This window comes from Neomonachus schauinslandi, chromosome 3, assembly GCF_002201575.2.
Source record: "Neomonachus schauinslandi chromosome 3, ASM220157v2, whole genome shotgun sequence".
Classification (NCBI taxonomy): Eukaryota; Metazoa; Chordata; class Mammalia; order Carnivora; family Phocidae; genus Neomonachus; species Neomonachus schauinslandi.
The window spans coordinates 25,332,564-25,476,742 of record NC_058405.1 but is presented as its reverse complement, the minus strand read 5'-3'; positions in this window follow the sequence as shown (position 1 = coordinate 25,476,742).

Genomic DNA, 144,179 nt, shown 5'->3' with positions numbered 1-144,179 from the left:
TGTTGCTTTAAAAATTTACACCAGGTCTCTATTTGGATTTCCTTTTTCTGTGTTCCATTTGATACTCTAGGTGCCCTTTCAAGCTGATGTTTTATATATTTTTTTAAAACTAATTTTTGCAGAATCTAAGTTCTCATTTCTTCAAATATTTCTGCCAGGATATCATTCAAGTATGAGGATAATGTAGATATCTATTTTTAATTTGTAGAGATTTTCCATGAATATCATCCTCTGATTTCTCTTGGAGAACTCCTTAGGGCTCCAGGATTTAAAAATAAATAAAATAAAATAAAAAGCAAAATGGTAAGAATACCAGGCTTTTAGAAAGTAGATGACCAAACCCAGGAAGGCAAGGAAATGAAATCTCAGAGTGAAAGCTAAGCAGCAGGCCTGAAAGCAAAGGAACAAATTAGAACAGAAATCCAAAGAATATAGAAGAATAATGTGTTTGAGAAAAACAAATGCATTCTATGTAACTACTAGTTATGTATGATAAAGTATGGTAAAGAATTTGGGTTAAATTAGTTCAGATATTAATTTCATTACTATTTTATTTTTCATTACTGTTACTATTTGTATTCTGTTTTATTCTGTTGTTTTCCCGTTCAATACCTCTTCCTTTTCCAACTTTCTTAAAGCTTTCTGTTCCTCCCAGTAGACTTAGAAAAGAAAACTAACATAGAACCTGCCAAACTGAATCCTGCATCTCCCTTTCAGCTGCCAAAATTCATTGTTCTTCACAGGTGAATAAAAAATATTTCAAAATTATTAGCATCTAATACACATTACTCAATAAATATTTTTAATGGTTCATTCAGGAAATGATTTATCTCTGTGATTGTCAATGACTTCAGTGTAGAGAGCTGATACCCAATAATATGTATGTTTTAGGTAATAAATGTACATACTCATATGCAAAATAATCAAAATTTTTGCACACCACAGGCTTCAAGATCTGATATTGCCTCAACAGTTGTTTCATAATGAATAAATATATGTGGATATCTAAGTAAACATTGCATGCTCATACTCAGGGAGGTATACTTAACAATATCTAGGATAAATATTGGGCTTTTATTTCACAAAATTATAAACTCTGTAGCCTCAACTTTTTGATAGGTCAAGAAAAAGTTATGATTGTAGAATATTGATTTTTTTTTAGAAGATAATGCTTTCTCTAATATATACAATTGAATGCAAGTCTCTTGTAAATTGGCCAGCTTCTTTTTACTTTCAGTTTTGTGCTCTTTGAAATATTTTACACTTTATTCTTAAGGCCATAATTGGGGTGAAAAGTTAAGATCTGAAAAAATTTCTGGTGGTATCCTTTTCATTCCTGACATTTTGTAGTTAACTGAAATAAATGATGTAAAATTCAGGGGAAGATGTCTTTGTCATGGTTCCAAAGCTTTGGAACTCTCTGTTCTTGCAGTTCTAAGGCTTGATATAAGAGCATTTAGGAAGAAATTCAAAAGATAGTTCTTCATCAGTATTCCACATCTACCAAGCCAAGATTATTCTTATTTTGGCTTAGACTTTGCCTATATAAAGACACAGGATCTAAAAATCTAATTTATGTGGAAATATATGTATCCATTTACAATGGTATATGTATATACACATGTATAAGTATGTATCAAATGTACATATTTTTATATAATAAAGTATGATATGCTTAAATATTTATACACTTCTAGTATAACATGCAAATTTACAAAACATGCTCATTTAACTGGGGTTGATAAATTCTAGATTTTTAAAAATGAAGGCATATATTCTTCTCTTAGATGTTTTTACTAATATGAACTGATTCATTTATGGATCATGCTGATTAACAAGCAAACCACACAGTTGGGAAGACTATCATTAAAATTATTTTCACTTCCCTGCTGAATTTGGATAAACCATTATATATTTTATATTTCCTTTTAGTTTGGCCAAAAGACAGTAGGAAAAAATGTACTCTAATGTTTAAAAATTCAAAGAGTATACTAATTTTGCTTAAATTAATAATGATCTCAGTAACCACAAACAAAACATACTTCTCATTCTGTGTTAAGAGGCAGTATAGGACAATGGAATGGGTTTGGGTTCTGGAGACCGATGTCCAAGTACAAATCCCAGCTTTATTACATACTAAGTGTGAGTTTGAGCCATGTGACTAACTTATCTGTACCACAATATTCTTCACAGTAAAGCTCAAATAATGTCTATCTCACAGGGATGGTTAGGAGTGAATAAATTCATTTCCATAAAGTATGTTGTAAAGCGCTTCACACAAAATAAGCACTCAATGAATGTTTATTACAACATTCATCTTGAAGGAGGAAACTTATTCATTCATTTATACAGTCAACAAATATAAATTAAGCTTCAATGATGTAAGCATATTATTTGGTGCTGAGTATATAAAAGCATTTCAGTCAAGGTTCTTTTTTTTTTCTAGGTAAAATTTAGGTAAGGTAACTAGAAAAACATATGAATATATATAAAATAGACCAACATAGTTGAAGGCACATGAAATACCAAATATTATAGGAGGTAACTGGAAAAACGGTTTAGGTTTGAAGAGTGTGGACTAGAATGCATTGTCCAGAGGTTCACATGAAGACTGATTGCTGCAGCTTCTGCTCAAGTAAACCAGGATGACTGCGGTATCATTACCACTGCTGGGAGCCTGGCAACAACAAAACCCCTGAATAATTTCCTTTAACTATACATTTTTTTAATGCCACCCAATTTTACAGTTTCAGAATGGAATATCTGATTTGTTGAGGCAGTGGGCCTAATGTTTAATAACCAGGGTATTGGGAAAGAACCTGTTTTCTCTTTAATTGGAAGGGAGAGAAATAAACTATTATTTATAAGAAAGTGCTAGAAGTATAAATATAGAAATATGGATTCATTTTGAGGCAGTAAGAATAAAGGAGATAATTCTAACTGGGACAAAGGACAATTTCATATGAAGCAAGTCTTGAGTTGATTACATTTATAGGTGTTTAGAGGAAGTGCTTTAAAGAAAGTACTCTATGCAAGAGGAAAAGAGTGATCAAAGCAAGTGGTAGTTGCAAACTATGCTGTGCAGCATAAAATTTAATATAACTGTAGTTGACCCTTGAACAATGTGGAGGTTAGGGGCACTGATTTCCCCACATAATGGAAAACCTGCATATAACTTTTGACTCCCCAAAAGCCTAGCTATTAATAGTCTCCTGTCATCCAAAGCCTTACTGATAGTCCATGAACACATCTTTTGTATGCTATACGTATTATATGTTGTATTCTTACAATAAAGTAAACTAGAGAAAAGAAAATGTCATTAGGAAAATCATAAGAGAAAGTACATTTACAGTAATGTACTGTATTGAAAAAAAATCTGTATGTGAGTGGACCCATGCAGTTCAAACCCGCGTTGTTCAAGAATCACCTGTATTTCCACTGGGTTTCAGTGTGGGATGTGTATGTGCATGTGCTCATGCTAAGGATGGGCATGTGTGTATGATGACAGTTGATCATGAGGTCTTAGTTAGCAAAACCTGAAAATAATGTGTTTTTTTTTTAAAGATTTTATTTATTAGAGAGAGAGCGGGTGCACAAGTAGGCAGAACGGCAGGCAGAGCGTCAGGGAGAGGGAGAAGGAGAAGCAAGCTCCCTGCTGAGCAGAGAGCCCAATGTGGGACTCGATCGCAGGACCCTGGGATCATGTCCTGAGCCGAAGGCAGATGCTTAACTGACTGAGCCACCCAGGCATCCCTGAAAATAATGTTTTATGTGCAAATTAAAGATGGACTTTATCCTAGAGTATTGAGAAGCTGCTGAAGATATTATAGATGATACACATCAAAATATTTGAATTTTAGTAGTACCATTCAGTTAAAAAGACGGAGAACCAGGTATAGGCACCAAGGGCTAAAGGAATATTCCAGGAAAGAAATTACATGTGTCTTTGCAAAGGCAGTAAATGTGACAATTAAAAAATTTAGTAAAAATATTTTGGAATTTTACCAATATGACTTTCATAACTAGTATGTGCTGGTAGAGAATCAAATGCATTCATAGGTTTGAGATTCAGGAATTTACGGAACGGTAGTATGATTCATTAAGAGAAATAGGAAGGAAAGCATGTTTCCAAGGAAAGTTCAGGTTAGAACATTGTGAGTTCAGGTATCTATTTGGATGGTTGCATATATAGCCCTGGAAAGAGGAATGACTTTTTTTTCCCTAGAAGTGTATATACATAAATCAACAGCATTTAGGAGATCGTTAAAGCCCTCTCACTTACTGCACCCAGTGAGACATCCCCTAGCAAGTGAACCTAGAGGAGACTTTCCTTATGGGTCAGCTTTTCTCCTGGGTCAGCTGCCACTGGCTCAATGCAGAGAAAAGAAGTTTTGAGAATGGCTGTGGTCAAGGGTAGGAATGAATGGGCTGTGACATTTGACATCCAGGTGAATTGCTATCTGTAAAATCATCAGTTACCTAGTATGTTAAAAACACAATTTCAGGGCAATCCAAGATTTTCCTTTCACTCATTATCTCCCATATCTGTTTACCAAATGTTTCACTTTATGATTAGAACATATCCATTAGAAATGGGCAGAAGACATGAATTAGACATTTTTCCAAAGAAGACATCCTAATGACTAACAGATGCATGAAAAGATGCTCAACATCCCTCATCATCAGGGAAATACAAATCAAAACTGCAATGAGAGATCATCTTACACCGGTTGGAATGGCTAAAATTAACAACATAAGAAACAACAGGTGTTGGCAAGGATGTGGAGAAAAAGGAACCCTCCTATACTGTTGGTGAGAATGCAAACTGGTGCAGCCACTCTGGAAAATAGTATGGAGGTTCCTCCAAAAGTTAAAAATAGAATTACTATATAATCCAGCAACTGTACTATTACTACACCCAACGTATACAAAAATACTAATTCAAAGGGATACATGCACCCCGATGTTTATAGCAGCATTATCAACAATAGCCAAAGTATAGAGAGAGCCCAAATGTCCATCAGTTGATGAGTGGATAAAGAAGGTATGGTGTGTGGAATATTACTCAGCCATCAAAGACAATGAAATCTTGCCATTTACAACGTGGATGGAGCTAGTGTATTATCCTAAGCAAAATAAGTCAGTCAGAGAAAGACAAATATCATATGATTTCATGCATATGTGGGATTTAAGAAATGAAACAAATGAACATGGGGTAAAAAAAAAAGGCAAACCAAGAAACAGACTCTTACCTATAAAGAACAAACAGGGTTGCTGGAGGGGAGGTGGGTAGGGTGATGGGTTAAACGAGTGATGGATATTAAAGAGGGTACTTGTGTTGAGCACTGGGTGTTGAATATAAGTGATGATGAATCACTAAATTCTACTCCTGAAACTAATATTACCGTATATGTTAACTACCTGGAATTTAAATAAAAACTTGAAATAAAATAATAAAAATAAGAGGAAAAAAATACATATCCAGAAGTCAGACACTTCTTGACATCTCCACTAGGAGCACTGGTTTCAAAGAATCATAATCTTTCATCTCTGTTACTAATGTAACATCCTAACTGTTCAGTTTGCAACCACTCTTGCTTTTAGAACAGGGTGCTTGTTCCTTCGTCCCCCAAAGTGATCCAGGTCATGTCTCTTCCATTTTTAAAATCTCTCAATAGCTTTCCATCACATCTAAAGTAAAAGGCAGTCTCCTTACCAAGTCCAGCATTTACTTATTTATGTATTTGTTTATTTTTGTGGTCTACCTGCTGTCTTCTTCTCCAGCATCATCCCATACCATTGTCCTTATTAACTACAGTTCAGCCATACTCTTTCTGTTCTTCAAGTATGCTAATTCCTTCCTGCCTTGGTGTCTCTAAGTATGGTGGTTGTATTTTTTTCCTGGACTTTCTCCCTCTATATGAATCACTCCTTTTCATCCATTTGGAGTCTGTTCAAAGGTTTTGCTTGAGAAGTCTCTAAATCCTCTTCCAAAATAGTCCCATCCCATTCCATTTATTCCTGCTTCTCTTGACCCTAATTATTTTCTTCATGGCACATCCCTATATGAAATATTATGTATGTATATGTTTACTCGCTTAATGTGTGTGATGCTCTATTTGCACTGCTCACTGTTGAATCACCAAAATTTACAACAATGTTGGATACAACAAAGGGATTAGTTGATAATTAGTAAGTTAAATTCATGCATGAAAATCATCACAGATTCTTTACTGGCAGGTAGGTAGAAGTGGAACCAGTTGCTATGTGCTGGACATTATTTGATATTAAACATATATAAATGAGTATTTGAGTATTTTTATGATATACTTGAAACTGTAGCTAGAGAGTAACTAGAGCAGAATATTGCTTGCTCCGTCCGTGCTCTCCACACAGACCTGATTACTCTTACCTGTTTGCTTAGTGTTTTGTGCATTATGTTCCTTGCATTGTAAGTTCCTTGAGCTAAGGAATATGTAAGTATATAAATATATTTATTATTTCAGTTTATAAAAATTGACATATAAATATGCATAAATATATATAGAGAGGTAAATAATGAATTATAACCAATAAGTGCACATTTGATGATATCATATAAACATAGTCTGTATTTATATCCGATAAGTTTCCTTTGAGTGGCTAAAATCACATTAAAAAACAAAGCTAAAAAAATTATGTAAGTTTCCTTTATGCTTTATACTATGATTGGATCAGCTACTCTGAGGTCTATTAATTTACAGTTTAAAAAGGAGCATAGATTAGGAATATAAAATGGAATAAAGTTCAGGAATATAAACAATGGAAGCTATGACAAAGAAAGAACAACAGAGTCTGATTCTCCTCTACTTACCACTGCCTAAGGTGGGTTTTCTCCATTTGTTCAGCACTTATGCTCAAGAATGGTCTTGTGTTCCTTATCACCACGAACCCACTGGAATGTCCCCAGGAGGGTGATTGTTTATCCTCATCCTAATGTGTGGGCCTTCATGAAGAAGCAAATGTGTTTGTTTGATGTTTAATATTTAAGAATTATTGGTAAATCTCTTTTCAGATGACTTGGCATACATTTTTATTGCAGAAAGTTTCAGAAAATATGTTCTTGTAGGAGGAAGAAAATAAAAATTACTATGAACCATGATATTTTGAATGTGCCTTTCAGAATATGGTAGATTATGAGTTCAGATTGGGAAAATTCTCTAAGACTGTGAAGGTTTACCTAAGAGAAATGATCTGAGCGCCAATAGGACTTCCAGTAGAGCTATCAAGTGAAGTACTGCATTGTGTATTAATAGATTTGCCTTCTCTTATAGAACAGAATGTTCTCACCCCAAATTCTATTCTCATATCTGATTTTGTTCTTGGAATATGAGTTGCCATCTAATTGTTGGCTATTGAATAATCTATTACTTAATAGGTAACTATCTTAAAGATCAAGTTGACACATCTTACTTCTTCTTTTACTTTCTGGTAGATACCACTATAGTAAAGAGTCATCCATCTCCTTCATCTCTCCCTCATGCAAATGGCACTCTGTATGGTGAGAGTCCTGGGACTCACTTTACAGTAACTCACTTTACTGCTAAACGTGGGAAGCTATCTTGCTGCTTCTTAGAGTTCATCTGATTCTGTTCATCTGCATTTTCTCTTTATTTTAGCTACTTGTTCTTACACTAATTTATGCAAATACTCTCTGAGAATCAAGGACAAGGAGGTAAGAAAAAGATTCGGGTATTTTGGATGAGATAGTTGTCAATAATGATGTAAATAGATTTGATACATTTTCATAGACTTTTTCTTTCCTCTCTATCTTTGTAGATTCATTGTCAACAAGATCTAGATTCTGGATACAGAGCTACTAAAATCTAGCTTTGGCCAAGGAAAGTTGTACTAATATCATGGAAACCACCTTGACTAATAATAATGACTGACTGATAGTTGCTTTGGTTTTCTTCACTCAGAGGACCTCAAAATTAGTGAGGAGTTTTTAGGGCTATGATGTTCTGATATGTACTTCTCAAATTAAACAACCACTCAATTTTTATTAGACTGACCTTACTTGTGAAAGGTTGCAGAATATGCCACCCCAAAATATGCTGCTCTGGCATAATGACAGTTTTGAAATAAAGGCACTTAAAAAACAGTAAAAATAAGAAAAACACTCTGACTTTACTTCTGTTTCTTAAAAGCAGGAGATGAAATTTCCCTGTGAAAGATGGCCTCCCTCTACCAGAAGGAAAGTAGCTTTCTTATCAAGGACAAGAAGTTGAGACCAAGAAAATCCTGTGCAAACAGGACTTGTTAAAATAATTATTTTCCTTTAGTTTTCCCACCTAAGTCAGTTACTTTTCTGCAGTTGCCTGTCTTTGTTCAACATAATGTAAAAGCTTGTAGACTTCACCTTGGGTCTTCATTCCTTACAAAGGCTCCCTTGTCACATAAAATTTACATATTTCCATGCTTTTCTCCTGTTAATCTGTTTTATTTCAATTTAATTCTCAGGTCCAGCAAAAAAACCTAAGAGTGTAGAGGGAAAAATTCACCTCCCCTACACTGATGAGGCATTGTTCTTCTCAGTGGATGATACAAAGAGGTATAAAACTTAACACATTTCATTAAGATTTTTGTATGATATTTGAGGGAGACAAGGCAAAATGAGGTATGGAACAAAGCATAATGCATACCAGTGTATTACTAAATATAAAGGGCTATTGAATATAAGACATATCAACTATGGTGAGAAAAAAAGTATGATTTGTTTTTACACTTGAAAGCTATATCATATTAGAATTCCTGAAAGCAGGAACAATGAGTAGGTCCAGAAGAGGGGATCTGTGTAAGAAAATGCCATAAGCGTGAGTTGAAAACTCTTGTAAAGCAAGAAGTTCTTTACTCACCAATAAACACCAGTGTTTGATTGTATCTCCTTATGAACAGCAGAATGAAGAGATCTATATTCAGGAGAAGGTAGTTGTTTTCGGGGCACCTGGGTGGCTCAGTTGGGTAAGTGTCTGACTTCGGCTCAGGTCATGATCTCAGGGTTCTGGGATTGAGCCCCACAATGTCATCAGGCTCCCCACTCAGCAGGGAATCTGCTTGTTCTTCTCCCTCTCCCCTTCCTCCTCAGGCTCTCTCTCTCTCAAATAAGTAAAATCTTAAAAAACAAAAAGAAGATGGTTGTTTTTAAGTAAGGTGGTATCATAGTTTGAGAAAACGTGTTTAGGGCTTCCAGTTATGGAATGAATAAGTCACAGGACTAAAAGGCACAGCGTAAGCAGTATAGTCAGTGGTATTGCAATAGTGATGTAACAGGACGGATGGTAGCTACACCTGTGGTGAACATAGTATCATGTGTAAACTTGTCCAATCACTACATTGTACACTTGAAACTAATGCAACATTGTGTGTCAACTGTACTCAAATTAAAAACAAATGAGAGAAAATGTGCTTCTTGGTAAAAGTGGGAACATTTGAGAGCTTTAGGAAGAGAGTTCATATGAGATTTTATCAAATATTTTCTGTGACTCATGTTTATTATATGGGCCAGGTATTGTACTAAAGCCATATTTGGTCACAATTTGTCATTATACACACCATGTGGGAATCATATTACTATTTAAATATTAATAGAAGGGGTGCCCGGGTGGCTCAGTTGTTAAGCATCTGCCTTCAGCTCAGGTCATGATCTCAGGGTCCTGGGATGAAGCCCCACATAAGGGCTCAGTGCTCAGCAGGGAGTCTGCTTCTCCCTCTTCCCCTCCCCCTGCTAGTGCTCGTGCGAGCATGCTCTCTCTCAGATAAATAAATAAAATCTTTTTTTTAAAGATTTTTAAAATTTATTTATTTGACAGAGAGAGATAGTGAGAGAGGGAACACAAGCCGGGGGAGTGGGAGAGGGAGAAGCAGGCCTCCCGTGGAGCAGGGAGCCCGATGCGGGCCTTGATTCCAGGACCCCGGGAGCATGACCCGAGCCGAAGGCAGACGTTTAACGACTGAGCCACCCAGGCGCCCTAAATAAATAAAATCTTAAAAAAAATATATTAATACTAGAACACTGAGGCTCTGAGACAGTAAAGTTTTCAATTCAAATAGTAAATAACAGACCTGGGATTCAGTTTCACATCTTTGTGGCTCAAACACTCGTAACTATTTCTATTAAGGTATCTTAATAATGAACTATTTAATGTCCTTAAAGTGGTTGTCATTTAGTACTTTATGTTCTTCTTAGTAGCTTATGTAATATAAGGATAAAAGAATATTAAAACAAGTGTTTTTAACATACTAATCATACAGTTAGTCTCATCTTAGCAAGGAAGTATCTAAATTGCTAAAACGGTTAGGTCATAGGAACCTTGTGAGCAACTGCACATTTAATGCATCTCATTTGTCTTAAATTGTGGTTAGTCAGCATCCTGACCTTCTATTCACAGGGTGGGTAATTGACTAAGTGAGTTGAGAGAACCATTTGTTTGACCTCTGTGGGAGGGAGGTCCATCAGTCTCTGGCAGCAGAAGCAACAAAGTTATGATTAAATAACCACAACCTCCCAACAGCTCTGAACACATTCCTCTCACTTCACATGCTGCTGTTTTGTTCCAATGTCTGCTCCTGGCCAGGCACATTCTGTTCTCCCTTCCAGCCATAACTCAATTCTGTAACAGTCGCCACCACCCTCACAGCCTGATCTGGCTCAGAACCCAATATCTGCTTTCCTTCTGGCACAAAAACCTCCTTCTCTTTCCAGCCTCATTCCCTTTCTATGCCTAGCCTTTGCTTTTATCTTGGTACCCTTCCAGATGTCCATTCCAATCCTTTTTCCTGTTCTGACTTAAATTGTCCTCATTTCTCTTCTGATTTCAAGGCCATGATGCTTTCTTCCTCTTTTTTCCTCTCAGTTTTTTTCTCTTTCTTCTAATTATCTATTATTGTCGAGTTGTGTGTTTGTGTATAGAATTTGCCTAGATCTAAATATTTAATGTTACTGAAGAATAAAACCCAGTGCAGTACTTATCGATAAAATATTTGCAGCACATATAAGGGAACCACTTTTTTTTTTCCTATTTCCATATGACATATGTTAGCAGATTATAGGTCCTCCGTATGGAACCGAAAGAAGAAATGAAATGCATTAGGTTATATGAAAACAGCTGTATAAGTTTAGTATATGTAAGGCATCTTATAATGTAATCAGTATGTCTTAAATTAGAGTTTTCAAAATACATAGAAATTTAAGATAACATAAAAGTTTCATAATTACCTTCAATTAATGCAGATTAATTAGAAGTATACATGAATTTAATGAAAATATTTTACAAAAGACTGGATTAATGCTGGAATTTCTGATTTCTACTTATACCAACTGTAATTATACACTCTGACACTAAACTCGAATTACATTATTATACACACCACATACAACCTAAAGGCTGATAATTCTGATTCTTTATTCCTATGACTCTTAATCACCCGTTTACATGGGTCCTAACTGACTTAACAGACCTGATTCTCTAATCTCTTTTGCACTTCTGCAGTAGGCTTCATTCCTGGTAAATTATACCTGTTTTACTTCTTCCGTTCCTAAAGTTTATTCCTTGAGAGGCACTGAGTGTCATTTTTCCTCTGTTCAATATATTCTTGCTGTCAGAAGTGTAGGCTGTTTTCGTGGTGTTTCGTTTTTCAATATGAATATATGTAAAGGATTGAAAGTTATATTTTTAATATATATCATGATACATATCATATATATCACTTGTAAAATTGAACATATAACAATGTGTGAATATAGGTGGGTTGACATAGTCATGTAGTGGGGGAAACTACAATGAGAAAATGAAGAGTGGACATTAAGTGGAAAGAAGTAAGTGGAAATGGAGATTACAAGAAAAATAAAGTTGTTTTAATGGTGGAGGAACATGGTGGCATATGGTGATTCTAGATTTCAAGACGGTGAATGGAAAGGGATATGGAGACATGGGGTGTGTTTTAGATGGAGGCACAGTGAAAGAACAAAATTTAGGATAATGCTACCATTTGGGTTTTTGATTACTGATGTTTAACTCAATTTTATTGTAATACGAAATTGCATTATACCTTCAAAGTACTCATGTAATTAAACCTGTAATGTTTCTGTGGCTTAACCTCAGCCATCTTTGTGGTTACCCTTGATGTGCTTTACTAAGTCAAGCACTCTCCGAAAGCTCTTATCTTCAAAGGAGTAATTAAAGCAAAGTGGAAAATTGGAAAGCACTTATTATGTAAAATACAGAAATATTTTCATGCTACAGATATTTTAACTAGGCAGAGAAAAAGCCCAAGTAATTGATAATCTGTCAAGAATTTAATGTTTGATTATTTTGGATACCAAAATATATCAAAATGGACTATAATTCTCAGATATCTCAAAAGCTGTTATATTTGGGCAGTGATAAAACATGTATTAAAATAGCTTTTTCCTAGTACATATATTTGCCTAATACATAGCTAAATGACAAAATAATAGACAAAGAGATTAAATAGAATAGATACAGTTGCTTCTCTTCTATATGCAATTTGATACCAAATATACAATTACTCATATACAGCAATTAAAGAGTTCATTACTCCCATTCCACAGTATATAAATAAACACTCCGTGAACTGATTTGCAAGTACCAAATCTGACTGTTATCTTAAGGCAAATATTCTGCCATGTTTATAGACAGTGGTTTCCAAACATGGTTAAAATGTGAGAACACTTTATTTTTGCCAATTTAATTCCTCCTGATTAAGCCCAATTTATAAAATATATAAAATCAGAACCACTTTACTTGGTCAATGGGATTAAGGAGAAGAGAAGAGAGAGGCTTAATGAACATATTTTATTGCAAAAACACATTTCATTAAACACTTTTCTAAAATTTCAGGTTGTACATCAGGCTTTTTTCCCCCCTTCCTTCCTCTCCTTAAAAGAGGGTTCACTTGTTCCCAGTCACCTAAAAGCCCCTCAATCATTTACCCAGTAGATACACATAAATAGAATGAGATGAAATGGATCATGGAGCCAGAACTCACATAGAGTATCTCATTAATAAACTATAGGAAAATAAGCAAATGGTTTTTCCTTTGCCTATCTAGATTAATAATATCTGCTTTTTCTTAATGATTTTAAATTGTATGGATATCCAGAAAAATTGTTGAGGGAGGGTTAACTCTGACAAGCTAGATAATACTATTGAGCTAAATACCTAACTTTTAAGTATAAAATGCAGAATTGTAAATATTGTATGACAAGTCAAGAAACAAAATAAGGACAGAGGATATTTGGACAGTCTTACTGCCTTTGGCCCAAAGTCAAAGAATCACTATTATCCTGCCCTCATCAAAGTTATTATACAGCTCTACCTGTACACTAATGGGTAGTTGCTAGGAAAGAATAACTTATGACTGATGACTACACACTTCAGTATTTTGTGCTCAGGAAAGACAGATACAATTAAAGGACTTAATGCAAATGAAGATCCTCATGAATGGTACAAATGAGGGAAATATTTGCCTAGCCCATTTCAGTTTGCTAGAGGAGATATATTTGAGACTTAAATATAGTATATTTAAGGCAAATTAAAATAAAATGCATGATTATAATAAATTAATAAGAATTTTTGAGATCAAATGTTATTTAAGAGAGAAAAGATGAATAAACTTAAAATGAATTAGAATGATAGTATATATAACATAACTATTAATGGCTTTGGATGCCCTGAGATAGAACTAGCTGTTGAAATTAATTCAGGAATGAAAACACATGTGTCTCCTATTATAACCTGTGGAGTTGCCTTTAGAGACAAGTTCAGAAGCTAAGCTGATTGGCACTTTTTGAAATTTCCTCAGTCTTCGCATATTTTATTGAAATCTGTATATACATATGTAAATAGAAATAAATCTAATTTCTATTGTGTTGCCAGGAGAACTCAATCTTCTTTCAAAACACAGAAGAAAGTCTCTCCCTCTATAATGTTCTTGTTTTTCTTGTACAGGTGTTCAATGATATACACCAGTCTCTTTGCCTATGAACCCCTTAAGCATCCCTTAGGTTCTAACAACTAATAGAGCTACTTATGTCTTATTACCTTAAAGTAACATGTATATTCATTATTGCTCTTGAACTTAAAATCTTTTTTTATATAATTTAACAATCCTCAAATCTACTGATTATTATTAATCAGTATGGCAACATCTTTTAAACTTAGAATGTATTATCAAAGGATTGATATAGCAAATTCTTGTCTTTTCTATGTCTTTCTTCTGCAACTCCTGTGTTCAGTCATCTCAATGCCTTCTGCATATCTCTTCCTCTCCTTTATATTTTCTGTATCTTTCTTTCTCTGAACTATTCTCTCACCTATATTTATATTATAGATATACATATATGTACATGTGTATATATATGTGTAATTTAAAATATATACTCCAGTAAACAAATTATGTAAGTGGCTGTGCTAATTTGTTTTATACCCACCACTGAGCTTATATTGTAATTATATTGATGTTTCCTCTAATTGCTGTTTCTAACTGGATCTTTCTCAATATGTCTTGAGTACTTTGATAGTACTTTGTTTATTTGACATTCTACCTCTTTAATAATGGTAAACATGTTTACATTCCTTTATACTGTATTTTTGATAATTAAGTTTCCTGTAAATCTACCCTTGATACTTATTCTTTCTGCTTGTTCTAATGATGAATTATTTCCTTTTGTGCATTGTAATTTAGAATCAGCAGTTCATACTCAGTTGAGCTTTGTCTGTGGAAATCATTGTTGTCTGAGCCTTCAAAGACATTTTACTTTCAGATTCTGTTGGAACATTTAAGTGTTATCAACAAAGATTGACATTAATGTGTATTTTGTTGCTTGTGGTTACTTGAATCGTACATCTTTTAAAATTCAAAACTCAAACCACCTAAAGTCAAAGTAGAGCATATTAATTCTCATGTGGAATTGTTTTTTAACCCAAGCAAGCTTTCCTGTTTCCCTGATTGAAAGTAAGTGAATTTATATAATTCTCACTTTCATTAATGACATAATCTTTGTCCTTTGACATGTGTTTAAGTAATAGGGTCTTGGGTTACACATATTGGCAAGGATAAGACAAATGCGTATCTCTTTGGTTTTCAGTTATTTTTTCAATTTTGGACCATGGGAATTTCTCTGAAATTCTTATGATTTCAGCTTTGTACTAAAATATATTTATCTATCATTACAATGTGGTTTTTTTTTTTTTTTTGAGGGAGACTTTTCAGAAAAGTTAGTCTACAAAATTCTTGGCAAGAAAGTAGTTTAACTTCACTAACCTTAATAATCATTCAGTCATTCATGAAAATGCACTCATCTCTTTTTTTTTAAAGATTTTATTTATTTGACAGAGAGAGACACAGCGAGAGAGGGAACACAAGCAGGAGGAGTGGGAGAGGGGGAAGCAGGCTTCCCGCGGAGCAGGGAGCCTGATGCAGGGCTCGATCCCAGGACCCTGAGATCATGACCCAAGCCGAAGGCAGACACTTAATACTGAGCCACCCAGGTGCCCCCATTCATCTCTTTGGTAGATAGCACTGTGAACATTTCCAGAAATATGAAGAGTGGTTAAATGATGGGTAACTAAACGAATATAACGTATCATGACACAAAATCTGACTCAGTGGTTGATCTAATTATCCTTTCTCTATGTGTTTATATACTTAGATTCATATAAATGTATTATGAATATATCTTGAATGTATATGATTATATATTTGAATTTTGTTTTGTACACATAAACATACACAAACACACAAAAGGAAGAGATATTGATAACTGGACAGCATTTTCAATGGCTGAGATTTAATTGAGATGGAGCCCACTATACATTGTCAGTTTTTTTAGTTATTGTTGCTTTTAAAAAAAAATACTACTGTTGTTTAACATTAATTTTTTTTACATCATCAAAACATCATTATATTTACCTTAAAGTAGGCATTAAATTCAGGCTAATCTATAGTTTAAATTTTGAGAGTAGAAAATATGTATATTATGAGTAATAGTGACAAAATTCATGCTGAATTTAACTATAATTATTTTATTTATTTTTTTTTTTTAAAGATTTTATTTTTTTATTTGAGACAGAGAGAATGAGAGAGAGAGCACATGAGAGAGGGGAGGGTCAGAGGGAGAAGCAGGCTCCCTGCCGAGCAGGGAGCCCGATGCGGGACTCGATCCAGGGACTCCAGGATCATGACCTGAGCCGAAGGCAGTCGCTTAACCAACTGAGCCACCCAGGCGCCCCTATAATTATTTTAAAGAAACAATACATTACTGTGATAATGTCAGCTTCTAATGAAGGAAAACTCTTACAGTATCCAGGAAATATGTTACTTTAGCTTCTGATTATTTGGTAACCAAATTAGTTTGTCATAGTAAAACTGCCCAGCATCAGAAATCACCCCTGGGTGAAGGATTAGGTAAAGTTAATCAGAGTGCCCGAGCTGCGTGGCTATTTGTGGATTTCAGCCCACTGGTGAGTGGATAATCACTTCTTTCCCATCCTAAGAAATAAATGCTGTTATGCTGTCAAGAACCTGCAGTTCATTCTGATTTCTTGTTGCCATATCAGAACATATTCCACCAATTTAGTCCTTTGGCACATGGGCTGGATTGTACTTCTGTGAGATTTAAAAATGAATTTTCCTTATACAATAAGATGAATAGCATTAGAAAGTGATATTTTAGTAAGAAGAATCTGGCCTGACTACTGTTAACTTGTTTGTTATTTTCACAAAATGAACAGTTGTGCTTATAATATATACTGCTGTGTACTTTTCTTTGTAATATATTCAGGAAGTAGAAGAAACACAATTTGATATAGAAAGAAACAAGTTGTTAAATGCAAGAGAAAGAGACAGCAGGACACTTACTGGAAGACTAGTGGAAAGAGAAGATGAATTTGGACATCAAAATAACTCTCTAGCAAAATAATAATAAAAAAGAATCTACACAGAGTGATGGTGATCTTCAGCAAAAATATTTTCTCCTTCAAGCTGAGCAAATAATTTGAGAGTTTCAAGCATGTTGAACCACTATACCAGTGAATTGAACATCATTTTGTGTGTGAATGGTGAATCCCAGAGAGTTGGAAGGAACTTAGCATAAACTTTAAGACTGTGTGGCACTGAAGATTCCCTATGAAGAGATTATAAAAGCATTGTTAGGTAGATGATGGATACTCATAAATCTAGAAGTATTGCATTAGTAAATAGAAGGTTTACCAGTTTTAGATAGATGATAGAAAAATAGACAAATACATAGAAAAACAGTTTCTGGTAAAACAAAGGAAATAATACAAAAATTTCTGTGCCATAAATGAGATAATCTCAGCAGGATTATAAAAGGCAAATTGGTTAACATAATCATGTACCAAATATCAAATTGCATGAGGAAATTAATCTAAATATTAAATGGCAGGGCACCTGAGTGGCTCAGTCAGTTTAAGCCTCTGACTCTTGATTTGAGCTAGGGTCATGATCTTGGGGTCGAGTCCCACGTCTAGCTCCATGCTCAGCACAGTCTGCTTAGGATTCTTTCTCTCCCTCTCCTTCTGCCCTCCCCCCCACACCACTTATGCTCTCTCTCACTCTCTCCAAATAAATAAAATCTTTAAAAATAAATAAATAAAATAAATAAATATTAAATGGTGTCAGTGATGTCTTTTTGTTGTTTATATGTAAACTTTTAGAGATGTTAATAATCATTTGCCATGTTATTCAATTCTACCATCTCATACAAATATAAACTGAATTGCATAAACTTATAATTATATAGTTTACTTGAAAAATAACCTGAAACAAAACATAGAATGTTTTATTCATATTCACTATGTGCTATTACTGAGATAGTGATTTATGGGGCCCTCACCTGTGTTTACCTGTGACTCTTAGTGGTTCCTATATGTCCATGAACCCTGGAAGAGCTTTATCTGAAGCAAGATTTAAAAGATAAAGCCTAAAAAAATAAAAAAAAAGATAAAGCCTATATAAATTCATTCTAAATGGCAATGACTTGCAAACTCCATTTCAGAAATCATATATATATAATATTACAATTTGAAAAGATAACCAAAATAGACAAGCCTTTTGCTAGACTCACCAAGAAAAAAAAAGGACAAAATTTAATAAAATTATGAATAAAAAAGGAGATTTCATAACTGATACCACACAAGTACAAAGGATCATGAGACTTGTATGAACAATTATATGCCAACAAACTGGACAACCTAGAAGAAATGGATAAAATCCTAGAATCATACAAACTACCGAGACTGAATCATGAAGAAACAGGAAATCTGAACAGACTGAATACTAGTAAGGAGATTGAATTAGTAATCAAATACCACCCAACAAATAAAAGTCCAGGACAAGATAGCTTACCTGGTAAATTCGACCAAACATTTAAAGAATAATTAATACCAGTCCTTCTCAAACACTTCCAAAAACAAAACAAAACAAAAAACAGAAAAGGGAATGCTTCCAAACTCATTTTGCAAGGCTAGCATAACCCTTATACTGAAACCAGACAAGGACACTACAAGAGAAGAAAATTACAGGCCAGTATCCTTGAAGAATATATAGATGCAAAACCACTCAACAAAATATTAGCAAACCAAATTAAACAATAAATTAAAAGGATCATATACCATGATCAAATGAGATTTATTCTGAAGATTCAAGAGTGGTACAACATCTGCAAATCAGTCTGTGTGATACAGCACTTTAATAACAAAATGAAGGATAGCAATTATGTGATCATCTCAATAGATGCTGAAGAACATTTGACAGTATTCAACATCACTCATGATGAAAACTCAACAAACTGGATATAGAGAGAATATACCTCAACATAATAAAGTCCATATATGACAAGCTCTCAGCTAATATCATACTCAATGGTAAAAAGCTGAAAAGTTTTCCTCTGAAATCAGAAAGTAAGCAAGGAGTCCCCCTCTTGCCACTTTTATTCAACATAGTACTGAAGGTCCTAATCAGATAAATGAGGTAAGAAAAATAAAAGGCATCCAGATCAGAAAATAAGAAATATAACTATCTCTGTGCACAGATAACATGTTATTATATATATAAATCCCTAAAGACTCCACCAAAAAATTGTTAGAAATAAAAAAACAAATTTAGTAAAATTGAAGGCTAGAAAGTCAATATGCAAAAATCAGTTATGCTTATAAACACTAACAACAAATTATCAGAAGAGAAATTAAAAAAAACAACAACCCAGTTTCATTCTTCTGCATGTGGCTGTCCAATTTCCCCAACACCATTTGTTAAAGAGACTGTCTTTTTTCCATTGGACATTCTTCCCTGCTTTGTCGAAGATTAGTTGGCCATAGAGTTGAGGGTCCATTTCTGGGCTCTCTATTCTGTTCCATTGATCTATGTGTCTGTTTTTGTTCCAGTACCATATTGTCTTGATGATTACAGGTTTGTAATAGAGCTTGGAATTGTGATGCCACCAGCTTTGCTTTTCTTTTTCAACATTCCTCTGGCTATTCGGGGTCTCTTCTGGTTCCACACAAATTTTAGGATTATTTGTTCCATTTCTTTGAAAAAAGTTGCTGGTATTTTGATAGGGATTGCATTGAATGTGTAGATTGCTCTAGGTAGCATAGACATTGTCACAATATTTGTTCTTCCAGTCCATGAGCATGGAATGTTTTTCCATTTCTTTGTGTCTTCCTCAATTTCTTTCATGAGTATTCTATAGTTCTCTGAGTACAGATTCTTTGTCTCTTCGGTTAGATTTATTCCTAGGTATCTTATGGTTTGGGGTGCAATTGTAAATGGGATTGACTCCTTAATTTCTCTTTCTTCTGTCTTGTTGTTGGTGTATAGGAATGCCACTGATTTCTGTGCATTGATTTTATATCCTGCCACTTTACTGAATTCCTGTATGAGTTCTAGCAGTTTTGGGGTGGAGTCTTTTGGGTTTTTCACATGAAGTATCATATCATCTGCAAAGAGTGAGTTTCACTTCTTCTTTGCCAATTCGGATGCCTTTTATTTCTTTTTGTTGTCTGATTGCTGTGGCTAGGACTTCTAATACTATGTTGAATAGCAGTGGTGATAGTGGACATCCCTGCCGTGTTCCAGAGCTTAAGGGGAAAGCTCTCAGTTTTCCCCCATTGAGAATGATATTTGCTGTGGGTTTTTCATAGATGGCTTTTATGATATTGAGGTATGTACTCTCTATCCCTACACTCTGAAGAGTTTTAATCAAGAAAAGATGCTGTACTTTGTCAAATGCTTTTTCTGCATCTATTGAGCGGATCATATGGTTCTTGTTCTTTCCTTTATTAATGTATTGTATCACATTGATTGATTTGTGGATGTTGACCCAACCTTGCAGCCCAGGAATAAATCCTACTTGGTCGTGGTGAATAATCCTTTTAATGTACTGTTGGATCCTATTGGCTATTATTTTGGTGAGAATTTTTGCATCCATGTTCATCAGGGATATTGGTCTGTAATTCTCCTTTTTGATGGGGTCTTTGTCTGATTTTGGGATCGAGGTAATGCTGGCCTCATAAAACGAGTTTGGAATTTTTCCTTCCATTTCTATTTTTTGGAACAGTTTCAGAATAGGTATTAATTCTTCTTTAAATATTTGGTAGAATTCCCCCCGGGAAGCCATCTGGCTCTTGTTTGTTGGGAGATTTTTGATTACTGCTTCAATTTCCTTAGTGGTTATGGGTCTGTTCAGGTTTTCTATTTCTTCCTGGTTCAGTTTTGGTAGTTTATACATCTCTAGGAATGAATCCATTTCTTCCAGATTATCTAATTTGCTGGCATATAGTTGCTCATAATATGTTCTTAAAATTGTATTTCTTTGGTGTTGGTTGTGATCTCTCCTCTTTCATTCATGATTTTATTTATTTGGGTCCTTTCTCTTTTCTTTTTTTTTTTAAGAATTTATTTATTTGACAGAGAGAGACAAAGAGAGAGAAGGAACACAAGCAGGGGGAGTGGGAGAGGGAGAAGCAGGCTTCCCGCTGAGCAGGGAGCCCGATGCGGGGCTCGATCCCAGGACCCTGGGATCATGATTGGAGCCGACGTCAGATGCTTAATGACTGAGCCACCCAGGCGCCCCTCTCTTTTCTTTCTGATAAGCCTGGCCAGGGGTTTATCAATCTTATTAATTCTTTCAAAGAACCAGCTCCTAGTTTTGTTGATCTGTTCTACTGTTGTTTTGGTTTCTATTTCATTGATTTCTGCTCTGATCTTTATTATTTCTCTTCTCCTGCTGGGTTTAGGCTTTCTTTGCTGTTCTTTCTCCAGCTCCTTTAGGTGTAGGGTTAGGTTGTACACAAGGGTTCCCTTTTCCATGTCCTCAGAAATACTTGCTATCTCCTGCCTCTTTGATGACAGCCGTTTGTATTTTCCTGATGGTAGTGATGTTGAGCATCTTTCCATATATCTGTTAGTCATTAGTATGTCTTCTTTGGAATACTATCTATCCAGCCCCTTTGCCCACTTTTTAAATGGATTGTTTGGAGGGTTTTTTGTATTGATTTGTGTGAGTTCTGTGTATATTTTGGATATTAACCCCTTTTCAGATGTATCATTTGCAAATATTTTCTCCCATTTTACAGGCTGCCTTTTCATTTTATTGCTGATTTCCTTTGCCACGCAGATGCTTTTTAGTTTGATGTATTCCCACTTGTTTATTTTTGTTTTTGTTGCCTTTGTTTTAGGTGTCAATTTGAAAAATTCATTGCCGAGACCCATGCCAAGGAGTTTACCAGCTCTGTTTTCTTCCGGGAGTTTTATAGTTTCAGGTCCTAAATTTAAGTCTTTATTCCACTCTGAATTGATCTCTGTATATGGAGTAAGGCAGGGGTTCAGTTTCATTCTTTTGCATACGGCTGTCCAGTTTTCTCAACACTATTTCCCCACTGTACATTCCTGGGTCCTTGCGGTAAATTAATTGACACGTATGATTGGGTTTATTTCTGGGCTCTCCATTCTGTTTCATTGTTCTGTATGTCTACCTATGCAAGTACCATACTTTTTAATATACTGTAGCTTTGTAATGTATTTTGAAATTCGAGTGTGTGATTCCTCTAGCTTTGTTCCTCTTTCTCAGGATTGCTTTGGCTACCTGGAGCCTTTTGTGCTTCCATACAATTTTTTTTCCCCCATTTTTGTAGGCTTATTGAACATCCTAAACAAGTATAAAATAAAAGAAGAAAAGCCAAGGTCAAGTAGAGTTATGTGAGGGTAAATAATCATGGGCAAGGGAAGACCTTAAAATTTAATAACTTAAGATTTAGCAATACTATGTTCCAACATCTTTTATTTTAATAGACATCATGGGTTTGTGTACTTTAAGGCAAATAAAATTAACTGCTTTGAACCCAAACAAACAAAAGATGTATAAGGTCTAGGATCTAATGTATAACATGGTGACTGTAGTTGATAACACTGTATTGTGTAATTAAAATTTGCCAAGAGAACAGTAAAATATTCTCACCTATACATGCTTGTGTGTGCGCACGCACACACACACACGTGAGGTGATGGATGGATGTGTTAATTAGAAGGGAAGAATCCTTTCACATTGTATACGTATATCATTGTGATGTTCACTCTAAATGTCTTAAAATGCTGTTTGTAATTATACATCAGTAAAGCTGAAAAAAATATTACAAGTCAACCGTTATTAAGCCTCTGCAAATCCAGTTGCCAATCTCAATTACTGGCCATCATAAGATGAATATTAAGCAGGTAGTATGTGCAGTGAAGTCTACGAACTAAAGAGAAGCAGAAAAATTATGTCTGTACCATGAAGGAGTTTTAATCCATTAGAACTAAAATTCATTCCAATTAAGTTACTAGAGAAGACATTTTTTTTAATATGGAATTTATGTTTAAATTGAGTACTGGAAAAATGCTGAGTGGATGTTAGGGTAATCTAAGGAATAAACTATCAGTGAGTACCCTGTGTCATAAATGTCCAGTGCATGTTAAAGAAGGGAAGGATCTCAATAATTAGGTGGAGGAAGAAAAAAGTTTCAGTTAGTGGGATTGCTGTATGTGTAGACCTGAAGTGAAATATATGACAGTTTCATAAAATGGTTAAAAAGAAAGTAACCTCCTCATTTGACTTTCAAGGGGAAAATAGCATACACAGTTTTTGACCTTTTAAAATTAAAGCTTATGAGTTTCTGTTTATACTTATTTATCATAGATCTTGGTTAGTCTATACAAATAGAAACATAAATTTTAAGTATTAACAAGGACTTATCTTTATCTGGCTTTGAGCTTTCTAAGCACCAGAATCTGGATTTTAATACTCAGATATTATCTAATCTGTTCATTAACTCTGAATATTTTTTTTTTAAGATTTTATTTATTTATTTGACAGAGAGAGAGATGGCGAGAGAGGGAACACAAGCAGGGGGAGTAGGAGAGGGAGAAGCAGGCCTCCTGCTGAGCAGGAAGCCCAATGCGGGGCTCGATCCCAGGACCCTGGGATCATGACCTGAGCCAAAGGCAGACGCTTAACGACTGAGCCACCCAGGCGCCCCTAACTCTGAGTATTTTGTAATTATTTTTTAAACTGAGAAATACAAAAATAAAAGATTTGGTTGAGAATTGTATTTTTGTTTCTGGGGGTTTTTTTTTAAGATTTTATTTATTTATTTGACAGAGAGAGAGACATAGCGAGAGAGGGAACACAAGCAGGGGGAGTGGGAGAGGGAGAAGCAGGGAGCCCGATGCGGGTCTTGATGCGGGGCTCAATCCCAGGACCCTGGGATCACGACCTGAGCCGAAGGCAGATGCTTAACCACTGAGCCACTCAGGCGCCCCTGCATTGAAAGTTTTTAAGCTTAGGTATCAAATGTATAGGTTTAGATTTTTATTTTGATCACTCTGATACTATTACAAGTGATAATTTGCACAGGGTGGAAACAGAAGACTGAAACTGATTGAGGAGATTACTGCATTAAGCTAGGGAAGAAATGATAAAGACAAGCTAGTGAAGGTGGAATAAAAGGGACAGCTTTACAAATATTAAAGAGATTGATTTGGGCACAGAGACCAAAATACAGACTTCTATTGAGATTTCTAGCTTGGATCAGTGGTGCATATGGCTACCTAAATAAGACATACCAGGAAAAAGAACAAATCCACGGAACAATATAATGATATCCATTGAAAATGTTGCATCTGAGACATTAGTTAAGTAATTACATGCTGTAAATTTATTTACTTTGTCCAATAAGCTGTTACTAAATAGGTACCTTGGTTTTTGAAGTTCAACCATGAGTGAGAGAGAGTTTTTCTAGTCATGGACAAATGAAAGAATTTCTGCTTTATTTCCTGAATAAGAAATAAACATGTTAGTCTCTTTCTAGTGGTGTTAGAATTAAAATCCTTTCAACTGAAGAGAGTGTTGTTTTCTTGGATACTCCCTTGGGTTTCTCATATACTAGGATATTTCCAACATAGTCCTCTTAAAACAAAACAACCTCATGATTCATTTATTTCCTGATACTGAATAAAGAGAGACTCACTATTAAAGAACATTTCCTCTATAACCTTGTCTTTTCTTGTGAATATGGCTCTTTGAAGTATTCCACAAAGTGAGGAAGCTTCTTCCCTTACGTTTTTCCTAGGATTTTATTGTTCTCATTTTGCTTCTCCCCTTTGGTGAAGAAATATGTGTAATATTTTAAAAATATAAGAACATTGAACTAGAAATAAATAGATCATGTTCAAATTATGGCTCTATATAGCTCTAAACTGTACTATTGGAGAGATTATTTAAAAGTGAAGAATTGAGAAATATGTATTTATAGCCCATCTCCTTTGTAGGAATAAAGTTTGATATATATGAATACTTCTAGAAGATGGATTTGTACTTTGTAAATATTCATTAAAATTTAGTGAATTAAAGCTCTTCTTTTTTTGTGAAAAAATTTAAAGTTATAAATCCAAATTTCTGATTATAGAATTCCTGCCCCCCCACTCTGTGGTTACCGATTTAGGGGTATCCTATGGATTCTGTCGCCCTTCCAATTCAGCTCCTTGTCACCACTTCTTATCTGCACCACCTCTTTTATCAACCTTGTCTCTCTTTCCATCTATGTTTCTCAATTACAGATTCCACAAGAAGCAGGATTTGTTTTACTGGGTAATCACTACTGTACACAGACAAATCCTTCAAGCGAAGTGTTTTCCCTCATAAGTGACTCTAAGCAGACTAAAGATGGATGACTTTGGGAGGGTACCACCTCTAATTTAATTAACTTGGATCAAGTTACAGAATCACAGTAATGAAGTAGAGAATCTGGGCCCAACCACTCCTGGTAGCTTGCTGATCAATGTATCTTTAAACACTGATGAATTCAGACTTCTGGCAAAATAGTTCAGTATATATATTCATATATATATTACAATTTCATGATAAAGGAAAATTGCATTGGGACTTTTTATGGATTAATGATGTTATAAATTTACTCAAATAAATATTTCTATTAAAATAATTTGACAAGAACAAGAAATGGTGCCAGAGGGAATAAAGCAGGGAGACACAAAGTCAGAGTCAAGATAGGAGAAAGATTTTGTAAAATTCAGTATGTGAATTTAAATTTTATCAAAATAGTGTTAACATGATGCATATTTGCAAAATGTTTGCTGCAGAATAACCAAAAGTCAAGAAAGCTGTAGAGGGATGCATGCATCAAAAATCATATGAAAAAAACCTCAACTTTTGTCTTTGTAATTCTGTAAATTACTGTGCCAAACAACTATATATAGTTTCAGGTAACAACAATGTGATAGGCAGAATAATGCCCACCCCCAACAAACAAACAAAACCCAAATGTTCACATCCCAATCCTCAGAACCTGTGAATAAGCTGGGTAAAATGGCAAAGAGGAATTACAGTTGCACATGGTTAATACTCCTAATCAGCTGACCTTAAAATGGGGAGATTATCCTGGATATTCCAGTGGGCCCAATATAACCACAAAGGTCCCTAAAAGTAGAAGAGGGAGAAGAAGGAGAGAACCAGAGAAAGAGATGTGATGGCCAAAGCTGAGTAAGGGTGGGGGATATGAGAACTTGACCTATTGCTGGTTTGAGGAAAGGGGCCACAAACCAAACACAGGCAGCCTCTAGATGCTTAAAAAGGCATGAAAAGGGATTCTTCTTAGAGGAGATTAAGGTTACAGATGGAATTAAGGTTGCTAATAAACTGACCTTAAAATAGGATATCTTGGATTATCCAGCTGGTCCAGTCTAATCACAAGGGGCCTAGTCAAATGGAGTTCAGAAGGTTGAAGTGAGAGAGAGGAAAAGGGGAGTAAAGGTCATTGAGGAGAGAAACTGCTGGCTTTGGCTATGGAGGAGGGGGCTAACAACAGGGACTGCAGGTGACCCATAGAAGCTAGAAAGTGCAAGAAAATGGATTCGGCCCTATAGCCTCCAGATAGCCTGCAGCCTGGCCAACCCCTTAATTTTAGCCCAGTAAAACTTGTATTTAATTGTCAGAAGCCTAAAGAATGGTAAGATAATAAATTCCTGTTGTTTGAAGCCCTGAATTTGTGATATTTTGTCCTAGCCATGATAGAAAACTAAAACAAGTCTAATTTTTTTCCTAACAATTCTAACAATTTCTAACAATCTTTAAATGAAGCAAGTCCACAATTAGAATAAGACATAGTACTCACGCTAACGTTTTTAATCAAGTAAGAACAAGTTGTAATGATGAATACTGGGATGTGTAGGTTATAATTAGAGACAAGGATCATTTTCCTGAAACATCTTCAATTTATGTTATATTTATTTAAAGCATTGATATCAGTATAAATAATATTTTTTTCTAGCATTCAGGGCAAAGAACCTGACATACTGACCCCAATGGGAAACTTATTTAAAAAACAAAAACAAACAGACAAAACCAAACAACAGAAAAAACAAAACAAATTTAAAAAAATAACTTCAGGATCACTCTCGAGTAGCATGCAAACACAATCTGAGGAAATGTAGCTTCGGGTCCCATGTTAAAAAAAATAAATAAAAATAACAGCAAAGTAAAAACAAAAACAGACGAAAAGCACTGTGAATGCCAGATGGTATAAAAGGAGTCACTGTGGTCCTTAAGACATTGAGGTTTGTGTAGGCTCAGTACAGTGAACTGTAGGATGCTATACTCCTTTTTCTTTTTATGAAAACAAGCATGCCTTGAGGAATACATTCAACTAATGAATAAAACAAATTATGGAATTAAAGATACCAGAATGTTTTGTTGTTCAGACATTAGAAGGATAAACACCATAGAAAGTTAAGAATAAATGGATAATCAGAAGTTTCAAAAATATATCCTGTGGAAAAATTAGGTAATTTATAAACAAACTGTTTACTGAGCACAGTGAAAAGAACAATTGGCTAAATAACTTTAGTATCACACACTACCTTCAGATCTACTTAAGCAAGGTACCAATATTTTATAAAGTAAACTGGAGAGAAATAAAACATTCTGAAGCAACTAATGTAAATATAACTTACTTTCAACACTAGTAAAGCAAATGCAACATCCCCACAGAAGCTCCAAAAACAGGGCCAACCACGAAAACCCTGCTTATAAATGAAAGCTCCCCAGGACTCCCTACTGATCTTCCACTTGTTTTTACATAGAAGTTACCACCATCATTTACTCACTATTATTATGTATAAAATTTATTGGTTGTCTCTTCCCACTAGGACATAACCTCCACAAAGTCAAGGAGCTTTTCTCTATTTTGTTAACTAATGGATCCTGAAATGCCCACAACAGGTTTTGATAAATAACAATTTCTCAATAAATATTTTACATCAAATGAATGAAAACAGTGTAGGGTCGAGACATTTATTTTTATTTGTTAACAAAATTTAGTGATAGTTTATTCAACACTTCTAAAAATGTTGACTTATCTCTAATTGGAATAGGAATAACTGAAAAGTCCATTAATTTCATAACTGAGTGTTTTTTACATGGGTTTTGGAGTCAGATAAACTTCAGTAAACTATTTTTTGTGAGACTTTGTTGCTTTCTTTATTATCTGATGATATTTAATTCTTCTTCATAAGGGTTTTCACAAATCTGGCACCTTGAGTTTTTAATGACCTTAAATATAACACTATCTGCAATAAATGATTTAGACATAAAATTCTTTATAACTACTTGTTTTTATATCAAGGCAACTTGCAGATTCATCTTGCACAAATCATGCATATTTCTTTGTAATTCTATACCAGTAATTTATTTACTCTGAACAATCTGTATAAACATATCCATAATCATATGTATTCATCTATTTGAATTACACGTTCTTGCCTCCATGGGGTGTGGTAGGGAATTATAATATTTTAAATTATAACAATTTCTTTATTTGAGAGAGAAAGAAAGAGAGAGAGCATGAGAGGGAGGAGGGTCAGAGGGAGAAGCAGACTCCCTGCTAAGCAGGGAGCCCAATGCAGGACTCGATCCTGGGACTCCAGGATCATGACTTGAGCTGAAGGCAGTCGCTTAACCAACTGAGCCACCCAGGCGAAGGGGGCCAACTCTTGATTTCAGCTCAGGTCATGATTTCAGGGTTGTGGGGCTCTGTGCTCAGTGGGGAGTCTGCTTGAGATTCTCTCTCTCCCTCTCCCATGCCACTTTTGTAGGCAACATATAGATGGGTCTTTTTTTTTTTTTTTAAATCCATTCTGGCACCCTATGTCTTTTGATTGGAGCATTTAGTCCATTTACATTCAAAGTAATTATTGATAGATAAGTATTTATTGCCATTTTATTACTTGTTTTGTGTTTGTTTCTGGAGATTTTCTCTGATCCTTTCTAGTCTTTGTCACTTTTGGTCTCTCCTTTGCACTCAGGGATTTGTGCCAGTCTTCTGTGGGAGGGGCCTGCTGGGCTTGGATTTCTATCCTGCCTTGGTTATCAGGATAATATTAGCCTCCTAGAATGATTTTGAATGTGTTTCCTCTATTCCATTATTTGTAAGATTTTGATAAAGATTGTCATTATTATTATTATTTTTTAATGTTTGGTAGAATTCACCAATGAAACCATGTAGTCTTGGATGTTTCTGTATTGGGAGATTTTTGATTCCTAATTCAACTTTCATTCTTCTTTATTGGTGTAAGAAGGTTTTCTATTTCTTGGATTCAAGATTCATGATTCAATCTTGGTAACTTACGCATTTTTAGGAGTTATCCAGGGTTTTTTTCCTAAGTTATCTGATTCGTTAGTATATAATTGTTTATGGTATTATCTCACTATATATTTCTATGGTGTCTGTTGTGTTGTTTTTTCTTCCATTTCTCATTTTGGTTTTTGAGTCTTCTCTTTTTTTCTTAGCTAAGGTAGTTAAGGCATTGCCAGTTTTATTTTTTTAGAAAAAACTGGTCATTACTTTCAATGTTATGTTATTATTTATTCTGCTTTCTATTTTATGTATTTCTGATTTTTCTTTGTTATTTCCTTCCTCTGCTAAATTTCAGATAAGTTTCTTCTTTTTCTAGTTCCTTGTGGTATAATGTTGTTTATTTGAACTTTTTTTCTTAATACAAGTATTTATAGCATAAAAAATTAAAATTAAAAATAGAATTACCATAATATCTGGGTATTTACCCAAAGAAAACAAAAACACTAATTCAAAAAGATATGTGCACTCCTATGTTTATTGCAGCCTTATTTATAATAGCCAAGACATGGAAGCAACCCAAGTGTTCATCAATAAATAAACGGATAATGAAGATGTGGATATATATATACACACACACACACACACACACATACATACAATGGAATATTACTCAGCCATAAGAAGAGTGAAATCTTGCCATTTGCAAAAATATGGAAGGATTTAGAGGGTATAATGCTAAGTGTGATAAGTCAGAAAAAAACATATACCATATGATTTCACTCATATGTGGAATTTAGAAACAAAACAAATGAACAAAGATAAAAAGAGACAAAAACAGACTCTTAAATATAGAGAACAAACTGGTGGTTACCAGAGTGGAGATGGGTGAAATAGGTGAAGGGGATTAAAAATACACCTATCATGATGAGTACTGAGTAATGTATAGAATTGTTGAATCATTATATTGTACACCTAAAACTAATATAACACTGTATGCTAATTACACTGGAATTAAGAAATAAATTAAAAAAAATAGATACTCTCTTTCAGAGCCTGATTTAAAGCTTCATTCAATGGTAAACTATAAGGGGCATATCTGACCTATAGTTTTTTTCTCAGTAGAAATTAGCAAACTTAAAGCTGACCCTAGAGGAGACTGGGTACTAGTAAAAGTCTGGGAACAAAGCAAGATTACATATATGTGCTTACTGATCTTAGATACTTCCTTTACCTTGTTGAATTTCATTTTGAATTTCAGTTCTGGGTTATGACTCTGTGTCATTGACTGTATGGATGGGGGATTCAAGGTGAGCGAAAGACACAGAACTGGCTTCAGATATATAAAATATTTTTAGAAACCTATTTATTGCTTTATGGAAAGTCAATTTTGTAGCTGTGGCTATTGATAAAAACAAAAGTGGCTAAAATGATTGATATTCCTTACCTCCTATGAGTTTGGACATTTAAGTTGAGCATAAATTAAAAAATAATGGAACATACAAGTAATCTTCAATTAAATGTATAACCTCTGAATAAAAATATTTATGTAATTATGTATGTATTATGAAATAATATATATTGTAATTGACTATGTCTATTAAATTTAAACTAATATTGCTAACTAGACGATTACAACTAGATTTTTGTTTCTTAACAAACCAATATGGGCTAATGAAAGTTTTGTAAATAAGGTAGCAATAGATCAATAAAAAATGTGATATATTTTTTGAATAGAAAGTATGTATTTACATTGAGTTATCTATGTTATAATATTCATCTGTTTTTAAAAATCTTTATTTCATTGTTTATTTCATATTTAGGTATCTAATTAAATCTATATATTTCAAAAATCTTAAAAGCTTTTATTTATTTGAGAGAGAGAGAATGAGAGACAGAGAGCATGAGAGGGAGGAAGGTCAGAGGGAGAAGCAGACTCCCTGCCGAGCAGGGAGCCCGATGCGGGACTCGATCCCGGGACTCCAGGATCATGACCTGAGCCGAAGGCAGTCGCTTAACCAACTGAGCCACCCAGGCGCCCTAAAAATCTTAAAAGCTTTTAGAAGGTAAGATAATATTCCTTTTACTTACTTTAGTCATGCTTTATAGGCAGTAACACTTTACATTATTAGTTTCTACTTAGAAGGCACACATGCATAGAAAATATTGGTATATATAGAACACAGATTTTCAAAACCATGAAATGTTTTGTCATAGATATTTAAGAAAATATATATATATTTTTTAACCAGGACATTGTTGCTAAGACAAAATACCTGCTGCGATTTACTGAGGAGCAATTCAGAATAAATTATATCACAGTATAATGGCTATAAGTACAAAATAAATAAATAAATAAGTGATAATCACATGTTAATTAAGGGGGAAGAAACAAACTAGAATTTTGGATAAGAAAATTAAATATTAAAAAGAAAATAAATTAAAGTTCAGATTTTAAAAATCAAACAATAATCTCCCATTTTATAAATATTCCAGTATATTTATGAGATAAATGCCTTTCAGCATGTATACTTCTGTGTAAAACATTAGAACTGTTAATCACTAAATATTTCTTAAGTATGAAATTCTCGAGTACTTTTAGTTATTTCTTTCTAATATAGTACCTGCAATTAATTTTGTCAGTATATGCTTTTCTTTCAGTACCTCAAAACATTGTTAAAAAATTTGGTATTCACAATTTTTTTGTAGTTCTCTTAAGAATAAATCGGGCATGAGCTTATAAAATTGTGTAAAAAAAAAAAGAACAAGCAAAATTGCTTATTTTTTACCTTCTACTTCAGGTAAAGAAATGACTTTTTTTTTCTTTTTGCTTGCAACTGAAAGAAATACGAAGAAATGAAAGAAAAAATTAAGTATATTTTGAATCCTTAATAATTATCTTAAATGCCTACCTGTACCATAATTATAAGGTAGCATTAAAAAAAAAAAAAAAGGAGAAAAGGAGGAGAAGGAAGGAAAAGGATAAAGAGAAAAAAATATAGATAGATAGCAAATAACATATTCTTTTTAGCTACAGCTGTAATCCCAACCTCAATAAGATCCTCTAAAAAGGTAGCTAGATGGTCTGAGTGCAGAACATTTTTTTTTTTTTTTTTTGTCATAGACCATCCTAAGGTATGGAGCTAGAGGTGGCTGAAAGGTATTTTCATTTTTCCCTCCAGAAACTGTTATGGTCCATTTTTTCCTTCAGTTGATACGTGAGAAACTAGCAAAATAGCACATCTGCTAATGACAGTGAACTCACCTCAGGCACAGGAAAAAACAAGCCTAATACCATTTCCCAAATGAAAGCAGTGACAAATTAAATAGAGGGAGTCATGGCCAGGCTTTCTGTTTAGCAGGAGCAACTTGGGAGGCTTTACTAGTTTCCTGGGCAGGTTATGTGTCCCAGCATCTAAAAAATGTCACTGCCCAGACCCAGGTTCATTTATGCCACTTGGCTGAGTCTTCAGTCTCAACTGCTGCAGCAGTACTTTGAATTTCACTTACCCAGAGCAGTCTTCTTTAGCTTAGGAGTGTTAAAAAGATGTGATGGAAACACTTAGCAACATGAAGATTGCTTTCTCTAGAACTCATTGCAATAAGAAGTCAGGGTTATCTTATGACAATATAGGTTCATTAGTTGTAAGAAATGTGTCATTCTGGTGAGGATGTTGATAGTGGAAAAGCTATGCAGGTGTGAGAGCAAGGGATATATAAAAACTTTCTGTACCTTCTTTTCAGTTTTACTGTAAACTTAAAAGTGTTCTAAATAAATGAAAGCTTAAAAAAAATTAACCAGAGACTGCCTGCCTATTGCCCAACAGAAAACAAGATACAGCAATTTATTTTGTTCTTAAGATATAATAATAAGTACTATTAAGGAATAATAAAAAAATACAAGCATAAAATGTTATTTGTGCCTACTCATATCTATGAATGTTTTTTTCTTCAATGTTAACAAAAGCAGTAATGGTTAATTTAGACCAATGGCTGATATAAAATGATGACTTAGTTTCAGATATGAGATTAGTTGAAGCAACTTCATCTTCTGTCTCATCAGCCTTTTAAGAAATGTTTATTTATTTTATTTTATTATGTTCTGTTAATCACCATACATTACATCATTAGTTTTCCATGTAGTGTTCCATGATTCATTGTTTGCTTATAACACCCAGTGCTCCATTCAGTACGTGCCCTCTTTAATACCCATTAAAAAAAATGTTTATTTAAAATTTGCATGTAAAGTATTTCCAACTAGATAGTTTTCAACAATTTTGGGTATTGATATATTGGTATATTACATATCTCAATTTGTATATATTACATATATTACCTAATCTCAAAAGTGAGCCTTTCCTGTTCTGGGAAAACAAAAACAAAAAAACAAAAATTACAACAAAAACAGCAAATTAAAATGAATAACAGTGTTCAAAGTATAGAAAGAAAAAAAAGGGGGCACCTGGGTGGCCCAGTCAGTTAAGCATCTGATTTCAGCTCATGTCACGATCTCAGGATCCTGGGATTGAGTCCTCAGTCGGGGTTGGGCTCCATGCTCAGCTGGGAGTCTGCTTGTCCCTCTCTCTCTCCCTGTGTCCACCCTTCACCCCGCTCATACTCTCTCAAAAAAAAATCTTTAAAAAGAAAGCAAGAAAGAAAGAAAGAAAAAAAGAAAGGCAGAAAGGAAGGATAAAGCAGTTCATTATGCAGTGACTTTAAAATGAAAGGAAAGAAATGCAAAATAGAACATAGAAGACTCAGAAAAATCTTAAATACACCACAAATTGGAATTCTGTATGGTATTAAATCTTTTGATAATTCTTTTTATCCAGGAATTTTAGCTTTCAGCTACACCCATGGCTTGTTTTTTCTTGTTCTTTTTCTCTAAGCTTTGGAAATAACATTTATTGTTAGTAATAATTTAATAAGAATCTAGCAGTATCCTGTTTTATTTCTATGTGTATAAACATGCTCTCTATTAAAGCAGTATTTTCCCATTCACATATATAATCCATAATTTAGGCTTAGTTAAGGGCAAAATCAACTTGTTTTTCTAAAGTGAAGTTTTAGATGATTTTGTATAATAGGATACCAGGCTTCTCTCTCATAAAATTTAACCCTTTTTATAATTTATTAGAGTTTTCAGATACAAATATAAGTCGTAAAATATGTATTTTATGTTGAAATGACTTAGGATGGTCCTGGATAATTAGTTCAAGGTTTTGAAAATGTTTATATTCATACATTGTATCTAATAATATATACAAGGCTAAGTATAACTGTTCTCCCTGTTGAGCTAAACTATAAAGTTAACTCATTTCCTAACTTTATTTAGACTTTAATCTCTTTTATAGTGGTGATTAAGTAAGAATAGCACACCATTAAAGTGAAGGACAAACAGAAAATGTATTTTCTTTTAAATTTGTTAACACTCTATAGTTTCTGGAAGATGAATTCCTTTTTTAAAATTTTATTTATTTATTTAAGAGAGAGAGAGCATGAGCAAGGAGGAGAAGCAGAGGGAGAAGCAGACTCCCCACTAAGCAGGAAGCTGAGGCGAGGCGGGGCTCGATCCCAGGACTCTGGGATCATGACCTGAGCCAAAGGCAGCCATTTTACCGACTGAGGCACCCAGGCACGCCTGGAAGATGAATTCTTATAAGAAAAAGCATTTACTGTCAAACCATTATGTTCAAAGTATCTAAAGGGTGCTTGTTACTTATTAGGCATTACATCAGAATGGTTTTGCAAACTTTTGTAGACAAGGGACATGCTGTGTTTTTTGTTTTTGTTTTTAAAGGATACAGTTTGAAAACTAATTTAATCAGATGTACAAACAGCTAATAAAATCTAGGATTAAAAAGAACTTCATTTTTTTTTAAACTTTTGTTTTAAATTCTTTAAGTATAAACTATGCATTCCCACCTTCTATGAGAAGAAGTGCATAAATAGAGATCTGGAAAATTTAATATATTTAGGCTGTGTTGTAACTATTAATGTGCTCTTTATTAAATCAATTCAGCTGTCTGTCTCAGTAAATGTATTTGTAAAATGAAGGTGAAGAACCAGATGATTAACACATTCTCAGCAATAAATGTTCTAATTTTAATGTACTGAGTGTACACTTATCTTGATCCTAGCACAGAGTCAGGACTTCTTGTGAACTTGGAAAGAAATTCATTATAATTCATTTTATCCTGCATTTCTTGGTATCATAATATAAAGAAATTCATTCTATTGACTTGCATATTTTTTTTAATTTAGTAAGCATAGACTAGGGATTAAAGTGGGATCCTAAGTAATTCTTATGTTAATGCCAGATTCCAGAGATTATTAGCATTATTTATTAACTATTTTCCATAAGAAAACCTTTTTTCAAGCTTTATATCTTAAAGGATAGATATACAGTACATTTTAAAAAAGATTTGTGTATTTTATTTTATTTTAAAGGTTATTTATTTGACAGAGAGAGACACAGCGAGAGAGGGAACACAAGCAGGGGGAGTGGGAGAGGGAGAAGCAGGCTTCCCACGGAGCAGGGAGCCCGATGTGGGGCTCTATCCCACTGGGATCATGACCTGAGCTGAAGGCAGATGCTTAACAACTGAGCCACCCAGGCGCCCCTAAAAGATTGTGTACTTTTGAGAGAGAGATGCACATGCCTGCGCACACATAACTGTGGGGGGAGGGACAGAGAGTGGAGCCTGCTGGGGCTTGATTCCAAGACCAACGAGATCTCACAACCCATGAGATCACCCCCAGGCTGAAATCACCAGTGGGTTGCTGGTCACTTAACCGGCTGAGCCACCCAGGTGCCCTAATATACAGTACATTTTTATTCTGCTGAAGAAACAGCATTGCCCTGAGAGAAAGTTTGCATGGCACAATGTCAGGAATGCCATGGTGATTGAGAAGTTAAGTTATTTCTTAACTTGGGAGATGGCTTGTAGAAATAGAGTATTCTCCCAAGGGAGGCAAATAGAAACATTAAACATTGTACAGTAAAGGGGGGGAAAGTGAAAATTAACATTGTTCAATGTATTTGGTCTACAGTCATTTATTGAGATACTTCCATTTACTATAATTATACTTCTGGTAATAGAAAATACATGTTAAAAGTCCATGCAAAGGAGATTATAACCTATTGACTTGTTTTAATCTAGTGTCATAATATTTAAAAAATTACAAAACAGAGATATAAAAAGTCATGTTGTAAAGTTAAGGCAAAATAAAATAACTGGTTATTTATAGACTAATGTGAGCTATTCTGTGAGCTAGATCTTACCTGTTTCTAAAGAAATATGTTTATCCCCATAAATAAGTTATGTCTAATTAAAACCAGACATATGCTGATAAAAAATGTTGCCATTTATATATTAAGTTATGAAAGGAAAGCACAGCTGCCACTGAAGATAATTGACAACTGATTGCATTATTCCATCTTTTTAAATGTAAATTCTGATATAAGATGGACATCTATAATATAATTTAAAACAGAATAAAAGTCTATTATATTGCTGTCTTACTTTCCTTATCCTGAATGAATACCATGCATGTGCATTCACATAAATGATTTGTAATTTTTTTCACAGTCTGAAAACCATTCCATGGCCTAGGTGAAAACTTCAATGGGATCAGAAGTTATTTTGTAGGTTGCATTAATTAATTAAGGAATTAATATACTTGATGTTAAAAAAAGGAATTTCTAAAGGTGTAAAAATATATGCTATTAACATTCCCTTTCCATGTTTTTCACATATCTGTAGGGAATGACAATATTACTATTAGATGAAGAATTTCCTATTATTGGTTATCAACTAAAAATAATCATAGAAATATATTTTACCCTACTGAAATGTTAGATATTTCCAGCAATTACCATGTTTTTTTCCCCACACATCTTTTTAAAATCATGATCTCTGCAGGGAAGCTAAATGATGTCTATTGGAAAGATCTCATTTTTATACACTCAGAGTTGGAGGTAATTGCTACTCATGAATGTGAACTGTCATGGTACATTCTATATTTTATTAATATATTCCAAATATATTAAATTTATTCATGAATTTCTGATATATCAAAACATGTTCCATGTGTAGTATAGGCCCTTGCTACTTACAGTATGGTCCATGGACCATTGGCATCATGAAAGAGCTAAAAATACAGAATCTCAAGTCCTATCTCAGAACTACTGAATCAGAATATGTATTTTTGATAATATCCTCTTAGTAATTTTTGGATACATTAAATTTTGGTATTGGTTATTGTAAGTAAAAAGAGTCAAACTTTTATGTAGTATAAAAATTACTATATGTAGTAATTTATGAAGGAATGTTTTTGGTTGACCCAATTATTATAATTATTGTCAATAAAGTGATTAATTTACATATTTCTGAATTTAAAACCCTTACTATTAAGACCTGAGACTAATTTAAGATACATTGTTTGGGCGCCTGGGTGCCTTCAGCTCAGGTCATGATCCCAGGGTCCTGGGATTGAGTTCTGCATCAGGCTCCCTGCTCAGCAGGGAGCCTGCTTCTCCCTCTCCCACTCCCCCTGCTTGTGCTCTCTCTCTGTCAAATAAATAAATTTTAAAACTCTTAAAAAAAGATCTATTGTTTAATCAAAGTTCCAAGAAATATTATAAATAGGAAGGAAGAAAAAAAAGAAAGGAGTAAAGATCAGTCTAAACTATTCTTCCTTTTTCTTAGATATTATTGGGGACGTTAGAGTTCAGCAGATTCCAAATTATCTTGTAAGCAAAACAAACAAAATGTTATTTGGTACTATGTCTTGATTCATTTCCCAAAAGATAGCCATCATTTTGTGAAACTTACATGGTAGTTTTAAGTAAACAGCAAGTAAAAGTTGCTTTATAAGCAATATCACTTACCGATCTAAATTAAATGATTAATGGCTATTCTTCAGGAAAATCATTTTGGTTATATTTAATATAAATATAATTAATTTAACTTAGATGCATTTGTTGTACATAAGATATTTTTCCACATACTGAATTGCACTTGAAAAAGTCTGCAAACGATTCCTTAACATGCCTGCTGTATTTTAGGGATTCTGCTTTAATTTTATCCTCTATTTATTTATATTTTTCTCTCTGATATTCCCATGGCAAAATCTCTCACTTCCTTTCAGTATTCTCACATATTCATCTGCCTTTGAGGCCTGTCCTAACTAGACTACTTAAAATTGGAGATGACAGGAGTCTTTCCCTGTCCTGATACTTTGTATCTTCCTTAACCCCTATTCTATACACATTACCCTCTACAATACTGTATGATTCCCTGTCCTGATACTTTGTATCTTCCTTAACCTATTCTGTATACATTACCCTCTACCATACTGTATGATTGACTTATTTCTGCTGTTGTACTTACATGTCTCGTGCAGGAACTCTTTAACTACAAGCAACCTAATCCATTCCATGCACCTGAAAGACAGCCTGGCACATAATGACCTCTCAATAAATATATGTTAAATGAATGAAACAATAAAGACCCTTGCTATTTATTAAAAACATAAATACTACAGCTTATGCTGTGTTGTTAGACACATTATTTCTTTCATGACCTGTGTATATTGTATGAGGTCTAATTAAAATGGTGAACACGATATTAAACTAGTTTGACAGTTTCTACATGTCAAACACTGTGCTAAGGGATTTGTATATATTTTCTTTTAATCCTCACTACAACTCTTAAGGTTAGTATTATATCAGCCCTGTATTACAGGTGAGGAAAATGTGTAATTTATATAGTTTTCTTACCTTTTAGGGAATTAAATTTAAGAAATTGACTCTAGGAGACTTTAATAGAAAACTATCAAAAACAATATTGGGTATCTCATAGAATCAATTGAACAATTTCAAATTAGTTGTGAAGCTGGAGAACCTTTTTCTCAGCAAATGGTAAAGAATCAGAGGAGTTCAGATCATAGAAAACAGTGCCAAAATGATGCCACAGAAATAGTCGGTGAAACATTCCTCTGCATCTGTTCCTACAGTCCTGATCTCTGCTCATGGCATTGCCATATTGTGGTTACTGGACTGAAATCCATGTGCCATCCTTGGTCATTACTACCCCTGACCATGAAATGCTGGTGCTACACAACAGATTCTCACAACACTGTAACAGTGTTATAACATATTTTGAGTCACGTTAGCTTTAAGGTCTTAGAAAGCCTTACTTAAATACACATGAAGAATTTCCCATTCTCATTAGTAAATAGAAGAAGGTAAATTAAAACAATGAAATAATTTTCAGTAATCAAATTGAGAAAAAATAAAAGTATCATCCAATTTTATCAAGTGTGTGTAGGAAAGGCATGTGAAAATAGAGATGGGAAGATATATTGCTACAACCATTCTGGAGGACTAATTGCCTGGATCCAAGGGTAACATTAGCTTGCTTTTCATCAATGGATTGCAATTAAAGTAGAATTCTGTAAACTATATCTTTGAATAAAAATATCCATATTTGAATGAGGTTAGATGTATAGGGATATTCGTTGTTCTCTTGATTGCAAAAGAAAAAAATTAGAAAATATAAAATCTTATCAATACAGAAATGATAACGTAATTTTTTTTTTTAAAGGTTTTATTTATTTATTTGACAGAGAAAGACACAGCGAGAGAGGGAACACAAGCAGGGGGAGTGGGAGAGGGAGAAGCAGACTCCCTGCCGAGCAGGGAGCCCGATGCGGGACTCGATCCAGGGACTCCAGGATCATGACCTGAGCCGAAGGCAGTCGCTTAACCAACTGAGCCACCCAGGCGCCCGATAACGTAATTTTTGTTTCATTCTTAATATGGAAAATATGATGGCAGCTCTATTAATGTGGAAGCTTCTTTGTCATATAATGTTAATTAAATAAACATGATAAAAGATAAAATATAGTATCCATTCAGGGAAGGGTATTTTAATAGACCTCTAATTAACAGATTTTGCAGATTAGTAGATATTCTCCTTTCTCTCTTTATTTTTTTTTTAAGATTTTATTTATTTGAGAGAGAGAGAATGAGAGACAGAGAGCACGAGAGGGAAGAGGGTCAGAGGGAGAAGCAGACCCCCTGCTGAGCAGGGAGCCTGATGTGGGACTCAATCCTGGGACTCCAGGATCATGACCTGAGCTGAAGGCAGTCGCTCAACCACTGAGCCACCCAGGCGCCCCTCCTTTCTCTCTTTAAAACTTTCCCATTCACACTCAAAGCAAGTAAGGCAGTTACTCTTTACTGAATAGCACCTGGGTGTACTTTTCTTCCTACGAAATGAGATGTATGGTCAGTATGGTAGACAGAATAATGCCTTCAAAGATGTCTACATTGTAATCCTCAGAACCTTTAAATATTACTAAAAAAATATTGCAGATGTGTTAAGAATTTTGAGATGGGGACATTATCCTGGATTATCCAGGAGGGTGCAATTTAATCACAAGGACCCTTATAAAATGAAGGTCATAGGGTCAAAGTGAGAGAGAGAAAGGGTAAGAAACAAAGGTCAGAGAGGAGAAAAGACGCTGCACTGCAGGCTTTAGCCATGGAGGAAGTCACCAGAAAGGAATTCAGGTGGCATTTAGAATCTAGGAAGTGTAAGGAAATATTTTCCCTTAAAGCATCCAGAAAGAATGCAACTCTGCTGACACCTAGATTTTAGCCGTTAAGACCTATTGTGTACTTCTGACCTCTAAAACTTTAAGATAACTCATTTGTGTTGTTTAAGCCATTAAGTTTGTTGTAATTTGAAATAGCAGCAATAGGAAAATAATATACTCAATGTTCTTGGTTCTTAAACTTGTTAATGTCAGTTTATTTTATAGCTTTAATTATGTTATTTCATTAAACATTGCATAAACCAGTAAAATGTATATGGAAAGAGAATTGCAGTTTTTATGCTTTTGATGACCTTGATAAATGCAAGAGAAGGAAAATATATTGAATTTGGAATGGGCATAGCAATGATAAAACTAGGCAAAACTAATAATCTGGAAGAATCCTGGTTCAGAATGTATTAAAAATAACTCAAGTAGGAAATAATTGGCAAAAATTGTGTAATTAGGGGCACCTGAGTGGCTCAGTCATTGAGCATCTGCCTTCGGCTCAGGTCAGGATGCCAGGGTCCTGGGATCGAGAGCCCCACATTGGGCTCCCTCCACTGCGGGAAACCTGCTTCTCCCTCTCCCACTCCCCCTGCTTTGTTCCCTCTCTTGCTGTGTCTCTCTCTCTGTCAAATAAATAAATAAAATCTTGAAAAAAATTGTGTAACTAAAAGAATGGAATAGGCAGTTGAAGAAGGTGACTTAGAAAATATTAAAAAAAAACAAAAACAAAAACATGCAGGGCACCTGGGTGGCTTAGTCAATTAAGCATCTGACACTTGGTTTCGGCTTAAGTCATGATCTCAGAGTCATGGGATTGAGCACTGCATTGGGCTCGAGGCTCAGCACAGTCCGCTGGAGATTATCTCCCTCTCCCTTTGCCTCTCTCTGCCCCTCCCCCTGCTCGTATGCTCTTTCTCTCTACAATAAATAAATAAAATCTTTAAATAAATAAAAATTAAAAAAAACACAGGGTTTTCTAGGCAGAAAACACTGCAAAATGATGCAAGTGACAGATGTCTGATTCCTATTTAAGGAAACTGAAAGGGGAATTCATAGATCATGCATTTTGGACACAGAAAGTACATATAGGAATCCACTTAGTGAAATCATATTAACAAAAGTCTTGGTTCTACATCATATGATTCATAGATTTAAATAAATGATGAAGAAAGGCCATCAATACCTAATTAATTATTAACCAGTAATAATTTGTTATAACTAGCTATTGATAATCATAAATGATTAACAATTTCAATGCATAATAAATAATAAAGTAAATTGATGAGTATTTAAATCAGTTTACATTTCCAGCTAGTGTATGATTAATAATAGAATTTGAGAATCCAGAACATCAGTGAGGTCTTAAAGTACAGAGATATAGAAGTTATTTATATAAATGATTACTTCAACAAATATTTATTGTGGGTCTACTATGAGCTAGGCACTACTCTGGGCAGTAGGGAGATGGAGCAGATGGGGACAAACCAGTAACAACACAAATAAGTAAATTCACTTATGATGGAAAGTGATGAAAAGGCTGTGAGGAAAGGAAAAAAAAAAAAGGCAGGGTAAAGTGATGGAAAGTACCATGAATGAGGATGTTGAAGTCTAATAAAAATATTGGTGACCTGGTGAGACATAGGTGGTGGTTTGAGATTTTGAAAACTATCTTTTGATTGATTTGTCTCAGTGAGGCACAGATGAGTGGCATCAGGTGAGAGTGAAGTTTGGGGAAAAAACAGAAAACTGAAATCATCCATAGTGATGAGATACCAAAATTAAAAGAACAGGGATAGGAAACTGAGAAACAACAGTGGACAAGGTTTGTAAACACCCAAGAAGGGCAAGACATGACTGGTTACTGGAAAACACTAAATTTTTAAGATAATTTCAAGTTATTGGTAAGATTTAGATAGATTTTATTGTAATTGCAATTTAATGTTAAATGCTAAGCTCCTTTTTCTTTTTTTCTTTTTGAACGCATGAGGAGCCTGCATCATTTACTTTTGTGTTGCTACAAAATCAATCATCAAAGGCTTCCAAGAATGTTAGGAAGCATGACTAAAAATTGGCAATTCCAAGACAAAGGGGCCAAGTCAAGATTATAAAAATAACAATTAGATTGGTGTAGTGATTCATAGAAAAAAATGATGATGTGTCAGTACTATTTTTACCCCCTTTATTTGTGAATAAATTAACTTTTTAGGTAACTGAAGTTGTTTATTACTTTCTGAGTTTCCTATTAAGCTCTGTACAGACATACCTGGGACATAATCACAGGTTTGGTTTCAGGCACCACAATAAAGCATGCATTGTAATAAAGTGCGTCAAATGAATCTTTCTCCTTCCCAGTGGGCATAAAAGTAATGGGTACACTGTACCATAGTCTTAAGTGTGTAGTAGTAGTATGTCCAAAAGCCAGAGTACATATCTTAGTTATAAAATACTTTGTTGCTAATAAATGCTAATCATTATCTGATTAAAGTTTGCTGCATTGATTAATTCTTCCTTTCACCAACAATGTCTCATAGCATGTGATCCAGCTTGATAGCATTTTACCCAAAATAGAACTTCTTTCAAAATTGGAGTCAGTCATCTCAAACCCTGCTTTTGCCTGTCCTTTAAAGCTATGAAGCCAGGCTTTGACTTCTGTTTTCTAGCTATGAAAGTCTTAAATGGCATCTTCTTCCAATAGAAGGCTATTTGGTTACATTGAAAATTTGCCATTTAGTGTAGCCACCTTCATTAATTATCTTAGCTAGATCTTCTGGATAACCTGCTGCAGTTTCTATATCAGCACTTGCTACTTCATTTTGGACTTTTATGTTCTGGAGACAGCTTCTTTCCTTAAACATCAAGAACCAACCTCTGCTAACTTCAAACATTTTTTCTGCAGTTTCCTCACATTGTTAGACTTCATAGCATTGAAGAGAGTTAGGACCTTACTCTGGATTAGGCTTCAGCTTAAGCGAATGTTGTGGTTGGTTTAATCTTCTATCCAGAAGACCAAAATGTTCTCCATATCAGCAGTTAGGCTGTTTTGCTTTCTAATCATCCTTGTGTTCACTGGATAGCACTTCAGTTTCTCTCAAGGACTTTTCCTTTGCATTAAAAACCTGCCTAACTGGCACAAGAGGCCTAGCTTTTGGTCTGTTTTGGCTTTTGGCATGCCTTCCTTACTAAGCTTAATCATTTCCAGCTTTTGATTTAATATGAGAGGTGGAAGTCTTCACTGGAAGACAGTGGCCATTGTAGGGTTACTAATAGGACTTATAGGACGATTTCGATGTTTTTTGTCTTGGGACATAGGGAGTCTTGAGGAGAGGGAGAGAGATGGGGGAACAGCTGTTTGGTGGGGCAGTCAGAACACACACAATATTTATTGATTAAATTTGCTATCTAATATGGACACTATTCATAGTGCTCCAAAGCATTTACTATAGTAACATCGAAGAGCAGTGATTACAGATTCCTATAGCAAACTGATAATTAAAAAGTTGGAAATACTGTGAGAATTACCAAAATGTGATACAGAGACACAAAGTGAACAAATCCTATTGGAAAAATGGCACTGATAGATAGGACAGGAAGATGGTGGCAGAGTAGGACTCTAGGCTCACTTGCCCCCCTGACACAACGAGGTAACTGTCAAAGCATCCTAAATACCTCAGAAATTGACCTAAAGACTGACAGAACAAACTCCACAACTAAAGGGAGGGAAGAGGCCAATATTGAAGATGGAGCAAGAGACATAACTGGCTTTTGTAACAGAAGAAGTGAGAGACTTAGACAAAATGCCAACATGGAGGAATTTATCCCAAAATGAAAGAACAAAATAAGGCCACAGCAAGATCTAAGTAAAACAGGTATAAGTAACATGCCTAACAGAGAATTTGAAGCAACAATCGTAAGGATACCCACTGGGTTGAGAAAAGAATAGAAGACATAGTGAGACCCTTGCCACCCTTACCAGATAAAAGAGTTAAAAAAGAATCAGAGATGAAGAATGCAATAAATGAAATTGGAAACAGGCTTGATGCAGTGAATAGCAGGCTGGAAGAAGCAGAGAATGGGTTAATGACCTAGAAGACAAAGTAATGGAAAGCAAAGAAACTGAACAAAAGAGAGAAAGAAGAAGAAAAAGAGAAAGAATTATGCAACATGAGAATAGACTTGGGGAACTCAGTGATTCCAACAAAGGTAATAACATTTATATTATAGGAGTCCCAGAAGAAGAAAAGAGAAAAGGGGACAGAAAGTTTATTTCAAGAAATAAAAGCAGAAAACTTCCCTAATCTGGGGAAGGAAATAGACATCCAGATCCAGGAGGCACAGAGAAGTCTCATCAGAATCAACAAAAGTAGACCAACACCAAGACATATTGTAATTAAATTTGCAAAATATAGTGATAAAGAATCTTAAAAGCAGCAAGACAAAAGAGGTTCTTAACTTACTAGGAAAAACCCATAAGGCTAGCTGGAAATTTTTCAACAGAAACTTGGCAAGCCAGAAGGGAGGGGCATGATATATTCAAAGTACTGGACGGGAAAAATCTGCAGCCAAGAATACTCCAGCAAGCAAGGCTATCATTCAGAATAGAAGAAGAGATAAAGTATTTCTGAGACATACAGAAACTAAAGGAGTTTGTGACCACTAAACAAGACGTACAAGAAATTTTTAAAGGGGACTCTGAGTGGGAAGGACAAACCAAAAGTGACAGTATAAAGTCAGGAAACACAAAAGCAGTAAAAATGAATATTTCTGTAAAAATCAGTCAAGAAACACACACAGAAAGGACATAAGGGGGCGCCTGGGGGGGCTCAGTCAGTTAAGCGGCTGCCTTTGGCTCAGGTCATGATCTCAGGGTCCTGGGATTGAGCCCTGCCTGGGGCTCCCTGCTCAGCAGGGAGTCTTTCTTCCTCTTACTCTGTGTGTTCAATCTCTCTCACTCTCACTTTCTCTCAGATAAATAAATAAAATCTTTAAAAAAAAAAGACATAAGATATAATGACATATATTGGGGCACCTGGGTGGCTCAGTCAGTTAAGCATCTGCCTTCGGCTCAGGTCATGATCCCAGGGTCCTGGGATCGAGCCCCGCATCAGGCTCCCTGCTCAGTGGGGAGCCTGCTTCTCCCTCTGCCTGCCACTCCCACTGCTTGTGCCCTCTCTCTCTGTCAAATAAATAAATAAATAAATCTTTAAAAAAAAAAAAAAGATATAATGACATATACCAAAAAGGGGTTAGGAGAGAAGAAAAGAATGAGTTCAAACTTGAACAAACCATCAACTTAATATAGATGGCTATTTGCAGAAGAGGTTATATACAAAGCAATGGTTTTGAATGACACACCGGATCAGATGTACTTAACAGATATATTCAGAATGTTCCATCCTGAAACAGCAGAATACACATTCTTTTCAAGGGTACAGGAAATAGTCTCCAGAATAGATCACATATTAGGTCACAAATACAAAATATAAATACAAAAATATTGCAATCATTCCATGAATCTTTTGTGACCACAAGGCTATGAAACTAGAAGTCCGCAACAAGAAAAAAATCTGGAAAGACCAAAAATACATGAAGGTTAAACAACATGCCACTAAACAATGATTGGGTCAAACAGAGAAATCAAAGAAGAAATTTAAAAAATACATGGATACAAATAAAATGAAAACACAATGGTCTAAAGCCTTTGGAATGCAGCAAAAGCAGTCCTAAGAGGGAAATACATAGCAATACAGGCCTACCTCAAGAAGCAAGAAAATCTCAAACAATCTAACCTTACACCTAAAGGAGCTAGAAGAACAACAACAAATGGAGCCTAAAGCCAACAGAAGGAAGGAAATAATAAAGATTTGAGCTGAAATAAATGATATAGAAACTAAAAAAGCAATAGGACAGATCAATGAAACCAGGAATTGATTATTTGAAAAAATTAATAAAATTGATAAAGCTCAACCAGACTTCTCAAAAAGAAAAGAGAAAGGATCCAAATAAATAAAATCACAATGAGAGAGGAGAAATACCAACCGACACCACAGGAATAAAACTATTGTGAGAATATTACGAAAAATAATATGCCAATCAATTACACAACCTGGAAGAAATGAATAAATTCCTAGAAACATATAAATTACCAAAACTGAAACAGGAAGAAATAGAAAAGTTGAGCAGACATATAACCAGCAAATAAATTGAATCAGTAATCAAAAAATTCCCAATAAACAAAAGTTCAGGATCAGATGGCTTCATAGGTGAATTCTACCAAACATTTAAAAAAGAGTTAATGCTTATTCTTCTCAACCTATTTCAAAAAATAGAAAAGGAAGGAAGACTTCCAAATTCATTCTATGGGGCCAGCATTGTCCTGATACCCAAACCAGATAAAGACACAACTAATAAAAGAGAACTACAGGCTAATATCCCTGATGAACACAGATACAAAAATTCTCAATAAAATATTATCAAACCAAATCCAACAAAGCATTAAAAAAACCACTTACCACAATCAAGTAGAAGTTCTTCCTGGTTTGCAAGGGTGGTTCAATATTTGCAAATCAATCAACATGATACATCTCAATAATAGGATAAGAATCGAACGATCCTTTCAATAAATGCAGAAAAAGCATTTGACAAAGTACAACATCCATTCATGATAAAACCCGTTAACAAAGTCAGGTTAGAGGGAACATACCTCAACATAATGAAGGCCATATACAAAAAACCCACAGCTAATATCATCCTCAGTGGGGAAAAACAGAGTTTTTCCTCTGTGCTCAGGAACAAGAGAAGAATGTCCATTCTCACCACTGTTACTTAACATAGTAATGGAAGTTCTAGCCATAGCAACCAGACAAAAAAAACCATCCAAATGAGCAAGGAAGAAGTAAAACTTACAGTATTTGCAGATGACATGAAACTATACATAGAAAAGCCAAAAAAAAAAAAAAATAGCTAGAACTGATAAACAAATTCATTAAAATTGCAGGATACAAAATCAACATACAGAATCTTTTGCATTTCTATACACCAATAATGAAGCAGCAGAACGAGAAATTAAGGATTCAATCCCATGTACAATTGCACCAAAACCCATAAGATACCTAGGAATAAATCTAACCAAAGAGGTGAGAGACCTATCCTCTGAAAACTATAAAACACTGATGAAAGAAATTGAAGATGACACAAAGAAATGGAAAGACATTTCATGCTCTGGATTGGAAGAATAAATATTGTTAAAATATTTATACTACCTAAAGCAATCTACACATTTAATGCAATCCCTATCAAAATACCATTGACATTTTTTACAGAGCTAGAACAAATAATCCTAAAATTTGCATGGATCCACAAAAGACTCCAAATAGCCAAAGCAATTTTGAAAAAAGAAAAACAAACCTGGAGGCATCACAATTCCAGACTTCAAGTTCTATTACAAAACTGTAATAATCAAAACAGTAAGGTACTAGTGCAAAAATAGATCAGTGGAAGAGAATAGAACGGAACCCACAACCATATGGTTAATTAGTATCAATTAATATCTTTGACAAAGCAGGAAAGTATCAATGGGGAAAAAGATAGTCATTCAACAAATGGTGCTGGGAAAACTAGACAGCAACATGAAAAATAATGAATCTGGACCACTTTCCTGCACTATACACACAAAAAAATCAAAATGGATTAAAGATCTAAATGTGAGACCTGAAAACATAAAAGTCCTTGAAGAGAATACAGGCAGTAACTTCTTTGACATTGGCCATAGCAAATTCCTCTCAATATGTCTCCGGAGGCACGGGAAACAAAATAAAAAATAAGCTATCAGGACTACATCAAAATAAAATCCTTCTGCACAGTGAAGGAAATAATCAATAAAACTAAGAGGCAGCTGATAGAAAGGGAGAAGATATTTGCAAATGACATATCTGATAAGGGGTTTGTATCCAAAATATATAAAGAACTTAAAAATTCAATACCCCAAAAATGAATGATCTGATTAAAAATGGGCTGAAGACATGAATAGACATTTTTCCAAAGAAGACATACACTAATAAGATGCTTGAAAAGATGCTCAGCATCACTTATCATCAGGGAAATGCAAACCAAAACAATGAGATATCACCTCCCACCTGTCAGAATGTCTAAAATCAGCAACACAAGAAACAACAGGTATTGGTGAGGATGTGGAAAAAGGGGAACTATGACACTGTTGGTGGGAATGCAAATTGGTGCAGCCACTCTGGAAAACAGTATGGAAGTCCTTCAAAAAGTTAAAAATATAACTACCCTATGATTCAGCAAGGACACCACTAGGTATTTACTCAAAGTATACAAAAATACTAATTCAAAGGGATACATGCACCCCAATGTTTATAGCAGCATTATCTACAATAGCCAAATTATGGAAGCAGCCCACGTGTCCATCAATTGATGAATAGATAAAGAAGTAGATATATACAATGGAATATTACTGAACCAGAAAGAAGAATGAAATCTTGCCATTTGCAAGGACATTGCAAGGACATGGATGGAGCTAAAGAGTACTATACTAGTGAAAGAAATCAGTCAGAGAAAGACAAATACCATATGATTTCACTCATATGTGGAATTTAAGAAACAAATGATCAAAAGCAAAAAAAAATAAATAAATGGAGAAAGAGAGAGAGAGGGGCAAACCAAGAAACAGATTCTTAACTATAGAGAACAAACTGATGGTTACCAGAGAAATGGGTGGGTGGGGGGATGGGTTAAATAGGTGATGGGGATTAAGGAGTGCACTTGTAATGATCACACGGTGATGTATAGAATTGTTGAATCATTATATTGTATACCTGAAACTAATATTACACTGTATGTTAACTAACTGGAATTTAAGTAAAAACATAAATAAAAAACAAAAATGGCGCTGATAGACTTGCATGACAGAGTTGCCATAAACCTTCAATTTGTTAAAAAAACACAGTATCTGTGAAGTGCAATAAAATGAGGTATGCTTATATTTAGTAGAGATTTTGTGATTTTGTTGTGTTAATACTGATATTTCAAACTTACTTTAGACTTTTTATGGTTAAGAGTATTTCAAATGTATAATATTCTTTTTAAGTTTTTAAAGCAGTTATAAATCTAAATATAATTGATTTAATTAAAGATTTGCATTCTGCATCCATATACAGAGCTTTTAAGTAAATAAAAGCAAATTAATTTTTCCATGTTTCATTTTTCTAAGAACATATTTTTGTGACATTTTACCATGAAAGAATTTTAGTGAAAGGCAGTGCTTCCAGCTTATGTAAATTTCTAAACTCTATTATGTTTGTGACCCATTTTACTTTATATAATTTGATAAATACTCAAATATATAAGATAGAATTTTTAATGAAACTTTAAACAGAAAACTTTTCTTCAAATTAAGGGTGGATTCAAGTACTTAGCTATAAAAGAACATGTGGAAAGTGTTCTTTTGAACACTGACTTGGCTCTTTTAGCTTTGATCTGTGGAGAGAATTTTTTTTTCTTTTGTAATTTAATTGCAATAGAAGCCACAGTTTTCAGTGATGTGAAGTGTCAAAATGGAAAAGAACAATTGTTTTGAAAGTGGATGCAGGGGTGCCTGGGTGGCTCAGTCGTTAAGCGTCTGCCTTCGGCTCAGGTCATGATCCCAGGGTCCTGCGATCGGCCCCGCATCGGGCTCCCTGCTCGGTGGGAAGCCTGCTTCTCCCTATCCCTCTCCCCCTGCTTGTGTTCCCTCTCTCACTGTGTCTCTCTCTGTCAAATAAATAAAATCTTAAAAAAAAAAAAAAAAGTGGATGCAAAAGTCCGATAACTTTCAGCCATAGAAATAAAAACATCTCACTCCCTAGGAATTCAGTTTGCTGAACTTTATTTTATTTTATTTTATTTTTTAAAAGATTTTTTTTTTTTATTTGACGGAGAGAGTACAAGCTGGGGGCGGGGGGGTGGGGAACGGCAGGCAGAGGGAGAGGGTGAAGCAGGCTCTCCACTGAGCAGGGAGCCTGATGTGGGGCTCAATCCCAGGACCCCGGGATCATGACCCAAGCCCAAGACAGACGCTTAACCATCTGAGCCACCCAGGTGCCTCCAGTTTGCTGATTTTTAAACATGAACTTTCTCCTGTGGCAGTAGATGATTTTCTACAAATTGGGAAAATTTAATAACCTAGTTGGTTATTCCTGCCTTCATTATGAGGCAGCTGTTAGAGTCATCCACTGCTGCTTTTACTGATGTGTTTCAAAAACCTTTGTCCTTCTGAGACAAGGCTCTCTCTACTTTGTTTCTTTTATTCTCATGGCCTTTAGATCTTAACACTGTCCACTCACTCCTGATTGACAGATATCAGAGGCTCTGGCAAGGCTGTTGGTCCCTAAGGCCATCAAACTTTCATTCAACCTTCCAGTGTCATGACTAAATCCCAAAAAAGTTCTCCATTTCTGTTAACTTAGCTGGAGATCATGTTGTCCTTCTGTAGTACTTGGATCTTTTATTCTGTAAGTGGCTATATCTTTAATATAATCAAAATGTGTTTTAATAAAATAGCTTCAATATAGATTTTGTTTCAAATTTTTCTTACCAAAATTTACATGTTGGTCAAAGCTAAAACATAACAAATAGCAAATTTATTAGGAAAATAAGCATAATTATAAGATTAGTTGGTTTACACTATAATTCTTTATTACATTGGTCTTTGATGTTGCCCAGGATTATACAGTGTGCCTAGGGATAAAATAGAACATATAAATGCTAATGATTTTTTTAGATAAAATGTGTTTTATGTAAATATTCATAAATAGATGAATGAGGATGACTAATTACAATACTTTTTCAAATGTGTTTTTAAAAATGAATATAACTTTGGGTGATCATCAAAATTATAAAATTCATTGATGGATCTCAGTTGGATATTGGTTATCTCTGTGGTACCTTCAATAGGTGAACCAAAAATAATTCTCAGTATTAGAGGTTCAAGTAATCTTTGGTATCCAAATTATAGTGCTTCCATTTGCAATAAATGCAAAGAAAATAGGTTGGTTTTCTTTTGGAAATTAACCTATAATTTAATTATCCATTGGAAAATACCCTATAACTGCTAGTATAAGACTTTTCTGATAAATGTTTCTGTAGCATGAGGCATTAAGCCTGAAAGTCTAAAACATTTAATTCAAAGAATAGTAATCAAGTACTTCTGTACAAGGCACTCTTCCAATGCTTGGGTTACATCCAGAAACAGAATGAAGGTCCTGACTTCTTTAGGGAGTTTTGTTTTGTTTTTTAAACTTGGAATGAGCCTTGATCTGCTCTCTTTTCTAAAATGGGTTCAATATTTGGCCCAAACTTTTGATTTATATCCATGCAAATAGCCTCAAAGAGAAGGAATTTGGCCTGTTCGGTGGAAGATAGTCAGAGTAAAGTATTAGCAAAAGACCCTGAGATCTGAAGGGGTACGTGCACCCCAATGTTTATAGCAGCAATTTCCACAATAGCCAAACTGTGGAAAGAGCCAAGATGTCCATTGACAGATGAATGGATAAAGAAGATGTGGTATATATATACAGTGGAATATTATGCAGCCATCAAAAGGAATGAGATCTTGCCATTTGCAACGACATGGATGGAACTGGAGGGTATTATGCTGAGCGAAATAAGTCAATCAGAGAAAGACATGCATCATATGACCTCACTGATATGAGGAATTCTTAATATCAGGAAACAAACTGAGGGTTGCTGGAGTGGGGGGTGGGGTGGGAGCGATGGGCTGACTGGGTGATAGACACTGGGGAGGGTATGTGCTCTGGTAAGCGCTGTGAAGTGTGCAAGACTGTTGAATCTCAGATCTGTACCTATGAAACAAATAATGCAATATATGTTAAGAAAAAAAAAAAGATAGCAGGAGGGGAAGAAATAAGGGAAATCAGAGGGGTAGACAAACCATGAGAAACGATGGACTCTGAAAAACACACTGAGGGTTCTAGAGGGGAGGGGGGAGGATGGGTTAGCCTGGTGATGGGTATTAAAGAGGGCACGTTCTGCATGGAGCACTGGGTGTTATGCACAAACAATGAATCATGGAACACTACATCTAAAACTAATGATGTAATGTATGGGGATTAATATAACAATAAAAAATTAAAAAAAAAAAAAAGACCCTGAACTTCTTACCAATAAGTGCAGCAGAAGATTAAAACCATAAAATTATGTTTTCTGTGCTTTTCCTTAATTAATTTAAAAATTTTTTTAAATTATTTATTTGACAGAGAGAGAGACAGTGAGAGAGGGAACACAAGCAGGGGGACTGGGAGAGGGAGAAGCAGGACTCCCACTGAGCAGGGAGCCTGATGCAGGGCTCGATCCCAGGACCGTGGGATCACAACCTGAGCCAAAAGCAGACGCTTAACGATGCCCCTCCTTAATTAATTTTTTAAACAATATTCAAACCTTCCTAAACACTAGAGAAAAATATTCAAATTATATTTTAAGTATTGTGAATATCAGGATAAGTCACATGATATTTTCAGGATATTAGTATAGTATGGACTCATGTACAAACACTAAAAATGGAAATACTTTTTATAAGTAGGTTGATATATTTATAGTTTCAATAAAGCATGGGACTGAGAAATCTGATATTTTAATTAGAGATTAATTTTGAAATTTTAACTCATTTAATATGAAATCTCACATAGTTTAAATCAGGGGAAGTTTTCAATAGAATTTTATCAGGGTATTTAAGAAGAAAAATATCTTAACTCTTGACTGTTTGACGGCCAAAAAGTGGGAGAAAAAGAAAATATATCCTGGACTAGTAAATGTTTTATTGTCCTCATTTCTAACTTCTGAGGTCCTTTCTTCAACTGAGACCACTGATAACCCTACCCCAATCTTCTCATTCATCATTAGGACCAGTTTTGAAAATAGAAGTATATATTTAAAACAATTCAATGAGTCACACATTGTAGAACTTGCCCTGATACTATCGTCCATTAGATTGTAAGCCTTCTGACAGCAAGTACAGGTTTTTATTATTTTATTATTTTATTTTAAAAAATATTTATTTATTTATTTATTCATTTATTGAGAATGAGAGAACACAAGCAGGGGAAAGGGCAAAGGGAGAGGGAGAGAGAGAATCTTAAACAGACTCCATGCTCAGTGCAGAGCCCGACCCGGGGCTTGATCCCACAGCCCTGAGATCTTGACCTGAGCCAAAATCAAGAGATGGACGCTTAACCAACTGAGCCACCCAGGAGCCCCCAGGTTTTTATTATTTATCACCCTAACAGTTTTCACAGTCTGTCATATGATAGGCAATGACAATATTTTGATGGGTGAATAATCTACTCTTGTGCTGTCATTTCCTGCCATTACTCAAGAGGAAGTAATTATAGAGTGTCAGGGTATTAGAAACCAGAGTTTGAGGTTAAAGCATGCTGGTGTCTGTTTCTATCATGATTCTCTACGTCTCTGCATTTGTTGTTTGGAGCCCATCTAAAGACAGATTGTCAAAATGAATAAAAACAATCATGACTCAACTGTATGTTGAAAATCTCAATTCAAATTCAACAGCATGAATAGTTGAAATAAAACAATGGAAACATGTACACTATGAAAACATTAATTTAAAAAATAGGAAAGCAAGAGTGGCTATATTAATATCTGATGGGGTATATTTCAGAGCAAAAAAAATTCTAGATACAATGGAATGCTTTCTAATTTCAACTGCATCTTTCACCTGAAATAAAAGCATACTTTCTATCCCTTTGTCCACCTTGAGAACTTTTATGTTTTCATTGTCACAAGATCCCATGTCCCTGGTGTTTTATTTTTGAAGATAATGCTGGCATTCCTCTGAAGACATACAAATTTCCCCTCTGATTTTTTTCCATGTGTATACCATCATTATAGACTTGTCTTTATTTCTGTCATCTTAACACCATATAACTACTTTTTATACAATATTGGCAGTAGTTCAGAATGGTATCTATATATCTTTGTGCCACCAACAGTCATTATAGTGTCACAATTGATAAATATTTACTTAATCACTTAAAAGCTAGATATATTATTGAAGTAAAGAAGCATTCATTGTTTTGGTAAAGGAGCATCTGTGCATAGAAATCAAATCCATACTTAGGCAATCTTGGTTTTTATTTTGTTGAGGTCATCTGTTATTTAAAGCTACCCAATATGTTTTGCATACTCTGTCTACATCTTGATAATTTTCCACACTATGAGCCTTACCTTCTCAAACAGAATTGGAGACAATATTCACAGGATCCCTTTCAAGTAGAACGTGTTCATTTAATCAAAGTTACTCCAATGAAGGACAACCAAGCATTCTTAGTTACAGAAATAATCAACACCTAAAAGGAAGTCAGTCTTTTGGCAACCACTGTGATAGAGTGTCCTGTGGCAATAATAGAATTTCTGATGCCAATCATTGAATGCCATAGGAGCCAACTGATAATGGCAATGAGGTTTAGGAACAGAAATCCCTGTGTTATGTGGGGCATTGCTGCTGCTTCTGTCTGGCTTTTTGACCTTACCAGACATTCTGGAAGCTGCCAAGCATCCTTTAATGAATTTTGTTCCTGATTAAGTAACTCTGAGAGGATTGCATTGTTTGCAGTCAGGAGTCCTGACCACGAATCACTCTGATGTTAACAGCATGTGTTTGTTCTTAGTTATTTTTGATGGTAAAGACAATAAACTATAAACTTTTACAGAAATCATCAATTTTTAGCCCATATGCTGTAATAGGAAAGTCAGCCTACCTGAGACAATCTGCTTTTGGTGGGATGTACTGTATGATTGTCTCATGACTCATATGTTTGCTTTGGGTACAAAGTTTGCATCAAAGAATTTGCCAGCAGTTCAGGCAGAGAGGGGTGACTATATATAGTTCACTTTCTAGAAAAATTCATTTGTCTTAGACTAAAAATAAAGAGAGATTCCTGCTAAGAGTGTGAAGATGTAATGTTAATGCTCTGAGTCAGTCTGGAGGTTTGAATAGTGTAAGTGCTCAGGTGAGGTTTGCTCCTGTTTCTAATATTTGTGACAAATGCACATGAAGATGGCATTTCTTGTCAGCTTGTTCTCCATAAGCAGCTGTAGATTTATAGGTGCCTAGGCAATTGGAGTAGAAAAATATAGCAAATAGAACAAATATTTATCTTTATTTAATAAGTAAAATTCCATAAATATACATATTAGTGACATGAATATTGGCTACAGTTTTTATTTCTATATCAATAGCTTTTTGTAACTCTCTGCCATCCAAATTTTACAACCAGCTCAGTTTAGCAAAAACTGATTGGAAATATCCTAAATATGACAAAGTACATAGTGAACTATGTAAAGATGAAAAAGACAGTTGGGAAACTAAAGGAAGGAACGAGAGAACTCATATTTTATTATATACTTGGTGCTATGGACTCTGCAGACATTTTCACCCATGTTAACAAACTTATTGCTCATAGTAGCCTTTTAAATGAGCTTTCAGGAAAGCTCAGTGATTTGTCTACAGTCATATAAATAGTGGATTATGTTGTGGTTTAATGAAGGAACAGAGATTCAGTTTATGTTTAGTTGATTTCCAAAACTTAGCCCTTTTATTCTCATAAGTAGTTTTTCCTCTTTCGTTTATAACTATGAAGTGTATTATGGAGTATCATATGATTTTAATTAGATTTTAACATTTATGTAATATTAAAATGCTATAAATTAAATAGCATGCTATGATGAGTATGTTATTAATAATACAAACAGATATATATACATATTTGAAAATTCATATATGCAAGCAATGTTCTATTCAGTTATATAGACAGTATTCGATATTCATCTGAATTTATGGATAATTGTAGTAATTCAGTTGCCCTGAAATCCAATGAATTTGTTAGAAACCACTGTTTCACACTCTGAGATAAAATTATTAATTCAAGGTAGAGCAACTATCTGCATTTTATAATATGCTCCTCAGAAGAGTAGTTAACAATAATAATAATTTATCTTAGCTGAAACAAAGATATTTGTGCTAAGATAAACTTGTGAAATTATGAGTTAACCAAAGTTTAACTGCAGTACTCCCCAGAAGCTGTATTTTGCTAAAATTCATATGGATCTCCAAGAAGACCATATAAAATAATGTGCTCTCTGAAATTATACTACATAACATTTTCCTTCCATGATACATAAAAAAGACCAAAACTCAATGGAATATATTTTGGAAAATATTTTTACCTATTATTCTGACATCACTGGACAACTGACTGATCAGTTACAGGGCAAATATTTGGGAGATCACTGCCATAATCCAGGGAGAATTTATGAGGTTATTGCTAAAAAGGAACAGGAAGCCTAACACAGTGACAGGCTATAAAATATAAGTTAGAATGGCAACTGACACTACTTAGAGACAGACAAAAACATCTATACATATAAAAATAATAAAAGCTATCATTTGTTGATAATTTACATGCTTTCTACTAAATATTTCCCATGGTTGGCTTATTTAGTCATTATCCTGTAACCCCATTTACAGATGAAATCTCTAAATCCATGTACATAGAATACCTTGAAGAAATGAGTTATGGGTATAAGAAGTAAAAGCCTTATTTTATAACACTGTAATGTGTTCTATATAAATATACAGTCATTCAAAATACTTATGTATTAAAAATACTTAATTCATCCAATATAATGTAACTATGATCCTATCTGGTTTCAAAGGCTGTTTAAATCCCTTACAGGTAAAATTACTTCAGTTACTGAATTATGGGGCACCTGGGTGGCTCAGTTGGTTGGGTGTCCAACTCTTGATTTCGTCTCAGGTTGTGATTAGGGTTAAGGTTGTGGGATTGAACCCTGCATTGGGCTCTGCGCTGAGCGTGGAGCCTGCTTGAGATTTTCTCTTTCTCCCTCTCTAAAAAAAAAAAAAAAAAAAAAAGAACATATTAAGCACCCCTGTTGACTCTTTTGTGCTTCCTTCCAGTCACTCAAGCCCCAGGGAAAACCTCTCTTCTTCTAATGGCATAGAATAGTTTTGCCAAATTTTTTATGTTACAAAAATGAAATCATGTATTTTGTATTCTTTGGTGCCTGAATTCTTTTCCTCAATATTATATTTGCAAAATACATCCACATGGTCTTGCATAGTTGTAGATCATTCATTGCCTTTGTTGTATACAATTCTACTGTATAAATATATCATAATTACTTATTATTGCATTGCCGATGATGGACATTTGGGGCTATTATGAATAGTTCTGCTAAGAAAATCATGACATATGTGTTTTGGAGAAATATGTATTTATATTGGAGGATAGAAAACTAAGTCATAGAGTATGCCCATGTCCCATTGTAGTACATAGAGCCAGTCATTCTGCAAAAGTGAATGTACCAGTTCATATCCTTTGTACCACATCTAAGGGTTCTGTTTGAACCATACCCACCAGAACTTGCTGTCTTTGATATTTCTAATCTAATATTTGGTATGTGATGGTAAAATGTTTGGGTTTAATTTCAATGTTTATAATGGCTAATGGTATTGCCCAACTTTTTGATGCCTAGTAATTACTTAGATATGACTTATGTAAAGTGTTTGTTCTTGTGTTCTGTCAAATTTTCTATTGGTTGTTTGTTTTGTTTTGTTTTGTTTTTTGTTTTTAAAGATTTTATTTATTTGACAGCGAGAGGGAACACAAGCAGGGGGAGTGGGAGAGGGAGAAGCAGGCTTCCCACGGAGCGGGGAGCCCGATGCGGGGCTCGATCCCAGGACCTGGGATCATGACCTGAGCCGAAGGCAGTCACTTAACGACTGAGCCACCCAGGCGCCCCGGTTGTTTGTTTTTAAGATAGGTTTGAAAACGTGATATTAACAAGTTAACCTGCAAAACAAATTTGATAATAACAAATTTATAGATATCTGTGGAATTTTTGAGCAACTCCATATTGCAAAATTATGTTTGATGTTTGAAAAAATATATTCCATAGTCCGAAGAATGGGATTTGTCCTTTTAAGGATGAAATTTGGATTGAAAGTATAATGAAAACTAAAAAAAAAAAAAGATATAGCAATATATATTACCAAGGCCCTTCTACCATCTGAGATGAAATGAATCTGCTGATGATTTACACAATATTCTATTATTATTGAAAATAAGTAAACTCTGTTTGAGTTTTAAAAAATAAGTCAATATGCAACTTACTGTTACTTGGATCATTCATCTTGAATCTCCATAAACATGGTATATGTATATTGGTTTTAAATCAGGCAATGATTTAATCATCATTTTACTTTATTTTTTTAAGACTTTATTTTTTGGAGTAGTTTTTGGTTTACAGAAAAATGGAAAGTACAGAAATTCCCCATATACTCCTCAGACATAAATAGCCTCCCCTATTATGAAAATTCCCAACCAGAGTGGCACATATGTTACAACTGAAAAACCTACATTGACACCTCATTATCACCTAAATTCCATAATTTTTACGAAGAGTTCATTCTTGTTATAGTGTATTCTTTGGGTTTAGACAGAGGTACAATGACATGTATCCATTATAGTATTATTATATAGATAATTTTCACTACCCTGAAAATCTTCTTCAACCTTTTGTTAACTAAGGTAGTACTTAAGTGCCATTAAAGATGACCATAAACTATCTAAACTGGTCTAATCTGCAGTTTAAATATAATACTTTTATCTATTTAATCACCTTAAATATAACAGGTTGTAGGTGGAATTCACCTGTTACATAACATAAATAAATCATTTAAAAGTGTGTGTGTGTATATTTGTTATACATACAAAAGTTATGCAGGTGTATACAAATATAGTATCTGATAATAAGTTTTAACATTGCCTCCCAAAAGAAAAATATCACCAAAAATCCTTTGCTTTTAGAATAAAACAGTTGATAGCTATAATTTTAGTTGGGCAGAAAGTATTCACTTAATAATAATTTCAAAATGCAATCCAGTGTTGATAAAAATAGAGAAATTATATAAAATATAACTGTCAAATACAAACTTGTTTTCAAAATATGTTATTTTTTCTGCCTTACTTTTGTGCTTGGATTAAAATTATAAAGGGCACATTTTTTTCCAGTGAAAGGAACACACACACACACACACACACACACTTTAACCGCATCATATGCTGACTTTCTCTTGCTAACATTGACATTTTATCAAGGTTGCTGTAACATTTATCTTAAGCTAACAAATGACTTCTGTGACTCTTGTTTGCTTGTAAAAATATTAAAATTAAACATAAAAGTGAAAGGACTTTCTTGTCTTCTCATATTTTGTCTGGTAAAAATGACACTGAAAAAATGTAGCTTAGAGACATTAGTATAAATCGAATAATTCAGAAAGTATGATTCTAACACAACTTTGCAAAAGATTTCAAGTTCTCACACATTCAGATAAGTTTATTCTCTTCCGTATTTAAACACATTTTTTTCAAAAATAATTATGGACCTTTTTAAAATTTTAATTCCAGTGTACTTAACATACAGTGTTTTTAATTTCAAGTATACAATTTAGTGATTCAGCAATTCCATATATTACTTAGTGTTCATTAGGATAAGTGTACTCTTAATCTTCTGCACCAAATTTACCCATCCACCCACCCACCTCCCCTCTGGTAGCCATCTGTTTGTTCTCTATACTTAAGAGCCTGTTTTTTGGTTTGTCTCTCTCTTTTTTTCCCTTTATTTGTTTCTTAAATTCCTTGTATGAGTGAAATCATATGGTATTTGTCTTTCTTTGACTGGTTTATTTTGCTTAGCATTAATACTCGCTAAGCTCCATCCACGTTGTTGCAAATGGCAAGATTTCATTCTTTTTTATGAAACATTTTTGATGCATTTTAGTTTCTTCTGAAATTTGAGAATGTGTCAGTTTTTTTTTCAGGTTATATTAACAACAAATATAAAAATATAACAAGTACAAAAAAAATTTTTCACTATCTTTAGGCAAGGTTGAAAAATGAACTCTATTAGTAAATGACTAAATTTAGTAATATAAAAATGTAAGATTTTTTTTGGCGTTGTAACAACAAAGAAAGACACATGGTAGTTCCAGAAACAATGAAGACTATATCAGGGATACAATAAGAAAATAAAGGGCGCCTGGGTGGCTCAGATGGTTAAGCGTCTGCCTTCGGCTCAGGTCATGATCTCAGGGTCCTGGGATCGAGCCCCGCATCTTCTCCCTCTGCCTTTCTCTCTCGCTCTGTCTCTCATGAATAAAAAAAAAAAAAAAGAAAAATAAATGGTACTAATATTTATATCATGTTTCATAATGAGGGGCCAATAGCTTTGAAACTACTCTAGTAATAATGTTTTTCAGTTCCCCATATGTAGTTCAAAGCCTCTAAAAATACTGTTTCATTTTGTTATCTTTAAACCTTATAAATAGTGCAATATAGTGGACTTGCAAAATTTATTTCATACTACAGTGCTGATGTGCCTGGAAAGCCCCAATGTGTGGGGGGAGAAAAATAAGTTAATTCTGTTCTATAAGGTTAAAAAATTGGATGATACATTATTTATGGCAATCCTTTTAAATAGTGTTTAGTACCTATTAGATAAAATTGTGTGGTCACTTAGCATCTCTTCTCTCCTGCTGTAATTTCATTGGCAAAGCCCTTGGAACCTATCAGCTGTCTGTGGTGGCCTTCTGATTGATTGTCCAAACTGGAATACTTTGACAGTAATAGGAGTTGATATTAATAATAATCACACCTAGGCAACAGGCATAACCGGGAACATGCTCCAAAATACCTAGCTCAGCCTCTCTTCCATTCTTGGTGAATGCAAACTCTACATCCTACCAAATTCTCCATCTGACTCACTACAATAGCCCACTAGTATTTGCTCAGCATTTTGTCATAATTATGTTAATATGAGCCATGTTGCTGGTACAGTAGTTTTCAATTCTAAACCCTCAGGTTCTGAAAGGCTCATAACCCTTTATACCTAAGCACATTGAGCTTTCCAAGGTTCCTGTGATGATATCTGTGCACCAGATTATTGTGTGGAAGCTTTCTAAGTATCCACTTCCTTGGTTCTTCCTTAGCAGACAGTCACTATTTCTCCAGTCTCTGCCCTTACAGCATTTTGCGTGATACGACACAAATTCCCCCTCTTTTGAGCGAAAGACTGTGGAGGGAAGAAACAGGACTCACATTCAAACCGGATTCTCTCTCTCTCTCTCTTATTTTTTTCGTTCTCACTACTCAAATATCACCTGGTCAGAAAAGGACTCAATCTCATTCTATCAAAAACAGGCATAGTGACACATGCAGGGGATGCCTACCCTCTACCCCACGGGAGAATATCCTTATTTGTTCCCCTTTTAGGTTCGTTATTGACATACTAATGGGAATGGTGGTAAAAAAAATCAGAAAAGCGCCTCTCATGATAACCTGATAAACATGGTTACCCTCCCCTCTATGTAATTTTTCATATAAGAACATAAACATTATCTATTCCATATACATCCCTCTTTAATGCATCTCAACAGTCCCATTCCTTCTATAATTTGTCTTAATCTCCTCTCATGAGTTGCAAGTATTAGGCAGTTGGGCAAAAAAGAAAAGCACATTTATAATAAATAATCTTGTATTCGTAATCACAATTTTTATTTTTATTTTATTTTTTTAAGATTTTATTTATTTATTTGACAGAGAGAGACACAGCGAGAGAGGGAACACAAGCAGGGGGAGTGGGAGAGGGAGAAGCAGGCTCCCCATGGAGCTGGGAGCCTGATGTGGGGCTTGATCCCAGGAGCCTGGGATCGTGACCTGAGCTGAAGGCAGACGCTTAACGACTGAGCCACCCAGGCGCCCCTACACAAAATATTTTTAAACATATTTTCTAATATATAAAAGGGATATAAGTTCCAAAATTTTACAAGTTACTGTTCCCCCATTGCATTATTTTAAGTGGAAATCCACATTCTAGTTGAATCAAAATTTTAAAAAAATAACAGACAATACAGTACTCGCAACTCTAGTTTTCAGTCTTGCCAAGAAATTCTGTCCTTGGTGACAGTGGGCAGCTCACATTATATAGGAGGAATTTTATAATCTGGCTTGCAACATGAAGTGTTCTTTATAAAGTAGCTAGCCTATTAGTAATTCCCACATTTATCTTGATGTGTAAGTTGGTGACTTTCATGTTTCATATGAGGAATAGTTTCCTCATATCAAACAATTTAGATTGATATTTGAATCTAATTGGATATATTATTTTTCTATGTCTGTGTAATTGGATATATTATTTCCTATAATATATTTATATGTATTATAGTATATTTCCACTAAGGCTTATTTTTTTTTATATGCTAAGCATGTGGTCAAATTTTGGAAGCAATGTATTCTCATAGCAAAAATTACTGTTCTCTTGATATTCATAGAATGAAAAAGAAAAAATAAGAGTAAAGCCGTATACCTTTAAAAAATATTTGAAGGGATAAAAAATAACTGAAGTCATCCAACAAAATGGACCATGAGGTTATGGATATTTTTAGTCTATGTTCTACAAATATATTACAGAAATTAAGAAATTACCAATATTTGAAGATCACTAATTCAATAATAATTACCCTCTTGAGAAGCATATTGTCTTTAGATACATTTTAATGTGTTTGATTAATTAGTCTTCACTTACACAAGAGAATGACTATAATTATAATGTTAAACATGTTATAAAATTGTCTGAATATGTGTATATATGAATTTTATTATAAAAATGAAATACCCAAGTGTGATTATCCTATAAAGGAAACCTGTAAAGCAATCTTAAAAGAAATACGGGGGTTTCATATAACCAGGTCTATGTATTTAGGTATTTAGTATTTAGACTAGAATTATGCTAATATATAGGAAAATAAGATCAGTATATTTATGTCTATATCTGCATTTATATGTCTGTATCTATATCTACATACACACAAGCATATATATTTATACTTTGCTATCTATATCTATACACACATACACACACACACATCTTGCTTTGAAATTGTTTTTCCTTTTAATTGACCAGATCTATTACTAAGACAACACAGCAATCAAACAAGTATTCCAAATTGACATATATTACTAGAAACATGAGAAATATGATTAGAAACTGGAGTCTGTACAACATTATCACAAGCTTAGCTCATTGATAGAATGGCGATGTCTTCCTTTGAGCTCAGTAATTAACCTTCTCATACCAATGTAATGTAAGAGATGACATTTTTGTGTTGTATATAAGTAACTTCTAGACTTTTGTCTCTTTTACTTAACCACAAAAGTACTACATTTCCTAGTAACATCACAAAATAGTCACATTTAAAAATAAAGAATGAAATGATTTTTATAATTTTCTATCAGTTTATGCAGATGTTATCTTTTGTTGTACTTTTTTTCTTCTAGAAAATCTCTGGAGTGATTATCTTGTAACCATATATAATTTGGAACAATTCTACATTTTATTTTGTTTAATAAATTTCTTTTTTTTTTTAAAGATTTTATTTATTTATTTGACAGAGAGAGACACAGCGAGAGAGGGAACACAAGCAGGGGGAGTGGGAGAGGGAGAAGCAGGCCTCCTGCGGAGCAGGGAGCCCGATGCGGGGCTCGACCCCAGGACCCTGAGACCATGACCTGAGCCAAAGGCAGACACCCAACGACTGAGCCACCCAGGCGTCCCTTGTTTAATAAATTTCTTACAGAAACTTATATTGGTGATATAATATTCTACACATAGTAAAATTCAGTCATTACATGTGATCAGTGATAGTATCCTTTAAAATATGTATGAGATATTTGCTTTAGTCATTTCATCAAATTAAAGTCAAATTAACATTTTATGGATGAATTAATACTCCAGTGTAATTTCTCTTGGTAGGTGATTGATGCAAATAGCAACTACCTGGAATACAAATATTTCATATTTTTAAACTCTGAGTATGATGTATTTACAAAACAAAAATAATTTTTCTCTGTGTGCTTTTGCAATATCCTATGGAACCACATAAATTCAGGACCTTGAGATTGTTTCATTGCAATTTTTTTTTTAAATTAGGCTTTATGAGTTTTGAAGTGAGGATACATTTCCATATGTCTGGATAAATAAGCTCCCGTACACAAAAGTCAAATTGTAACTTATTTTCAATTGAAACCACAGAGTATGAACTATGAAGGATAAGATAGATACTTTTGTGATTTTGCAGACAAAAAAGTTTTTTAAAATGCTCTATTGACATTTGGGCTGCATTGAAGTATTTGAGGAATTCTGTATGAAGGAGAAGGTTGTATCTGCTTGTTCTCATAGAGTGTAGAAGGAAGAATCAGGACTAGCATGCAGAGATAAAAGGAGATGTATTTGTCTTGCAAATGATGATGAATTTCCAGTAATTAGCAGTAGGCAGAGATCTTGTGCCCATTATTCCTGAGAGTAAATTAATTATCCCTGCCCTGTGTCAGAGTTTGCACCAAAGATCTTTGCAGAAAACTCCTGCTTATAGGATTATGTTAACAGCATCAGAAACACTAAAGTTAAGGATGTCTTGTGGGTAAGAGAGGAGGCTAGCACAAACAGGGAACTCTAGGTGTGTGGTGCCCTTGAAACACTCTGGTGCTGTATTCTGGCACTCTGATTGCATGGCTTCAGAAACCTGACTTTGATGGCAGCAATAAATTTGCCAGATTTAACATTCAATCCAGACAGATAGATTTCCTCACATTTACTTTGAACCCTAATAGATGTATCTGTAATTATGCTAACGTGGAAAAGTACAAAATGGTGCTTTGAGGACAAACACGCTAATTGAGGCAGTTTTATTATTATTATTGTCATTAGGCTTGAAGTATGTTTCTTCTTGGACACATGATCACACAGGGAAGAGTGAAATTAAATGAGAACCAATTATGTATTTTCCTTTTTAAATGGAGGTCTCTGTATTTCCATCTCAAATTTAATTCGAGGAATGTCTCAGAAGTCATAGTCAAGATCCTCTGAAGTTAGAAAGGAAACTTTCGTTAGGAGATTGTAAATGGGGAAATGGATCTTCTTCTAGCTGAGGTGATCATGTCAAATTAAATACTTCATTTTATGAGAGAAGCAAATGGAGTGGTGACGACGGAAGAGGCACTTAGCCGGCCAGATCAGCGGAAGCAGTATATTAGTTGTCACAGCCAGCTTGTCCTCAGATCACGTATGTCAAAGGGTGTCTCCATAATTTTAGCTGTTGGGCTCACCACTACCTCTGGCAAATTAAATCAAATAGTATCCCTCTCTCAGGGTATTCATTTTGAACCAATATAACAGTTGGCAGAGATAAGAGGGATGGATTCCACAGGGTCCCATTATAGAAGTATCATTAAATGAAAATAATTAAGTACTTTCAGTATCATGCTATGTACCGTCTCACTTGACTCTTTGCTGATATATTGGGAACTGAGTGTTAGGGTAATTGAGATTATATTTCAAATGAAATGGTTTATTTGGAACCATGAAGTAATTCAATTAAAAAGTTTATTTCAAATATATGTTTTCTTTGCATGGGGCTCATTTGTCATCTTGCATTGTGATTTTGTAAAGGAGAGGTAATAAATATCTTGAGCCTCAAGGACCATTATGCTTGGTTTATTTCTCCCCACCTAAAAGTCCAAAGTGTATATTTTAAACTGTGAGTTGTAATAGTGCCAATATAATTAAAATTACCTACAGTATCCTGATATTCAAGAGAAACCAATGTTTTCTAGAATTTTGTAGGAAAATAAATGAGAGGCTATTATTAGAAAACAAGTGAGCATATGAATATTCATACATCCACACTATGTATGTGTATTATTTATTCACACATAGTATTTCCTTGTTTTAATGGGTGTTTGCTCAAATGGGAGTCAATAAATGATGACATCAATGATTATTATCATTATTATTTCATTGCAATTTTAGATAATAAATGGAATTTAATACTTGTCTACTGAACAGACAGGTGGGAAAATTGAAGAGCGAAAATTTAATTAGGTTTATTAAGAAGAAACAGCTAATTAATAGTAATATGTAAGCCAGAACATAATTCTTCCGATTCTGTTCTCTGTGTTTTTTTTTACTGTATCATACCATTCAAATTCTAAGTTCATTCCACAGATTAATTATGAATTATCTCACCAAACATCTTAAGTTCCCTCTGGCTGTATTTGATGTATTGTATGATCTTTAATTTCCCCTAATCATGTACTAGAGGACCACACATGAATACATGCCAGATTCACATCTCTGACAGACACTATTTATTTGCTCCATGTTCATAATATCTTTCTTTACAAAGAGAACACGGGTATTATTAATCCTGGCATTCAGCCCAAATTTTAAAAGCCTGTCATTTATCCTAGAGCTGCCCCTTTTTCTTTCCTGTGCCTCTGTATGAGAAAATAACTTTAGAAAGAAGGAAGATCGGGGCACCTGGGTGGCTCAGTCGGTTAGGCATCTGACACCTGATTTTGGCTCAGGTCATGATCTCAGGGTCGTGAGATCGAGCCCTGTGTCGGACTCCATGCTGGGCATGGAGCCTGCTTAAGACTCTCATTCCTTTCTCTCTCTCTGCCCCTCCCCTCCCCCAAAAAGGAAGATTAACAATGGAAGGAGGAAAGGGAGATGAAGGAGGACAATGAGAGCAATGCCATGTCATTCTCCAGTTGAACATCTACTTAGGCAATGGTTTGATGATTAATCTTTATGCCTGAATTAGCTGTATTAACAACCACCACCACATCACCTACAAAAATATAGGGAGAGATGACAGGACTGAGACAGAGTTCAAAAATAAGCAGCCACATCTCCATGTTTTGTTATGTTCAAGGAGACACTATCGGTATTTGTTCAACGTAAGCTACCCTACTTACCATGCTTACTCAAAAATATATATATATATGTATTGCTATTTTAAGGAATCAGAAGAGCAAGTGAGTTTGGTGAGGGCCTCAGAGGAAGGAAATAAATAAGGAGATACAAAGGTAAGCAGAGAGTTCAGGAAACTGGAGAAAGTAACCCCACTGAACTGTCTAAAAAAAATTTGGTTTCCCCATGAGGGAGTCAGCATTTAAGTTGTTTTGAGCCACACCAAGTACACTGATCAGACACTGTTGGCCTGAGAATTAGTAACACTGAAGAAAGAACACCATGAAATGGCCAATTAGGTGAAGAGCCACATAAAATTTTGCTCTTTGCAGTCAGAAAATTAAGTTTTGGAGAGGGGATGAAGAGAAGATAACTTGGAACCAGATAATAACACTAAGTTTCCCAACACCAGCCCTCAGCGATCCAGGTCAGGCCTTCACAGAGGAATGAGAGGAGCATGTGACCTTCAAATGAAGATGGAAATGGAACTGTGCTTGAAAAACACAGAATGGCTGGCAAGATACAGAATCTGTTCAAGGTACCACTAAGGGATTAGACAGAGATTCAGCATGGCATATGCAGAAGCAGTGACAAAAGAAAAGTGAAAACTCTCCAGGGATGATTTACTAAGTTGAAACAGAGGCATAAAAACATATTAAGAAGTTAATTAAGAAAAATGGTCTGGTAATGTTACACTTCCTCACTTCCTCATAGAGAAATTCAATTAAAATGCCATGTATAAATGACTAATAATTATTTTGATCCAAAGACTTTAGGAAATAGGAGTAAGGAGAAAGAGAGTGAGAGAGAGAGAGAGAGTGAACGAGAGCACACAGAAACTGTCATAGACCACAGGAAACAAAGTTAGACACGATGACTAAATGCAATGTCATATACTCTATTTCATTCTTTTTTTTTTTTTTAAAGATTTTATTTATTTATTTGAGACAGAGAGAATGAGAGACAGAGAGCATGAGAGGGAGGAGGGTCAGAGGGAGAAGCAGACTCCCTGCTGAGCAGGGAGCCCGATGCGGGACTCGATCCCGGGACTCCAGGATCATGACCTGAGCCGAAGGCAGTCGCTTAACCAACTGAGCCACCCAGGCGCCCTACTCTATTTCATTCTTGAAGCAAAACAAGACATTAATGGAAAATTGGATGAAATCTGAATGAAGTCTCGAATTTAGTTAATAATAATAATACACTAATGCTTATTTTTTACTTTTGATTATTGTACCGCAGTATGTAAGATGTCAGCAGCATGGGGAAATGAGTGAGAAGATGCCAAAAGTTTCTGTAATATCTTTGCAATTTTCTTATAAGCTTAAAGTTGTTCAAGAGTTTTTTTTTAAGTTTACTTAAAAAAAGAAGATTAAAAAATGAGTAAAGGATATACAGACGATTTACAGGAAGATAAAAAACATAAAGAAAAGAAGATGAAGTTCATGAACAGAAAATATCATGGTAGAATTCAGGTAAAACAAACTTAAAAACTCTATGAAATGTTTATAATTACAATAATAGAAAAATGTATTTCAAATGATACCTCTCCTTCTGCTAACCCCAAGTTAGGGACACTCTACAAAACACCTGAGGAGTACTTTTGAGAAGGATCAAACATAGATGAGATCCCAGAACAGTAAACAATACATTAAGTGAAAACTTAGGGAATATTGATAGTAATGGACCAGTTAATAATCATGTATCAATATTGGTTCAGTAGTTCTGACAAATTACCATAGTAATATATGATTCTAACAATAAGGAAATCTGGGTGCAGGGTATATGGGAACTCTGTATTATCTTTGCAACTTTTTTGTCAATTTAAACTATTCAAAAATAAGTTTATTTGTGTTTGTAAATACACATTTTTGGTGGAAGAGACCATAAACATACACACATCACATGTACATACATACATACATAGGAATATATTAAACATAATAATTGAAAAAGAGCTAGAAGGAAACAAACTAAATTGTTAACCTATTTATCTCTTGGGAATAGAATTATGAATTATTGTTACTCTTTTATAATGTTTTCTAAGTGATCTGTAATAACTACATGTTATTTTCATTAAGCTATTAAGATAATACTAAATCTTACTAAAGACTAAATTAAAACATAAGAGAAAAAAATTCTGTTAGATTTTTATATAGCTGAGTGGTGGGCATTATCAAATAGATTATTCTAAACTAGTGCCTCAGACATAGCTATGTCCTGAATGAGAAAAAAGTGGAGTCAGGAAGGGCAAACAACATGTTTGCACAATAATCTGTATCATTTAGGGCACGTGGGTGGCCCAGTCGGTTAAGCATCTGCCTTTGGCTCAGGTCATGATCCCAGGGTCTTGGGATTGAGCCCCGCATCAGGGGAGTTTCCTTCTCCCTCTCTCCCTCCCCCCTGTTTGTGCTCACTCTCTCCTCTCTCTCTCTCACAAAAATAAATAAAATCTTAAAAAAATAATCTATACCAGTTAAACTCATGTAGATAAGATTGCTGCTTAGGATATTTATCTTTAGCAATGCAAATTTAGAAGGCACTCATTAAAATTGTACTTAATCTGAAATATGTACCAGGGAGAGAATATTTGATTCAATAGCTGGAGGATGATATGTGTGTGTGTATGATACAGGGGCAATGCAAATAGAATTGGATTTGAGTAACATGATCTAACTAGAACATCCTGCAGTAAACTAGAGAAGATCCTCTAGTTGGAAATAAAGGATTTCCACGAACATTTTACCTATGTAAAGTCAATAAAACAGTGTACCCATGTGAAGTCCTCTCCTTCAAGAAATTATGCAAAAGCAGGAGAGTAGAAAACAAAGTATAATGTCCCTTTGCAATGAACCTTAAAGACAACTGTTCATCATCCTCCTGATTATATGAAAATGTTTTTTAGGCACTGGATTTGGGCAGAAGCTGTGAGGAAGAGAGCCGAAATAGAAAGAAAGAGAGACAGAGGGAAAAGAAGGAAAAAGAAGGGAGGGAGGAAGGAAGAACGGATAGAGAGAGAGAGAGAAAGCAAGAAAAAAAAATCTCAATAGAAAGACTCCTGAGGGACTTGCACCTCCTCTCACCCTACAGAAACTTGTAAAAATGTTACCTGGTAAAGCTTGTGTGTGTTCCCGCCACCTTGTGGTGGTAGCTTTTTTTTTTTTTTTCTTAAATTCCTCAAAGTCTGTAACTACCACCTGAAGTAAGTTATCAAAATATATTTGTTGTCCTTAACATGTTCTCATTTCCTTCATCAATAACCAGGGTCGCTATTCTTGGCTAATATGTGATGATGAAACTAAGGGTACAGTGTCTGAGTGTTCCCTAAGGGTACTAAGCAAGAGATGACAAAATGCCAGATAGGAGAGAATTTGGCAAGGTAGCATTCTCTCACAAATTTAGGCTTAACATCCTCATACAGTATTTCACACGGATTCTAATAGCCTATTCAGTGGCCCTTTAGAGTTTGAACAGGATGACTAATTAGAATAAATGGTGAATGTGTAATAAGTGCTTTGTCAGAGTGTTGGGGAAAAAATGAGAAAGATCATAAAAATGGGAATGTTAAGATGGATTTAATTTGAGACCAGAGATTCCACTGTATATGTTCTCTGGATGCCACGGAACGCCATCATTTCATCAAGGCAAAAGGCAGTGAGAAAAGGTGCTCGTGCAGGTAGGTGGCACCCTGCTTCTTTGGAAGGTTGAGGGTTGGTGTCCTCTGTAGATGATGACTAACTGTAGGAGATGTGATCATGGAAGTTTGCTACCTGGTCTCAGTGGGTACAAGATTTCAGGAAGGCTGGTATTTGGTGGTGATGCTTACATGCAGAGGAAGAGTGAAAATTATTATGATAGGAAATAAGGTCAGAAAGGCAACAAAGGTACCTTGACCTTCAGGAGTCTATGGAAATTACTAATGGATCATGATGTTCCTAGAGGGATAGATGAACAACTGAATACAGTAAGAGTATGACTTCAATTGTGGAGCAAGGAAAAAAGGAGGGAAGCAAAAATTGGTGAGTATAGGCTGGCAATAGATACTCAGTGCAAAAAATTATTAACCTAAGTCAATTGACAACCCCAAGGCCTACCAATTAAAGAGACTCTTTAAAGAAAGATCTAGTAAGGATGTGGCAAGTATACACAATAAATATTTCTCCATTTCTTCCCTTATGGGGCCTATAGTGATTTACCATAGTAATTAATTGTTGGGGGAAAAGGACCATCCAAATATTAAGAGTTTTTTAGCTTCAGGATCTAAGCTGTTATTGATGTCAGGGTACTTGAAATGTAATCACAATCACTGCCCTCTGGGTTAAAGTGGTGATTTATAGATGCTAAATGATGAATAGAACCCAAGTGCATCCTATAGCGGATCTAGTGCATTTAGAGACTCAATAGCATCCTCCCCATCTTTCAGAGTATAAATAGTATACATATATTTAACATCTGAAAAAGCGCTCACGTTGGTTACCTGGATTTGAGGTTAAGATTCAGAGTAGGAGGAAGAGCCAAGAGAAATGCCCTGTAATTCCAGGCTCCAGCCAAGACAGTGAATCCAAAGTACTGCTTGATCCTTGGAGGAGCTGCAAAGATTAATGTCATCTTCAAAAACTTAAAAAGATGGGGATGGATACTGTCATTCTCTAATTCATTAACCTGTTTGATCTTTTGGGAGGAAATGTATAATAGCGTTTGTGGACTACACTAAAGTTAGTCAAGTGATAGTCATAACACCAGATGTTGTGACTCATGAGGTATCCTTTTTTTTAAGTTTTAAAAATTTTTTATTCAAATATGGTTGACATATAATATTAACAATAGAGCAGTTCAACAATTATACACTTTACAAAATGTTCACTGTGATAAATGTATTATAATATTATTGACTATATTCCTTGTGCTGTACTTTTCATCCCTGTGACTTAACTTATTTTGTAACTGGAAGTTTGTCCTAATTCCCTTCACTTATTTCGCTCATCTCCTGCCTCCTTCCCTTTGGCAACCACCAGTCCATTCTCTGTTTCTCTTTTTGTTGTTATTGTTTGTTTCTCAATTGTCCGAGCTCAACAGAGCCTCGGGCAGATGACATTTGTCTCTTATCTGTCAAATCTGTTTTTTCTGTCTCCAACAATAAGTAGGACCAAAAACAATTGACTTTTATGTGATAAGGAATGCTGTCCACATTCACTGTCCTATTTCAGGAATTATTAACCATCCTGATTCTGTAATGATATGGTCCACCAAAAACTTGATCATCTTGTCATTCATAAAAAAATTCACCTAAGTCTGCATCATCGATGACACTCATTGGATTTAATAAGCAGGGGATTACAAGTAATCTAGGTTAACCAGTAAAACAGAAATGTGCCAGATGGTAAGAGATCAATGACATGAAGACTGAGGTACTGATCACACTTATGAATTTTTAGATATCCAATCATATGAGGCAGGACAGGATATTCCCTTTAAGATAGACACCCTTGTGCATATTGTATTCCCTGCCACTAAGAAAGAAACCAGAACTTGGTGAGTTTCTTTTAAATATTAGAGGAAACACTTAGGACACCGGGATATATTGCTCAAAACAATTAATGAGTAACTCAAAGGACTGCTAATTTTAAATGAGTCCTAAAGCAAGAGAGTTCTTCAGCAGCTCCAGAGTATGGTTAAAACTGTCCTGCTATTGAAGCTATATGACACAGCTGACAAAATGATAGTATTAACAAGAGACCAGGAATTTGCTGATTATAGGGCATCAAAGGACTTTGTAACTGGGACCACCCATCATGACACAAATGTTGCCACATTCCATAAATCAAATGGCCATGTAGGCTGAGCAGTAATCCAGACTGGATTACTGGATATAACTCACAGGATCAGCCAAAGCAGACCAGGAGGCCATAAATTACGTGGGGAGGTAGTACAGACTCCCATGTCCTGTATTTCTTTTGAACTCATGTCTCTTCTTCTATTGACATGTACTTATGCTGGGTTTTCTATAATGAACACATAGAAAAGAGGAAGACTAACTAAAGGCCTGCTATGCAAATGGGCTACCTAAATATTTCGAGGTCAGCTAAAGTCCTATTCAAGAATGGCTTGAAGGAGATTCATGAGGGCAAAATCCTCCCAGTATCCAGAGTGAATGTTCACATTTATATTGTATGGAGGGAGAAGTGGCCAAGGCTGTGTATATGCCCTGACTCTTAGAGAACACGGTTGAGTTTGTTGGTCAGTGATCTAAAAGGAACTAGTTCATAATTTCACAGTCAAAGGTTTGGGGACAAAGCATGTAGATTATTAACACATGGGAGTAGACACAAAGAACACAGATTCTTATATTTCCTGATAAAGTTCAGCAGAAAACATTCATTGCTGAGGAGACACTAAACAATCGAGTAGAAGAGGGATTTTTTTGTCTACATGCCAGCCAGACCCTTTGACCACCCGGGGCTGCTATGATAGGTTCGTGAACACAATGGTCATGGTGACTGTGATTGAAGTTATGCATTTGTCTGAAAGCACAGGGCCCCATTTTCCAAGGCTGCTCCAGCTCCTATGGCTGTTGAAAGACTTAGAAACTGACATTTAACAGTAACTGGCATTTAGCCCTCAAGATGATATGCCTTAAGAAGACCAGGTAGTCACTTGGTAGCAGATTGATTACATCTAACTCCTTCGACCAGCGGAGAGGACAGTAATTTATCATTACTGGAATTCACACCTTCTCTGAATACAGATTTGCCTTCCTTGTTCACAGTGCTTCTAACAATATCATCACCTGAAGGTTTATAGATGGCATTATTTCCTGGAATATGATCCCCCACATCATTGAATTAGACAAAGACACCTATTAAAGAGCAGAGAAGAAGTGACAGAGAAAATAATGATAAAATCAACAACAGATATTTCTACCACATAATCCACCACTCAGATATTGGCAGGTGAGCAACATCTTGTGTAGTCTCAAGGCTCTGTCTTGTAGTATGTAATATATAGGTTGAATGAACAAGTTATGTAATATGTTAATGGCTCTAGAAAGGATCCACCATACATGGGTCTAAGACCAAGTGAAGGAAGGAAATTGTCTCCTCTTTCTTATAGAATTTGTATTCTCAAAACTTAAACTTTGCTAGCATGGAAGTTCAGGACTGCTTTGCTTCTACTGGATATAGGAAGAGGTACACTGGATTTGAAACTCTATCATTTGGTGTTTGGACTAGCAGGAAAATAAACAGGTTAATATATTGAAGGTTAGACAACCCAGATAACCACGATGAAGTACTGTAACTTCTACACAGTGGGATTAGAAACAAGTAAGTTTGGAATCCCAGGTATTCACTGGGGCATTTTTTTTTTTTTTAAGATTTTATTTATCTATTTGACAGAAAGAGACACAGCGAAAGAGGGCACACAAGCAGGGGGAGAAGGAGACCTCCCGCTGAACAGGGGGCCTGATGCAGGGCTGGATCCCAGAACCCTGGGATCATGACTGGAACCGAAGGCAGACACTCAATGACGGAGCCATCCAGGCGCCCCTGGGGCATCTTTTAATGATTGTAAAACACAGTGATAACTAAAAATGGGCATTTGCAGCAACTGTGACCATATAAGGATAAAGCAACTAAATGTTTATATACTTTGAGAGGGAGGTCTCATGCATGCTAAGTAAATTTGCTGACGTTCTGGCCAAGGGTAAGTAAACCTAGGCTTGCTGGTTAAGGAGAGAGGTGATGAATATTACTTTCAGTGGGTCCAGCTGTGGCAATTAGAATTAGCTCCTTCCACTAACCATCATGTATTGATTTTATTTTTGGAATTAAAAACAGCATAATCTATGGTAGTCTTCGTAATGATCTTGACTTAATAAAAAGTTCTGAATAAGCTAAGTGAAAAATGTATGACACCTACCCCCCCCATCTCATATCATCCTTGACTGTGTTTTACTCAAGCAGTTATTTTTGGTATTCAGCTTCTTGCACATATTACCTGAAAGCACCTCACCTCCCTCATCTCACCTACACAACATAAATTTTACACTATGCCTGAGTGGCTTCTTTTTTTTTTTTTTTAAGATTTTATTTATTTATTTGACAGAGAGAGAGAGAGAGAGAACAAGTAGGCAGAGGCAGGCAGAGGGAGAGGGAGAAGCAGGCTCTCCACTGAGCAGGGAGCCCGATGTGGGGGCTCGATCCCAGGACTCTGGGATCACGACCCGAGCCGAAGGCAGCCGCTTAACCGACTGAGCCACCCAGGCACCCCCTGAGTGGCTTCTTTTGAAATGCCTGCAAGAATTGGTCTGGTACTCCTAGTGCACAACCTGGAATTTGGAGGGATTTATCCTCTGTGGAGAAATCTTTGACTAATAAGGAATGGATGTCAGTGGCTAAATGCCCCCTCTTGCATCTCTCAGAGAAATAATTTGAGGCATGTTTTACATGGTTCCTCATCATACCAGAATCAAGTTACATTTATCTAAGTAGTAACAAAAGTGTGAATACATCCTTAAACCAAAGTTTTCTCCCTTGAGGTTTTGCACTCATCAGTACCCACTTTTCTTGGATCACTTTACACGGTAAACCATTTGCAAGTACTTGATTCATGTTCTGCCTTAGTAAGTAGACACAAGCGAAGACTCCCACATTCAATAGGGTTGGTGCTGTGGCTTTGTAAGGACTGTGCAGCAGGAGAGGATAAGGGCATTAAGAGTGTAGGCAGGGGAATTACTATAAAGACTAAAGACGCAGGTTAAGTAAAAATGAGAGAAAAAATTTGGTTGTCAAAGGCATTGGATGTTTCTGCAAGGTTAAATATTGTTGAACTGAGAGCACTTAAAAGGAGTGAACCAGAAAGGTAGGAAGCAATAAAAAGCTTCTTCCCTGAATCTAAGTTTTTTCAAGTATTGCTGTTATTGATAAGGTTAATTGTAATCCGTCTAGGCTGTTTGCCATTGAGTTGAAAAGATTGTATTGCTACAAAGAATGAAAGTGAGCCAGAAAAATGAATCATTATGAAGTGAGAGAATATCTCTGGTCAGTACTGAACAACAAAATAGGGGGGTTAGTCTTATATTTTGATTGCATGATATTCAAAGGTAGTTAATATTAGAAAGAGAAGAAAAATAGTTTAAATATGACCAAAAGGAAAAAAAAGGTGAAGGAAGAAATCACCCTCACTTCCAGACCACTATACGGGTCTTGTGAGAAAATAATTGCTAAATGTTAAGATGATGTAGAAAAGTGGTATTCTCAGGAGACAGCCTGGATACCATTACATCCTGAACAGGGAAGAGTCTGGGGATTTGGGGAATTTGGTTGACTATGAACCATAAATTCCAGAGGGCAGAGTGGTAGGTTGTCAAGAGTTTGGGAGGTGTGAGTGAGACAAAATAGGAAAAATATAAAACTTTGTGGAGATCAGACTATAAGGCAAAAGGTAGGATCTGGGAAAAACAATGATAGAGAACATAAGATCATACATTGTTGATTTAAGGCATTTAGCAGTGATGAAACTGATAATGTTCTAGAGCTAGGGAGAGATAGGAGCTGGAGTTACCTCTTGAACTCTGCCAATAGAGGTAAAGAGATCTTGGGAAACAGGGCCATAGGTCCAATGTGGGAAACCCTTGTCGAACCCTTAACAATTGCAGTGTAAGAGGTCATTCTTTGCCTGCTAGTGTGCTAATATGAATTCCTGACGCTGTTGGTAGTTTGTGGACCCAAAATAGGAAGGGACCACAGAAAATAACTATATATAGAAAGAAAATTTAAGAACTCATTAGACTATTTCTGCTCAAATTAATATTTGATAATGTATAAAGTGACTATCTTAGAGATATAATTACCAAAACTGACTTCAAAAGTAATAAAATATCTAAATAGACCAACTTCATAGCATAAATACAGATATTTGAAAGCATATTTCTCACCTCTTAAAATGCAACATATCCGGATATTTTCACAAGGGATATTGCTCTAAACATTTATAGACCAGATATTTATAATAGTAATTAAAATTTTCTAGACCATGGACAAAGAAGAAAATTCTCCAAATTGTTTTTATGAAGAGGATATAATATGGACAATACATCTAAACATTAGATGTAATGTTTAGATGTATTTCACTCATATGTAAAAATTCTAAGTAAAACATTAGGAAATGTAATCATGCAGTATTTTTAAAGATACTATGTCATGAGTAAGTAGAGTTTATCCCAGCAATGTAATATTAGAGGCACTATATTAAATAATTCAACAATCAATAGACGTAAGAAAAAAAATTTCCTAGTCCTCAGGGCAGATACCTAACACCACTTAATAAATATACATCCTTTCCTAATTGAAAAGGAACTCATTAAAATAGAAATAGATAAATATAAACCTTTAACAAAATAAAATGTGACTTTCACTCAAAAGCTTTTGTCATATCTGATAAAGACCCATTTGTTAACATTATTGAATTTTATTAATAAAAAAGAAATAGTTACAGGTAAATTGCTGTGTTGCATACACGAAACTCATATAACATTGTCAGCTATACTTCAATTAAAAATAAAAGCTTTTATTTCTCTGCTATTTTTTTTATCTTTAAATTCATTTTGAAGGCATTTTTCTTTATTGTGCATAGATATAATAGCTGCTTTTAGGGTCCTTGCCTAATATTGTCAACATCTGGATTATTTCTATTGTGTATCATTGGCTCTGCATGTGTCAGTAGTTTTGGATTGTATTCTGGACATTGTGCTGTTAAATATCATAGACTATGAATTTTGAGAATGGTAATAATTGTATTGAGTAGGAAATTAAATTGGTAAGGTAAAAAGAGCCAACTCTTGCTATTAAACTGTGGGTGGAAGTTCAAATCTTAATTCAATTCTTTGAGCCCTAGTTTGGCATCATGAGTGCTATAAATGTGAGATTCAGGGTTCAGCCTGGGAATTTGTCAAGTTTAAATAGAAAAATTGGGGCTCTCTCTTTCTGGGATTCCTATCTCATATTTCTGCTGCAGTGGTCAGCCCTTGCTTCGTCATCTGATTGTCAAGTCAGAATGATGGTGGGGTCTCTTTGGGGCTTCAGCCACCAAGTACCAGTAGGCCTTGTACCTCTTGCTCAGGCCAGCACCCCAAATTTAGGAAATTATCTTTGTCTTCTTCCAAGTTTCAGCAACTTGTAAGGTGCCCTGCCTTTGGTGCAGGCTTTTTTTTTTTTCATTTTGTGTTGAGTTTCTTGTCAAGAGTAATTGTTCTTCCAAAGGAGGTTTGTCCATTAGGACTTGCTTCATTATATTTAATGTGCCAACCTCTGGCAGTGCAAGATTTATTACTTCATTTTCTCGATGAGTTGTCATTGTGTTTTTGCCCTGAATTATCTCATGTATACTCATCATAGCACCTCAGCTGAAAGATGCATAGCCCTTTTTACTGAAAACCAGTAATTACAATAACAAAATTTTCCATACCGTTTGGAAATAGTTTCATAGTTAAATTCATTGTCTCTATGTTTATTGATAAGCGTCAGTTTCATTTGTTCACTGTTGTCTTCGCTGTCACTGTAAACTGTCTTTTTCATCGAGGTCAAATTATTATACAGTAGTAAAAAGTCAACATGTTTATGTCTGCATTGTTGTGTTGACAAGCAGTGTGCAAAAAAGCCAGTAAAGTGGTTATAATACAAAAGAGTTAATTAGCTTGATGTCATCTAATCAGAAGGAGGGAGAAATAAGTCTGCATCTGAAAAGTGGTGGCCTAAATTAATTGAATAAGAACTATAGGAAATCTATAGCCTACTGGAAAGAAAAAAGTTAATCCCATTCTTGAAGGCATTATAAGAAATACCTTTTGCAGCAATAAAAAGAAAATACAGAATTAGAAGATATGCAGTATACATTTAAATTTCTTTCAGATTTTGAATTGTGATCAATCTGAGCTCTTTAAGTAACTATACCTACTTAATTTTATGTGACTTTATGCTTAAATCTAACAATTCACAGAGATCTACTCTTCTTTGCACCAAAATATCAGGAATATAAAAACTCAAACTGCTCATACTTTGACTACAAACAACATAAATTAGTTAAAATCATAATTATTGAACATTTTATAACTGTACAGCAGTTATCTGCAATGAATCAGTGTCATGTCATCTAGGAAAGAATACTTATTGAAAGTTTTTTTATATAATTAGGTAATTTGTTGGCTACATCAAGAGTTCACCATTTAGCTAAATTAAAATTTGTTAATATAAATTTAATATTATGTTTATGTATGATCAATATTGATGTCCTGTTCTTCTTTGATTTAAATTCATTTTTATAGTGTAAAGATTCATATATAACTTATTAATTTTTCCTGACTTTAAAACAAATAATTATTGTCCTCATGAGTGGAAACAAGTAAAGAATATTCTCATCAGTTGGGGATTCATATGCACCAGACAACTTTAATTCATATCCCATAGCTATGCAAATAGCTAAAGCTGTTCAAGAATATACCAACAAATCCTTAAATTGGGTAATGCACCAAAAAAGGCATATTAGTCATGGTTGACAGTTTTGAAAGGGAAAAAGAACAGTTAAAACTTATTATTTCAGAAAGCAGTGCTGCTCTTTCTACTGAAACTGACAGTTTGTAACTCACAATTTGATCATTCATCCATTATTATGTTACACAACTCTTCAAGTTGATAGTTGGAAACCTGTTAACTCTACAACAAAAAAAATACAACTTCTCCTTTTTGATATAGTAATGTAGTTATTGGAGAACATTGTCTATATTATATTTTAATTCTGAAAAAAAAGTATATGTTTAAAAGTTTATAACATTTCAAATTGACAATAGGTTTACTCCTACATGGTTGGTTATAAAAAACCACCACACTGAGCTTCATACTTCAGCTTATATACTTTTATTTCAAGATACTTGTATGATAGATTTTGAAACTTATTTATAGATATATGAATAAATATTGTTTTTTTTAAATCCCACAAGGTAGTTAACATAAATTTTCTTTTTATTTTTCTTTACATTTGTTTTTTTTATTGAAGTATAATTGACATACAATATTATATTAGTTTCAGGCATACTAGATAGTGATTGGCATTTGTATACATTGCAGAATGTTCATCACAATAATTCTAGTCACCATCTGTCACCATACAAAGTTATTACAATATTATTGACTATCTTGCCCATGCTGTACATTACATCCCCATAATTTTTTATTTTCTACCTGGAAGTTTGTACCTGTAGACCACCTTCACCCATGTTGCCCAATCCCAGCCTTGCCTCAGGCAGCCAACAATCTGTTCTCTGGATCTGTGAATTGGAGTTTTGTTTTGTTTTGTTTGCTTGTTTTGATTTGTAGATTCCACATATAGGTGAAATTATATTGTATTTGTCTTTCCCTGTCTGGCTTATTTTACTTAACATATTAACTTCCAGGTCTATCCATATTGTCCCAAGTGCAACATTTCATTCCTTTTTATGGCTGAATAGTATTCCACTACATGTATAACATCTTTTTTTTTTTCAAGATTTTATTTATTTATGTGAGATAGAGAGAGAGCATGAGAGGGGGGAGGGTCAGAGGGAGAAGCAGGCTCCCCGCTGAGCAGGGAGCCCAACACGGGACTCCATCCCAGGACTCTGGGATCATGATCTGAGCTGAAGGCGGTCTCTTAACCAACTGAGCCACCCAGGCACCCCATGTATAACATCTTTAACTATTCATATATCATTGGGAATTTAGATTGTTTCCATACCTTTATTATAATAAATAATGCTGCAATGAACATAGGGGTGCAGATATCATTTTGTATTAGTGTTGTTTCTTTCTTCAGATAGATACCCAGCAGAATTACTGGATCATATAATAGTTCTATTTTTAATTTTTTGAGAAACCTCTGTACTGTTTACCATAGTCGCTGCACCAATTTACATTCCTACCAACAGTGTACTAGGATTCCCTAATCCTCTCATCCTTGCCAAACACTTGTTACTTCTTGTCTTTTTGATAATGGCCATTCTGGCAGGTGCAAAGTGGTACACCATTGTGGTTTTAATTTGCATTTCCCTGATGATTACTGATGTTGAGCACCTTTTCATATGCCTGATGGCCACCAGTATGTCTTTTTTGGAAAAATGTCTATTCAGACCCTTTGCCTGTTTTTTATTTTTATTTATTTCTTTTTTTTCTTGCCTTTTTTTCTTTTTCAAGTTTTTATTTAAATTCCAGTTATCATATAGTCATATCAGTTTCAGGTATAGATTTGAATGATTCAATCACTTACATACAACACCCAGTTATAATCACAGGTGCCCTCCTTAATGCCCACCATCCATTTAACCCTTCCCCCTGCCCACCTCCCTTCAGCTTGTTCTCTATAATTAAAATTCTGATTGCAAGTAAAATTTAAGTTGAGATGAGATGATTGAATATTCTATAGATTTTTTCTGATCAAGAAGCTATTAAATAACACAGAGAACATTATTATGTTGTTTTGCTGATTAAACCATTTGTAAATATTATTTAATACAAATATAGGCAACTTACATTATTTCCTTTGGTCAGTAACAAACACTTCAAAGTTTAATGGTCTTTAAATATATTCAGATTTATTGAGCTCCTTATAGTATCTCAAAGAGTAATAAAATTTTAATTTGCCACATATAATTTAATTTTTATCCAAAATCTTTTAATATTGTGTTAGTAAATTCTTATGAATCCCTACATTTCTAGCAGTTTCTGATGAAGACCATTTTCATCAAGTAAAGGACATCAGGTTGTTTCTGTTGCCATCTATGGCAAGCAGTGGGCTGAATCTGATAAAAGTTAGTAGTCCTATTTCTGTGAGCTCCTTGCAGTTTGTTCTCAGTATTGGATACTTATAGTGCTGACATTTCGAAAGCACAGATGGTGCAGAGGAAGTCCTCAGACGTCACCAGAGGGCGGTTTTCAAATCTTTGTCACAGGTTTAGAGAGCTACAACTTGAAAGAGACAAAACTTTTTCACTAAGCTTTCTATTTGAAATGCAAAAGTAGTTACCTTCCAAAACACAGAAATCAAACTAATTCCACCTGAATTAGTCTAATAGTTTACACCTTATATTTCCTTTTTTTTTTTTTTTTAAGAATTTGTCAGAGAGAAGGAGAGAGAGAGAGCATGCACAAGCAGGGGGAGTGGCGGGCAGAGGGAGAAGCAGGTTCCCTGCTGAGCAAGAAGCCCAATGTGGGACTAGATCAAGGACCCTGGGACCATGACCCAAGCCGAAGGCAGACACTTAACCAGCTGAGCCACCCAGGTGTCTCACACCTTATATTTTCTATGATTTGAGGAAAATATTAGATCTTCCAATCTTTACAACAAATTGTAGATATTTTCTATAGGAAGGTTTATATCTCTTGCCATGGAAGATACATTTGTAACTGCCTATCATGAGCTTTGTACTACAACAATACTTTTTACTTATGGTATTAATACAGCTAGTATATTATAATTATTGGATTATGGATTTGTCTCACAGTTAAGAATTTTCAGTTCTTCTATTTTTTTACAGACCACTGTGCCTAGTTTAGTGTTGGGCATATGGATGGTGCAAAATACATGTTCATTTAATGTTTGAATGAATGGATATCTGATCAATTATGAGACTAAAATTATAAGTTAAAGAGGAGGATAACATGTCATTTTTATAAGGCACAGATTAAACTAAAACTAAAAAAAAAACCACCTTAGAAATTAAGAATAAAGTGTTCTGCTTCTATCATCATAATGTGATTAAATCCCTCATTTAAAAAGAAAAAATACCCCTGCACATTTAGTTTATAATTAAAGGAAATACATGTACAGAAATAATAGAAGTATATTTTATATCATCTTACTATATACTTTCATATTAAGCAGGTATTTCTGTTTTTTTCAAAAGTTAAAAACATCTTTAATGAATGTCCATTTCCAAATCAAGACTTTTATTAAAGGTAAAGAAAATAGAGTTAACATCCAAAACATCCAGTTCTTTGAGGTATTTTTTTCTCATATATTTAGAGATAATTTTCTGTATGTATGATTTATGTATATCTTTTAGAGAAGTAAATTCTATAAAATATTCTATAAAATAGTAATAAATTACTAAAGAGCTTCTAATGCCAATATAATCCAGGAGAAAACCTTTTAAATTCCTCATAATAACCTTAAAAGTAATGCATCATTGGGGCACCTAGGTGGCTCAGTTGGTTGAGCATCTCACTGTTGATTTCCACTTGGGTCATTATCTCAGGGCCGTGGAATTGAGCCCTGTGTGGGGCTCTGTGCTCAGTGCAGGGTCTGCATGTCCCTCTTCCTCTGCTCCTTCCCCTGCTCAGGCACATGCTCTCTCTCTTTAATAAAAATTAAATAAATAAATAAATAAATAAATAAATAAATAAATAAATAAAATCTTTGGAAAAAATAAAATAATGCATCATTTATTTTAGATATTAGTGTTAAAACCATATGGCACTGTATTGTTCTGATAATTATGTATGTACTGACAAATAATAATCATATAAACAAAAATACATTCTTAGCTCCACTTTAACTTTTATCCTTTAATTAATAAATGAGATTTTTGAAAATGGCAGATGCATAGCATCCACAATTTAAATCATATAGTAAAGGACGTAGGAGAATGTAATCCTTATGTGAAATTCAGCCTTTCAGAAATAATCATGTTTGACATTTTGATGAGCTTTGCTCCACTAAATGCATGTATTTACATAATACACTTTTCTATATAGTTTCAAAGCTGAGATAATATTATGAATGTTTTTCTGTATATATTTGTATGTTTATATTTATTTATATATATAAACAATAATTTTAAAGAAAGATTAGCTAATCATGTTGTAGTATTTATTGACTGACATAATGATTCATATATATATTATAATTTATATTACTAGTCCCCTCTTGTTGGATATTTAAGCTGTATTCAAATTTTTATATTATAATAAAAGATTTGGATAAATTATTTTCACATAAATATTATTTTACATTGCAGCCATATCTGTATGGAAAATTTTTAGAAGTATAATTGCTGGACCAAAGGTGAAAGATATTTCATATTTAATAATAATTAAAAATAACATCCAAAAAGATTGCATAAAATTATGCTCAAGCAACATTAATGAGATTCTGCTGACTATTGATTTCCTTTCCAAAAGCAAAATACCTCATTTTACATAAAGCTTTACTTTGTCCTCTAGTAATTTTTTTCTTTTATCATAGTTTTTGGGTGGCTCTTGTTTTTACTCTACTATAATTTATATTTTTGTTGTCTATTTTAAAAATATATTTTCTACTTAAGTATTTTTGTTGTAGAAAGCTACTTCTGTGTTATGTCTTGTGTTTTGTATGGAATTTTCTAATAAGCTAAAGATACATTAACTTTTGATCCTGGGCTTTCAAGTCTAAAATCTTTTTTGCAAGTGATTGTAATTTTCTTTTCTTGCCTCTGCTTCAGTATATATACTTAATTGATTCACTGTTAAACTGCAGTGGCCAGATCTTTGAGAATAATATTAAAGTACCAAACATTTATTTATCATCTCTATAGTTGTTCTTATAAAAGCAGTCTAACACTTAAATAAGAAAAGTTGTATTTTTTTGCCTTTATTTCTTTTATATTTTAGGACATAAATTATTCACATACTTGTAATGTTCTTTCCCCAAAGCAATCAACTTCTCATCTAAATTTCAGAACTCTTGAGTCAGAAATCATTAAAGAAAAACTGGATGCTAGAATAATAGTATGGTCAACAGGCTAGCATTTTAAGATAAAAACAGATTAGAGTACTAAAAATAGTATAAACATAAATCTTGCAAGGGAGGGAGAGAAAATCCTTGTCATTGGATTAACTTCTCATCACATTTGCTATTATTAGAGAATATTGAACATGATGGACTAATTTATACTTTGCTTCCAGGCTATGCTATTAAAAGCTATTCCATCTTTCTTTAACAAAACTTTTATGCTTGTAAATTAGTTATGTTAAAATGTATTAGTTTCCTGTGTTTTAGAAAAAACAGTAATGCATCCTCACAATATGTATAATAAGACAGTGGATGAAATATGAAAGATTAGTAAAAACGTTTAGAGTAACAGTTATCAATAAATCTCTAGAAATCTTGTGAATTCTCTCCTGACTTAAGAAAGTTTAATAAACTCAGATTTAAAAGTAGTAGAAGGACAACCTAAGTAATTATCTTGTGAGACTTACTTTAATCCCAGGTAATGGTCTAGAAAATATAATAAGGTAATCGATCTTTTGGAAGAAGGAACTCAAGAATGGAGTGAAAAGTTGTCCACAAGTATTTTTGAGACACAGTTGCAAACCAATGTAATAAATAAATTATAATAGAGTAATTGATAAAGTTGACAAGGACAATGTGCCTTGTGTAGTGTAACAAAGTTAAAGTCAAACCACACATGCTATTTTGTTGCCTGCTTCTTTCAACAAATGCATCATGAGCATCGTTCAAAATGCCTTACTATGAATGAAACTATGATAAAGTTATTATAATTACTGGAAATATACTATGTCCATCATAAGTTTTCTTGAATATATTATCTGCATTCTTTGGATATTTCTAAGTATATGTATTTTCTTATTTTATCAGCTTTCTGGATTCTAAACCCCTAGTTGATTTATTTCACAATACTTTTTTTTTTAAAGATTTATTTATTTTAGAGAGAGAGAAAGAGAGAGGGAATACCAGCAGGAGGGGCAGAGGAAGAGGGAGAGAGAGTCTCAAGCAGACTCCATGCTGAGTGCAGAGCCTTTGTGGGGCTCAGTCTCACAACTGTGAGATCATGACCATGAGATCACCACCTGAGCCAAAACCAAGAGTCAGACCCTTAAATCAACTGTGCCACCCAGGCACCCAATTTCACAATGCTTTTAATAAAACTTCATTTTACCACATAATTTTAGAAGACACAAAGTATTATGCATCCCATTATGCATTACAAGGCAAATAGTTTCCTTCCTCCCTCTTTCTTTCTTTCCCTCCCTTTCCTTCCCTCTCTCTCTCTCATTCTCTCTCTCTCCTCTGTGTATACAGGATCTCAATCATAATTTGCTACTTCCAGAGAAGTAGGTTGTGATTCATTCCCCTCTTTTAAAAAGATTACATTAAAACAGCTCTTTGTAAAACAACCAAACAAAAAAACTCATTATAAATATTAGCAATATAATTGTCCTAATAATTCCTGCTTAAAGAAAAAATAGGAAGATAGTGACACTGAATTAAAAGTGAACTTTTTTATTTCCAAATTTTAATTGTTACAATTATTTATTTTGATCCAAGCCTTCTTTCTAATTATTATTGTGCCATTATTTCATAGCTCCCTAAATACTTAGCTGTAAGTTTTTGGGTAAAATTGATCTTAAACTCTCTAAAGAATACTCTTAATTGTGCAATCAAACATTCATGAATTTAACAAAATTAAAAAAAAAATCTTCTATGAGCCAAGCACTGTTCTTTGGGGTTATGGCAGATAGGAAGATTGATGAAATCCTTGCCATTGTGGAACTTTCATTCTAGTTGCCAGAGATAGCAAACTAACAAACAATGTAATTTTAGGAAGTAATGTGACAAGATAAGAAAATGAAAAATGATAGGTGGTAGGGCCATTTTTATAAGAATAGTCCTGGAAGGTGAGGCATTTGAGCAGACACTGAATGAGGTGGGAAGTGAGTTGGAGAGCAGTTCATTCCTGGCATGAAGAACAGCAAGAACAAATTTACTGCTGTGCTAATTAATTTGTTATTAATGAAGAAGAGCAAAGACATAAGTCTTCCTAAGTGGAGTGAGCTAGGAATAATATGGTAGGAAATGACTTAGAAGAAAAACCTGGGGCTTGTTAATATTGTCTTATTGTTGTTTCTTCTTTAGCTTTATGTTCTCTTACATAAGAGCAAAGGATTTGGATTTTGTTTTGATATGATCCAAAAATTGGCATGGTGATGATGTGTTTTGATCTATGTGGAAAGTAGATGGTGTCCACTTTGGATACTATTATGGTAGTCTAGGTGAGATAATTTCAGATCCATTATGAAGATCTATCCCAGGAAATATGGTGTGTGAAAGAAGGATAAGGTCAAGGTCAGATTTACAACATTTTATTTGCACAGTGGTGTTGATTTAGGTGACATCTACTGAGGAGGGTATCACTTGAAAAAGAATCATTTTGAAATTTTTTTCAGACCATCTATAGATGATTTTGAGTAGGCTCCTACAGATAAATTTATTTATGGATAGATGCAGATATATATAGATGTAATTATGAAAAAACAGTGAGCCCTGAAAATGTACAGTTAAAACCATATGCATATAAAAGGCATGAAAATACACTTTTCTATAAAATTTACTGTTAAATGCTAAATTATTATCTGTATATTTTATGGGATATATGTATTTTTATATTTCTAACTAGAGAATAGCTGCATGTGCTATAATGTGATATCTCTGTTCTTTGTGAAATTCTGTGATATTTACATGTAAATAGGCTAACATTTGTTAATATTTTAGGAAATGTTTCTTTTACCTAAACTCAGATTTTCAGGGGCTGGAAATCATGCTTTACTGTCTGCCTATGAATGCAAAATCTGCCTTATATAAAGAATTCTTCCATTTGTTAGTGGCTTGAAAGAATTCTTACTCTCTCACCAGATTTCCAGTGTCCCTGGATTTAATTTAAACCAGTGAAATCTGTGAACATTGGGTAGTCCTTCCATTGCAAATGTGTCCACATTTGGGTAGTCTGCTTATTGGCCTTCAGTAGTCCCCATTTCAAGTCTGTGAATTCCCTGGAAATTCAGTTGTAGACCTGTTAGATGGAACATCAGATGCCTTACTTGTTTCTTCAGATCTCCACATCATAATAGTAGAGTTTATGCTGTCTCTCTTACCAATGAAGGCATTTTCCTCTATGGGATGGAAAGAACAGCTGAGAAATTCTTCAAATCTTCTATTTCAGGGTGGTGTTGTATTTGAGTAGGGGAATCAAATCGTGGACAAGCTAATAGGAAATTAATATATTTTCATAGCTATTTGAGTGTCATCTTCCCATTCGTATATAACATTGTGTGTTTGTCTTTTTATCTGTATTGAATCTGCACAAAATGGGATTTGTTTATAAGTTTATATTTGTTTATAAGCTATTTAGTAAACTTCAAGATAATGAGTTAAGGATATATTCAATTTATTATGATTCTTCACGACTATACCCTGAGCTTGAGTAAGCCCTGAATTCTCAAAGACGTCACATCAGTATTTCCTTGGGTATGAAATAAGTATTAGGATTCTAACCAGTCCCATCTACAAATGACAGGCGTATCTCACTGATAGATTAAATAAAATTTGTTACAAAGCCAAGAATACACTCTTGGTCAGAATTTTGTACTAAATAATTCACCAGATAAATATGTTCTCAAATTATCTAAATATAAATACTGAATTTTATTGGATTTTGAGGTATTTTTCAGGATACACTTAGTCAGGACTTGAAACTCCTATGGTTGAATAATATTATTTAAAGTGGTCTTCTGAAATGAAAGAAAAACTGAAGTTTAATAAACTGATCATGTTTTGTGACAACAGCCAAATAACAATTTAAATTATTTAGCATTTCACCTATATACAAAGTAATTGATTTAAAAATTATCATATAGGAAAGAATTTTCTAATACATATTTAAATTAACTATGTTTATTATTTGTGTAGGCTTTTTTATTTTTAGAAAAGAATTTATTTTATCAGAGCACTTTTATGATTCTCCATTTATTTTGTGGTACAGGTTAATAAATTAACTTTCTTTCATATCTGGAGGTGGATGTTTAGGCAACTTAAATTTTAGTGTGACTTGCCTCCTTGTTTTATGTCCCATTATTAGGGTCTTGTAAATCTGACAGGCTTTATTTTTCTAACATGGTTTCTAGGATATGCTATTTCCACATACCATAATTCTAACCATGTGGATTTACCATGGCAAATCCTTTTAACATGCCCTAACAATATCTTAAATAGTGGAGCATAACAAAAATTTGCTGCTAGGGAAATGCTAACTTTCTGGCATGAGTATATAGGAAGGATTTTCTTTTTTGTGATTTCTTCCAGCATTTGTAAGTATGGTTATCATGGTTCAATTCATTTGAATGATGACAGACTTAAAATCCAATGAAACATTTTTCTTCTGAAAGAACTCAAGTAAGTTATTCTCCTTCCAGTCCCTTTACCTATGGAATGCTGGCATTTTAGAATTTTTCTCACCAAAAGCAATGCCTCATGTGATGCCCAAAATAGTGTTTATTCAGTTCATGTTGATGGTGGATTAAGCTCAATATGAGAGTACTAAGAACTATTATAATTCTAAGGATTTGGCTTATAGAGGAATTAGGGAAGTACAAGAAGAAACCACTTAACCTAAGGATAAATATTTCTAACAGCAGTATTTTCTAATGGAATATGGATTATGTGATAATCCTGTAACTCAAGTGTTACTCTGCAGAGTAGAAATCTGTGCTGGTGAAGCAGGACATTGCCATATATTTGAATCTAATAAAGGCACAGTTTGTTCAAATAGATATGAACATTTAAAACATATCTTACATAATCAATAGCCTGGGGCACCTGGGTGGCTCAGTTGGTTAAGTGTCAAACTCATGGTTTTAGCTCGGGTCATGATCTCAGGGTCTAAGGATCAAGCCCCGCATTGGGCTCCACACTCAGCAGGGAGTCTGCTTGAGAGTCCCTCTCCCTTTTTCTCTGCCCATCCCCTGCCTCTAAAATAAATAAAGAAAATCTTAAAAGAAAAAAAAAAAAGACAGTGATTTCAAATCATCATTGTACATTGAACCAGGTTGCTATTCCTTTGGCTCTAATATCTTGTGTTACTATTATAAATTCAAATAATCTCAGAAATGAATACCCATTTATTGGATAACACTCTCAATAAACTTAAATCATTTTCAAAATGGTGAATATTATCCATTTGGATATTGATTATTATTAGACCATTTATAAAATATTAAATTATGTTTATCTAATTTCAGTAACTCTGTTGCTTGAATATTAAGAAAGCAATTGATGGAACATTAATTCCCTTTACTTTAAATAATCAAAGTTAAAACATTTGCGTACTCACTCAGTTTCCATCATGCTCAAGTGTGAACTAAGCTGACATCATAAAGTGCTTTAATTTCTTTAGAACAACATTTTCAATAAAATTATAAAATTCTTAAAAATATTCATGAGGGATTAGATTTCTAATAATGGCAAGCTAAGTTGCTTAGGTCAAAGCAAAAAAAATATGCTTATTAAATATAAAATAGCAGATGCTTGAGATCATTAGTAATCTGAAAAATATAGTAAGAAACCCCTGGCTAATATATATATATATTTTTTTTTACGTAAAACCTATAGTAAGAAAAGGGAGAAAAATTGTTCATTAAAAAGGTACATTTGCCCTCATGGCATTTACCCATACTCCAGTCAGCTCTATTTTGGTTTCCTGGTTGAATCAGACCAAAGACATAGATCACAGCCCAGAGGTTTGTCACTTTCCCTTGCCTTGAGCTAAAGAGCTAATCTTCAAGTAAGAGTGAATAGATGTTGAGAAATGCAGAGAGAGTTTCCTTGACACAAAGTGGAAAAGAAGAGAAAAATTAAAAAAAAATCATCTTGGGGAGTTTATGGTCACAGACTTGACCTTGTCTTGTGTATTTATGAGTATGCTCAGCCTGGGTGAGCCAGGGACTTTTGCATCTTCAGTCTGGTTTGAGACTTTCTCAAACCTATGGTAGCAGAAAGGAAGGAAAAGAAGGAGGGAAGGGATGACTCTCCTTGACTTCAGAGAACACTGATTATCATTTAAAGACAATGGCCAGTAAGCCATGAAATATTACAAAGCATACAAGGAAATAAGAAATGCTGAACCTGTGTGAGAATCAACAGAAACTGCATACCAGCCATGTGTAGTCTACAGATAATAGATTTATATGATGTGGTGGTTAAAATAATTCATGCTCAACCTGTTTAAAGAAATAAATTTTTAAAAATATTGGAAACCCTAAAAAGTGACATAGATTTTCAAAAACAACCAAACAAGCAAGTATAAACTTCAACTTCCAGCCTTGTTGGAGTACTTGGTACAAGACTTTTGATTTTGTTTTCATTTTTATTTTTTAATTATTTCATTTTTTTTTTTCATCATGGTAAGTGTACTCTTTAATCCCCATGCCCTATTACTCCCATACCCTACAACATCCCCTCTGATAACCATCAGTTTGTTCTGTACAGTTAAAACTCTGTTTCTTGGGGTTTTTTGTTGTTTTTTGCTTTCTCCTTTGCTCATTTGTTTTATGTCTTAGATTTCACATATGAGTGGTATCATATGGTATTTGTCTTTCTCTGACTTACTTATTTCACTTAGCATTATACTGTCTAGCACTATTTGTTGTTGCAAATTGCAAGATTTCATTCTTTTTTATGGTTGAATAAAGAAGATATATATATATATATATTTTTTTAATGGTAAACTAAGCTTTTATTATAAATAGTTACATCCTGGATGGCATGATTTATTGTCTTGGTTAATTCTATTTGTTATCTTATCGGAATCTTGAATACATATTTTTTTCCTGCCTGAAATGCTTAGGCCATAGTGCTTAGGAGGAAAGTGCTGGGACAGGGGAGAGGAAGAGTTTGGTCAGGAGATGGAGACTGACCATTGGCAGAGCCTCCAACTCCACGGGGAAGAAAACAGAAGCGTAAACAGGTGGGATCTCCGTGAATCCCTGCAAAGGCCACAAAGTACCGATGGTAAATGTTTTGGGGGGGACGGAATCTGGAGGAATTTCTTGCTATTTTTGAGTTCAACTGCTGATGTATGGAATTCACAAGCAACAGTAAATAGGGTAAGGCTGAATAACAGTGAGGAGTATATATATATATATATATAAAGATATATATCTTTTTTTTTAAAGATTTTATTTATTTATTTGAGAGAGAGAATGAGATAGCATGAGAAGGGGGAGGGTCAGAGAGAGAGGCAGACTCCCTGCTGAGCAGGGAGCCCGATGTGGGACTCCATCCCAGGACTCCAGGATCATGACCTGAGCCGAAGGCAGTCGCTTAACCAACTGAGCCACCCAGGCGCCCTAAAGATATATATCTTTATCCATTCATCTATCAGTGGACACTTGGCTGCTTCCATAATTTGGCTATTGTAAATAATGCTGTAATAAAGCAGTAAATACAGGGGTGCATGTATCCCTTTGAATTTTTGTATTTTGGGGATAAATACCCAGTAGTGTGATTATTGCATCATAGGGTAGTTCTATTTTTAACCTTTTGAGGAACCCCTATACTGTTTTCCAGAATGGCTGCACCAGTTTGCATTCATTTCATTTTCAAATAGGAAGGAAACTGAAAATATACAAGAAAATAGGGAAGCAAATAGCACAGGACTGTATTCCTTGAGTGAAAGAAAATGAGTGACGTGAGTTTGTACAACCTCAAGTGTCTCTGTGAAGAGGGTTTCCTGGAATGGTGTAAAACTGAGTAACCCAAGCAAAGCACAATGACTATAGTGAGTTGAGGAACAAGAAATCAGAATTTTTGACAGCTGAGGCAGCTGGGATTTGTACGGAAAAAACTACAATATGCCAAGAAAAAATTTAAAAGTACATTCATGGCATCCCCTTTAGTCTTTTGCTGGATACCTATTTTCATATTTATACGGTGAAAACCTGAAAGGCTGATGAACAAATTTCAGAGACTACTCAGAGCTGAGAGACATATGCATTCCCACTACCCAAATATGGAGATATGGTTCAACATGTGTATTCAGTAAAGCCATCTAAAGGATCAGGATATATAGATCTTAAATTACTCTTGAGGAAAGGCTACTCTCTAGATACACTAAATAAAACTTAAAAGAAGCCTCAAAATGTTAGCTTTATTTGTAAGTAACTTATCTTTCCCAAACAATAATAATATTCTTCAAAATACAGATATTTAACTCTGTACAGTAGTCATATTTCCACTTTAAAAAAGTACTAGACTTTGAAAGAAACAGATGAAATAACAGGAAAAATAAATAAATTCAGGTCCCAAAATGACAGACATGATAGATTAGTAGACAATTGCTGTAAAATAGCTACTATAAGTAAGATGGACCTTTTAAGGGAAAACATGATTATAATGAGTAGACAAATGGAAACTGAGAAATAGAATCTCTGAAATGAAAAATTCACTGGATCAACATGAGAAATTTAAGCAATGTAAAAGAAAGTATCAGTGAATGTAAGGCATATAACAATTATCTGGCAAGATTAAGAGTAATATAGAGAAGAAGGGGCACCTGGGTGGCTTAGTCGTTAAGCGTCTGCCTTAGGCTCAGGTCATGATCCCAGGGTCCTGGGATTGAGCCCCGCATCGGACTCCTTTCTCAGCTGGGAGCCTGCTTTACCCTCTCCCACTCCCCCTGCTTGTGTTTCCTCTCTAGCTGTCTTTCTCTCTCTCTCAAATAAGTAAAACCTTTAAAAAAAAAAAGAATAATATAGAGAAGAAACATACAACAAATATGATGAATAAAAATGGGACAAGATTAGAGGTGCTTCAGACAAATAATGATGTTATATTATGATAAATTATTTATTCAATAAATTTGGAGGATTAGATAAGATAGAAAAAAATTTTAGAAAAATAAAATTCACCAAAACTACCTAAAAAAATTAAAAACCCATTCATGTTACTTTATAATTACATTTTTACATATATAACATGTACTTTTATTATAACTATTTCATATGTTTATTTAAATTATATTCTAAAACATAATTTACATATTTGTATTTATAAGCTATTAATCAAGTTGTAAATAATTCACAAACTATTAAATTAAATATTTAAATATGTATATATTTTTAATTTTATTTTATTATGTTATGTTAGTCACCATACAATACACCATTAGTTTTTGATACAGTGTTCCATGATTCATTGTTTTCGCATAACACCCAGTGCTCCGTGCAGTATGTGCCCTCCTTAATACCCATCACCAGGCTAACCCATCCCCCCCACCCCACTCCCCTCTAAAACCCTCAGTTTGTTTCTCAGAGTCCATAGTCTCTCATGGTTCATCTCTCCTTCCGAATTCCGCCCCCCTTCATTTTTCCCTTCCTTCTCCTAATGTCCTCCATGCTATTCCTTATGTTCCACAAATAAGTGAAACCATATGATAATTGAGTTTCTCTGCTTGACTTACTTCACTTAGCATAATCTCCTCCAGTCCCATCCATGTTGATGTAAAAGTTGGGTATTCATCCTTTCTGATGGCTGAGTAATATTCCATTGTATATACGGACCACATCCTCTTTATCCATTCATCTGTTGAAGGGCATCTCGGCTCTTTCCACTGCTGGGCTATTGTGGACATTGCTGCTATGAACGTTGGGGTGCATATGGCCCAACTTTTCACTACATCTGTGTCTTTGGGGTAAATACCCAGTAGTGCAATTGCTGGGTCATAGGATAGCTCTATTTTTTTTTTTTTTTAGGATAGCTCTATTTTTAATTAAAAAAAAATTTTAAAGATTTTTATTTATTTATTTGACAGAGAGAGACACAGAGAGAGAGGGAACACAAGCAGGGGGAGTGGGAGAGGGAGAAGCAGGCTTCCTGAGGAGCAGGGAGCCCAATGTGGGGCTCAGTCAGGACCCTGGGATCATGACCTGAGCCGAAGGCAGATGCTTAACAACTGAGCCACCCAGGCACCCCTATTTTTAATTTTTTGAGACACCTCCACACTGTTTTCCAAAGTGGCTGTACCAACTTGCATTCCCACCAACAGTGTAAGAGGGTTCCCCTTTCTCCACAACCTCTCCAACATTTGTTGTTTCTTGCCCTGTCAATTTTTGCCGTTCTAACTGGTGTAAGGTGGTATCCCAATGTGGTTTTGATTTGAATTTCCCTGATGGCTAAAGATGATGAACACTTTTTCATGTCTCTGTTAGCCATTTGTATGTCTTCTTTGGAGAAGTGTTTGTTCATGTCTTCTGCCCATTTTTTGACTTGATTATTTGTTTTTTGGGTTTTGAGTTTGAGTAGTTCTTTATAGATCTTGGATACCAGCCCTTTATCTGTAGTGTCATTTGCAAATATCTTCTCCCATTCTGCGGGTTGCCTCTTTATTTTGTTACATGTTTCCTTTGCTGTGCAGAAGCTTTTTATCTTGATGAAGTCCCAAAAGTTCATTTTTGCTTTTGTTTCACTAGCTTTTGGAGATGTATCTTGAAAGAAGTTGCTGTGGCCAGTGTTGAAGAGGTTACTGCTTATGTTCTCCTCTAGGATTTTGATGGATTCCTGTCTCACATTGAGGTCTTTCATCCATTTTGAGTTTATCTTTGTGTATGGTATTAGAGAATGGTCAACTTTCATTCTTCTGCATGTGGCTGTCCAATTTTCCTAGCACCATTTATTGAAGAGACTGTCTTTTTTCCATTGCATATTTTTTCCTGCTTTGTCGAAGATTATTTGACCATAGAGTTGAGGGTCCATATCTGGGCTCTCTGTTCTGTTCCATTGGTCTATATGTCTGTTTTTGTGCCAGTACCATGCTGTCTTGGTGATCACTGCTTTGTAATATAGCTTGAAATCGGGCAACGTGATGCTCCCAACTTTGTTTTTCTTTTTCAACATTTCCTTGGCGATCCGGGGTCTTTTCTGATTCCATACAAATTTTAGGATTGTTTGTTCCAGCACTTTGAAAAATGTCATTGGAATTTTGATTGGAATGGCATTGAACGTATAGATTGCTCTGGGTAGCATAGACATTTTAACAATGTTTATTCTTCTGATCCACAAGCATGGAATGTTTTTCATCTTTTTGTGTCTTCTTCAATTTCTTTCATGAGTGTTCTGTAGTTCCTAGAGTATAGATCCTTTACCTCTTTGGTTAGGTTTATTCTGAGGTATCTTGTGGTTTTTGGTGCTGTTGTAAATGGAATCGTTTCTCTAATTTCTCTTTCTACAGTTGTATTGTTAGTGTATAAGAAAGCAACTGATTTCTTTTTTTTTTTTAAAGATTTTGTTTTTTATTTATTCATGAGAGACAGAGAGAGAGAGAGAGAGAAGCAGGCTCCCAAGGAGCAGGGAGCCTGATGTGGGACTCGATCCCAGGACCCTGGGATCATGACCTGAGCCGAAGGCAGACGCTTAACCATCTGAGCCACCCAGGCGCCCGAAAGCAACTGATTTCTGTGCATTGATTTTGTATCCTGCCACATTACTGAATTGCTGGATGAGTTCTAGTAATTTGGGGATGGAGTCTTTTGAGTTTTCCACATAAAGTATCATGTCGTCTGCGAAAAGAGAGGGTTTGACTTCTTTGCCAATTTGAATACCTTTTATTTCTTTTTGTTGTCTGATTGCTGTTGCTAGGACTTCTAATTCTATGTTGAACAATAGTGGCGAGAGTGGGCATCCTTGACGTGTTCCTGATCTTAAGGGAAAGGCTCTCAGCTTTTCCCCATTGAGGATGATATTCGCTGTGGGTTTTTCATAGATGGATTTTATGAACTTGAGGAATGTTCCCTGTAGCCCTATACTCTGAAGAGTTTTAATCAGGAAAGGATGCTGTATTTTGTCAAATGCTTTTTATGCATCAATTCAGAGGACCATATGGTTCTTCTCTCTCCTCTTCTTAATTGTTCTATCACATTGATTGATTTGCGAATGTTGAACCACCCTTGCATCCTGGGGATAAATCCCACTTGGTTGTGGTGGATGATCCTTTTAATGTAGTGTTGGATCCTATTAGCTAGGATTTTGTTGAGGATTTTGGAATCCATATTCATCAGGGATATCGGTCTGAAATTCTCCTTTTTGATGGGGTCTTTGCCTGGTTTGGGGATTAAGGTAATGCTGGCCTCACAGAATGAGTCTGGAAGCCTTCCTTCTGTTTCTATTTTTTGAAACAGCTTCAGGAGAATAGGTATTATTTCTTCTTTGAATGTTTGGTAGAATTCAAATTGAATATATATTTTTAAAGCCATTCTCAGAAGATATGATTGTGTACTTAGAAAATTCATAAACATCTGCATGCAAATGATTAGAACCAATAAGACTGACAAAGCCACTAGATATGAATTTACTATACAAAATTTAGTTGCCTTTGATAGTCTAAAAACATAATATTTTAGATTTATACAATTTAGAATAACACCAAAAATATGAAATATCTATGTGTAAATTTAAATGATAATGTATAAAAGTTATATGGAAAATTCCCTTAGATGTGTTAAAGAAATAATGTGTTTGACATACAATTTTAACACTAGGTATTGTAAAGATGTCAGTTGCTATCAAATTATTTAATGCATTCATTTGGAAACCAACAACCAAAAATTTTCATGGAAATTGGCAAGCATCCTCTAACATATATACTGAGATATAAGGACTAAGTATAGTGAAGATTGTAATATAAGATTAAGGATTTTCTTCTGAGATATGTAATATGTATATTGTACATATATATTGTATCAGTTGAGTTTCAACTATTGTATTGCTTGAGTTTCATAAATTTCAAACCTTTGATTAGGTTTTTTTTAGATATTTTTCATTTTGCAACTCTGTGGAAATTGTAGGCATGTATAGCAGGTTATCTTCATAAATCTTGTACATTAAAGGGCCAGGTAAAAATGAAGCCTGATTGTCTAATAGTTGCCAAAACCAAATTCAGGTTAAAACACGAATCCAGTTTGGAGAAAGCTATATATTGCACTTTAGTTGCATACATACAAACTCATATAAAAGTGCAAAGACATTCTCTTACAGTTGTTCTTTGAGTTGCATGGATTTGTATTTGAAAGAATGCTCATCCTTACCAAAAAAATGCAGGGTGTGGCAATCCACTGTTAATAGAACAGGGCTTATTTCAAAGTTAAAGTTAAAAAAACAAAAAAGCAGATCACTTTATTAGCCCCTCTCTTTTACCTAGTTATTTCAAGATTAACATTGTCTTAGACATGGTAGATTTAGAATTCAAAATTCCTTCTCAAATTATTTTCAGTAGTTTTGAAATATAGACGTCTTGTTAAATGCAAATCATTGGACAATTCTATGTAAAAATCTAATTTGAAAATAAGGAGATGTGGATACTGGCAGGAGAGCACACAGTAGTTAATTATTTAAAGTTACTTGACTGATTTTCTCTACCTTTTTTTCCTATTTGATACGCATTTGAAGGAAAAAAATAATAATAGCAAAAATGAAAGTACATACAATATGTTCAGATAGGCTGGCTGGAATCAGGATATCTATGAATAAGAGACATGTAGGTTTAACACGGAAGACAGAAAATTTTAATAAAGGAAAAGAGAAATCTTATTTGCAATACTAGTAACAGTTAAGGGGAAGTTTTAGATGTTTGGGTTGGGGGAGAGGTGGAAGCATCATCAATAATTCTCGTGGTTCATTACACTTAAGCCAGACGTTTATCTCCTCTCTCAGTAGCATTTAGAGAAAGAAGGAGGGACAGGAAAGAGTTCATGTTTACAGATCATTCCTGCCTGTTTCTGTATCTATTCCATTGATCTGTAAGCTGATTTCTTCAGGTAGTTTGCAGCAGCACGTGGTGCAAAAAAACTTTTTGATGACTTGTTCAGAAGGTTGAGAATAGGGGTTTTCAGCTGAGCACACCTAGATTGCATGCTCTATCTAGCTTCTGCAACATGCATTTGTATGGCAAAATGCCTTTCCTTGTCATTTTTCTATGTTATTTAAATATCTACAAAATCAGTTCAATTGCAAGGATTATTATCAGTTGCATAGATGACAAAATCAGTTTTTTATTATCTGATAATATATACTCATGTAAGTAAATATGGCTGGGACCTAAGGTATTATCATACTACTGTTTTACACCAAAAATAATTTTTTTGACATTGTGAAATTGCTTTTTTAATAGACTGAGTAAAGTAAAAAGCATTTTTATTATGTGAGTGTCATCTTCAGGAAACTATTATAATTTTTCATTTTTATATACTTTTAATCTTGTATAAAAGGATATGTTATGACATAAACTTCTTTGACTGAAATCTAATTCAAGTTTACATTTAGTACTTATCTCAGATACATGGCACTGTAGAGTATGTGACAACTTTTCTTATTTAAACAAGATCCTGTCAAATGTCAACACACCAAGTACAGATGTGAATTTATCTGAAGGCAATAGATGCCATCCTCTGCTTCAGTGCAGTCTTTTTCTTTCATCTTTGTTCCTTTCTTTAGATAGTTTCATAATTTTGTGATTATTAGTCACAGAACTGAGTGAAAATTATGGACTCAGAGATCTGGGCTCAAAACTTTGTGTGCGATCGAACATGACATTTCTCTCTTTTATAATTTTCTACCTTTGTTCTGGCGTCTAACACACATACAGGAAATTACACATATAATCATTAGTGTTCAGCTCACTAGATTTACACAAACTGAATACACCAGTGTAGCGACGAGCCAGATCAATAAACAGAAGACTGCCAGCACCACATTGCACTTTACCTGCTCCCTCTCAGCCTCTAAATACTCCCTCAAGGATATCATTACTAACTTCTAACATCATGGAATAGTTCTTGGCTATTTTTATATTCCATATAAAGAAAATCATATGTTATTAATCATTTGTATCTGGCTTCTTTCAACTCAATGTTATGTTTAGGAGATTTATCCATATTGATGTATGTGGATTAATCCATTCATTCTCACTAGTGAATGATATCATGTGTGACTATATCATAGTTTATTTATCCATTTAATGTTGAGGGTATTTGGATATTTTCCTCCTTTTTTTTTTTTACTTTTTTATTAGAACTGCTATGAGCATTTTTGTATGTACTTCTATTAAATATTTAAACACTCTTCAGTAGGTTGTCTGTTAAGGACAGGAATTACTGAGTTAAAGAGAATGCATATATTCCTTGTTAGTGTTTACTACCAAATAATCTTTCAAGGTGATTATACCAATTTTTATGCTCACACTGGCAATATATGAGGGTTCTGGTAGGTCCACATACTGACAGACACTTGGCATTTTCATTTTTATCTTCCTTTTCTGGCCCTTAAGTGTTTTCCCAACTTCTTTGGCTTATTTTCCTTCTCATTCTATATGTGCTCAAATTGACACAGATTCAACTCTATATAAATTCTAAGACATAAATATATATTTGTAGCCTAGATCACTCTTAAAAATCCTGGATTTATACCCACATGCCTCCTGAATCATTCAACTTATGTGAAATTTCTCAGAATTATAATAAAACCTATCTCTCTAGATTTGCCCTTATTTTTCTTATATTATTTATTGGCTAATCTAAAAATTTGATTTTTATCCTTCAGGTTTATTCATTTACATATTCAAAATGTGAGTAGAAAAGTCCTTTTATTTTTGCTCTTAGTTATCTAAAACTATAGCTTTCTCGCCAACATTACTGCCTTTGCCATTATTCAAGGTTTATTATCTCTCATCTCATTTCTTTCACTAAGTGTATATTTTTTTCCCCTTTGATTTCAGGCCATTTACTTCCCCAACTTCCAAATTGTTTATTCTAGAGTTGTCTGTTAAAATGTAGTTTGCTCGTTCATAGCACTATCATGGTACTGTCTTTTTTATGGTTTTCCTTCTTACACTCAGATTTTTTTAAAAAATTAGTTCCTTAGACTGGCGAGCAAGGTATTTTGTGCTCAGGTGGAAGATCTGAAGACCCATCTCCTTGGAGGAAACACTGAATTGTAGAAAGAACAAGTGTTTTTTTTTCAGACAGACTGTAATTAAAACTTATTTGAGAGATGATCAGGTCACCAGTGTGTATGAATTTATTCTCCTTTGTGAAAGATACTTATGTCTACCTACCTCAGAACACAGTTTTATGGGGATTATATTAAATGGGGTATCATGTGAAAGACTGACATAATCTGATTTGTAATAGCCTCTTAAACTAAGCAATTAGCTCCTGACACATCTTCAAGAATGTTCTTATCCCTTGCCACATAGGGTACTTCAGAACAATGAGTAGATGATGCTTTAAATCTCTCCGTGTCTTTGCTCATGCTAGTCCGTCTTCCTGGTATGTAATTCTTGATTTAGTGGGGATGAAAGGGGCTGGCAAATTTCATTTTCTTTAATCAAAAAATGGTTCATTGTCATTTCTTTTGATTATTATAACTTGGAGTGGTGATGAAGTTTTTTTTTATTGAAGTATAGTTGACATACACTATTATATTAATTTTTTGGTGTACAACATAGTGACTCAACATTTATATAAGTCACAAAATGATCAGCATGATAAGACAGTTACCATCTGTCACCATACAAAGTTATTATGATATTATTGACTATATTCCCTATGTTGTACTCTCTATCCCTGTGATTAATTTACAGCCACAGTCTTTTTTACATGCATTTTTTCCCATATTCCATGTTCTACATAAATAGCAGCTTCTGCTTCACAGCTATGTCCAAAATAAAACACAACAAAAATAATTATATAGCCTATTACTTCATCATATACAGAAATGTGAATTTATTTAACTTTAGTACAGAAGTACTTACCAATGTACCTGGCATCTTATGAGTTCAGTATATATGTAACTAAACACTGACAACATTTCACTAATTGACCTAATGAATAAATGAGTTGGTGAGCTATTAAAGTTTATATTAATTAAGATGTTAGAAAAATGATTTGAAAATATGTTACATCACCATATTTGATGTTAAAATGTTATCATTTACCTACAGAGCCTAAAACTTTCTTCTTAAATCCATAATAATTTGCATTGTCTATATATTCAGTTGAAATAACAATTCCATTCTTAAATACTTAAATTGTGATGGAAAGTTAATTTAATTCATTGATTCATGGGACAAGAATTTACTGATCACTAATATACTCAATGTGGTATCAAGCAATAATGGTCATATTTTAGTTTAATCATAGCATCCCATTTACCTTTCTAGTTACTGTAATAACCTTTCTAGTTACTGAATAAGTTCCTAAGTGCTTAAATTATGAAATATTTTGTTCATTGGAATGTATTTCTGATTTAATATTGAAAGTGTTATGAAAACCATAAATGATATATTGAATTTTATAATAGCTAAATTTTCACAAGAAGTATGGGATGTGTATATCTAAAAGTATTTTAAGACAATCTCCTTAACTATGGTTTTTATTTTTACTTAAAGCCTGAACAAAAATAGGTTCAATTATATTCAAATACCTCCAGATTTGATCTTTAGAAATTGCTTCACATATCCCGAAATAAACAGAGAGTTAAGCAAAGAATATTGGTTACTTTTAAAATATTTATAAGGCAATGAGACATTTCTTGTGAACTATAGGAGTTGTTTTTTTTTTTTTTGAACTATAGGAGTTTTAAAGAGAATACCTGCCAGCAGAATTGCAATGCATTTTTCAAATATCTAGTTTCTTATGACAGCAACTACCTTCACGTTGAGCCAAAGGGATTTCCAAATCAGAGATCTGAGTCTGACACTTCAGCTAAAGCGACTATTCATAATGCAGTTTTAGATCACATTTGGGGTTTGATAATCTTCCAGAACATCAAGTTTCTATATGCTTTGTGTTCATCTGAATTTAATTGAAAAAATAAAACCTTTTAATGGAAAAAAAAACTAATAGGAAAAATGACAGTAATTCACTTTGAATCTTTTGGAGAATACAAGAATTTTATTCAGGTTGATTTCCAGCAAGCATCAGTTTGAACAAAGATAATTTTGCTACCACTGCACACACTTTGATCATTTTGTATCATTCTCTTTTATATATCTTTTGTATATCTTCTCTTTGTTATTTTTTAATAAATTATGTTCCATATGAAGTAAACCTTTTTTTCCTAGATTTATAAGTGAAATTCCATCCTTTGAAATTGTCTTCAGAAACATCAATAAAACCCTTTTTTGTTGCTATTACAACCATTGTGCATGTTTGACCTTTAGTGTCCAGTTTGGCCTCTCCACTGCAAAAATACTCTTTAAAGTCTTTATTTTATACAAAAAAATCGAAATAACGATCCTGATGTATTTTGACCAATGCTGTTATCATTGGAAGGAATAAGTATTATCTTCAAAGTAATTAAAGGAGATTCTGAGAGTTTTATAAAGTTAGTTATTTGTGCTGTTTACTTTGTGGGTTTGGTAAAGATACCAACTTCTAAAGAAAAAAAAAATCTGTAAGTATATCAGGAAAGCCAAATAAGTAACCAAGGTGGAAACTATGCAAATTAACATTAGGTTTTATTAGAGACAGCATGAGGATGGGGCAAGGGATACACTGTAACAGCATTATTAATAGGGATTTCTATACTCATTGAACCTGGTCTTATAAGATATACAATGAGAAGAGATAGGAAAATTAGTAAAAATGCAATTATAAAAGAATAAAAATATTTTAGCAGCTTGGAATTTCTAGAAAAACATATTTGAGAAAAATGGAAAACCTGGATTTCACCAGGGAGGAAAATTGCCAGTAAGGATAGAGGTGCCGAAAAAATTAAATGTCCTCTTCAGAACAAGGGGAAAGGATGGAGTTCTTATAATACCTGTTATTATCCTCAAAATTAGAGGACCAAAGTAACCAATAGCTGACCTTAGACATACCTCCCGTTGAAGTAGTACATTTCTTTTTGATAATAAAAACATATTTTTAAAAAGTTTTCTAGTAGAAAAATATGAACATTTGCTGAAATTAACCTCCCACATTTCCCCAGTGATAATGTTTATTATTCTGTCATCCTGTTAAAATTCATCTTAACCAATGCAAATGGTTATGGTGCCTTGCCTCAATTTATTATTTGTTCGTATTTTCTTTAATTTTTAATGGATTTACAGGAATGAGACTTAAATTACTTGTATTATTTTTTATAATCTAAGCTTAAATATTCTAAAATTATTACTCCCAATATTATAGAAGTTGTATTATATTAGATATTTATAATCATTTTTCTTATTTTAACAATTATTAATAAAGATCACTAATATATCATAGTTTGTATTATAAAATATTTTCAGGTATAAAAAAATATTTTCAGGTATTTTTCAGAGTAGGAAATTGTGTTCAGCCCAAATAGATATTTTTCTGGCCTGACTTTTTTTTTTTTTTCTCCTTTTAATAGTCCCTCCCTCTGTAAGAATGAAGGTACTCCACTTTATTTAGAAAATTCTGGATCATTGATTGTTTTGGTTATTTACTGGTGTATTAAAAACTACATTAGATCTGTAAGTATATCTGGAAATTTGTGGTTTAAGGCAACAGTTTTCTTTTGCTTAACTTTTTATGAGTCAGAAATTCAAAAAGGACCTCACTTGACACTTGATCTCTATTGTCTGCGGCATCAGATGGGGAGGTTGACTGAGGCTGGAGGATTGCCTGAATCTGGCTTATTCCTAAGGCTGGCAAGTTTGTATTGGTTGTCAGCTCAGAGCTCGCTGAGAAACGCAAGGACTTCTCCACTGGAATGCCTAAACTTTCTCAGAAAATGGAAGCTGGGTTTCAACACATAAGTATCAGGTTGCCATTCTCTTTAAGTCATGGGCCTAGAAATTGGCAATATTGTAACATCTTCCATGTGCTATCCGTCAAAGCCTTAGGATCCACACAGATTCAAACAGAGGAGGCACAGATCTTACAATTAATAGAATATTAGAGAATCTGCCCGGTTGCATAGGGATCATACATGGATGAGAACCAACTTAATTCTCACATTAGTCTGATTTCAAACACAACAGTTGTGTTGGCAGATATAAAAATATTTGAATGATCAGCAGAAAAATTATTGAATATGTCTGCCTTGCAACACTCTACTTTTTAAATTGGATCACTGACATCAATCACTAGCAGTGCCCTTGATGAAACTTTTCCTTTTCTCCCCGCTTTGGTAAGCCTTAGAGCACTTTTAAGATACATTAAAGCAGGGAGATCTAGACATAAGAGACATAAAAGAAGAATCAATGCCTGTGAAGAGAAACTGAGAATATTAAAGAAGAAATATCTTCCTTTCTTCTTTATTGCTTAGAATGTTAACAGATTTCTGAGACAGGATGAGACTTTTAACCCAAGACCTGAGCAGAGCAATCAGCGTTTAGACCATGCCTCTACTTCTGACCCAGAGATAATAAATATGCATTGTGTTAAGCCACTAGGTCTGTGGTTATTCGTTACATAACAATAGAATACTAACATAGTGATATATTTCAATGAACAGTAGCTCTTATTTTCAGTTCAGGTCAGTATACTTATGTTTCCTTTATTGTCCATGTTCTATGTCCTATTTATGAAATTACTGGCTAGGGGCGTCTAGGTGGCTCAGTTGGTTAAGTGTCTGCCTTTGGCTCAGGACATGATCCCGAGGTCCTGAGATGGAGCCCCACATTGTGCTCCCTGCTCAGTAGGGAGTCTGCTTCTCCCTCTCTGCCCTTCCACCCCTCTCATGCTGTCTGTCTGGCTCACTCTCTCTGTCTCAAACAAATAAAACCTTAAGAGAAAAAAAAAAAAAAGAAATTACTGGCTATTCCAAGATCCTGGAGATTTTTTCTTATTCTATTTTCTAAAACATGTATTATTTTACCTTTTTCATATAATCTATTTAGAATTGGCTTGATATATGGTAGAATTCATAGTTTACTGTTTTTCATATATCTATTTAGTAAAGTTTGTACATTTTGCACTGTTCTGCAAGCCTCCTTTTCCACTGTATGAAGGTACATTTAAATCTGGATCTCTTTAGAATCCTGAATCTATTCCATTGGTTTAGTTGTCTATCATTCATTGTGCCTATAACACCCTGATTAGTTATAATATTTTTAATTAAATTAATATACAGCAAATTCTGTTCTTCAAAATTGTTTTGGTTATTTCTATGCTTTTCATGTCTATATTAATTTTAATATTATTTCATCAATTTCTATACTCATATACACATATACACAATTTGCATACATATAAATACACACACACATTGATTGTAGCTGGGTTGTTAACACATCTGGACATTTGAAGAATTTACTTCCAAGCTCATTCAAATCCTTGTCAAAATCTCTTTCTTTACAGCTGCATGGCCGGGGTCTGGCTCTTTGCTGGCTGTCTCCTAAAGGCTTTCCTCAAGTCCTAAAAGCCATCTGGTTTCTTGCCACATGTGCTTCCTCAACATGGCTCTCACTTCATCAAGTCAGCAAGAGTGATTTGTCCACACTGTTTAGTGTCTTTTGTAACATAACATATTCATTGTAGTGACATCTCAACTCAATTGCCATGCAACCTAATCGAGCAATAACTCTTCTGCTTTGCTATATTCTATTGGTTAAAAAGAAGTTACAGCCCCCACATACAATGGGAAGTGTCATACAAAGCCATAGACACCAGGAAGTAGAATAATCACCGGGGGTCACCTTAGAATCTGTCCACTGCAAACCTTAAGGAAATGAAAGTGCAAACTCTAAAGGGTGAGACAAATTTGCAATTACTACAATTGGCAAGGAGTTTACATCCAGAAAATATAAAGAATGCCTACGAATGCGTAACAGAGAGATCCTAAGAATGTAGTGGAAAAGAGACCAGCTAGAACAAAGACATCACAATAAGGAAAATTCAGTATAATTTAGATATATGAAATGTGCTCAACTTATGAAGGAAGTGAAATTATAATCATATTGAAAATCCACTATACAAAAACTAAAATGACTATTTAAAAAAATATTGCAAGGATATAAAATAATTAGAATGTTCAAACTCTGCTGATAGGAGTAAAAATTTGTATAACTACTTTTAGTCTGCATAACTGATCATAAAAGCCTCCACTTATGGGTATATACCCAAGTAATTTTGTATATAAATGCATTACAAGTCATGTGTAGATGTAGTTCAGTCAAATTATGGTCCCATATGACTAGAAAGTAGTCAAATATTCCTCAAAAGTAATTTGGATAAATGCATTGCTTTATATTTATAAAACAGAATTCCAAATAATGCTGAAAATAAGTGGAATATTGCTACATGCAGTAATACAGTTTTGACTCACACATGCCAGAAGCAAAAAAGGAGACATTAGATTATTCCATTCACATAAGGATCAGAAGGGTGAAAATGAACCCATGGAAGTACAATTAAACATTAATTACTTTATAGAAGAAGGTGGTTAGGCTTTTGTAGTCTTTGTATTACTATTTTTCTTTTTTTTTTTTTTTAAAGATTTTATTTATTTATTTGAGACAGAGAGAATGAGAGAGACAGAGAACACATGAGAGGGGGAAGGGTCAGAGGGAGAAGCAGGCTCCCTGACGAGCAGGGAGCCCGATGCGGGACTCGATCCCGGGACTCCAGGATCATGACCTGAGCCGAAGGCAGTCGCTTAACCAACTGAGCCACCCAGGCGCCTGTATTACTATTTTTCTTAATTTTTTTGGTGGCTACATACTTGTATTAACTTTTTGATAATTCACTGAGATTATCACATACAATTATTATTATACTTCAACAAAAATATATTTAAAGTAGTTATAATTCAAGATTATGCTCTCCAAGTTATTAAATACTGTTTCAAGTTATGTTACTAAAGTGTACTTTTTTAAACTTCCAGGAATCTAATGATTTAGTTGTTTACGTGTGCCGAAGGCAGCCTCCTAACCAACTGAGCCACCCAGGTGCCCAGCTGTTGACATTTTAAAAATGTGTTAATGGAAGCAACATGTTTAATTTATAGAAGTAACATTTATATTATTTTGGATAAATAGGCCCATGAGTTAATTTACAAAATATATTGGTGTTCTTTTTAATAGCACCTGAAACGATTCCACTATGTTAAAAGCATTTTAATTTTTTTTCCAAGAAGCCAATGCTATTACCTTATACATGCCTTTTTAGGTAAATAAATTATTCTTAAAGGAGGTTCCTGATGACAAAGGTACAATTAAAATAAATTTTGTAGCAAAAGAGTGTTAAAAAGAAGTAGAAGTTCCTGGAACTGATAGAGAATGAATAAATATGTGCAATTTACTTTGCTTTAGAAATTAAACTTAATAGTTGTTTTATTTATTTATTTATTTATTTATTTATTAAAAGATTTTATTTATTTATTCATGAGAGACAGAGAGAGAGAGAGAGGCAGAGGGAGAAGCAGGCTCCCAAGGAGCAGAGAGCCCGATGTGGGACTCGATCCCAGGACCCCGGGATCATGACCTGAGCCGAAGGCAGACGCTTAACCATCTGAGCCACCCAGGCGCCCTTAATAGTTGTTTTAAAAACTAATATCTCCATATTTTCACAGTCTAAAATCCCATGGGATTTTAACAGAAAGTTTTCAGTAGATATATGAAAATGCCTGTTTACAATTAGTATCGTAAGTGCAAGGAGGTAGTAATAAAATGCATTACTTTTAATGTTAGAGTTTTAAATTAAGATGTATATTAATTTTAAGAAAAATGTATTCATATGTTAAGAAATTTCAGAAAGACAAATGTAAAAAACTTGCTTAATGTATATTGCCATTCTGTTTCAAAATTTACATGTATTAAACTTTTATTTACCTTCTTTTTTAAATATATTCACTCACTCCTCATGGCAACCCGATGAATTAGATGTTATTATTGTCCACATTAGGTGTGGAAGCTAAGGCTTAGAGGAATTAAATAATTTGCCTGAAGTGACACAGTTTGGGAATAGAAATGTTTTCTGAAGCCAGACTGACACTATGCCAGTGATCTTAATCATTCTACAACTTCCTTAGCTGCTAAACATCATTGATTATGTATTCTTTGCACTTGGTTTTCTTTGTGGGAGATGCTGATATGCACAAGAAAGAATATTCTTAAAGCAATAATCTTAATGTTCTCTGTTCTAAATATAGCGTGTAAAATTAATAACTAATGTGAGACAAAGTATTATACATTAACTCAGTCACATACATGGCTATATAGAAGACAGCTTAATTTCATCTGGCTGGCTTCTGTGAATCCAAATCTTAAACCAAATTCCAAGTCCTCTAATTGCTTTTGCCAGCACTAGATGAGGTAAAGGAGATTGGAAGTGTTTTGGGATTGGCTTGGAAAGGTAAATACCTAGAATAATAATTATTTGCTAATATTTTTTGACAGAGGAATAAAGAGAACATAGTAAAACATGACATTAAAAAAAAGAATTAATGTTACTTTCTTTGCTTAAAAAATATTATTAGTTGATCCATAAGAGGGTATGGTAAGCAGAATAATGCAGCGTCCTCCCTCCCCCTCTGCCACCAAAATATGTTCATGTCCTAATTCCTGGAACCTGTGAATAGGTTGTGTTACTTGGCCAAAGGACAATGCAGATGTGATCAAGGTTATGGATTTAAAATGAAGAGATTATCCTGCATTATCTGGGAGGAAGGGGTCAATATAATCACACAAGTCCTTAAAAGTAGAAAATCTTTTCCTGGCCCTAATCTAGAGATATAATGATAGAAAAATGGGCAGAGAAATGGCAGCATGGTAAGGATTTGGCACCCTGTTGGTTCTGAAATACGGGTGTTTTGTAAGAGGAATGCAGAGGTTTGTAGGGCTCAAAGGTGATCTCCAGCAGACAGTCAGCAATGAAACAGAGACCTCAGTCCTGCAGCCACACCTAACTGAATTGTCAACACATGAATGAGCTTGAAATTTGTCTTTCTTCTAGAGCCTCCTGAAAATAACACACTGCTGCCAACCTGTTGACTTTAGCCTGTTGAGATTCATGTGAGACTTCTGGCCTCCAGAACTGTAAGGTAATAAGTTTGTGTTGTTTTATGGTGCTGTGTTTGAGGCAATTTTTTATTGCCACAATAGAAAACTAATATATTGGGCAATACAGTTTTCTAAGCATTAAGAGCAAGGTATGGAATTGTGCATGTTTCTAGGGACATATAATGGATTGTGAGATTGAACAAGTTGGATTTTATATATGAAGGTGAATGCAGAGGTGGCTGAAAATTCTTCCAAAGGAAAAGGAAAAAAAAATGAATGAAAAGAATTCTACCATTTGCTTAAATACAAATCCCAGTAACATTCCTTGAATGGTAATACTACTTATTACTTCTAATTCATTTATTCTTCACAATGAATCAGTGTTTTCAAATAGATATTCTCCATCCAAAAATAAAATTTTGCAAAACTGTGTACTTTTGCGTGGATTATGGTGAAATATGCATGGAATATATTCATTAAAATCCATTAGGATATCAAATACTACTTTTACTGCTTCATTTTCACCTTGTAACAAAAACTTTTCCTCAGTTTTGTATCATTGGCTCTCCTCCTTTTGTTTTTGTTCATTACATCTCTTTCCTTTCATTCAGACAAAAATGTGATTTTGACCAAGTCTTTTTTATTGACAAAATATTAAAATGTAAGGCTCATTTCAGTTCCTGACTCACTAGACACAATTATAAAGCAATAAATAATTGGAATTAGAAGTTAACAAAGAGGGGCGCCTGGGTGGCTCAGTCGTTAAGCATCTGCCTTCGGCTCAGATCATGATCCCGGGGTCCTGGGATCGAGCCCGGCATCGGGCTCCCTGCTCAGCGAGCCACCTTCTCCCTCTCCCACTCCCCCTGCTCCCCCTGCTGTGCTTGCTCTCTCTCTCTCTTTCTCTGTGTGTCAAATAAATAAATAAAATCTTAAAAAAAAATCTTAAGAAAAAAGTTAAAAAAAAATAATCATCCTCAACTAATTATATAACATTTCTGAAACCAGTTGGGTATTCACCATTGGAAAGAATTTGTGCACACACATTTACATTTACATATATATGTTTTTATTGAATTACTTAAAAGAAAAGAAAACATAATTCGGGGTACCATTTTATATGAGTAGTGTCATAATTTGAAGATAATTTGGTAAATTGATTTGTTTTCAAAATATGCCGAATACTCCATATATATGAGTACATGTGTTTTTCATCAGTCGTTAAAAAATGATTTCTAGTATTTTATGCTGTAAATATATTCCAGTGTTGTTCCTTCCAATGATTTATATTAAGGCTTACAATTTATATTTTGGGTTATGTTTATTGACCAAGTTAATGATAAAAATAGAGAAAAAATAATAGATTTTGGGTTATGTTTATTCACCAAGTTAATGATAAAAATAGAGAAAAATAACTTAAATTATCAGAAAAAATATTAGTATTATTAACTTCTTACATTTTACTTAGCACAATTTAGTAACATTATTTCTCTACACATTCTGGTGGTAATTGATTTATCACTGACCCTTTGCACTGGACATTGACAAGAGATAGCAGAATGGAGTGATATAAGTTGCAAAAACTGTCAGAAGTATCTCAGTTCATGTGAAAGGTAGGTGTAAGAGAAGGACTTTTAAGATTTTAGACAATCAGATTTTGTTCTTCAGTAATCACTCTTTCTCATTGCCATAAGAAAACGCATGTGGAACAAAATTGATAACTCAGGATCTCTCCTAAATCTTCATCCATTTTTTCACCTCAACTCCACATTTTCACAGTCTAAATTCTTTAGGAATTAATTTGCTCTCCCACTTCATAAATGGAAATTAAGGAAGTATTCCCTCAGGGGAAAACACATACGTTAGAAATTCCAGCAACAACTGAGTTTGGTATTCATCTATTTGGAATGTGACCTTTAATAACTAGTTGGAAGGAATGACTTAGTTTTGGTTCAGTAAGAGTTATATTGTTGTAATTGATTTATTGATTCAAGAAATGCCCTTCTGTAATTGCCATAAACAGCATTCATTACCATTAATTTGAGATTATTGTTGGGTTCATGCGAATTACTAAAAAAGAGATCTGTGGTGTAGAGTTAAGAACACATAAAGCACTCTATTTTCATATCTTATTTCTATGTGATTTATAAAAAGTACATTGAACTTGGCACATAAAATAAAAATCAAAATGTTACTTTATGTAAAGATAATATAAAATATCCTTCTCTGTTAAAAATCAGGAGTTTGGGCTTTCAAATCAGAATAAGGCAAGCACATTTTCTCCACAAGATTCATACAATGGAATAGGCTATCAAATTAATAGATGCTGAAGATTATTTTGTTTGTTCACGATTTGTTGAAGGACTTGTATAGCAAAACTTTTGCAGAAGGATTTTAATCATATAGATAAATGTCTTTATACAAGAAGGGTTTATGTTCTTAAGTATGTACAAAGCAGTGAAGAGACAAAGAGTCAAAAGTATTAACCATTCAACTTGAATACATAGAATAATAACAGTTGTGTCAAAAATTACTTCAAATTTTCTTGGTTAGAACATCAAAGAAAGTATGTTATTGCCTATTCAGGTGAAAAAATTGTGACTCTGAATAAAATGTCTAAGGCATTAAGACCTCTATGTCAAGAACCAATTGAATAAAGTTTAAGTCAGACACAGGTATAATTTTTGAGAAAAATTTTTTTCCAAATAGGCAATATATTAAGACTGTTCATCCCATGTTTTTCACTTTCACTGTCTTATTTAATTAAAAATAATTATGGTTTAGGAGTATAATTAATTTAACCCTACGTATCCAGAGTTATCCAGAACTTCTTGACCTGCATTGTCTGTTCCCTTGTGAGACTATTTTAGATTAAATTTAGCCTGTTATTTTGAAAACTAAAGAAAAATAACTACTTCTAGTTTTCTTACAAACTCCCTCCATAAGGAAAGGAGGGGTCACATTTTTTGTTGCCTGTCTCATGTGGCTTTAGCACTTCAGTTAAGGATCCTTTCATTTGGATATGTTTATCAGTTTAAGGAGTTAAACTTCCTTTGTGTGATATGAGCACTTTATAAATTTATAAGGCTTGTTTTCCCAGCTATTTTACTGAAGATAGGACAGAGAAATGAATAAAATATACATTTAAAATAAATAATTCCTTCAGCTATATAAATGTGCCAAGATGCCATGGTGATTTTTATAACACAATTGCTGCAATGGGTTTTGAGATTATTCTCCCACCTTCTTTTCATCCTACTCATATAGTTCTGTTCAATTTATTCTGTCAGCAAGTTAACAAAAATCAAATGAACAAGAACCTGATGTTCTGAAGAAAGCATTTAGAAAGAGACTAGAGGGTTTGCTGTCTCAGCTGGGGGGTGTGGCATCTACCCTTTTCCAGTGATCTCTGACTGCATTTGGACTGTCAAGATAGTGGTGGAAGCCAGGAACATCTTTACCATCTGTGCTTGGCATCTGTTTTATAGAGTGACTGCCAAAGGAGATACAGCTTCTTTTAGTACACACCTCAGTGCCATTTTCCTACCTTTTAACTCCCCGTGAGGTTACATTACAGATAACTTGGCAACAGAGTAGTGGGCCAATTGAAAATATAAGAATCGTACAAAATTCAGCAAATCTCCATTTTAGAGGAAGTATTTGCTATCTGGATACTTCTAGGCATAATCCAGTTGCTAAACTTCATACAGTTACCTAAATCATATACTGTGGTCTGACAAAAATGTTCTCTTCTGAAATGCCATGAATAACATTTATGCATGAGAAGGAATAGGTTTAAAGCCTCAGAAAAAAAATCTGAAACAGTCTGAATGCAACAATTTTCATAAATATAGGTACTGAATGGGAAGGGCTAATTTCATTATACCATTTTGCTTTATTGGATAACTTCTAGTGTTCTATAATATAGATGGTATATATAGAAATAGTGAACAAAAGTGAAAAAAGTTAGATAAACATTGATGTAAGGAAGAACGTAAAAGTATGTAAATGAAGCCTGCAGTCAAAATGATTTTTTAGTTAGGATATATATACTCAAACCAAAATATATTCATATGTGCATATGGAAGTTTATATAAATATATTAACATATAAATATTCACTGTTCTCAAGACTTTGTGTCTGATGTTGTGACTGATATAAACTCTTACTGTGCACCCTTGAATTGGTCCATAGACCGTAATGGGGGAAGTCTTTTGTGTGAGCCGATTACTAAAACAGGACTTAGAACTGTTTGTACCCATTGAGTGCTGGATAAGTATTTTTGAATGACTGTATATCAGTTGATGACTGCTCTCAAGTAGCTTACAACCTACTAAAGGAAACACGTACATAAATAAACTTAACACAATCAACTTTTGAAAGTAATTATTAAAATCACAAAGACTTCTATTATGTTTTCAAAAGATCAAAAATTCATATATACTTGAGGCTATCAGAAAAGTAGTATTTTAGATAGAACTAAAGAATATATAATAAAAAGACAACAGGGAACATTGGGAGTATCTTGTGTGCTGAAGGAGTTAGAAACATTTAATAATAACTAGCCTGACTTGACAGATGCATTGCATATGGTTAGGGGAATGGTGGGAACTAATACAGGGAAACTAATGTTGAATTATACACTGTCCTCAGTATCTGGCTTAGGAATTGTATATGATTAGATAAGAAAAGAAGGGAGGTAATGAATCTATAGCTTAAGCAGGGAAGTAAAGTATATTAGTAGCACTTCAAGAAGATTGAGTCATATATACATGATCAACTGGAGAAGAGATACTACATGCAGGAAGACTGATTGCAAGAGATAAAGGCAGTGATCATGAGGGCTGACACTAAGGTAATGTCTCCAGGAATAGATGGATTCAGGGGAAGTTTAGTTTTGTAACCAGAATAATACTGAGCCCCCTTGAGATCTTTCTTTCCTAGCAACATGTCTAAGCACTCATGCAGCACCAAAAACTTGGAGTAATTTTTGAGTTAACAAAGAGAGGAGATCACCCTATCAAAATGAAAATATTTAAAATTCCTTTCTAAGTGTCTCTCCTTCTCTCCTGTGTTTCACAGTACATATTTCTTTGACCTCACTTCTTTCTTTACTGTTGTCAGATCATCTTTTTTTAAAAAAAAAAAAATCATGTTTTGGAAGATAAAACTGCTTTAAAGGTATATAATTTGGGAAAGTATAGTGCTTTTATAGTTCTAATTCTTTGTCTCATGAAAAGAAACTTCTACCTCCAATCCCTGACCCTGGAATTTTGGTGAATGAATTTCTACATTGACAGATATATAAGGGACAGTTAAGGTTAATGAATATATAAAGGAAAATCTGTGACAGGTATGGCCACTTGATTGTCTATATTACTCCACTCCAGTAACTAATGAATAAGCTACCAAGTTTAGTAATTGTGATGCCAGATTTTCTGATGAGTTATATTTGATGATTCAAGCATTTATTATACAGAGTTCAGAGCACAGACCAAGTAGTTAATAACTATTAACTATTATAACCATTTGAATTCCTTCTGCTGTTGTTAGAGCCAATACTCTTAACTAAGTTTTTCCAAATATGAAAGTGGTTAATTCTATGCTCATCCCCCTTCACTTTATTTGGTCCAATAATCTTGGAACTACTTCCCTAAGAATTTTATTTTTTATTTATTTTTTTCCCTAAGAATTTTAAACAATGTCAGTAAAATGTTCAAATTGAAATGCCCATAAATCAATTATATTGTGTAAGAAAAAAATCTAGAAAATTGCATAAGAAAAACTCAGAAGAGATATTGGTTGTGAAAGCATTTGCACAGACAGTGGGAGAAGTGGATGGGATTGCCAGGGAAAGTACTGCTCTATGCAAAAGAAGGAGGGAGGGAGGGAAGGAGGGAGGGACAGAGATGGGACGTAGAGAGAAGAGTGAATCTTTGAAAATGTCTAGATTTGACTACAAAGAATGAACCAAATGAGGAGTGTTATGATTGAAAACCAGGAAAGCACGGGATTGGGGAATTGGGGAACCTGGAGTAAAAACAGGTGGTTGTTATGATACATGGCAGAAGGGTAGAGAGGAAAGGTATATTGAGGAAGATTTCATTGATTTTTTTTCTCTCTTATGGGGAGGTAAGAAACCAGATTTTCATGAGTAAGTTAGTTAAGAACTGAACTGTAGGTTACTACTGCTATTTAAAGAGGTTAGGAAACAGGAACACTACCATGGGTGTGAGTTCTAAGTCACATGATTTGAACCACACAGAACCTGCATGACCACTGATGAGGAAGAATAGAAGGGATTGGTCCAAACATAGATGGGCTTTTAAACCACTTGGCCTTTAAGACATTTTCTTGCCATAATACTGTATAATTCTATTCAGTAAGGGGGCAAGCCAGAAGTATGAATATGTAGCTAGTGCAAAGGTGGTGACGTTTTCCTGAAATGTGTTCATTCTAGAGATACTATCAAAGAACTACTTTGAGTCACACTCTATTCAAGAAACTGTGGATACAGTGGCAAATAATATGAGTAATGTATGTGCCTTGATGGAATTTACATCACGGTTGGGAGGGGTTTCCAGAAAGTAAAGTAGTAAAATTATGAATTAACATTTTGGATGTCCATATGTGATACGAACAAATGAAAACAACAATGTGACACACACAAAAAGACTTGGATAAATAGAATCCTACTTTCATGTAGAGGGCTGAAAAATACCTTTCTTGAATGGTGATACCACCTGGAGACTTGAAGCTGGGAAAGGAGCTGGCTGTGAAAAGAGATGTAGGAGGAGAGTTTCTAGCTGTGGAATCTGCACATGGAATGACTCAGTGTTTGGGAAATAGATAAAAGGCCAATTCTCTAGATAGTCATAATTAAAGGAGAAAGTGGTAGAAGATTGGTAAAGCACTGATGGAACTATTAGAGGAGATATGGGAGATGTCTGCAAGGGTAGAAATAATTGATGAGAAAAATGATGGGAAAGTCAGGTGGGTATTGGATCAGACTAACCTTTTACCTCCAAGATACGAGGGACACTTAATTGATGCAGAAGTACTTTTGAAATAGAGGTCCAGGATTTAAATATCAGTATTCATATCATAAACCCTTATTCCTGGTAATGTAGGGAGCAGTCTTCTGAGAAGGGGAGTAAAGAGAGATTGGTTACCTAGAAAGGGGAAAGTAAAACAAATTTGGGTCAATTTCTCGGGAAATGCAAAAGGAAATAAAAAAAGTTATATATTTTCCATCACCAATTAGAATTAATTTGTACATTACACAAACATTTATTAAGCACTTACTATCTATGAGATTAGAGACCAAACACTGGGAATATGAAAAAATCCCAAATAATGTGATCCCTGCCCCTGGAGTTCATACGTGGCTAAGAGATAGCACAGTCAGCCTGGAGTTCCGTGAGTTTGTAGTAGATTCATCAACATAAATTTATAAATGTATCCCATAAGTCATAATCACATAAATATCTTTATTTCATTCTGTTCCATTAATAACAGAATCTTTAGTGTGTGCACTCTGGAATTTTGCATTAATAACAGTTTGGAGAGTAATACGTAACCATGAATTGTCCTCAGGCCGGTAATTTGCTCTGTTGACAAGCACAGAGACTGATAATGCAGACTGAATCATAAACATTATCCTGAATTAATGCAGCTGCCTGCTTTGATATGCAATTATTTGTATTCAGTTTCTTCACTCAGACCTATTAAAATATGTAGAAGCATATGGAGTTTTCTTTGATCCTCAATGTCTGTGTTTGCAGTGCCAATAAACACTAAATTAAATGTATAGATAGGTAAATAGGACTGATTCTGAACTCTGATGTCTTAAAAAATTGAGCTGTACTCTTTGTCAACTAAAGTACAGTGATAATAAATGTCAAATATTTTGTGCAAAGATGTATTAATGTTCATCCTTGGCTGGGTCAATAATAAATTGTTAGCCAACACCTTCTAGGGCTTCCTAATTAAATTGTTGAATTAATTAGTGTGCAATAAGAATGTTGATATTTCTGTGTCAATCCATCATTACTGTTTTGGCTTCCAGTATGCATTTTATTAAGTTATTTAAATATTTTAAAAATATTGGAAATGGGCTTACATAGAATACACATATCCAACTAATTATGCCCCAAATAATCTTTTCCCAACATTTTTTTTTTCCCTTGCCAGGTCCCTCTTCACCATTTGTTTCTTTGAAACTATAAAGGCATAAGAGATTTTAAAAAACCAAAAAACATATTTTAAACTTACTTAAAAGGCAATCAGTCTTTTGCCAAAATTCCAAATTGTTAGCTCCAGAATTTTCTTCTGCGGTTCAGTATTTCCAATTTTCAGTTGGACGCCAAGATGTTTATATCATGAGGCACTTTAAATCTATCCTGTTCAGAATCTGATTAAATTATCCTTTTACCCAATAAAACACAAAATATATAAAAGTCTTGATATATTTATCTTCTGTATATTCTTCCTCTGTCAGAGTTTTTGTTTTTGTTTTTGTTTTTGTTTTGGAGAGAGAGGGAGATGGGGAGGCTCAGAGGGAGAGAGAGAATCCCATGCAGGCTCCATGCCCAGAGTGGAGCCTAACTTGGGGCTTGATCCCACAACCCTGAGATCATGATCCGAGCTGAAATAAGATGCTTAACTGACTGAGCCACGCAGGCACCTCCCTGTCAAAGCTCTTATAGCTATACAGCACATGCAACTACAAACCTGAAAGTCATTTCTATATTTCCTTTATTAGCTTTCATTCTATCAGTTAATTGTCAAATGCCCTTTGCTCATAGTTATACTTGTCTCTACTTTAATGCAAGCCCCAGGCCTTTTTGGATCCCAGTGACAGCACCCTATCCTGTGTCTTTTTCAGCTTCCAGTCTCAATCCTTTTTGATTACTAGTTTTATCTTATGAAAAAAGACCGAATTCTTGATTTAATAATTCCAAAATTTTGCTTATAATAGTCACGAGTTAGCAATTTCCTCAATTATTAAATCCAAACGTGCCTATATGGATTTGTGCTACATTGGAAACCTAGTGTTTTGCACACTTACTATTGCAAATAAGACTAATTTCTGGGAACTGATTTTCTTTCTTATGTGATTTTTGTTTTTTCCCTCTAGTGATTCTTAGAAGGGTTTGGAGACCATATACATCAGAACTACTTGTCAAAAATAATACTTATATTAGTTTATTATTGTTGCTGTAATAAATTACCACAAACTTAATGGCTTACAACAATACGGATATAATTCTGGAGGTCAGATTCCTAAAATTAAGGTGCTGGGAGGGCTGCATTTCCTCTGGAGGCTCTTGCCTTTTTTAGCTGCTGGAGCCCCCTATATTCCTGTCTCCTGTTCTTCAAAGCCAGACCCCAGGAAAAGTGTTGGTTGATACAGACAGCAGGACGGTGGTCATGGAAGTGGGAATCTGCTAAGGAGTGTGTAACAACTCACCTGCCACCTTACTTCTGAGAATCTCCCAAATCCTCAGGAAAAAAACAAAAATAAAAACAAAAACAAATGGCCCATCTTGTATGCCCCTATATTTTGCCTTTGACTTTGCTTTTAGTTCTCCAACAGAGTATCTCCTCAGGGTTTCTAATAGTTACTTTAACTTGGGAAATTCTTAATTGTCTAGGATTTTTTTAGCATCCCCGACCCACAGACAAAATATACCAAAAGCACTCCCGGCCATTTTACGCAACCTGTAAATAGCTTAAAAAGCCATTTGTCTTTAAGAATAAGAACCATATTTTTTATTTTTTTCATCTTTCGGTCTCCATTGTGTGTAACTGTGACTTCCCCAGAGTTAACAATTAAATAGTTGTTGATAAATATAATAAGAAGGTTGTGACAAAAATGAAGCAAAGTGAAAATTCAATTTATTCATTTATTCAACAAATCCTGAGTACCTACTATGTACCAAGCATGGACAATGACCTGTATATATTTTGAGGAAAAGGACAGAGGTCTTGTGTTTCAGAATTTTTAGAATGGTGGAGAAGGCAAACTTGTAATAGCACAGTTTATATCCTAATGTGGTGAATTTTTAATATTATTAAATTGTACATAAGAATCTTAATGAAATCTTATGTGGAAGATGATTAGGAGTTTGAAATCTGATTCCTTGAAAAGATGTCACAAAGGAAATATTCAGAAAGAGATAACTCCTATTGTGAAGGATATTAGATGAAACAGAATATGGCCCTTTGTGAGGAATTGCCAGGTATCTTACTGGGGTCAGAGTTAAGATTGCAAAGATAACTATCACAGGATGGTACTTGGGAGGTATTGGTAAGAAAAAAAAATATTAGTGGCAATTAGAGGATTGCTATATTCTAGGTTCTGTGAAATGCCCTTGGTCTCTCTTTGAGCATATATTTCTCACAGTAACCATATGGAACAGAAAAACTTGGGGAAAACCAAATATAATAAAAAGAAGGAAAGCAGAGATACTAGCCAAAGGAGACACTAAGAGGAATATATGCCATAAATAGGGTAATAAATAAACAAATTACTCAGAATTATCGAATACTTTATCTACATAGTTGAGTGGCTTGATAGTTTTCAAAATATTGTACTAATATGCATCAGTCAGTTCAGACTGCCACACAAACACCATTGACTGGGTGACTTAAACAACCAAAATTTATGTTCTCATAGAGTTCTGGAGACTAGAAGTCTAAAATCAAGATGCCAGTATAGTTTGTGACTTCTGATGGTGCTCTTCCTGGATTGCAGACAGCTGCCTTCTCACTGTGTTGTCAATGGCCTTTCCTCAGTGTGCAGGTGGAGAGAGAGAGAGAGAGAAGGAGATCTTTTTCTTCCTCTACTTGTAAGGTCACCAATCCTATCAAATTAGGACCCTGCCCTTACGAACTCATTTAACTTTACCTCCTTTGAGCCCTGTCTCTAAATATAATCATTTTGAGAGCTAAGGCTTCAACATATGAATTTGGGGGAAATACATTTCAGTCCACATCATTTGCCACTAGCCCCAGAATCATGTTCTTCTTGAATGCAAAATACATTAATATTATCTCAATAGCTTTAAAAGTGTTAACTCATTCCAGCATCAACTCTGAAGTGTGAAGTTCAAAGCCTCATCTAAATATGTCAATCCAACATGGGTAAGACTTGAAGTACAATTCATCTTGAGGCAAAATTCCTTTTAGCTGTGAACCTGCAGAACCAGACAAGTTATGCCACTCCAAAGTACAAGGAGGGGACAGGGACAGGAATATTTCTATTCCAAAAGGGAGAAGTAGGGAAGAAGAAAGGAGTGTGGCTCCCAAGTGAATCTAAAACCTAGCAAGGCTTGGAGCTAGGCTGTCTGTCCTGTTGAAACCAAGGCAGTAGCTCTGATGATCTCTGAGTTGCCTTAGGGTTATTTGTCCACCTTCTTGAAAAACAGCACACTTCCATAGCTGAATAGCTCTATTGTCTTGTTCTATCAAATCCAAGGAGCCTTACAGCCTTCCTTCATTTCTTCCTATTTCTGCCCCCTTCAGTTCAAACTGACAATATTTCTACTCATCTAATCCTATAAGAGCTTTATCAAGTGATGAGTCCACCACACCTTTGATGTTCTCTTCAGAACATGCTTCCTCATTTTTTACAGTATGGGTAAGCTAAGAATTTTCTACATCTTCAAATTTTGGTTCCATTTTACTTAACAATTACTTTTTCAGTTCATGTCTCTGTTCCCACATTTTACTAAGCAAGTCAGGAAGCACCAAGCCACTCCTTCAGTATCTTGCTTATAAATCTTACCTAAATATCCAATTTCATTTCATACAAGTTCTACTTTCCACAAAACCATAGAATGTGAATTCAATTCAGCCAAGTTCTTTACCACTTTATAGCAAAGGTCAGCTTTCCTTCAGTTTCCAATAATGTTTCTCATTTCTGAGACCTTACCAGAATGGCCTTTATAGTGTCCATATAGTTCTACCAACCTTCTGCTCATGATTATTAATATATTCTCTAAGAAGTTGGAAGGTTTCTCTGCAGCACTCGTCTTTTCTCTGTGAACCCTCACCAAAACTGCCCTTAATGTCCATTTTACTAGCATGCCCCTCAAAACTCTACCCTGTCCTAAAGACACTTCCATATTTTTAGGCATTTGTTATAGCAGCACCTGGCTCTTGGTATCAAAATCTGTATTGGTCTGCTAGGGCAGCCATGACAAAATATAGACAAAAACATAGACAAAAGTAGACAAACTGGCTTAAGTCATCAAAATGTATTTTCTCATAGTTCTGGAGACTGAACATCCAAGATCAAGGTACCAGCAGTATTAGTGTCTGGTGAGAGTTCTCTTCCTGGCTTGCAGATAGCCACCTTCTCACTGTGTCCTCACATGGCCTTTCCTCGGAGTGGATGAAGAGAGAAAGATAGGATTTCTTTTTCTTCCTGTAAGGCTACCAATACTAGTGGATTAGGACTCTGCCCTTGTGACCTTATTTAACTTTACCTCCTAAAAGACCTCCAAATACAATCACACTGGAGTTTAGGTGGACATAATTCATCCGTAACATAATAGATAGGTTTCTCATAGCATATTAAATTTATTTATATAATTACTGAACCTTGTACCTACCCTAGATTATGTGCTAGGAATTTTCTTATCCCAGTTGATCCTTGCAAGTTATCTTCTTTGTGGTGGTCCCAAATGAGGATCACTTAAATTATCCCATTTCATTCTATGAATCATACATTATTACCTTCATTTGGCAGCTTTAGATGTTGAGACTTAGAAATATTAAATAATTTTCCCAGGGTGCCTGGGTGGCTCAGTCGGTTAAGTATCAGCCTTCAGCTCAGGTCATGATCCCAGGGCCCTGGGATTGAGACCAGCATGGGGCTCCCTGCTTAGTAGGGAGTCTGCTTCTTCCTCTGCCTCTGTCCCTCCACCTCGCTCATGCTCTTTCTCAAAACAAATAAATAAAATCTTTTAAAAAATTTAAAAAATGAAAAGTAAATAGATAGATAAATAAATTTCCCATAGTCACAGCGAAGGTATATAACAAAGCAACACATCAACCCAAATACCTTACACCAAAGTCCATCCCTTAAAAACTTGTATCACACTTGAAAACAGAATGAATGATACAACCACATTGTTCATATAAATATGTTTTATCTTTGACCACTTTCAAATTCATGAATCAAATCTGCAAAAAATATTGAAAAGGTAAATTGTATGATTGAAATAGTGTTAAAATAAATTCCTTTAAGTGCCTCTGGAAAACCGAAGAATCTAATTTTGCAAATTAGAAGATCCAACAAAGATGAAGGTATTTTTGCAGAGTATCAGGGATAATTCCATTGATATATCCAGCAAAAACTCTATAAAGTAATTTTCATATATTTTATGTGGTTATATGAGAAAAGGAAAGATAAAATTGGTTTACTTCACTGCCAAACACATAATTTTACATTATCATCTACACATTCTCATTAATCTTTTCCAATAACCAACATTGAATGAAATATTAGCATGACAAAATGTATCACTACATAAATTACCACCTCCTTAATGAAGTATGCAGACAACTACAAGGAGATCTTTTATGACATTACTTATAACTCATTAAGTAGCAAGCATGTGGTCCCCCCAGTTGGTTACAGTTAAATAAAAAAAAAAAAGCTAAGGAGTCACCAAGTTGAGTTTTGGTAACAAATGAAGGTTTCATATCTGGTAATGTAGTGCCAGCAGCATTTTGTGACTCATCAAGGATGAGATTTAAAGAAGGAAAACTTCTTTCTCAAAGGCTGATGATATATGTGTGTGTGTTTGTGTGTGTGTGTGTGCATGCACACGTGTGAGTTTATTTTAATTTGTGAGATGAAGGAGAATAATGCTTAAAAACAGTCTGGGTAAAGAAGGATGAGGATGGGGGCGCCTGGGTGGCTCAGTTGGTTAAGCGACTGCCTTCGGCTCAGGTCATGATCCTGGAGTCCCGGGATCGAGTCCCGCATCGGGCTCCCTGCTTGGCAGGGAGTCTGCTTCTCCCTCTCCCGCTCCCACCTCTTGTGCTCTTTCTCTCTCTCACTCTCTCTCTCAAATAAATAAATAAAATCTTTAAAAAAAAAAAAAAGAAGGATGAGGATGATCTCAGATCGGAGAATGTGTTAAAAGAAAAGCAACGTGTATGCTGAGGCTGTCTACCTGTGTGTGTTTGTAACTATGATAATGCAAATTTTTATCTGAAGATTATTTTGAAACTAGCTCTCTCAGACTCAATCTGAAGAGGAAATGATTACATTTAAATCAAATGATTACGTTTAAATCAACTTTTTTCAGTCACATCCCGGTGTCTACGCTTGTATGCCGAGGCTGTCTACCTGGGTGTTTGTAACTACATTTTCATTGGTCTATGCACTGAAATCCCAAGAAATAGATATCCCTCATTTATCAAAACTAAAAATTACATACATCTAAGTAGGCTCTTCACATTGTCTCAAGTCAGCTCTTCCTAGATAGAGTCAATCCATATTGCACAGCAGACTCTACCAGGCTACAATACCATTGTCTTTCTCAAAAACCATTTTAAGGAACAGGAAAATGCTAGTCTCTGCAATGACCCAAACGATACTTTTTAACTTCAGCCTCTGCTGTAGACACCTTGACATGCCTGACAAAAGTTGATTTAAATGTATCATTTCCTCTTAAGATTGAGTCTGAGAACTAGTTTCAAAATAATCTTCAGATAAAAATTTGCGTTATCATTATTGACTTAACAACTGATTCTCTCTTTTAGCCTCCTTTTTGTTTTCAAGTGTTCTGATATGTTAACTAATTTGACTAGACTTGGCCATACACAGTGGCAGTGTAGACCTCAACTGTGTGATGGTTTCAGTTCAAGAAAGATGAAGGTGGCCTCAGGAGCAGCCCGATCCCAGAACTTACGGAGTCCGTGCTGCTTGTGTGCAAACATTAAGCAAAACCACCAAATGTCTCATTTCTGTCCAGCTCTGCTGAATGGGGGCTGGACTCACGTGTATTTAGCTGAAAAGGAGAGACACAGAAATACATATACACCAAAGCTGCTCATCCTCCAACTGAAAGTGTATTAAGCAACTTGCAGATACTCCAGTTAGAACCTGCGTTTGTTTAGATGCCCACTAGATTGGGGAATCTATCATTTGCAGTGCTTATATTGGTTTAGAATATAGGATTTTAAGATCGTCCAACACTGTACTAAAACATTTCAATAAAATCATGCTACTTATTTCTATTTAAAAAAAAAAAAAGAAAGAAAGAAAAGCAACATGGCAGAGAGGCAGGAGATGGTTGAGAGTGTAGACCAACCAGGACAGATTGTGAAAACCTTAACTGTGAGCCTGCACTTCCACTTTTATAAGATACTGGGATTTTCATACCTTCTATAACTATCTCAAAGATTCTCTTGAGACATCAATTAAAATAAATAATGAGAACATTTTAAAACATATAAACCATAATATAGGAACAATATGGTTAAGATCATGGACACCAGGTTAACTGAGTTAGTTTAGCTGAGTTAACTGAGGTTAACTGAGTCTAAGTTTTGGCTCTGCCTCTTCCTAGCCATGTGAACTTGTCTTTCTTGCTTAATATAGCTATGCTTCTGTCTTCTTATCTGTTAAATGGTGTCATAGTGAACCTGTCTCAGAGGCAGCTGGTGAGGATTAAATATTCTAAATAGATGTATACAGCATTTACAACAATGCCTAGCAAATACTGAGAGCTTTTAAAGTATCTCTAATAATCATTATTAGTGACTATGGTCCTGTTCTCTTTTGTTTCTGGATCAAATTGAGTAACAGAAATAAAATTTTATTTTGTATAACATCTTATAAGTAAAATGAACCAGTATCTAACACTAAACCACAATTAATACAGTGTTCTAAAACTTCAGTGGAGATGGTTCTCTTTATATTACTTAGCAAAGGTCAGGAGATCTTTTTTATAACAACATACTCTTTCTGTGAAGAACTGAATTTCTTTGGAGAGGACATAGTGTTATTTCAACTTAAGAAATAACTGCTCTAGAGAGCTACAACTTGTAGATTTACAAGTTAAACAATAAAAATTAATAAGCTAGCTGAATTACCCATTGGAGAAAACTCTTTCAAAATTTAGGAACATGTATATCATCTATAATGCACAGTGTTACCTTTAAAATACTAAAGTTCCTCATTTGTGCTCAATGAGTTACAATCAAGAAACTATTAAAACCTACCAGTCAGTTGATATCACATTGTTGAGTGAATGAATCATGGATAATTCCCTACAAACTAATAAAAGATTATTCCAGTTTCCATACAGGGAAATATTTCTTAGGAGATGTAGCCTTTTATAAAGCAGCAATGATTAATTGCCTGAAATATTTATATTTAATGAAATTTCAAATTTACCTTATAATTTTATCAGTATTCATTTATGTTAGATAATTGAAGAGAAGATCTTTAAAGATATCTTAAGTTAGGTATTATCTCACTTACCTATTGCTGCATAAACGAACACCCCAAAATTCAGTGGTTTAAAGAAACAACAAAAGTCTTAATCACGAATATGCCAGTAGGGAAAAAGTCATCATTGCTTCATTTTACAAAAGCTGGATTGCCTCAAAGGCCAGGACTAGAATCACCTGAGAGCATGGTTAGAGAGTTGATGCTGATTGTCAGTCAAAAAGGCAATGATGCTAAAATTAAGATATGACTTGTAGACAAAATTAAATCCAGGACATTTTCCCTCCCTTTGATTTGGGTGGTATCATTATGAAGCCTACATGATCAATCTAAAACCTTTAGCCAAGAACTCATAAAGATTTAAGGCAGTGCTTCATAGACTATTTCAAATAGAAAAAAAAAAAAAAAGGCCCTTTAAGAATCTTAAGCCTCTCTGTTAAATAATAGCTCGTTTGTATTGTGAGGATATTGCCCTACAGTAGCTTTGCAGGGACTTAAGCAAGAAATGGCTCATTTCAAAAAAACCTGTAGAAGCGGTTTTCATCTAATTTTATACAATTGGAGGTGGGAGGGCTGAGTCAGAAAACTATGTCCTAAAGAGCAAATGAGTCCACTGATTATTTCTGTGAGTAAAGATTCATCGGCACATTGCCCCACTCATCCACTTATATATTGTCTATGGATGTTTTTGCACTACTACCGGAGTTGAGTGGTTGTGACAGAGAACCACATGGCTGCAAAAAGAAAAACATTTACTTTTGGCCCTTTACAGAAAACAATTTGCTAACCCCTAGTATAGATTGTTCATTAATTCATAAACAACACAAACAGCTTTCAAAGGAATTGGATCAGCTTGGAGCAGCGACAGCACCAAGCAGAGGGAGGCATTTTTGGACCTTCATCTCTGTAGACAACAAGACTGAAGAAACTACCAAACTGTAAGCAAGGCATATGTTTTATGTAAAGGAAAGGGTTATCAGAAAATGAATAAAATGCCTAGAGGGTTGAGCCAAGAATGGAAAAAAAACAAAAACAAAAACACCACCATATTTCTCCAGTGTAATTCCCAGGGAAGCTATGCTATAATTAAATCAAGGACAACACATGCCTGACTAGATTTCAGAATTGCTATGGGCTATTGATTGTTGTGTTCTCCCCTTTTTACTTGGGAGTATCTAGAACAGTTAGCTTATGTCTATTCCACCAATATATGTTGAGTATGTGTGTGTGTGTTTGTTGGTGTGTAAACTACTTGAGTCTTTAGATCACAGATCTTCCGAGTGAGGATGGTATTCAAGAAGCTGTGCTGAACAAAACCAGTACTGTGCTGGGAAGCCTTATCCACATGGGGATCTGACTTAAATAACAAGATCCTCAAACCTCTAAGCTAAGCCTACTGATGTCACAGGGTAAGAATTTAATGGATTTGGAGAAAGTATTTTGTATGTAGGCAGAATGTGAATTTTTTAGTGACCAGAGAGGGAACTATGGCAAGTTCAATTTTTAAAGACAACTGTGAAAATATTTCCGATTGCACACGGTCTTCCAGGCCCTGCCACTTTGCTGTAAGGAGGTAGAATCGGTGTCCTCTCCTTTTGAACTTGGTTGGGCCTTTGTAACTTCTTTGATAGGTAGAATGCGGTAGAAACAATGTGTAATTTTCTGTGCAAGGTCATAAAAGGTGATATAAAAAAGGTGATATTCCACTATTTCCCCAAATTATGGGCCTGGGCGGTCCTAAAAATAGTTCACACTAATTTCATGGGTGTATAGCTCCAGCTGTCACTGGTTCTTCTTCTGTGGACTTAGGAGAGACCACTGTGCTCACGCTCTCCCCAGATTGAACTCATGGAAGATCTGCTTCTCCAGGGACTTTCTGGATGGTCTAGTAAGACTACATGGAAACCCAAGGAGTGGACTTTGACCAATGGGAGGCAGGAAAGATCCAGCAGATGATTTGCTATCCCCTTTTCTCATAATGGGTTATTCTGGCAAAAAAAAAAAAAAATGTTCTCATGCATCTTTTCTAGAGACCTCAAATGACTGGACTGAGTTTTGAGTTCTTGCAAAGCTGTGTCCGGCTCAGTTATGTTACTTATTTACATTTGTTCTATATCATTTCTTGTTTTACTTGTTTCTCATTATTATTCTCTCTGTTTGCCCCACCCCAAGAAAGTGTTAGTATATAAAATTTTGATTCAATATCAATTTCCTAAGGATACCAGGCTAAGAAAATATTTTTATCTTTAAGAAGCTAAAATTCAATTGAATATGTGCGCGTGCGTGCGTGTGTGTGTGTACTACATATATAAAGCGGTAGTTAAATCAGAAGATACTGACTTGAACTAAAACTACTTAAATTCAAATCTCTACACTGTATTTTAGAATTTGTGTGACTCCCTGAACCCCCAGTTTCCCTTTATGAAATTATAACAATTCCAATTTTTTATCATTTGTCCTAAGGGATATTTAGGTGAGATAATCCATTTGAGGCACATAAAAAATTGATCACAGTATAATAAAATCTTAGCAATTTTTATATTCCTTTTTTTTTTACTGTCATTATACCATTATTATTTTGGAAAGATCCTATTCTACATGCAGTCTTCTTATACAACAATAAAACTGATGAGGTTACTTTTAGAATACTTTAAAAATTAATGGCATTATCTTGGTAATATGCACTTTAACTGTTACATTAAATTAATCATGAACTAAATACATTCATATATATGTTAACCTACTTGAAATCACATCATATGCAAGTTAACTAATATTTTTTATACTTTGTCTCTATGTATTATACTACATGCATTGGAATTGAATATAAACATATATTTAGTTATACATTTAGTCAATGCTACTGATTTTAGCTTCAAAGTCATATTTTCTTTCTAATAATCTTGACCTAATTTTTCTAAGTGTAATGTGCAAATCTAAAACTAAACTATTGTTAATTTACTATTATGTTCTTTATTGGGGTACTTTTCTTCTATGGCCTTGTTTTTAAAAATCACATATCAGTTTTTATTCTGTTTTCATACATTTGGTACATCTTATTATTCATTTTATATCCCTGTTTCATTCAGCTTAAGTCATGCTGCAATGAATGACCTTATAATATGAATGGCTTATGAAACAAGGTTTCTTATTCATATTACATGTCCATGGTGGTCCACAGTGTCTCTGCTCCATGTCTGTTTACTCTGAGAGTTAGCTTCACAGAGTAGTCACAGTTTGGTTAAGGCTGGTCTTGTGACAAAGAGAAAGTAACTTTGCAAAGCCTCAAGTTGGCACATTTAATTGACCGGAGCAACTTACATGGCCATTTTGGAGTTCAGTACAAAGGAAATGTACTCTCCTCTGGTATCACCACAATTCACATGATTGCGCATAATTTTTGTGCATGGATAGAGGGTAGGGCAGCGAAATTTTTCAAAATTATACAGTCTGTCACTTCTCCCTTCTGCACGCAAAGTACATAAAATCCTTTCTCCAGGGGCACAACCCAAAATTGTCATCAAAATTCAGCATAGGTTCAAAACCTAGGATCTCATGAATGGATAGATATGTGTTTCCTCTAAATACAGAGCCTATAAAATTAAAGAACAAGCAAACTACATAGTAGGAGGAAGAGTATATCAAAGGAGAGTCATGGAATTATGGGTTACTTGCTACTCTCATCGTCCCCTTCTTCGGTTTTAGATGCCTTTGTAAGGTGTTTTTTTTTTTTTTTCTTTCTGTATATAAGGATGTGTCCATGATAAGAGGAAGAGGATGTAGCTGCATCACTCCATGATCTAGATATGCTGAACAATATTCAGTGGATTATTTTAGGAAAGGTTTATAAATAGAATCTTAACTGAAAAGAGTCCACTGTGCTCCTAGCCCCATCCCATTAGCTCTGAGGTTTCAGAGACAAATCGTTGAATATTATAAGACCTTGTTTGCATCATATCTAGAAATTTGAATAACTCACATTTTATTCTTTAAGTATTTTATATTTCTTTTCACATTACAACAGGCACTTTTTAGTCTTTTCCATTGTATATCACTTCCACTTTTGTTTTCCACAAAAGAGTCAATGATACCTTATTCAAAGAGTAAACATTCCAGAATCCATCTCCTGCCTCAGAGTGGCCTTAGAGTCTCAAGGAGTTGTGTAATATCTGCTACTTTCTATTTGCTGAAATTCTACGTTTCAGGCACGGAAATACGTTAGGATGACATATCAAGAAAATGAGGCAATGGAGTTTCATAGAAAAGGCATGAGATTTAGACCCAGACAGTTCAGCGTTTAAATTCTGCTTCTAGTGTTTGTGAACTGTGTGCCTGTCTCAGGGAACTTCCCTGCTCTACCGCTCTGATTTAAGAATAGTTATCACCCTATCTTAGAATAGAAGAATAGTTATTGCCCTTGTGGGTTTGAGTAAACAAAAGTAGCAATTCCAGCCATCTGCAACATATAGGAATTTAGCAGAATGAGATGATATAATTAAACAAGAAACACTGTACCTTAATTGTCAAAAAAACTCGAGCTATTTGCCTATAATAATACTAGCTTCCCCATAATATTCATATTTTTTCAGATGTGTGCAGTTTCTCTGAGTCCAGACATTTCTATCTTCCTAACATCATAGATGAAGTTTCAGAAGTTATATCTCTTTTATTAAAGAATTCACCCACCTCAGTTTCCTAATCAGGTGATTGCAGTGAAGTTTTCTAAATTTCAAGTTGTAGTTCTGTGGAAGTTGTCACTGCTTCTCAAGATGAGTATAGGCTCCTCCTTCACTGGATAGCAACCAGGTTTTGTAGCTACTCCTCAGTTGCCAACAAGTGGGGAAGAGATGGCATTGCTGGACAGATGGTCAGCTGGACAGATGTTGGGACTTCACAGTGATGTAGAGTCTGGAATTTGTGCTGCTGACATCTTGGCAGCAACGGTTTGAGGAAATTAACACACATAGCACGTGGGCTACACCTCATGACCAGGGTCAGGTTCTACTATCTGAACTTACCCAGGTCGAACAGCTAGGGAAAAGAACAGAACTCATTATCCAAGCCACAGAAGAGTATAGTGAAAACTATTCATTTCATTTTTTTATGTATTTTGCTTAAGAAAATCACTCAACCAAGTCTGACGCTTCTGCCCCAAGGCCATTTTGCCTTGTTAACTGACTTTCCTACTCCCACAGTAGGGCAGAAAATGATGATCATTTAATGTCCAAAACACTAAGTTGTATCTTGGGTGAGAGGAGGAATGGAAAGTATTTGTGCTAAGGGGGAGCAGTAAAGCACCAACAAATAAGCTCTATGTTACAGTCACTCATTTAATCTCTTCATCTCTACTTTGAAACACTTATTTGACCATTCTTTCAATGTTACAGGGATATGGAGCTGCCTTTGCCAGGAGAAAATAATCACAGAAGGATGAGAAAGAAACTATTAATCATTTTGGCAAAATTTCAAAACAGCCAAAAATAAGTCTAAATTCAGGTACAAGAATCCAGTTCTCTGAATTGGATAGCTAAGGAGATTTACCATTGACAAACTAATCGAGGGTTCTATACAGCTGAGTGATGAATTAGCAAAGCAAATGTTTTCCTGACTTATTAAACACTGAGTAGGGACCCGGAAATGCCTCAAATTTGTGACAAAAGAAGAAGCTTGGATCATAAAAATAAAAGAAAGACCAAACAGGAAGTATATCCATGTATTCCAATATAGGGGATAGCCACATGAAAGAATATACTGTACTGCATAGATTAGCATATATCACCTTAGGACAGAATATTATAGGCATTCCTATGGTCACATAACCAACCTGATCTCCAAGGTGATCTAAACTGGCACAGAAAAACAGGAAATTTAAAAAAAAAAAATAGCGGCACTTAGGTGGCTCAGTTGAGTGTCTGACTCTTGATTTTGGCTCAGGTCATGATCTTAGGGTTGTGAGATCCAGCCCCATGCTGCGTCGGGCTCCACACTTAGTGGGGAGTCAGCTCGAGATTCTCTCTCTCCCTCTCCTCTGTACTTCCCCGCTTCTAAAATAAATAAATAGATCTTTTAAAAAATATAAATAAACAAACATAGTTATGGGTTAGAAGACTGCTTGGTCATGGAAAAAAAGGGATGTCAGCGAGAGAATTCACAGCCCATATTCGTTTATAAGGTTTAGAGTTTGAAGCGATGTTTCTATGATAACTACCTGGTTGCTAAAGCAAAGAAGGAAATATGATCGAGTGAAAAAAATGTGTAATATTTATATTAAGACTAACAGAAAAAACCTTCCATAAAGAATCATAAATTTCTCAGTAGATAAAAAATGCTGTTCTTATTCTCTCCCTACACACACACACACAAATATATGTTCTATATAACTCAAATGATTTGGGCTAGACCCCAAATTCATGTGGTCTATTAAATAGGATGAAAATTACAAGATCCAGGAAATTTTGACATAGTGTTTAAAAATTGATTTAAAACACCAAGTTTGTAGAAGTTGGTTTAAAAAGGTCAATTTATTAGATTCTTATATTTTCTAAATGGGAAATCTTATAAAAACCTTACAGCAAAATGTCTCTACAAGGACATTGTTACTTAGTGATAATGCATAGTCATGCATTAATTTATTCTTTCATTCATTCAGCATTAATTGTGGGTATGAAATATGCAGAGATTTATGCTAGAAATAAAAATATATATAACCATAAATTAGAAATGTGCCATTTTTAAAAATGTCCCTTTGGATTCAGGAGACTAGTAGAAAAAATTACAAGGCTTTGTCATATATGTTAGGATGAAAATATGGAGATAGTTGTAGGGCCTGAGACACAGTACTCAGTCTGGGAATGAGGGAAGATATTTGACAGTGATCAATATATTACTGTGTTCTGTGTTTAACTTAGAGTTTTCACAGCTTAGATCATTCAATTTCATTATTATATTAGTCATTTTTTTATTATTTGTGCTTTCCTCATATTCTGTGACTTTTACAAGTTCTTAAGTTTAAAAATTGCTTTTTAAATTTTATTCTCTTTGTTAAATATTTCACATGCAATAACAAAATATAAAATAAAATGAACAAAAAAACCAAATGCCATCCCATCTAATTCTTTCATTAACTCATGATTGCTTTCATTCAGTAAATTTATCTTGAGACAAAGGTGAACAGGACAGGTCTTTTGTTAATGACAAAGGAAGAATGGAAGGAGCCACTTGGTATAATTAGGAAAAGTTTTACAATGTTAGTAATGTTGAGGCTTAAAGATGAATAAAAATTTGCCAGATGACAAATGTAGAGAGTATGTTCCAGGAAAGTAAAGCTGTACAATAACATGAAAAATTGTTTTCACCATAATCCCATTTTTCTTATTTATGAGTGTTTTGACAAAGCTTTTTATTCAATACCTCGTGATACTTTAGGGAGCAGACATACCCTATTAGCAAAGCTATCACTCTCATCTGTCTACACTGAGGTAATGCTAACACGTTTCTATTTTTAAAGATTTAATGAAGTTTAATTCACCTAAAAACTAGTTTTTAAAAAACAATATATCCATTTTACTGCTTCAGTGTGGATTGGTGGCATCCTGTAATGGTAACAAAATAAAGCAAATCGAGGCTGTTGAATACATGACATTAAAAGAGGTTGTATTTAAAGACCTGTGGGCCAGTGTCACTTTTAGGAGTAGTCTAGATGTCAGCAAAATCACACTCTGGGGTTCCATTATATTAAACAGATGGGACAGAAAAATCATACATAATGAAAACTAATGGAATCTCATGTTAAGTATACATATATATGTATATACATGAAATAAATAAAAAGAAGCAGAAGGGCTCTAAAATATGTATTCATTAGCAAAGGGAACTGTTAAAAAAAAAAAAAAGACCAAGTTATAGAAGTGCTTCTTAGCTGTCCTTTTGCTTTCAAATTTCAGAGAATATCTGAAGACCAATTGTTAGAAATAGTAGAGGATATTTTCTGTAGATTCAGCATCACTAAGTATTATTGAAAAATTGGGTGACATGTTTTCAAACTTAGAAGAAAATGCTGTACATCCTGAATTAATAATAGCTTAGTATTATTAATGTATCTTTCCATACTTCCCCATTATGGAAAATAATTTTCATCTGCTTTATTATTCAAAACCACTACTTTATTGTTCAATAATACATCTTCCTTCCAAATGAATTTTATGTTGTATAAATTTTTTTTTCAATTTTATGGAAGAAGAAAAATGTTTTTGGTCATGTTTATAAATCCATTTTGTCAGGTAAACGCCTTTATATTTCTCTCCTGTCCTCTTTGACTTGCCAGTCTGAACATTCAAATATACTTGAAGAAATAATTTACTGAAAGGTTTGCAGTAAACTTTTCCTTAAATTATTATAATTAAGAGATATAGTGCCTTTATCGTTTGTTAAATATTCCAACTGATTCAATGTGCCAGTCCTCATATTTCATAATATTCTACAGCTCTTTCACTTCTGTGTCCTCTGTTTTTAAGTCCGCTCTTATTTTATACATTATTGAATTGATTTTCAGAGCAATAAAGAAAAAGCCCTTCTACTAAAGCAACCACAACTGTATTTGCTTCTCTTTCTCTGTAGATTTAACTTAATTGCATAAAATGTCCCTGGGGATGCTATCTTTTGTTTGGTTTATAATTTGAAGAGTCTGCACTTTCAGGATTACATAGATTTTTCAGCGGTTGAGGTTGCCAGTGGCAGATTCCTTGCCTCTCTTTCCCTGGTTCATTTATCTGTCTTGATGCAAGTAGGTCTTTTGTGCTGCACTCGGCTTACAATCCACTCAACTTGTCCTTCTCTCCATAGAATATACATTTTTATCCTTTCACCATGTTGTGAAGTCTGATGATCCTGTGTGCAATAGTCATGCATTTTGCTATGCAACTGGTTACTGCTCTATGATAAATCAATTACCATTTACGTACTAATGGGCAATAAGATTTTAGAAATTTCCACCTCTTTCTCTTTTCCCTTATTATGTTTGAATGCTCCTGCAAGTCATCTGAAAGCTTCAGTGCCTTACCTCAGATAGATTCTTGGTAGTTAAGCAAATCTTATAATCTCTGTCTCATTTTCAGAGCCAGGCACATAATAGGACTAAGCAATCATTTGTGATTAAATGATTGAATGATTGTTAAGATTTTTGCATAGATATGTTTGTAAAACAGATCCTTGAAGATCCCAAATTTAATATTCATGATTCTCAGTATTTGAGAGCAAATCTTAAAATATGTTGCAATTTGTATTTTTGCACAGAACACAAATGTTACCTCTATATTAACACTTAGCTATTGTTAACCAGCCAATCCAATGATTTTTTTTACTAGATCTTACTTTTTTACCCTCTATTTTATTTTCATATTTATTAGGTGACATGTTACTTTTTAAAGAAAATAAAGTCCTAAAAGAAGTCATTTGCGGGGGGGCCCCTTGGTGGCTCAGTCAGTTAAGCGTCTGACTTCCTTTCCTTCCATGATCTCAGGGTCCCGGGATCGAGCCCCGCATCAGGCTCCCTGCTCAGCACGGAGTCTGCTTATCCTTCCCCCTACCCCCCCACCCCCGCTGGTGCTCTCTCCATGTCTTTCTCAAATAAATAAATAAATAAGTCATTTGCACATGACTTCATTAATATTTAAGTGATCTCTAATAAAATACACTTAATAAAGTCACACCTTTTTAAATCTGAAAATAATACAAGCCTAAAATAAAGAGTAACAGTTAAGTTTTCGCTAATATAATCTATATGTCATATATGATCTACTGATTCTATATGTCACCTTGCCGGGTTACTCTGAAAAGTTGCCACGGTGAAAAAGCACTGTGTCTTTTAGTTTACCAGAAATTAAAGAGATAATACAAATAGGCTTATTTGGATTTTGATTAAAAAAAAGCTATAAAAGATATTTGGGGCAGAAATTGGTCTGATATCTGACAATATTATAATATATGATATTAAGATTTTTTGTTTTATCGTGGTGTGGTAATTGTAGTGAGTTCTGTCCAAATATCTTTATTTTTAGGTGTGTCATGTTGCCATGCTTGGAGTTGATGTTTGCTACTTTCTTTCAAATAGTTCAGGAGTACACACACACACACAAACACACACACACACTTTCATATGCATATGTATTTACATATATACACATACATGAACATATATCTGTATGTTCACAAATTCATAAATATATCAAGCAAATACAACAAAACATCAGCAAGTGAATTTATATTTTGGGTGTGTTGGTGTTCCTATTAGGACTCTTTCAACTTTTCTATGCATTTAAAATTTTTCATAACAGCAAAATCCAATGCTCTCCTACTTCTATTAATCTATCACCCACCGCCCATTTTCACATATCTCTTACCACTTTTCCTTTTGATTCTCTTTAATGATTGCTTCAAAAGTATCTAAATGACCCAAAAAAACTAGCTGACTGTGACTCATCCTATTTGGGAGGTACCTTCAAATTCACGGAGAAATTAAGGCTTCAGGCATAATCTCCCACAACTTTCACTTCCAGTAAAACACTGCCTATATTTTGAGTCTATCTTGTAACCATCCCTTCCCTCTAAGATTATGGTAGAAAGAAAGAAAGGAAGGAAAGGAAGAACTGATTGTTTCCATTTGTTTCCCTCTACACTCTGCCTGGAATGTTTGTCCCTATATTTCACCTCATTAAATATTTTATTACAAAAATGGAAATTTTGTTTACTTCTTCCAGAGTAGCTTCCCAGAGCTCAAAGTCTTGGGTGTAATCAGATAATGCATAATGAATGATTTCCATTTTTTAAATTTGTTGTGGTTTATATCATGACCCCTGATATACTATATCATGATAAAGATTTATTTTTCAGTTCTCACACTTTTAAGGTATTTTTACTTCAGGATCTTCAATCTGACATCCCGGACTATCAGGATTTGTCTCAGCATCATTTCACTGTATGGATAAACCTCAATTTATTTTTTTCATTAGTGGTATTTTAAGTATTTCCCAATGTTGTCTACTGAATAAAGAAAGTTGCTATGAACATTCATATACAAGTCTTCATATGGGCATGTTTTTATATCTCTTGGTTAAACTATTTTTAACTTTATAGGAAACTCCCAGAATGTTTTCCAGAGTGGTTATTGCACCATGTTATACCCCTACTTGAAAAGTATAAAATTTGTTTCACAGTCTCTTCAACACTTAGTACTTCCACTATTTTAAAATTAGTCAGTTTTTTTAAAAAAATTTTAAAAATAAAGTTAGCCAGTTTTATGAGTATCTTGTGGTGTCTCATTTTTATTTTATTTTATTTGCATTACCCTGATGACTAACAATGTTAGCATATTTTTGTTTGCTTTTCACCATTTGATACATCTTCTATAATTGCTTTATCAAGTAGTATTTTAAGTGTTTTATCCAACATGTGAACTTTTCGGTACTATAAAGGCTCTTTGGGCTTCTGATTTTTTTTTGCCCTTAACTGATTGTAATGTGCTACAGGGATTTCAGCGGACTGCAGACACGTGACCTTCCTGGCTGTTGTGTTTTTATGTCCCAACCTAGAAACCCTAGCTGTCCTTTCTGGAGTTCTCTTTCATGCCTCTCCAGTGGGATCACGTCCTCGCCCCAAACCAGTCCCATCTTTTCTGCCATGCACCACGTGAAAATACGCTTCTCCTCCTCCCTTCCCTTGTTCTCTCTTCTTTAGAAAGATACACACACACACACATTTAAAGACTGCCCCTGAAACCAGCCTTCTCATTTTGGAAACCTCTATAGAGGGAACCCAACCACAAAAACAAGTATGGTTTTCCCAGATTGGGCATTTGCATGTTGTCGGTTGTGGCCGAAGATGTGGAAACCTCATGTTCTCTACCGTTGGCAAATATATACATATCTACGTGGTTCTCTAACAGAGCTTCCTGTATCTATAGATAGGTGCCATCTGTCCGTTTCGATGTATCTTTCTATAAATATACACTCTCAGGTAAAAAAAAAAAAAAAAAGTGCTGCTGAGCAGAGGGACTCCTAGTGGGGTGGTCCTGTGGCCCACGCCCGACCCACAGAAGTGGCAGGCGGCAGTCCAGGACATTTAACTCTCACACAGGCCACATGGGCCCCCACCTAAGAAATCAAAGAAGCGGTCATTTGAATGGACAGAAGGTGGCCTTGGACAAGCCAGGAAGAGAAAGCTTTCACCAGAAACCAGACCCTGTGGGTCTGATTGGTCTTGATCTCAGACTGTGGGTGTCCAGAACTGCGAGAAATAAATTTCTGTTGTTTAAGACACCTTTTGTGTGTCATTCTGTGTCAGCCCAACCTAACCAATACAGCATCTCTTGTTGACCTTTTTACAAAATCAGCGCATGCTAAGGACACCCTTCATAGAGAGCAAATGAGGTGTCACCGATGCCCAGGACCTGCTTCCTAAGAAGTAGCATGGCCTCCTGCCCTGTCCTTCGGCTGTGTCTCCCCTCACACCTCTACACACCCTGGCCGAGGAAGCTCACCTGCACACGCATGAGCTTGCCTACTCTGAGACTGTGCCTGAATTAGAGAACACCCAGCCCCGTGCCCCACCCTCGCCCAGCGCCCACCCTCCTGGCTTCCCTGTTTGACCCCTCCCGCCATCTCGAAGCCGCCAGCAGGCCTTTCCATCTGGTGGACATGCTGGCCCTTCACCTTCACGAAGAAGGATTTGCAGCAAAAAAAAAAAAAAAAGGGGGGGGGGGAGGTGGGGCTGGTGCCTGCGTGGCTCAGTTGTTAAGTGTCTGCCTTCAGCTCAGGTCGTGATCCCGGGGTCCTGGGATCGAGCCCCGCATCGGGCTTCCTGCTCAGTGGGAAGCCTGCTTCTCCCTCTCCCACTCCCCCTGCTTGTGTTCCCTCTCTCACTGTCTCTCTCTCTGTCAAATAAATAAATAAAATCTTAAAAAAAAAAAAAAAAACTGAGTGCACATGCACATGAAATTCTGGCTTTCTGGTGCCTTGTGGGCAATTGGGGTGTGGTGAACAAATGCAAGGTACTATTTTGTCTGGTTCTGTTTTGTTTTCCTTTTCTGTGAGTAATGTGGTTTGTTGTCTGATCCAGAGGTGAGGTATTTCAGTATATGTCATAAAACTGACAGGTTAACTTCTCGGCTTGTAAGTAGGGTCAAATTTCAGACTTAACAGTTTCAGATACAACTTTAGGCAACAAATAGAATATCAGAGACATGTTTGAAAAGAAAATCAAAGAGCACACACATCATTAAGTAAGTGTTGCATAGGGTAAACTGAACAGATGGGGCACTAGATAGGGTGGATGACATTAATCAGAATGGTAGACAGAGGCATATACCAGGAAAATTTGCCAGGGACCAGGACCATGTAATATCAAAAAGTGAATATTCTGAGAAAAACTTTTTCTTGTTTTTTTTGTTATTCCTGAACATTCCACCCATTCTGGATAAAGAAAATTGACAAGCTATAATAAAGATGGAAATCACCTCCCCACCCACCTCCAGAAACATTTGCTTGCACTTCACAGTTGTAAAAAACTGGAGATCTCCTCCTACCCTCCCCAAAGAGAACTTCTTTACATTATAGAAATTAAGATAAGGGTTTTCTTTATATATTTTCAGAGAGGGACAGATATGTCTTCTGCTCCTATATCCTCTCTGAATCTCATAACTTTGGGGTTCTTCTCTGTGTACAAACCCACTACGTGTGCAGGTAAACCTCTGGTCCTCACGGTTGCTCTGTGGGAGATTGGAGTGTAGAGAACTAACAAAATTCTATCCTTTTTGCATTTTTTGTTCCACATAATAAATGTCTGCTTTTTGACAGAAACACTGGATCTGTATATGAGAGAAGAGACCATTTATTACTCACAGCCAAAAACTGTGTGTCTATGTGTGTTTTCTGTGTGTTGCACGTATAAATATATGTGTTTATAGGCATTCATGAATGCTAAAATTCAGGCCAACCTCAAGATGTGCATATCATAATGTAACGTTACCTTTGGGTTCCTTCAAATTATATTTCCCAGATTAATATGTTTATATTCCTTGCAAATGTTCTTTTTTTTTTTAAAGATTTTTTTTTATTTATTTGACAGAGAGAGACATAGCGAGAGCAGGAACACAAGCAGGGGGAGTGGGAGAGGGAGAAGCAGGCTTCCCACTGAGCAGGGAGCCCGATGTGGGACTCGATCCCAGGACCCTGGGATCATGACCTGAGCCGAAGGCAGACGCTTAACGACTGAGCCACCCAGGCGCCCGCAAATGTTCTTTTTTAAAACTCTTCGCAAGAATGGTATTATTAAAACATTTACCTTTTTTTTTTGGTCACATTTCCCTACTTTAAATTCAAATAAATTTGGCTACATTGATTATTTGTTATAGACTGGTAAAACGTTTATACAGAACAAATTGGAAAAAAATTATTAAATAAGCTACAAAGAAAATCAAATTGATAATTATTCTAGATTGAGCTAATTCCTTGATTGCATCTTATTTAAAATAAGTATAATGTTTTCATATTCAAACATGTTTTTAGATTCTTTTTGATGTGCCATTAGCTGTACAGAAATGGTAAGATTATTGTTATAATTGTGGGCACCTTTATTTTCTGAACCGATTCTAGTTATAATTAAGGGTTTAATATATTATGTGACATACCAAATGCTTTTTGCATCAGTCTAAATTATATTATCTCTGTCACTGCTCAGGGTCAAGCTGATTCTTGCAGGGATTTGTTTTTTGTTTCTTTTTAATTAAGTCATTAAAAATAAGGAAAATAATGGTAAAGGCTGTTGAGCTTCCAGAACCCATTTTGCTTAGTGTACAAAAACTTTATTACATGGCACGATTATTTAAGATTGCCAAACAGAATATTTTATATAATAAAATAATGCAATGACAAAGCTATTTAAGTTTAAAGATCTTCAAGAATTCTCATTACATTTATCTACAAACTCAATTATTGTCTATGAAAAATATCAGTTGCCACATCCAATTTTTCAAAAATAATTTAATTTAAAACTTATTACAGAAAACATGTAGCCATTTTTTTAAAAAAGAAGCTAAACATACAGCTATCACATGACACAACTATTGCACTCCTAGGTGTTTATCCCAGAAAAAGAAAATAAAATAAAACTTATGTTGACACAAATACCTGCACATGAATACCTATAGCAGTTTTATTCATTAAAGCCAAGAACTGGAAACTGTCCTGTTGTCTTTCAACAAGTGAATGGCTGTAGAGTCAGGGGGATATCCATACCATGGAATACCACTCAGCAATGGAGAAGGAACTAACTACTGATACATGGACCAACATGGATGACCCTCCAGAGAATTATGCTGAGTGAAACAAGTCAATTCCAAAAACTTGCATACTATATGATTTCATTCACATAAAATGTTTGAAATAAATAATGGCCTAGGAAATTAATTTGAAAGTTTTAGAAAGGGAAATCTAGTTTTAAGAATTTTCCAAAGCTGTTAATTCTTGTGTAAATCCGAAGTCATGAGGGTGTAACCATGATACAGTAAACAGTTCTGATAATAGTAGCAGCAAAAGAGGTCTCAAAATTAATAGCACAATAATGATAATTACACATACATTCAAAAGACTTAACTCTTATGTCTTTGATTAATTAATAATTGCCCATATTTCCTAAAGCTAATTTTCATTTAATTAAAGAAATATAAATTTTTATCACTCCAATAGATCAATATAAAAAATATTCTCAATTACTATTTTTAAATTTAATTATCCTTCTCCTTTTCTATTTCTGTCCTTCTGATGATTGGTACTATATAAAAGAGAACTTCCCTTAATATATCCAAAGGACAGGTGAGAAACATGTTGGCTCTTCTTGCTTACACTGAGTGTTTTTCCCACTGAGTGTAAAATTAGCAGTAATATCCTAAATTATTATGCCTGATTGTTACTGGAAACTCATCCAAACAACTTTTCATGATGATAGGAAATTACCAGTTTTAGGGAGTTCCAGAATAATTCCATCTCTTCTAATTTAATTTTAACAATGTCAGCTTCCAGGCCTCAAAAAGGTAATCCTGATTTTAATTAAATTAATTCTGGTTAGATAGTATGTTTGACGATTAAACGGACATGCTTTATTACTCCTAAATCTTCATACAAATGCAATGAATTAAAAACTTAGAACTCTGCAAAAAAGGATTAGAACAATAAATTTATTGCTGAGTTTTGACTATCAGATTGGTTTGGGGCTGGTCCAGATTGATTCAGTAGTCTTTGGAATTAGATTTTATTAGGGAGATTTGTGAATTAAAGGAGACAGATTATTTGCCATTTCTCCCATTAAGGGGTGGGATGTATTTTCTCTCCCCCTAATTCTGGGCTTGACCTGTGACATTCTTTGATTAACAGAATTTGGCAAAAGTGGTACCGCTTAAGGTCTTAGACCAGGCCTTAAGAAATCAGCAGCTGCCACTTTTGCAAGCTTGGAACTTAGCCCCCTCCAGGCTAAGAGAAACTCCAAGTACTTGGAGAAGCCACAAGAAGAACAGGAACCTCTGGCCAATAGCTCTTGCTCATTTCCAAGCCAATGGCTAGTTAACATTCCCTGCCAGATGTGTGCCGTAGTCATTTTTGAACATTCCAGCACAGTTGAGCCTTCAGACAGCTGCAGCCTCGTTAAACATCACATGAAGCAGAAGGATTGCCCAACTGTGCCCAATTAACCTACAGAATCATTTATAAATAATAAATGGTTCTTGTTTTAGTCTCCTAAATTTTAGGGTGGACTGTCATGCAGCAATAAGTAACTAAAATTGGACAAAATAGATTTTCTGAATTCCAATAGCTTCTTTTACATAATTAGATACACACTTGTTTAATTTGGATCCTAGAGTTTCATAGTATGCAAAAATAAGGAAATACCCAGTATATGAAATAAACAGTTTAAGAAGCCAATGTACCACCCCTTCTGGTGAGAAGATTAGAGCAAAAGAAAGATAGATGTAGAATCAGATGAGGAAGCGAAGTAATGGAAACACCAGATAGATTTAGCTGTTGGTACTCCTTTTCCCCTAACATTGTGTGTAAGGGCAACAGAATGACACTAATGGAGAGAGATTTCTACACAACATGGA